At 39.5% G+C, this 129,655-nt stretch overlaps 2 long non-coding RNA genes across 2 annotated transcripts; both read left to right on the top strand.

Annotated features, from left to right (window-relative positions):
• The first annotated feature begins 8,194 nt into the window (after positions 1-8,194).
• LOC117199279 (uncharacterized) lies at positions 8,195-29,155 on the top strand. The gene is made up of 4 exons (XR_004480475.2): positions 8,195-11,255; positions 12,156-12,379; positions 21,864-22,017; positions 25,727-29,155. It is a non-coding gene; the product is annotated as an uncharacterized LOC117199279 (long non-coding RNA).
• Positions 29,156-53,384: 24,229 nt separating this feature from the next.
• LOC117199144 (uncharacterized) lies at positions 53,385-73,091 on the top strand. The gene is made up of 3 exons (XR_004480325.2): positions 53,385-53,604; positions 65,698-65,751; positions 72,933-73,091. It is a non-coding gene; the product is annotated as an uncharacterized LOC117199144 (long non-coding RNA).
• The last annotated feature ends 56,564 nt before the right edge of the window (positions 73,092-129,655 follow it).

Here is a 129,655-nt window from a genome sequence, read left to right as displayed (position 1 = left end):
TTGGACTAAAAGGACCAGGCACTTAAGTTTGAAACCCTCATTAATGCATTCTCCATCATATTTTTTTTGTTTTCTTTGGTTCAAAGAAATGAAGTCCCCTCATTAATATGTTAGTACTTTATCTGGTGATGTACTATATTTCTATTTTTTTATCCTCTGGAGAAAGGACCGTCACAGTTAAGCTATATACTACTACTAATACATTGTAAATCTCTGAAACAGCATTTATGTCTGTAGAGCCAGTACCAAGTATTACTTAAAAATTCAAAGTGTATTAAAGGGAAGCTCCTAAAGAGTTACTTGTCAATAAATCTCTCTTTCTCTCCTTGTTTCCCATGAAAGACAAATGAAGTAGTCACTAGCAAAAATAGCTAGTAGCCTAATGACATCATTTAGTTGTTTGTGTGGCAGTAGGGGAGGGGGATTGGTGTTTCCAATTGGACATTCCTTCTCTCTGCCTCTTCTGCTCATGACATACCAAGATTCCCCACGGATAGAGGGATACGGTCAAAAAGTCTCAGGCTGATTTTCAAGTCTCCACTGGTCTGGACCCCCTTCACCTCTATGACCCATTTTGTATAAATATCACTAACAAAAACTCCTGTTTGAGCCCTTTGGGTCTCCTACCTTCACCCAAAGAGGACACAGGCATTTCTGCTCTGGTATCTGCTCAAGCCCATGTGCATCATCTTTGAGTCCAGAGCCTTCCCAGCACAGGGTGCTGGTGACTCGGCATGTTATCTGATGGGCGATATGAAGCCAAGGGCAGTTTTCAATACGATCTGATGCTTTGCTTTTTTCATCTCTGGGACCAGACATGCTGGTAGGTAAGAGACCTTTCAGGGGTCTGGTGAGTGGGGAGGAAGCAGCAACAGGATGCATTCTAGGGGAGAGGAGTCCAGTTAGACAGATATTTCTTAAACAGCGTCAACGTCAATCAACGGTCCTTGGTTGCCTTTCAGATTTCTCTTTTAGGTGACGGTAGAGATGAGTCTTTTCATGGAAAGTGGGAAAACAGGAAGAGAGACAGTGAGCAAGAAACACAAATATCCAATGCAGTTTGGGGCAAATCAATTCATGGTGTCTGAAATGTCCAGGTGGACTTGGTCAGTTGGAAGCTGAGAATACCACTCTCAAGAGAAGCCGGAGGAAAGGGATATAAAATAACTATAAAAAGCACCACAAATATTTGCATGCTAATTGTGGCTTCTAAAGTCTTTGAGGGGGTTTGAAGACAGTTTGTTTTTCACATAGTTTCAGCATTATTCTTGCCATCTTATTTTTAAAATACTGTTTGCAGTATCTATGATGAAAATGCTTGCTTAGCAGTCTAACTCATATTAATCACAAATTCCAAATTCATGGCATCAGAATTACAAGAAGTTTCATATTATATAATTAGAAGAAGACTCCAGTCTTTGGTTCATTGACTCTGGAGCCATATTACAGTCTTGTTATATTTGATAATGACATAGCAGACATTCTATCAGAACTTGGATGCTGGCAAGAGATTCCAACATGCTTTAATCTTGTCACAAATCAGAAGCAGCTGCTTCTTATAAAAAGGAAAGCTCATGTTTGGATGGTCCACAGAAAAACCAATGTGACTTACAGTCTTAAATAGCAGATTCTGGGGTTTTCAGTTGGCAGGTGTTCTCCATCAAGCAACACCCGCACCCCCGCCATGTTGATTCCTGTTGGTTTTATTTCTTTAAACTTCTCTCAAACTGCAAATTGCATTTGTGAAGTGAACTTTATCATAGGCACTTAGGCATTTTATGGTGAAGGCTAAGCATTATCTTGAGACTTTTACACACCGGAGAAAACAGATAACATGGAAAATGTAATTCGAATACAACTTGCCCCCTCTGAGTGGCAGAAAAACTAAAGAGAAAAAACTAAAGAGAGGAATGTTATTATCGTCAGTCAGTCAAGGGCTGCAAGCTTTGAGCGCTGAGCCTACAAACCTTCCGATGGTTCTATGATGACATGAAACTGCTGTTGTAGAAACTCTAAAACTAACAAGGGTATTAGCTTCATTGATTTTCTGAAAATGGGAAAGAAAAAAAAAAAGCGCTCAGCTAAGTCCAGGAAAGAGATTTAATACAACTGTCTTTTAATAATATTAAGTTTCCTAGAATCAATATTTTCTCCCCCTCGTAATATACGATGGGTTGCTACACACCAGTTGCTATGTAGGAGAATGGGAATCAATAGAAGGCTTACCTTCTTTGGAGACTATTTCAAAGGCCTGCATAATGGAGCATAGATTAGGAAGAATGAAATTGAATTTTAAGTACACTGACATAATGCTGTCATCTTCAACCATGGGAATGAAGATTGTTCTGGGGCCCGTGGGACCCATGAGGCTCAGGGCAAGAGATACCACGTAGAGACTGGCTCAAAAAACTCCAGTGACTGTGGCTTCCTCCAGGACTGCTTAACAAATGCTAAATCCAGGCCTTTGGGGGCACTCCTAAAAAGTATCTTCAAACACCCCAAGGGTTACTTGATGAGTAGTGTTGAAGGAGTGTTCTTCATAATGTTTAGCCTTAGTGGCTTCAAAATTATGCTAGATCCGGTCTGTGTTAACTCAAACTCTGATGTTGAACCCCCTTTCTACTTAGCTTTATTTTGTCTTTATTTCAGAAAGTCAAATGGATGTTGCTTAGCTGATAAAAATAACTCTTGATAGACTCACTGAAAATTATTTACAGTGTGCTAAAATGACATTTTAAATATCTATGGAAAACACTCAAAAATAGCACAAAAATATCAAAACCTCAAATTTTGAGAGAGGGTAGAGTACATGAGTTTTTTAAGTGTTGTTTAATAGTGTTTTTAGTCTCTTATTTTAAGAGATTGACTTGAAAAAAAATCTGGAGATTTAATGTGATGTTGAAATTTACCTGTCACTATAAAAGAACGACTTGGATGACCCAGCAATCCCACTCCTAGGTGTTTACCCTAGAGAGATGAAAACTTAGGCTCACGCAACAACTTACACGTGAATGTTTATGCCGCTCTATTAATAATCGCTAAGATGTGGAAATAAACCAGATGTCCTTTACCAGGTGAATGGTTAAACCAACTGTGGTACATCAGTACCAGGGAATACTATTTAGTAATGAAAAGAAACAGACAATAACTTTGATGATGATTCTCAAAGATGCTATGCTGAGTGGAAAACAGCCAGTTTCAGACAGCTGAATACTGTATGGTTCCATTGAGATGACGTTTTCCAAAAAGGTCAGAATAGACCTGGAGAACAGATCCATGCTTGCAGGTGCTGTGAGGTGGGGAGAGGGAGAAAGAATGTGTCCATTAAGGGAATGTTTTAGGTGATGGAACTGGACAGTATGCTGATTGGGGTGGTGGTTAGGCCAGTCTGTACGTATGAAAATTCGTAGACCTGTACACCAAAGGGGAAAAAGTTGACTTTACCATATAATTTAAAAATGAAAAGATTGCTTATACCTTGACTTATTTTTAGATTTGGAAACAGCTGCACTCAGGTGATCATTCTGTAAAAACAGGTGTTCCATACCGTAGATGGAAAGGTAGCTACTAGCACTCACATGGATGGGTTCTAGAAGAAGCCCTGTAGTTCAGTAGTTTAGTAGGAAGTTACTTGTGTCTTACTCTCCAATGACTTGAGCATAACCTGCAAGTCCCCCAGTAATTATTATGAACAAGTTGGTATTCTCAGTCATAAGACAGCACCTTTGAATGCTTTTTAATTCATAGCATTTTCCCATTTTAGTATTGCCAAGTAGGTAGGGCAGGAATTCTCATCAGAGTTTTGTAGATACGGGAAACTGAGGCATGGGGAAGTTAGGTAACTGGTCTCAAGTCACCAGCTGGTGAGTAGCTGGGACTGATGCCCAGAGAATTTGAATATGGACTGGTCTAACTCTAAGGTTTATTTTTAAAATGCTAATTAAAAATTTAAAAAATTTGCACCAGTCTAGCTCTAGGTGATGTCTTGCAAGCTGGAAATCACTGAGAACAATTAAGACATCTTAATATGTAGTCAAAGAGCCTCGTATCACAACATGCCCCGGAAACAAACAACATACAACCTGGTCACAGGAGAATAGTATAGGGAATTCCAAATCCTTCCTCATCTTTAAATTTGGGGCTTAGCTGGAGACCTTTGCTAAATGTCTTGAATCTACATTGTCTTACTTTGAAAAAGAGAAAGCAATAAATCGAGGATTTAGCTCTCTGTAACAGAAACGTGGGATGCCAGGGAAACAGATGCAGTGCAGGGAGAAAGTGGACCTTACTGACATTTTAAAGGGACAGATGTGGAAAACGAAGGGGTTTCTGCTGGACCATGTGTGCTCACAGCTCATGCAGTGGGCACTCTGGCTTCAGCCCAGAGATGGGCTGCACCAGCCAGGAAACAGCCTGTTGCACTGTGGGTGCAGCAGCTCCCTTTCTCTAGGAGAGAGTCACTGTTTTGAGCACTTAAATTTGAACTGGAGGCCCAGGAGATTGAAAGGTGGACCTTTATTTACATCCTCTTTTCCATCCTTACAATTCCAGAGCTCTGTGCTTCTAATCTCCTACCTGCAATCTGTGTGAGGAAGGTGCTAGAAGTTCTGCAGGAGGCCTGGGAAAAAGCCAGGGTCCTGTTCATGGTGCAGAGGAAGTCTGGTTCCATTCTGAAGAGTGGGTAGCTGACCTGAGAGCCAGTGGAAACAGAGCAAAACAAACAACAAACCAAACCTAATCCCCAAAAAAGGCACTTCCTTTCTTCTTGAGATGGGACACTGTCATCCTCATGGTTCTAAAGTCTAGAAAGGATTGCAGAACTTTTGGCATTCACTAAGTGAGTAGGTGGGAGTGTGACCCTGCACCCTGGTGTCAGGGGAGATAGAGCCTTGACTGGCCTCCTTTTTCTCCAAGCCCTAGGTGTACGGGTCAGCAGCATGGCTGCCCACCGTTCTTTCATGATGACAGAGTGTCCTTTTGTGCAATTCATATTTTGCAGCGGCAGATAAGAAGACTGACTCTCTTCCTATGAGCATGATGCATGTTTTAAGTCATTTTCCATGCCAACTTCTTGTTGTGATGTGTTGGCGTGTTGGTCAACAAGGAAACAAACTTAGCTGGAGCAGATCGGGGGCCACCCGTGGGTGAGACAGGTGTCAGCTGCGAGGTGGACAACCCTCGGGTCTGGGAACAAATAGAAAGCCAGCTGATGTCCCCTGATCCTTTACTTAGATCCTCCCATCTATGTTGGAATCTCCCATTACTCCATCAGGACACCAGGAAATTTGAAAAGAAGTGAGTCTCCTTCTTGGGATCTTTCTTATTTTCATTTCTGTCCCTCCTCATCTCACTCTGTCCCTTTATCTCACCTCCCCCACCCCAGTTGTCCATTTGTTTCTCTTCCTTTGGGTCTTTCTCTGAAAATCTGCTTTTTAAATTTATCTCCTTCTTCCACTGTAGGTGGTGATTTGCATTCTGAACCCATGGTGTGCACTAAGGCTTCTCCGAAAAAGAGTCCTCAAAAAGCTCGTAGCATAAAATGTTTCTATCTGGGAAAGAAATGTCAGAATTGTTGATAAGTTTCATGTTTATCAGCATTTTTTCAGGCTAGCGGTCCTGATGGAACCCTTCCAGCCTTTCTTCCAAGTTTCACCTCACTCCAAGTTGCTGCCACTATAGATGAGATATTTGTAATTGGATTCAGGCAGCCTGATCCGTGGAGTTATTACTGTCTGTTAGTCTACAGATTCCAAAATGATGACCTTATAAACATCGAAGCAAGATTAATTATTACAGCACTACATGAAACTTTAACTCAAAAACTGTATATTTGTTTGCTGACTCAGAGCTGAGCCTGACAGCACGAGCTCAGGCCTTTCTCTTACAGAACTCCTGGGGTAGCCTCAGCTGGGCATTCTGACCGCAGCCCCTTAGCTGTCCTTGCTAACAAAGCTTTCCTCCAAATAAAGGGCTTCCCTAATTCAGCCACTTCCCTCTCAGACTGCAAGTGCCACTCTGCTCGCGGGTTCCAGCAGATGACCAGCTGTAGTGAGGGGAGACTTGTGCCCAATGGTCCACCTTCTACTCAGTTTAACATCTTTTATCTCCTTCTCCAGAAAGCATCCTTCTCTCTCTATCTTCCAAATGGTGAGAGTATCAGCTTTCCCTATTCGTGGGGAAAATATTACACCAAGATTCGAGTTTCTCTATGCATTGACATTTGGGAAAATATGAAAAATGATTACAATACAGTGTTGTTTCACTGTACACAGTTTATTTATAGTTGACATTCAGTGCCCCAGTGGTTCTGGGGTGGGACTTTTGCTGAGATGAATTAGAGTGGGGAATTATGCAAGGACAATCTTGTTATTTTAATAGAGCGCACATGGACAGTCAGATAATCTCAGATAACCTCTCCTATTTCTACACGTTATTGCTGTCTCCTCTGTCTGTTTTAGTCATTCCATCTCTGACCGCTTTTTGGTACACTCTTTTCTATGGTTTTTATTATTTTTATTGCTCTTCAGTTTCTCTATCAGTCATTTTTAACGTCATGCATCCATACTGTACTGTCATCTCACTAGGATCTTAAATTCTGAGTGTTAGGAGAGAGTTAGTTCTCTGCCTTTTTTTTTTTTTTTTAACATCTTTATTGGAATATAATTGCTTTACAATGGTGTGTTAGTTTCTGCTTTATAACAAAGTGAGTCAACTATACGTATACATATATCCCCGTATCTCCTCCCTCTTGTGTCTCCCTCCCACCCTCCCTATCCCACCCCTCCAGGTGGTCACAAAACACCAAGCTGATCTCCCTGTGCTATGCGGCTACTTCCCACTAGGTCCCTGACTTTTAATGTTACTTTTCTGCTAATATATTTGGATGCCACTTTTTTATTGTGTTAAAATACACATAATTTAAAATTTACCATTTTAACCACTGTAAAGTGTACAATTCAGTGGCATTAGGTACATTCATGATGTTTTGCAACCATCATTACTGTCTCGTTCCAGAAGTTTTCATCACCCCGAATGGAAACCTCGAACCCCTTAAGCAGTTACTCCCATTGCCTCTTCTCCAGAACCCCTGGAAAACCCTAATCTGTTCTCTGTCTTTATGGATTTGTCTGTTCTGGACATTTCATATCAATGGACTCATACAATACGGTCTTTTTCTAATTTTTTTTATTGAAGTATAGTTGATTTACAATGTTGTGCTAAATTCTGCCATATAGCAAGGTCACTCAGTTATACACATATATACATTCTTTTTCCCATTCTTTTCCATTACGGTTTATCACAGGATATTGAATATAGTTCCCTGTGCTACACAGTAGAGACTTGTTGTTTATCCATTCTATATATAACACTGATAGTTTGCACCTACCAACCCCAAACTCCCACTGCATCCCTCCCTCCACACCCCTCCCCCTTGGCAACTACAAGTCTGTTCTCTATGTCTGTGAGTCTGTTTCTGTTTCATAGGTAAGTTCATTTGTGTCATATTTTAGATTCCACATATAAATCATGTCATATGCTATTTGTCTTTCTCTTTATGACTTACTTAGTATGATCATCTCTAGTTTACAATATGGCTTTTGCATCTGGTTTCTTTGACTTAGCATAGTGTTTCCAATGTTCATCCACGTTGCATGTTGCAACAGACATTAGTACTTCGTTTTTTTAAAATGATATTCTTTTTATTTTATTTTATTTTATTTTTTTGCGATACACGGGCCTCTCACTGTTGTGGCCTCTCCCGTTGCGGAGCACAGGCTCCGGATGCGCAGGCTCAGCGGCCATGGCTCACGGGCCCAGCCGCTCCGCGGCATGTGGGATCTTCCTGGACCGGGGCACGAACCCGTGTCCCCTGCATCGGCAGGCGGACTCTCAACCACTGAGCCACCAGGGAAGCCCTAAAATGATATTCTTAAATTAACTTTTTTTTCTTTAATGAGTATAATTATGTTGCTTCAGTGTTCAGAGGATGAAAGATTCCTACGTGAGGACATTTTCTCATCATTCACATGACCAAGTACAGCACTGGGCAGTATTTGATTTTACTCGATACTTGAGCTATCATCATCCGTTCGTGCATGGCCCTCTCCCATTTTACTTATTCATTTATTAATGATACGTTACAGGCATCAATCCTCCGCACAGTCCAAGAACTAGAATACTGCCAATAATGTTCATTGACATCCGTCCTCCCCCCTCCTCCTGAGAAGTCAACACTAACTGGCATTGGGATTTTATAATGCTGCTCCTTCCTTGTTTCATTACTACAGTTTCATCACTACGATGTTTGACACGGCCTCCATACCTGTGGGTTCCGCACCTGCAGATTCAACAAACCGCGGATAGAAAATATTCTTCAGTTAACTTTTTAGTTGAAGCACATTCTATTGCTGACTCAGGACTCATGAGCCCTGTGTTCTCTACAAATCTCTATCTTTCTAGTCTATTTCTTTCCAAAGCATAGCTTGGAATTTATCCTTGGGATCTTTCATTTTGTTAACGAGGTGATGGTGATGATAATGATGAGGATGGTGATGATAACACACACCTTCTTTTGAGTATCTACCATGATGATGGTGATGATGATACGCACCTTCTTTTGAGCATCTACCGTGTAACCATAACAGTGCTGGGAACTTTACACACAGTGTCAAACTAATCCACAGAGAAGTCATGTTAATGAGAATTTCATACTCATGTGGCAAAAGGGGAAGCTGAGGTGTGGATGAGTTAAGTCCTCATCTGCAATTGAGAAGCAGAGTTGGATTTGTGCCCAGGACCTTCTGTTTCACAGCCCACCTCCTCCCAGGCTCTTGACTTTTCTTGCTTTTCTCAAGCTGCTCCAGGTCATAGAATAAAATAAGAGGAACCTAGTTTTCCATCTGGTCTGAAGCCCTTGGGAAGTGGGCTGAGTCAGGTTCTCCAGTGGATCACAATGACTTTGGAACTATCAATAACTTTGAAAACTTGATGCTTTACGAGGACACTGTACATAGTCCAGCTATCTGGTTTCTTCCTTGCACTAGATCCTCCCCTGAGCATTCTTGCCTCTACACATTCTGCGCATTCTTTGTCCTCCCCTTACAGTCCAATCTGTCTTCCTTGCAAAGACAAGCTGAATCCAGTTCCCTCTGTAAAGCTGTCTCCTTCTACTTTAACCAATTCTCATCTCCTTTCTCATGACTCTGATAATGTCCTTATCATACACGATCAGATGACTAATATGGTTTTGTGTGCCCATCTTGCCTCCTGAGGAGACGAAATGCTACTTCAGATCTTAGCCTTCACTAACAAGTCTTCAGTAGATCCCTCACTCTCCCCCCGCCAATCCAGCTTTTAGTTCAAGTTTAGACATAGAATTATACTTTGACATACTTATTGGAAATAACTGGTCAAATAGTAGAATTCAAACCCATACTCTCTCCTCTGTACCAAAGTAGACCAAAGACAGGAATTTAAATACACAAAGATACAAAGATAATGTGGGTTTGGAGAGGAGCTATACTAGAGTGAATCTTAGAGAAAGTAGTTTTGGGGACTCAGGAGAAGATAGTTTGATGGTTAGTGTTGAGGATGATCTGTGATGTTTGACATGGCCACTTAGCAGGCAGTTGGGGGCAGATACCTGGGGCAGGTACATGCTATTGTGTCTTTATTGGGAACCTCTGTTTTCTTGCTAAAATAATTGGACATATATATTGTGTTCCTCCAAACACAGTTTGGGGGATGTTGGTTTAAAGTCGCGTAACCCGATTGCTTCTTTTTTTTTATAAAATTTTTTTTTATTGAAGTGCAATTGATTTACAGTTCTGTGCCAATCTCTGTTGTACAACGAAGTAACTCAGTTATACACTCCAACCTGATTGTTTTGAAGCATGAATTTAGTACTGGAGCTATACTCCTCTAAAGTAGAAGCCTTTCCTGTTTTGGTTAATTTGATATTTATGGAGGAAGCTCATTAACTCTTTGAGGACTTAAGGAGATATTCTATTTGGGTTGGGCATGGACAGATGCCACCAAAACCTCAGTGGCTTAACACAGTAAGAGTTTATTATTATTCCACATGGCTTTGTGGAAGGGCAGTGGGGCTCTGCTCCAAACAGGCATTCCACACCCTCAGTAGTGGTCTTAAAAAGTCCCCTCCCCACCGACTCCAGCCATGCACACACGTTCTTTGACACTCCTCTGATGGAGAGATGGTATCTGTGTCTGCTCTCCTTGAACCTGGGCCAGCTTATTGATACTTCAGCTAATAGCACATACCTGATGTAATATGTGTGCCTTCCAAGCTGGCTTCAAAAGACCATGTAGCTTCTCCCTTCTTTGCTGGAGCCCTGGGCCACCATGTATGAAATCTGACTGCCTTGATGTTGCCGTTTGTGAGCAAGTCCACACCACTTAGAGAGTCTACAGTGGGCACTCAAGGTGGCAGTCTTAGCCTTTGAATCATCTTCCCCAGCACCAGATATGTGAATGAACAAGCCTTCGGATGATTCTAGACATTAGCCATTGACTTCCCAGCCTCAGATATAATGGAGCATTGACAAGTCATCCTCTTTTTACCCTGTTCAAATTCTTGACCCACAGCATCCATGAATGTAAGTCAATGCTTTTTTTAAGCTGCTCAGCTCTTCTGCAGCATGGTAACTAGAATACCACCTATGACACCATCACAAGGGGCTCAGGACTTACCTTCATAGTGTAAGAGATGACAGGAGAGCTGAGCAACAGCAGTGACATGTTTTAGCCTGGAAGTGAGATGCCTCATATTTCATTAGCCATGATTAATGACATGGCCAAACTTAATTCCAAGGGTATGGAGAAGTGTAATGAAGACGTCACTAGAAATAGACAAGAACTAGAAATTGGTGAACATCAGTAACATCCACCTCCATAGCTGATAACCTCATGCCTCCTGCTATGGACTGATTGTGTGCCCCCCACATTCATATGTTGAAGCCCTAACCTCCAACGTGATGGTTTTCAGAGGTGGGGCCTTTGGGAGGTCATTAGGTTTAGATGAGGTCATGAGGACGGGGCCTTTATGGTAGGATTAGTGACCTTATTAAAAGAGACTCTAAAGAACTTGCTTTCTCCCTTTCTCCTTCTCTCCCTCTCTCTCTCCCTGCCCTGTGAGGACACAGCAGGAAGGCAGCTGTCTACAATCCAGGAAGAGAGCTCCCACCAGAAACTGACCATGCTGGCTCCTTGATCTTGGACTTCTAGACTCGAGAGCTGTGAGAAAATAAAGTTTTATTGTTCAAGCCACTCACTCTAGGTATTTTGTTATGGCACTGAAGCTGACTAAGACACTCCCACACTGCAGATATATTCAAAGACTTATTTCCTAAGTACCCAAGCTGCACAGTGAGTTTGCTGGAGTTTTACACAGCAAAACAATAGACCTCTATATGGTTTATGCTTCCTACTCGTGACACTATTTTATCTGAGGGATGTGCACTCCATGCCATGGCACGTGTGTTTACAGGTAGGACTCAGATATACACTTCACATTTCTCTGACTTCCTATGTACATTGATGTGCTTGATGAGTTTAGAGAGTCCTAACATTTTGGCAAGTGACATGATTTCAACAGATCGATAAATTATGATTTGTGTGCAGCAACTGTCAGCACACAAGAACACCATGACATTCTTCTGTGAGAAGCAGAGTCATGCTCAGCTCCTTCTGGAGGCAGGAACATCTCTACCTACATTCCATTCCCATCCAGTCTCATCGGTCACATCCCTCTAGGCAAAAGAAAAAAAATGCTTTGTGTGCTCGGATAAACCAGGTGAATTTGGGATGCTCGCAGTAGTCACCATCAGTGCTGATTGGCCTTGTAAGTCATCGTTAACGTATGATATTTCAAAGGGAAAAAAATCACATTAAAAATGACCCAGCAAGTGGTGAATTGTACCAAACTATAATTTCGGGTACTTGTGATTCACCAGTGATTTCCTGTGTTTGGAACAATGTTATAAATTTCTTAGAGGCTAACGGATGATTAGGAAAGGATTTGCTGTGCTTTGTTTTATTGTAGATAACAGGCCACAGAAATATGATTTTAGTGGGTACTAATGGACTGAGTCCCTTCAAAGGATTAATAAGATTGTTGCCTTTTGCATTGTCTTTAGACGACTGAGATGCTGAGTGCCATTTTTAAAGGAGGAACTCTTCGCTTACAACAGCATTTTATTTTGACGACCAGGTGAATCCTGGGGAGGTCTGTCTGGAGCATCACACGGTGCACACAAGCCGACGTTCTCTCCCCGCTCTGCCTACCAGAGCTCTGTTACCAAAATCAACGATTAATGGTTGAAAGAGTCTGAAAAATGGCTATCCCTTTGACCTTTCTAAGGTTTGTCATTTAGTTGACATACCCATTACCTCAAAAATCAAATGTGTTTGTCTAAACATTATTCTGATGTTTACTTTGGGCACTAAAGGGCAGACAGCTGACCACGGACCCGCTGACAGTGATCAATTCAGCCTCGAATCTTGTCACTTTCCCTGTTTATTCTGCTATCAATCTCCCCTTTGCCTGCCACGTGGCCACTTTCTGCTGCTCAGGCGCTTTTAAAACTAACAATAATCCAATTTAGAATTGATCAATGAAAATGTGTAGTCAGTAAGCAAAATGACAAAGTCTGCATGTAACCGCTGGCCACAGTCAGGAGTTTATTTATTTTTTTTATTTTTTATTTTTGCGGTACGTGGGCCTCTCCCGTTGCGGAGCACAGGCTCCGGACGCGCAGGCTCAGCGGCCATGGCTCACGGGCCCAGCCGCTCTGCGGCATGTGGGATCCTCCCGGACCGGGGCAGGAACCCGTGTCCCCTGCATCGGCAGGCGGACTCTCAACCACTGCGCCACCAGGGAAGCCCAGGAGTTTATTTTATATGGATGGGGCTGAAGGCAAATTTTAATTAATTAATTAAATGGTAACAACATTTGAGCTTCTTCCCTGTTTTTTTTTTTTTTCGAGTCAGATCCTCTAAGTTTTACTGTCTTAGAAATGGGGGAAGTGGGCCCGTTGACTCCCTGCTAGAACCAGTATGTTCTGGAACAGTGCTGCCCCGTGGGCCTTTCTGTGATGGTGGGAATGGTCTAGACCTGTGTTGTCCGAGGTGGCAGCCACCAGACACTTCTGGCTGAACTTGAACTATGGCTTGTGCAAAAGAGGAACTGTATTTTAAGTTTAATTTAATTTTAATAAATTTAAAGTTAACTTTAAATGGCTTTATGTGGCTAGTGGCTACAATTCTGGATGGTGCAATTCCAGAATGTTGACATTTTTTATGATGAAATGAGGTCTGCTGATGTGGTTTGGATGTCATACTGTCTAGACACTGTGTATCAGGAGGTCACAGTTTCTGGCCTGATCCAACACGGCTACAAACCAGGCAAGAGAAGTTCAGGGAGATATTCAAGTCTTCCTTGTGTCCTAAAGGCAACGTCATGTTTGACCAGGGCTCCTTGCCTGGTCCATGGGAGCAGGGCTCCCAAGAGGGCCTGGAAGCTGCTCTGCATGGCTGGCTACTCCCCAGCAGAGGGGAGAGCTCCAGCAAGAGAAGGTGCAGGACTGGTGCAGGAAGGCTCCTAAAAGTCCCCCAAGGCAAGCCCCGTTCTCGGCGGCATCCCAGGTCTGGTGTCCAAGACAGAAGGGTGCATTTCGTTCCCAGTGCCAAGTGGCTCCTGGGTTCTGGATGTGACCAGGGAGCCACTGTTTTCTGGCTCCCAGATTGTCTGGGCTCTTGGGCCTGCATCCCTTCTTTCCCTCAACCTCAAACTCCATTTTTGCCAAATCCAACAGTGGGGAGTCATTTGATGAATTTATTAGAGCAATTTGAAAAATCATTTCTTAAAATTATCTGCAAATGTTACGTTCAATGAGCAAACAGTTTAAAAACTAATTGCTAATGAGATTAGAAGAACATATAATATTGGGGGGTCTTTTTAAAAACATGAAATCAACTTAGCTTTTATCTCTAGGCAGATATATATCAAAACCTAAATTAGAATTTTTAAAAAACTGTATCACTTATTTGAATTTCAGAGCTTATGGGAGAAGTTATGAGCAAGTAGAAACACTTTATGAGGGTTATGGGGTGATCAATGGAGATTTAAAATGCTTTACCAGGTCTTCCCTGGTGGCGCAGTGGTTGAGAGTCTGCCTGCCGATGCAGGGGACGCGGGTTCGTGCCCCGGTCCGGGAAGATCCCACATGCCACAAAGCGGCTGGGCCCGTGAGCCATGGCCGCTGAGCCTGCGCGTCCGGAGCCTGCGCGTCCGGAGCCTGCGCGTCCGGAGCCTGTGCTCTGCAACGGGAGAGGCCACAACAGTGAGAGGACCGTGTACCGGTAAAAAAAAAAACACAATAATATAAAATAAAATAAAATGCTGTACCAGATAACTATTGTCTTAGAAGGAAAGTGGTCTGGGTATTCTCTTGAAGGAGATTCTAAATTTGTAATTCTCGTGTTATTTACGTACTGACAACAAAAAAAATTAAAAACAAAAGCCAGTTTTTATTTTAAAAAAATGGAAAAAATTTATTTCCTGAAAATTTTCAGTAGGAAAAAAGTTTAATTGGGGGCATTTAAAAATTAGTTTTTAATGAAGCTTTATGTGACAAACTGTAAGAGTTTGACAATGACAACAAAAGGATATCTTATAATTAAAACAAACAAATATCTATCCATCTGTCTATTATCTATCTATTTCATCCATGGTTTCACTATCCAAAGACAGACACTGTGAATATTTTTTTGTATTTATATCTAATCTTTATTCTATTTGTTTTCATTCTAAACGGAAAGATCATGTATATACTATTTCTATCCTACTCTTTTTTCATTTAACATTGTAATGCTTATATTTTTCATAGATTGCATATTCTTTAAAAATATAATTTTTAAAAGTTACATTATAATTAATGAAGTGAATATACACAATTTATGTAAAAACTGTGTTTGTATCTGGTATTTAGATTACTTCTGATTTTTTTTCTTTTCCTTTTATAAATAGTGCTTCTGAATATTGAGAATTATTTTCTTAGGCTCCATTCTCAAAAGTGGACTTACTGAGTTAGAGTATAAACATTGCAAGGCTCTTTGCCAAATTGCTTTCCAAAAGGATTATACCAAAATATCAGCAATATTCGAGAGTACCTTTTTCACAGTCCCCTTATCAGCAGTGGAAATTATTATTTTTAAAAAAATCTTTGCTAATTTGATAGGGGTCAAAGGTTACTTCATTGTTGTTTTAATGCCCCATTCCTTGATTACTAGTGAAGGAAAACATTTTCCACACATTTGTTGATTAGTTACATTTCCTTTTTGGAAATTGCCTATTCACATCCTCTGTCAGTTTATCCATTGGAGCTTCAGTATTTTAAAATTCAATTTGATTAAGCTTTTTATATATATAATGATATTAATACTTTGTCTAGATAGTATTTCCTGTGACTGTTTTTCCCCAAATATGATGTTTGCCTTTTAATTTTGTTCTATTTATTTATTTTGATTGAAGAGAAGCTTAAAATTTAAACTTAGTAACATATAATAATGTTTTCATCTTACTTTTAGTAAATTGTACCTCCTCCAATGATGGTAAATTAAAAAAGTTTTTTCTTCTTGATTTCTTACATATTGATATTTTATATTTAATTTTAAAGTTCCCTTGGAATTTATATTGTTTGGTGAATGATTTTAGGTGAGAATCTAAATAGATTTTTTTCATCAAATAATCAATTGTTCCAGGGGGATTTATTTATGAAATGACTTACCCTTTTCTCATTTACTTAAAATATTTCTTTTACCATACATGTTAAATATATATGCAATAAGATAGCCAGTTCCTTGACTATTGTGTTCTGTAGATTTCCAGAATTTCAATATTTTATATACTATCGATTTATACCCTTGGTCACAATTGATACCATTGGTATCAATTTATACCATTGGCTGACAGGTCCAGAATACTCCTGGTCATTCTTTTTCAAAAAACTGTTTTGCTTTATTTTACTGTGTGCGTGTATGTATATGTGCACATCACAGGAAGAATGAGTATCGATTATTGACTTTTTTACTGACATATTTTGAGTTTTACTTTTTCCAAAGTCTTCCCATCTCTCAAGACCAGGTCAAATCCTACAGCCCACAGGGCTTTTCCTGACCCTTCTTAGTGGGAAGGACTTATTTCCTCTCTTACTTCTGTATGTCTTCACCTGTCCTTCTCTTACAGCATCTTTATGTGCTGCCTTGTATTATAATTATTTGTGGACAGATCTTACTTTCATCTAGTTATATGTCTGTATGGGCTGAATAATGGCCCCTAAAGATGTACACGTCCTAATCTCCAGAACCTGTGAATGTCGTCCTCCATGGCAAGAAGGACTTTGTAGATGTGATTAAGTTAAGGACCTGGAGATTCAGAGATTATCCTGAATTATCCAGGTGGCCCCAAATGTAAACCTAAGGGGAAGGCAGAAGGGGACTTGACCACCATGGAGGAGGATGTGATGAGACCACAGAGGCAGAGATTGGAGTGATGCTGTCAGGAGCCACCAGCAGCTGGAAGAGACAAGGGACAGCTTATCCCCTGGAGACTCCAGAAGGAACTGGCCCTGCTGACACCTTGATTTTAGTCCCTTAAGACTCATTCTGGATGTCTGACCTCCAGAACTGTTAGAGAATAAATCTGTGGACTGTTTTTGCTATCAGTTTTTGAGCCTCTAAGTTTGTGGTAATTTGTCAAGAACCCAGTTGCAAGTGAATACTGCTATTCCCCACATCCTAAAGGCAATAATAGACTCACCCAGGGCACTGTTCAAGTGGACGAATTGTCCCCTGTGGGGGGATCAGAGCTGGAGGTGTCCAAGCCTTACCTGAGGAACGATGCTTAGAGACTGGATTCTGGTTGTGTTCTGCTTTTTCGAATTTGATCCAGCTCCGGGGCCAGGAGCGGCACTGACTGCACACGTGATCCTTCTTCTTCTGGGGCCATAGCTTCACATGCCAGTCTTGTTTCAAGTGAGATGCTGTTTAGCTCAGCATCTATCAGTCTCTGTGAGCTGAGTTCAAAGTCACTGCGGCCATGAATTCTACTTTAAAGAAGTTATTTCCAGGGTTACTGATGAAAGCCACAAATTAAAAAGAAATGAGTTCAAGAGAGACGTTTGAATGACTAAATTGATATGTTTTCACAAACATTCCTACTTTCAGCTTTCTTATTGTATAAAGTGAATATGAACATATATTATTGGAGTTTGGCAATGGTATTGCTTTATACAGTACATATTTATTTAAACATAGGCTTTTTATTTTTTTATTGGCGTATACTTGCTTTATACTGTTGTGTCAGTTTTTGCTACAGCAAAGTGAATCAGCCACATGTATACATATATCCCCTCTTTTTTGGATTTCCTTCCCATTTGGGTCACCACAGAGCACCGAGTAGAGTTCCCTGTGCTATACAGTAGGTTCTCATTAGTTATCTATTTTATATATAGTAGTGTGTATACATCAATCCCAAGCTCCCAATTCATCCCACCCAAACATATGCTTTTTTAAAAAAACTTGATTTAATTTTTCAGTGTCTTTGTGAGTAGGAGAAATATTATACACATTCTCCAGAAAAGAAAAGAGGACTAGCAAGGTGGGCCATTTAGCCAACATTTTACCCTTTTATTTATTAAGATTTTGAGGGTCTGCAAAATGCTCGACATTGTGTTAAGTTTTTAGTGATTTGAAGTTGAGTGAAACACAGTGCTGACCTTGAAGGGTGTCGCCATCTAGGAAACAAACAATTACAGTACATTTGGAGAGGGACTCCGTTAGCTAGAGGGATCACGGAAGGATGTGTTGGGTTTCAATCCTGGTTGCACATTAGAATAACTCCTAGGAGTATAGAAAATACTCAACTGCAGACCTCACCCCAGATGATGTGAATCACAACCTTTGTGTCAGAAACTGGAATCCGTTGGGGAGACAGATAAGGAGGAGAAAGCTGTAACACAGAGGAAACTTCTTTAAGCTTTAAGGGGTTGGGATTAACGTACGCACACTACTATATATAAAATAGATAATCAACAAGGGCCTACTGTATAGCACAGGGAACTCTACTCAATACTCTGTAATAACATATATGGGAAAAGAAGCTGAAAAATAATAGATATATGTATATATATAACTGAATCACTTTGCTGTACACCTGAAACTAACACAACATTGCAAATGAACTATACTCCAATATAAAATAGAAATTAAAAAAAGAAAATTAATATGCCAGCCCCCCCCCCAAAAAAAAAACAAAACCGAAACAGACTCACAGACATAGAAAACAAACATGTTTACCAAAGGGGAAAGGTTGGGGGGAGTGATAAATTAAGAGCTTGGGATTAGCAGATACACACTACTATATATAAAATAATCAACAAGGACCTACTGTATAGCACAGGGAACTCTACTCAATGTACTTTAATAACCTATATAGGAAAAGAATCTGAAAAAGAATCGATATATATATATGTATAGCTGAATCACTTGGCTGTACACCTGAAACCAGTACAACATTGTAATCAACTATACTCCAATATAAAATAAAAGTTGTTAAAGTTTAAAAAAAATAAAAACTATTCAACTGCAGACCTCACCCCAGATGATGTGAATCACAATCTGTGTTGGAAGCTGGGATCAGCTGGGGAGACAGAGGAGGAGAAGGCTGTAACCCAGAGGAAACTTCATGTATACATAGGGCTTCAGGGGGCAGCAAGCAGGGTGCTGACTTAACATAGGGTGCATCGTCCCCGGGGTCCCCACTCTGGTGGGCTGCAGGGTTATTGGAAGGAACCCTGGAGAAGGGATTTGTGGAAGGGAGATGGGATTTGTGGAAGGTGTACCATTTGCTGAGTGCCCCTGTGTGCCATGCGCTGTGCTGGGCTTTTCACAAATTCTCTTTTAGTTGTTGTAAGACTTTTTAGTTATGTGTCATTATCCCAATTTTACACATAAGGAGTCCAAGGCTTGGGTGATTGGGAAGCTTCCTCAGGATCACAGAGGTGGTAAGTGACAAAACAGGGAGCTGACCCCTGATGCAGTGTTGTTTCCATTTACTGTGCTGCTTTGCATAACTGAGGCATGGCTAGAGGTAAATATGGTAAATAGTGGAAGAAATGCCCAGCTCCAGCTCTGGGGGCTCTACTAGGAACTTTGATCTTCAAGTTGAGTCTGTTTACTCGTCGGGGATGGGAGAGAGGTGGGGAGTGGCATCCAGGAAACAGACAACCAGTGCACAGGCTCAAATGAATGAAGCAGAAACGGCCTTTGTAGAGGTATCCAAACAATCTGTTAAGCCTCAAGCATGGAGTGATGTGAGGTGAAGAGAGGAGAAAAATCTGTTTTGTGAATTATTAATCCATGTGTTAATAACAGTGTGTTAAGACTCTAATTGACCTCACTTCGAAGAAATTCTCTGTATTGGAAACTATTGTATGCTACCACTTGTTGTAACAAAACTTTTGGGTAGAAATACTACATTTTGATATTCTAGCTAGTCAACAGAGTTTTTCCACACGACTTACTATGTAGGTTTTCCCTAGCTCATGTAGACTCGTGACTGGGTGATATCAGAATGAACCCTTCAGCTTAGAGACTTGTTCCTTTTAACTATTTTAGGGTAGATTAGGGGAAACTGCAAATATGATTACCTTGAGGGATGTTCTATTTAATTGCCTTTTTTTTTTTTTTTTTTTTTTTTGCGGTACGCGGGCCTCTCACCGTTGTGGCCTCTCCCGTTGCAGAGCACAGGCTCCGGACACACAGGCTCAGCGGCCATGGCTCACGGGCCCAGCCACTCCGTGGCATGTGGGATCTTCCCGGACCGGGGCATGAACCCGTGTCCCCTGCATCGGCAGGCCGACTCTCAACCACTGCGCCACTAGGGAAGCCCCTAATTGCCATTTTCTTTGCCCAATTTCAATAGTTAGTCTGATGGGATGAAAGTCCTTGCAAAAGGAAAGTTTGTATAAATTAATATAAGGGAATTCTGTATTTATATGAATAAGTATTTTATTTTCTCATAGAAAAATATGAACAAATCTTAAACTCTCTCTGGTTCCAACCAGCTTTACCATTCAGAGACTCTATAGTCATTATTTTTTTACTATAATCCTTTGTTATTTTCAACTGACTTCCCTATATTTTGAACTCTTGAGTCCTTTTCACCCTAAATTGTCAGTCTGGATGATATTTGACTTATGGACTCTGGGTAGTAAGCCAAACCTTAATTAATCTCAATACAATTGCCCTAAACTCCATTTTATTTTTTACTTTCTATTGTTGTTTCAGATAAAATCCTGCTATATTTATTTGATTCTTTTTTTTTAAACTGAAGGAGTTGATTTACAATATTGTGTTAGTTTCAGGTGTACAGTAAAGTGATTCAGTCATACATATAGTTATATTCTTTTTCATATTTTTTTTCATATTTCATATTCTTTTTCATTATAGGTTATTACAAGATGTTCAATATAGTTCTCTGTGCTATACAGTAGGACCTTATATTTAACTATTTTATATATGGTAGTTTGTATCTGCTAATCCCAAATCTACAGTTATTTTAAAATCCACACATATACACAAATCTCTAAGTACACACTTATATCCCACTCAGTGGAGGTCAGATTGTTGTTAGGATAATAACCTCTCATGGGGATACTCTCCCCCATGGCCTGGTCAATACATTTATACAATGTAATTAAACCATATCACTTCCGTGACAGGAAATTGATGACCTTTTAATTATTTCAAGATAACTGAATATGTAATCATTTTCTCCTTTAACTGGGAGAGAAGAGTATATTTTGAATAAATTGAAAGTGGACTACAAATACTTATTTTGTGTGTATGCTGTATGTTTGTGCTCTTTCCACAAGATATCATTTTGGAATGCTTTTCCCAGGATTTAGGAAAACAATTTAGAAAAGCCCATGTTAAAAATAGGAGATACACTACCAAATGTAAAATCGGTAGCTAGTGGGAAGCAGCTGCATAGCACAGGGAGATCAGCTGGTGCTTTGTGACCACCTGGAGGGGTGGGATAGGGAGGGTGGGAGGGAGATGCAAGAGGGAGGAGATATGGGGACATATGTATATGTATAACTGATTCACTTTGTTATAAAGCAGAAACTGACACACCATTGTAAAGCAATTATACTCCAATAAAGATGTTGAAAAAAAATAGGAGATTAATAACTTAGTCAACAGTGTTTAAAAGGTGCTTGATGATTATTGGAATTAAGAAAGATCTACCAATACTACCCTGAATTTTCATGTGGTGTATAAGCTCACAATAAATTTTAAGACTGTCTGGTGGGAAATATACGGCAAATAGCTCTTTAAAAAATTAGACTGAGGCCTGCTCATAACATCAGAGTTGGCTAATTCCCATGGGGAAGATTGAGTTACCACACACTTTTATTGTGGGACATTTTGGGTGACAGAGTGCGATGGACAATTATAGGGTCCGTATTATCCAAATCAAAAGCCAAAGCCCAACCTGTGATAGGTGTGCAGGTTTCTATGGGGATAATGGACCCTAATACTTCAAATCACAATTATTTCACACATCGGGACGACATAGCTTTTACATTTTTAGTATAGCAGATTTTCCCCATTAAAAAATATATTTTATAATTCCCTTGAATAAAAAAAATGCTCAACCTCTACACTATGTGTATAGGTGCCTAAAAAAACCCCAAAAAAACCAACAAAGAAACCCAACCTATCCAAATGGGAGCATTGCCTTTCCAATCCAGTACAATAAAACTTGTCTCTCCTCGTAGGCCAGAAATGTGGAAAACACCTTCTCACCATCTTCCATTAAGAGAAAAGAGAATTTGTGTTACTGCTTGAAAAATCAACTGCTTAATCTTCGAATGAAATGCCAGTCAGTAAAATTAATGGAGAGTGGGACAGTTTCACTAGAAACACCCCACGGTGAGTGCTTTTGATTTATAGTTGGACGCATTAACCGTATAAATTATACCTAGAAGCAGCTCTTTACTAGATATATTTTATAACTAAATTAATATAGTGACTTCCACACGTTACATTTAAAATTTTCCTTTCTTTAAAAACTATGGCAGTCGTGGTCTGAAACATGTCATCAGTCAGGGCTTTTCTTTAATAAACAATTTGGAATCTTATGGATCTTTTTCCTTAATTTTGAAGAGACCATTAAGGATAGTGTTAAGAGGGTGTGACACAACTCCCTGATTTTTTATGATGATGACTATATTTGGAGTATAAATCCTTTGTGAAAAAAAATACAGGCAGGTTGCTATTAAACTCCTCACGAACTGGTTGGGTGAAGACAGAGTGGTAACTAGTAAACAAACCCTCTGCCTCTTTAAATTCCACAATCAGAACATAAGGTTCTTGAGGACAGGGGCAGATCAGGGTTTTTTAAAAAAAATTACTATTAGAGCAACAATGACCAGCACCTAGTACATATATAGGAGGCCCTTGATTAAAATACTCATACTTTGTCAATAAACCTTTCTTGAAAGTATGACACTATGCCAGGGCCTGGGGTTTCAAAATCGACAAAACAAGGACTTCTGTTTTTATGAAGCCAAAAGTTGAGTAGAGGAGATATCTATTATCTAAGGAAATATGCATAAGAATATTTATACACTGGAAAACAGGAGAGGAAAAGGTAAGTAGTCACCTGGAAGTGATATTTGAGTTGGGTCTTGAATATGTGCATAGATATTTATAAACAAACAGCAAAACCGTTGAGGTTTATTCACACTTTTCTGGCTTCCTCCCTTGAACCGGTTTGTTTTATGAACCAAGAAACTTTGATGCTAATGAATTTCTCCATTTTATTCCAGTCACCCACATTTTAATGGCAGACTCCTTTTTTTTTTTTTGTCATGAAAATAGCTGCATTCAGTAGTTTAAACTTTACCGGAATTAAAATGTTAGTGAAATAAGCACAGAGGTCTTCTTTGAACTTTCCATTGTTTGTAGCTTTTAAGTGGTCAATGCAGAGGAGTAATGTTAAGAAACATGAATGAGTCGGAACGCTGGTTAAAATGGATTGAAACATCATTTTATTCTGAGCTGTAAATTTCTTGATGAAAAAAATTATTTTAACTGACCTTATTTCCTATGTATATATATCAAATGACACCTGAATCATGTTAAGGCCTTAACCTTTTCCCATTTCCTGTTGTAAAACTGCCTGAATCTGACATCTTTTTAAGTGGAGTTAAAACTGTTTTCACTTATGATGTCAGAATTCAGATAATGCCCAAATTGATGCTTAGCGATCTGTGTTTTAAACATCTCATTTTCTAAGATGTCTTCTCTTATTTTAAGGAAGAATAGAATTGCATGTTTGGGTCTCTCTAGAATTAAAACTAGTCACTGATTACAATATTCCCTGTCGATTATTTGAAGCCTATAGTCTAGGTGACACAAGAGGCAAATTCATTGTAAGCCTTCAGCCAGATACTGAGTCTCAATTCAAGAGCTGGGACAGTACAGAGGGATACTGAGTATCAAGAGCTGGGGCAGTACAGAGTGTAGATGGTGTTTATGCTCCAACACTGGGTGCTCAGGGCTCCCTACGGACTCGCTTCCCCACCATCCCCTAAATGACCTTGGCTCTAAGGGATAGGGTCTCCTCACTATTTTCCCAAACTATTTTCTCAAATACCTGCCATGGCTTGTGGCATATTCTTGTGTCCATTTATTAATTCTTCATTCAAACAATGATGATGAGCCCCTATTGTGTGTCAAGTACTCTCCTAGGCTAAAGCAGTGAAAATCAGATGGATTTCTGGCTTTCGAGGAAACAGACTTAGGAAAGTAAACCAAGAAGAGACAAAGAAAATTTCAGGTTGCAATAAGGACAATGGAATAACAAGATAAAATAAAATAAAATAAAATAAAATAAAATAAATATAGTAATGTATTGATAATAAAGAAAGGGGGCAGCAGGAGAGGGGTTTACTTTAGACCACATGGCCAGGGAAGGCTTGCCTGAGATGGTGATAAGGGAACCAGCAGGGTTCTGGGGAAGGAGAATTCTGGGTGGGGGGAATCATGGGAGCAAAAACCCTAAGGCTTGTAGAGGAAAAGGAAGAAGTCCAGTGCCACTGAAACCTGAAAAGAGAGGGACCAGTAATGCAAGGGGAGGTGGACGAGGGCCGGTTCTCATGAATAACTCTAATTTTATATATTTTAAAATAAGAGGTTTTATTATTGCTTAGTTCCGGCAAGGTCAACTGATTAGGAGAATATTACCATTGTAAAGACAGGTTGTTATACTCGAGGATGCAAGCAGAAGGAACATGGCCCGACTTCTTTCCACAATGGACAAAAGAATGGGTGAGGCAGGGTAAACAGGTTTAAGATTGATTACTTTGAATAATTTCAGGAGGCTCTGGGGCATAGGAGCTGTCCTTAGGTGTTTGGAATGTGACCCTGGAGCGATTGGGGCAGGTGGATAGTGTCCTGATATGTGAAAGCCTGATAAAGAAGGAGTTAGGTGTGTGGGCTCTGGGTTGGTTTACGTTTGGAAGGCACCCTCAGGGATGAGTTGCTTACTATCTTTGGGAATTAGCTAACCCTGTGGGGTGGGGCAGTCTCTCTAGGAGCAGCAAGACCTCCTAATGTCAAAGCATCAGAAAATAAGAGACACAGCTAATACATACAAAATGTATACCAGAGTATTGAAAAAGTTTATGAAACTAGCATAAGCTTGAGCAAACCTCACAGGAATGAGGATGAAAAATGACAATGCAAATGTACTCATGAACATAGATGCTAAAATCATAATAACATATCATTTGTGAATTATGAAAGTTTTTTTCTTTCATAACAGTCTTTATGCATTTAGCTTATATTTCCTTGTACTTGCTAGAATTTCCACTAAAATTTTGATAGAAATTATAACATGCATTTGATTCTTGTTCCTGACTCCCAAGGAGAGTTTTTAACTTTCATCATAAAGTATATTTGCTATGAAGTTTCTTTACAGGTTATGAAAGTCCCTTTGTATTCCTAGTTTGTTAAAGGTTTGTGGTTTTTTTTCACATAAATGAGCATTGAAATTTATCTAATCATTTTTTCTGCATCTATTGGAAGGACCATATGATGATTTCATGTTTAATCTGTTAATGCAGTTAATTATATGAATTTTCTAATATTAATCCAACTTTGCCTTCCTAGGATAAACCCAAATTTACCATAATGTATTTTCCATTTCTATACATTACTAAATTTAGTTTGCAAATAGTTTGTTCAGGATTTTGTACCTGATAAGTGAATTTGATGTATCATTTCTTTATTTTGTAATGCCCTTGAAGATTTTGATATCATGATTAAGCTGGACTTTTTCTGTTCTCTGAAAGGTTTTGTGTATGATGGATGTCATTTCTTCCTTACATAGTTAAAAGAGATCACAGGTGCAGCCATCTGGACCTAGAATTTTCTTTGTGGAAATATTTTTATTTACAGATTCAATTTCTTAGATAAATATAGAGCTATTCATATTTTCTCTTTCTTTTTGTGTCAGCTTTGGTAAGACATGATTGTCAAGGAATGTGTTCATTTCATATAAATTGTCAAGTTTACTGTCATAAAGTTTCTCATAATATCTTTTAACCATATTTTTAATGTCTATTTCTTGAAGGATGAGATGAATGTTCCAGATAAACCACATGCAAAGTCCTGGTGGTAAAAGAAGTACAGCATTTGGGGAAAGCAAATCTATCATATAAATCTAAACACAGCACCAGAGTGGGTATTTTGAGATATTTTTAATAATTAGGAAAGAATAACGACAAAAATCATGGTCTTTGCCTGAAAAGAATTTGTTGTCAGCTTACATTGAGACATGGCTTATATACATTCGCATTTCAAGAGGGCACATATGAGACTGTATGTATGTATGTCAAGTGCTTTGCAGTGGATTTCAGATTGCGTACAAAAGTGCCAAAGGAAATGCCAAATAAGGGGGAAATGAGTTAATATTTTTAGGTTGTTTAGAATATGATCACCTATGTTTTATGCATGTTTAGGTCAAATATATCCTTTGTAAAATATAAGCAATGTCTGCCTCTCCTAAGAAAATTTGATTTAAACTTGTACCCAGAAGCCTGTATGTGCATGCCACTCCTTGGTGTGTTTTCTTTTGGCCAGTGGGCACCTGGATCTCTTTTTATTTGTTCAAAACATTTTTTCTTCCTCTCTGAAACACTAAGCTAATAGTTTAGTAATGTAATAAAACTCAAAACAATTTTCACCTGCATCTTTGGCATAAATCAATTAAATTAGGCACAAATATTGGTGTTTTAGAGATGAAAAAGAATTACCCAGTAGTGCTGATATGGGGGTACTGGTAATCTAATGAATAACATACATTTCCTTTCAGCTTACTAGCTGAAAGGAAATGATTTATTTTACAGAAATAAGTTAGCCTCAGTGTCCTGAGCATTGAATCTCATGTCTGGATCTTACATCTAGAATTAAAATAGAAAGTTTAACATTTTTTTAACTTATAAATTTCTTTTTTATAATCATAGAAAGCTAAGCATCACAGCCTCTAAAGTATGGAAAGGTGCAAGAGTATTTCTGAACTTTTCTTACCTTACAAAGATCGTCAGGACGGTGTCCCCCTTGCTGTTTTCTTTTTTTGTTTTTTGTTTTTTTGGGTTTTTTTGGGAAGAGCCTTGTGTTGTCAGAGATAAGCAAAGCAAAGTTGTTGATTAGAGTATGGAGAAGTTCTCTTTGGGAAGTACACTCTGTTTTGTAAGTAAGGCTGGTCAGACAGAAATTAGAAGGAAGGCAAGTCATTTCTTCTCTTTTTGACTCTGCATCATTGGTCTGTGTCCTGGGTGCCATCATTAGTGGCCTTCCTTGGCCCTCAAAGTGCTGAGGGATAATAACAATGAACATGGAATAAATAATCATTCAAAGATGAAAGCAAATAAAAACAATTTAATACAAATGCTAGATGAATTTACTGTTCAGAGATCCTCACTAAAATAACTCTTAATGAATGTACTTGGGGAAAAGAAAATTGAACCCAATAGGAAGGTGTGGACTCCTAGAGAGGCCTGTAGATGGGGCTGGAAGAGGTATAGAAAGATCTTTAAGGGACGTCCCATCTGGCATTTCATCTTGATCTTTATAACAATGGCTATTGGGAGCATTTAAGCATGGAGAGACAGCTCCACTACCTGCTGAATAGTGGTTGGAAGACAGCAAGATAGGAAGCAAAAAGATGGGTTAAGAGGGTGTAGAGGATTTTCATACAGGAAGTGATGAGGACATCCACCACGTAGTGGAAATGGGTTTTAGCACTGTGGAAACAGAAAAGAAGGACCTACAAGTATGTCAGGGTGACTGGATATGAGCCATGAAGCTGTGATAGTAGTTAAGGATGACTCAAGTCTTCCCCTTAAGTTGTTGGTGGTGCCATTGGCTGGGGGAAAGAAGGGTTTGTAGGAAGCAGTTTGGGTTTGAATACTGAGAGGCTTACAAGGCATCTAAGTGGAGATGGGCCTCTTCAAACCCCAATATTGTGGTGTTATTACATGTTTTAGAATTTTTTCAATCTGATGGTTTTATGATATTCTGTCTCTCTCTTCCTCCCCCAACCATTAAATTGTATTCCTCTGATTGCTAGTGAAGCCCAGAACTTTTCATTGGTTTATTAATCATTCTGGTTTACTTTTCTGTCAGCTGCCTGTGAGCTGTCTTTAGCAGACGTAATAGTTTGCTTACCCAACCAACATTTCCCTCCTTTCTTTCTTATTAAAAGTGTCCTGATTTGGTTGAGGTGTGAGGTGGCAATGTCCCAAGAAATGACGGCAGGTCTTCCCTAAGCTCCTACAGATAAGCAATGATTGGTCATCTGTCCCATTTCTGGCCAATAGGACCTACAGGAAAATCTCCTTTGCAGGTATTTGTGCTGTCTTTTCCAGTATTTGGCTTATAGATTTCACTCTGTTTATGGTGTCATACAAAGGTTTTTAATTTTAATGTAGCAAAAAATGTATCATTCCTTCTTTCCTTGTCATCTTTTGTCTTGGTTTAGAAGTGATTCTCTATCCTGAGGTTCTAAAACTATTCTCTATTTTTTCTTCCATAAATGTTAAGTTAAAAAAATCTTTAGATTTTAAATACATCTGGAATTTATTTTTGAATCTGGCATGAGGCAAAGATGTTTTTACGAATGTGTAGTCAGTCAGCCCAGAACATTTTTTGAATAGTTCATTCTTTCTTTCTGGTTTATATTAGCACCTCTCTCATATATGAAGTGCACATGGATATGTTGGTCTGTTGTAAATTTCCCTAATCTGTTCATTTGGTCTATTTTTCTACCACTATTTCTTTTCTCTAATAAGTTGTAAGCTCTCTTGAACTTTTTTTTACGTAAATAATTCTTTAGTCTACAAATAATGACAATTTTATTTCTTCATTTCCAATGCTTATATCGATTATTTCTTTTTCGTGCCTTATTGTGCTGGCTAGGATTGCTGGTACAATTTTAAATAAAAGCAGTGAGAGTAGGCATTGTTTCTTGTTCCTGACTTGTTTTGGTTCTTTTAAGGGAATGTTATTAATTCTTCACCATTGTGTATGATTTATGTTGATTCCATTGATCAAGTTAAAGGGGTTCCTTCCATCCTTAACTTGTTTAGGGTATTTGTTTTGTTATCCAGAAAGGTATTGAATTTTACTTTTGTGTTTTTCTGAATATTTTGATAATCATATAGCTTTTCTCCTGTAATATGTTGTGAATTATATTTGTAGATTTTCTAATGTTAATCTAATCTGTAGTCCTGTGATAAGCCATACATGGCCATGATGTAATTATTTAATAGCCTGCTGGATTTAGGTTACCAATGTTTTATTTAGAATTCTTGCATTAATGATCATAAGATGGATTGACCTATAGCACTTTTTTCTTTTAATGTCCTTGTCCAGTTTTGGTGCCTAGGTTATACCAGCCTCATAAATTTAAGTGGGGAGCCCTCCCTGGAATCATTTGTATAAAAGAGGACAGTTTGTGGAATATACCTGCAAAATCATCTAGCTCTTCACAGTCTGTCTTTAGCATTAAGGACCCTCCAGGCAAAGGGACCCACTCTATTGTTAGCTCAGTCTTCTGTCCTCAAGCTCTGGACTGGGCTACATGGAGTCCAACTCCCTCCTTTTACCTCATCTTGAGAGACTCTTGGCTTTGACCTCCATTTTCCTCACACGGGACTAATAAAATAGCAGGAATTTCAAGAAATGAAGCAACTATATTAGGGAGAGACACAAAAAGAAGTGTGTGGAAGTAAGAACTTTTAGTATCTTTTCTCTTCCCATGCTAGTGGGGAAAATGGAGGCTCCTACCATAGTTAAGAATGTGTAGATAACATGCTGGATAAAACCTTGTCTTAATTTCTCCCTAGGTTTCTATTTTTCAGGGAATTTGGATAAATTCCAATTTGCAGGCCCTTTGGAAAAAATCTAAGTCACATGTTTATTTTTTAGCTTAAAAAAATATGTGTCTGATTTTGAGCCCTTCAAGGACATTTTTCTTCTTTGAATCCACCCCTGAGCACAACGCCTGGTGTATCACAGGTGCTCAGTAAGGAACTGTCTGTTTGAAGATGTTTGTTCTTCTACAAATAACTTATAAAATCAGTGTCAAAATCAGGCCAGACAACGACTATTATATCTTCAGGGAAGGAAGCTCATTTTATTTCTGCTTGAAACTAAAAGCCCTCAAACCAATAAAATGATGGAAAATGGAAGTTTTTTAGGACATCATTAATTCCTACTATTTGATCACTTACATGGGTATGTTGATTTCCAATATTAAAATGGTCTTTTAAAAAAATATTTTGCTTGCATTCACTGCCTGCATTTCTTATCTTGGCCTTTTGGTGTCATTCTTAGATTAATCTGAAAAACATATTAAGTAAGGGTGAAATTATTTCCCTAGCTTTGGATCTTTTTGGTCTCTGATTTGAACTGAAGGTTATCATACTTATAGTGCAGTTTACTAATATAACCTTTTCAATGTTATCTTAACGGTATGTTTTATAACTGACACACAACTGTAGAAGTTTAAGTACAATACAGAGAACCAGTAATAGTAAAGTAAGCCTTTATTTTTATGACTAGTCTAGAAAGAGCTTTTTCTGAAATTACTATACTGAAGTTACTAAAGTTAGCTACATATGTTACTAAAATATGTATGCTACATATATAATTCTAACATAATTCTAATGTTTATCATTACATAATAATGTAACAATATGATGTTACATTATAATTTATATATGTAATATACAATATATACATATTTAGTTAAAGCAAACCAGGGTTCTTAAGCTATGACAAGTCCTGATTCATTCTTAGTGATCTGTAAAATAAAGCTTACTATTCTCCATGGAGCTGCAGAGAGCTGATGAACTTGGCAACAGTTCCTCTTTCTCTTCTGTACATGGGGATACTCATACCCTTTTATCCACCTGTGAATGAATATGAAAACCCTTTGGACTTCAAACTTATTGCTAATCCCAGTGTTAGCCACATGCTTTTCCTTCCCTCCCAACCTGCAAATGCCTCAATAACTTTTCTTCTTTTCACCATTAATTGTACTTTTTTTCTCCATTGTCATTTTAATGCATACGCTTAAGGAGATTGACTTTTGTATGGTGTAACAAATAAGTGAACAAACCAACAAAATATATATTGACCCAGAGTTCCACAAGCAAGAAGCAAAAGTGATGAATTCCTTGTGTTTGACTGTTACACTTGGAATTCCCAATATTCTGTCTTTTAAGTCTCAGAGGAAGGAGCTGTACTTGTCTCCTGGATCTTTGAACAACTTCACTATTTGAGAGAATGAGTGTACTAACTCTGTAGCCTCTAGTATATCTGCCAGCAGCTGAGGGCTTTGGGTGGCTCAACCTTCAAGTTTGGTGACCAGAGAAACCCTGGAGATCTATTTCTCAAAATATTCAACTTTCATTAGGATCCTATCTGAACAATATAGCAAAATAAATTTTTTAAAATACATTTTCTCAGAAAATGATTATTCTAATTTAGACCAAATTCAAATTTAGACCAAATTCAAATTCAGTCCTGCAGTTGGTCATGTTCTGTGGTGTGAGATCAATGGGGTCTGAGAGCTCCACCATAGTTTCAAGCTAGCATGTTGGCCTAACACAGTTTCATGAATGCTGGCAGAAGGTATGAGACCCCTATATCAGAGACAAATGACTTCATTACATATGGCGCAGCAAGCAGTGTGAGCATCACTGTGTTGGTTCTCCTTGTCCCCTTATACCATTGGTATAGTGCAGATGGGCCTAGATTTTGTTTATGCAATCAGTGGGTTGAAACCTTGTACTTAAGGAACCCAAATCTTACATAATGAGCAGCAAGCATTCTAACCCTTTGTTCCAGAAGAAGATATTATCTCTATCTTCCAAGGCTGTTTGCTATACAAACATTCATGACAAGGTACTCCAGAACAAAGAGTGGTCAATGCCTTGTTTGCAAGATTTGTCTTTGAGAGACAGAGTAGAGTGTGCTTTCAGAGCTGTCCCACCCTACAGGGGAGACAGTTGACTATTTATCCTCTAATTCCCATTTGTTATGGGCTGAGAGCTGATCCAGGGGCATTAATTCTCTACCACTTCCGGTCTTCCTTACACTGTGAGAGAGAAATCCATGGTGGAGGAGGTGAGTTGCAGGTATGGATCATGGTATGGACAGTGAGTGTCTCAGGACTCTGGTGTGACATTGATAGCCTCTGTCACACTCGCCAGTTTTAGTCCTTCCTCCTCCCAATATTACTCATATATATTATTTTCCCTTTCAATCCATGCCTGATCTGTTAGTTCTGCTAGAAACACTCATAGGCCTTAAGTGGCTGGTGGTGGTATTTTCAGTTAGACTTTTCTCAAGTCATTCCTCTTAACCAGTCTACTACTCAACAGTGTACCTGTTAGAGAGTGGGCTGGGGAAAGGAGCAGAAGCAGAATTCAAAGAGGTCAATTTAGCTACTTATTAAATCTTTGGAAATATGGAGAGGAAAAGGTGGGAGCTAATTGCTCAAATATGTGTTTTAAAATTACTGTGTCTTTTGTTCCTGATCTCTGTGACCCCAGCCTTGGAAAAGCAAGAGTTGGTCCTTAATCAAAGAGTGTGTCAAGGATTATTTTAAGAACAAATTGAGGAAATGTAAGCACAAGTCTTTCATCACCTTTTCACCACGATTAGATTTATTTGTGCTCTGTTGACGGCCCCCTTCTCTTTCAAGCTCTCCAACTGCTTTAGAATCAAGGGTGAAAAATGAAACCTAGTTCCTGCTTTTAAGAAAATGAGAGAACGCACATGCCATATTGACAGGTGCGTTTCCTGGGAGCTTAAAAGTATTGAGGATTTTTAGAAAAGAGCTATATGACCCTGGCCAATGAGAAATCCACTAACTCAGAATCAGGGATAAATTTAAAATGCTGGTGAAATGCATTGATACATTAGGGCTAGAAGTAGAGGAAGGGTTTGCCAAGCAAATTAAAAGTACAAACAGGGGAAATATATAGTTTTTATAAGGCTGAAGGCCAACAAATGTTTCTAAACACTTGTAAACCCTCTTTGAAATTGAACGCTTCTGTGAAACAATGAATGTTCTAATTCCTAATGTTTCTTTAAAAATCTGTTATTAAAAATTCTCGAAGACAGTATGCTCTTTCCTTTCCTTGGGGGCCCTGTCATCCTTGTTGCCATATGAACTTGAAATTAAGCTGAATTTTGTGAAAATGTTTCTCTACTTCAGACTTTTTCAAAACTTTCCACCCAATTAGGGAAAATTAATGAGGTTTACTGTACTTTGTGTTGATATTTAGTCACTGGCAGACAGATGGGACTTTGTTCCTCCCAAGTTAGTGTTTGAAAGCAAGGAGTTGTTTTCTTAACTTTCCCAAAGATTAGGAAAACACTATTCTAGAAAGATTGTTTCTTATTATTCTAAGCATCTACCACTTTCCACCTTTCAGCTTGCTTTCTTCATACTTTCCTGAAGGGTTCCAAGTCTTGCACTCTATCATTTATTCTCTCACAGTATGGGCTTCCTTCCATATCCATGGATCCTGCATCCATGGATTCGACCAACCACAGGTCAAAAATATTACCAAAACATTCCAGAAAGTTCCCCAAAGCAAAACTTGAATTTGCTGTGTGCTGGCAACTATTTACCTACCAATTACACTGTATCTACAAGTATTGATGTAGCATTTACATTGTATTAAGTATTATAAGGAATCTAGAAATGACTTAAAGTGTACAGGAGATGTGCGTAGGTTATACTCAAATACTACACCATTTCCTATGTGAATTTTGGTATTCTTGGGGGTTCTGGAACCCCCATGGATACAGAGGGACAACTGTACTTATACAATCATTACAGATCATAGCAAATGATGATAAATGAAACTTGAGATTTCAGTACAAACTCTTGATCATCAGGATGAAGAAATAGAGATCTGTAGAGGTAAACAGAGTCATCTAAGTTTTGCTGCTTATTTCAGGCAGATCCAGAATAAGAACCCTTGAATCCCTTACCCCTAGTCTGGACCTTTTCCCCAGCATGGTCCACTCCCTGAGAGAAAGAGGAAGGGATGGGAAGACAGAGGGAGAGGGAGAGGATGAGAGAGAGAATGAGGGGCTGGGTAAAGGTTGTATCAGTATTTACTGTACTATTCTTGAAACTTTTCTCTAGGTCTGAAATGTTTTTTCAAAATAAAAATTTTAAAAAATATAAAAGTCTTAGTCATATTTTAAAAGTTTGACATAGTGCAAAGTCCCTGAAGGCATATTTATCAAATAAAGCAGATGTTTACTTTCAATTAAGGTTCAGAGAGGAGAAAGACTTTTCTCCTGTGATATTTTCTCTTTTTAAAAACTATTCTTAAACTCTTTATTTTGAGTCACAGATAATTATTCATGAATATTATGTGTGTGATTCTTTTCCCTTATGAAATTCTGAGCCAGCAAAATCGACATTATGCATTTCATTCTGATGAGATATTAAGAATTTTTAAATGGACTTTTCTTGAAAGATTCATGGCCTAAATGGTGCTAAATAACTAAAAATTCAATACAGTCACTAATAGATATTTTACTTAATGCTATGAAGGCTAGCATACCAAACAATTGTACACGGATTATAATTGCAATATAATCTAATTTCTGTATTCTATGTTTCTTTAAATTTCTATAAATGTTTCTTGATTTTAGAATGTTATGTAACACATTCTCTTAATAGTTGTATCATGATATCTTCCCCTCTCCCCATTAATTTAACTATTAGTACATTCTTTTTTTAAAAAATGTATTTATTTTATTTATTTATTTTTGGCTGCGTTGGGTCTTTTTGGCCACGTGTGGGCTTTCTCTAGTTGCGGTGAGCAGTGGCTACTCTTTGTTGCGGCATGTGGGCTTCTCATTGTAGCTCCTCTTGCTGTGGAGCATGGGCTCTAGAGTGCAGTCTCAGTAGTTGTGGCACAGGGGCTTAGTTGCTCCATGGCATGTGAGATCTTCCCAGACCAGGGCTCGAACCCATGCCCCTGTATTGGCAGGCAGATTCTTAACCACTGCGCCACCAGGGAAGCCCTATTAGTACATTCTTAATAATTATTTTAACATAAAATATGCATTTTTAATGTCATAATTAATCTTTATAGCAGGTGCTCTTGAAAAAATAAATATTCATTTATCCTTAAACTGGCTGATGGAATTTTAACATATAAAGCCTGTAAGGAAATTTTTTCTTCTCCTACCTATATTAAGTAAATTGTCAGATATTGAATCCAAATCCAAACAGCATGGTGTATGAGTCAGGGTTCTTCTGAGAAACAGAACCAATAAGATATATATAGATATATACAAAGACTTTTATTGGGAGAGACTGAGGCTTACAATCATAGAGGGTGGGAAGTCCCACCGTCTGCTGTCTGCAAGCTGGAGGCCCAGAAAGACTAGAGGTATGGTTACAAACCCAACGGCCTGAGAACTAGGGGAACCAATGGTGTAAGTCCCAGAGACTAAAGCCCTGAGAACCAGGAAAAGAGAAGATAAATGTCTCAGCTCAAGCAGAGGGCAAATTCACCCTTCTTCTGCCTTTTGTTCTATTCAAGCCCTCCGTGGATTGTATGATGCCCACTGGAAGAGAGACATAGTGTGCTTTACTTAGGCTACTGATTGAGCTGCTAATGTCTTCTGGAAACACCCTCACAGATGCACCCAGAAATAATGGTTTGCCAGCTATTTGGGCATCCCGTAGCCCAGTCAAGGTGACACGTAAAATTAAGCATCACACATGGCATGTTGATATCATTGATGTTGTAACACTGGTTAGATAGGATGCACATGACTACACTCCCAGGTTTATGGATCATAGACAAGATTAGAGATGCCAGAAATGATACTGCAGTCATACAGCCATTTGGACCTCAAATGGCTGAAAAGATTTTTCTTGAATATCAAGGCCAAAGCCCAACCTTGATGCATTCTTAACAGAGATATGTAACCTTAAATTAAGCTGAGTCACACTGACCTCTTCATGGAAACTATTAGGAACCATACGAGCCATTAGAAAATACAGTGAAAAATATCACACTCGGAATTGCAGCAAAATATAAATTATCTAGGAATAAACTTTTTAAGACCTGTTTAATGCTTATGGGAAAAAAAACCCTAGAAAAGCCTCATTAAGGAACATTAAAAAAATTAAGACTCATGAATAGAGGACACAGCTGGTTAAGGAGACTCAGTATTATTCAGTAGTCTAAAGATGTCAATCCTTTAAAAATTAAATCAAGCTTCTTCCCCCTCCCCCCCTCGCCACCCCGGCCCCAGGAACTTGAATATTAATACTAACGTTCAACTGGAAAAATAAGTATCTAAGAATAGTCCTGAAAATTCTTTAAAAATGGGATTGGGGGAGAGTATTTGGAGGGTAAGACTATCTCCACTAAATATTGAAATTTTTTATAGCATTACCTACAATATCTATATAGTTGGCACTGGAATGAGAACAGACATGTCAATTGAACAGAATATTCCAGAAATAGCTCATAATTTATGGGGAGCACAAATACACAAAACCCTAAGTACATTAAGGCAACGTTTTATCAGCAGAATAAGATAATTCAATAAATTACATTTGCTCAATTTACTACCCATTTGGTTAAAAATATCCCACTCCTAAATATCAAACAAATTTCAGATGAACTAAAGATTTAACCACAAAACCATTTTATTACTAAAGAATTTTAAATCTCTATCCCTATCTATATCCATTCTTAGGAAGGAAGAGGAATTTATAAACATGATACAATAATCAGAGGTAAATAATGGGAAAGACTGATGAATTTACTTAAAAGTTGAAAACTTCTGCATGAAAAACATACTATAGGACAAATGGTGAGCTAGCAAAAGCATTTTCAAATATATAGGACAAAAGGTAAATGTCATTGCTATGTAAAATATTTACAAATCAATTTATAATAAAAGAGCAAGCAATCCACAGAGGAAAAGAAGTGGTAAATGCCTGGTAAACAAAAACTATTCAACATTTCTCAATATTAGGAATCTCAAATTAAAACAAGATGCCAGTTTTTCTCATTTATCAGACAGTCAACAACAAAAGCATATTTGAAATTGCCCCGTGATGATGCTTGTATACACACTGGCTTGATGGGAATACAATGGAGGATCCTCTCTGCCAGGCCACAGTGAACATTCCTTTTGGAATTTAGGAATGTATCCTGCATCCATGTTCTCCTGGGTACATAAAGTGGTGTGTTGAAAGATGTTCATTATAGCATTTTTAATGATAGCAAACAGTTGAAATATCTTAAGTGTCCACAGGTGGTATTTTGTTTAAGTAAATCACGATAAATCCAGACAGTGAGGTAGGCTACAAGTCCTGGTGTTGGAGAGACTGCTCAACTAATGCTGTTAAGTGGAGTCCCATGTAAGACAACATGTACTATATGATCTCATAGATGGAAGGGTCCAAAAACCTATTTTTGGTGATTATTTCTGGGGCCTGGAGTGGGTTGGGAGATCTGGTTTTATTTCTGTATCAGTTGGATTTCAATTGCAGATGACAGGAGTGACTCTAGTTGTGTTAAGCAGAGATTGATTTAGTAGTTATTTCTTAATAAATGCTGGAGAGGGTGTGGAGAAAGGGGAACCCTCTTGCACTGTTGGTGGGAATGTAAGTTGGTGCAGCCGCTGCGGAAAACAGTTGGAGGTTCTTCAAAAAACTAAAAATAGAGTTACCATATAATCCAGCAATCCACTCCTGGACATATATCCAGAGAAAAATCTAATTCGAAAAGATACGTGCACCCCAATGTTCACTGCAGCACTATTTACAATAGCCAGGACATAGAAGCTTCCTAAGTGTCCTTTGACAGATGAATGGATAAAGAAGATGTGGCATATATATATATATATATATATATATATATATATATATATATACACACACATATACACACACACACACACACACAATGGAATATTACTTAGGCATAAAAAGAATGAAATAATGCCATTTGCAGCAACATGGATGGACCTAGAGATTATTATACTAAGTGGAATAAGCCAGAGAAAGACAAATACCATGTGATTTCACTTATATGTGGAATCTAAAATATGATAAAATGAACTTATTTACAGAATAGAAACACACTCACAGACATAGAAAACAAACAAACTTTTGTTTACCAGAAGTGAAAGGTGGGGCAGGGATAAATTAGGAGTTTGGGATGAGCAGTCATACACTACTATATATAAAATAAATAAACAATGAGGTCTTACTGTATAACACAGGGACCTACATTCAATACCCTGAAATAAACCATAATGGAAAAGAATATAAAAAAGAAGAAAAAGTCATATATATAAGACTGAATCTCGGTGCTTTGTGACCACCTAGAGAGGTGGGATAGGGAGGGTGGGAGGGAGATGCAAGAGGGAGGATAGATGGGAATATATGTATATTTATAGCTGATTCACTTTGTTATACAGCAGAAACTAACACAACATTGTAAAGCAATTATACTCCAATAAAGACGTTAAAAAAAAAAGACTGAATCACTTTGTTGTACACCAGAAACTAACAAAACATTGTAAATCAACTATACTTCAATTAAAAAAAAATAAAAAATTTAAAAAATTAGTTATTTCTTCTATAACCCAGTATTTGTGTTCCTTAAAAACTTTGTGTTCTTAAAAAAAAACCCCACAACTTTGTGTTCTTCAAAATTAATAATTACAGAATATATAGGTTCCGTGCAGATCACTCAAAACTTACGTCATTTTGCATCTAGGGCACCAGCAAAAACAATGATTTGAACCTCAGAGGGCACTTGGACAGGTGACTGAACATGGCCGGAGTTAGCCTTGGGATGTTTAAAATGAATAAAGACGAATGAAAATGCTGGCTTTTGGGCTGAGAAAATGCAGATGGAAACTCCAAACCTGGAAGGAAGAGCAACCTATTCTGTGCAAAGCTTTGCAAGGCTGGGGGCATCTCTTCTTGGGGGAGGGAGCCACGCGTGCAGGCAGTCCTCTTTAATTTTCTTAGGGTAGAGTTGAGAAGCATTCTGTTGTGGAGCTGAACGTTCTTCTTTTCCTGTTCCTCTTGCTCAGAAAAAACTGTGTATGAATCAAGACAATTGTCATGTTACTGTCACATCATCCCCTGACTCCCAGTCCTACATGAGCTATTTTGGAGTCTTAGGAAGAGGCCTTGTGGCAGAACAGACTGTACATGGAGTGAGAGGCTTACAGAATTGTCAGAGGGCTGGAGGAGGGCTCTAGGGTGGTCATCTGGAGGACTCCAAGAACAAGTTGGGGCACTGGCCCTCTAGGGGAGCCACTACCTGGTACTGGAGGGGACTAAGAGACCACCAGTGGAACTGCTGAGTTAAAACATGCACTGTCAATGCATCTGAAAAATAAGTTGTGTGTGAATGTGTTGTGGATATGTGATGAAGCAAAATTAACATGTGAACAACGGTAGGATCTAGATGGTGGCTATATGGGTGTTCACTCTACAATACTTTCAACTATTATGTATCCTTGAAAAGGTTCATAATTAACCAAAACAAAACAAACTAACAAAAAAAAAGACATGTTTTTCTCTTTCTGACTTACTCTGTATGACAGACTCTAGGTCCCATCCACATCTCTACAAATGACCCAATTTCATTTCTTTTTATGGCTGAGTAATATTCCATTATATATGTGGAATCTAGAAAACTGGTACAGATGAACCTATCTGCAGGGCAGGAATAGAAATGCAGACATAGAGAATGGACGTGTGGACACAGGGCAGGAAGGAGAGGGTGGGATGAATTGGGAGATTAGGTTTGACATAAATACACTACCATGTATAAAATAGCAGGAACCTACTGTATAGTACAGGGAACTCAGCTCCGTGCTCTGTGATGACCTAGATGGGTGGGATGGGGGAGGGAGGTCCAGAAGGGAGGGGATATATGCATACATATAGCTGATACACTTCACTGTACAGCAGAAACTAACACAACATTGTAAAGCAATTATACTCCAATTAAAAAACAAAAACAGGGCTTCCCTGGTGGTGCAGTGGTTGAGAGTCCACCTGCCGAGGCAGGGGACACGGGTTTGTGCCCTGGTCCATTTGCAGCAACATGGGGAAGCCCGCAAGTGTGCTTTTAATTTGAAGAAGCTTAGTTTGACTCCTTGATTCAAGAAAATCTGAGAATCATGGTTCTTAGCTTCCAGGTGTCTACAGTTTAGGGTTGAACAGAAGAAAATCATACTGAGTGAAGTAGGTCAGACAGAGAAAGACAAATATATGATATCCCTTGTATGTGGAATCTAAAAAAATGGTACAGATGAACCTATTTACAAAACAGAAATAGAGTCACAGATGTAGAAAACAAACTTATGGTTACCAGGGGGAAAGGGAGGGAGGGATAAATTGGGAGATTGGGATTGACATATACACACTACTATGTGTAAAATAGATAACTAGGGCTTCCCTGGTGGTGCAGTGGTTGAGAGTCTGCCTGCTGATGCAGGGGACACGGGTTCGTGCCCCGGTCTGGGAAGATCCTACATGCCGCCGAGCGGCTGGGCCCGCGAGCCATGGCCACTGGGCCTGCGCGTCCGGAGCCTGTGCTCCGCAACGGGAGAGGCCACAACAGTGAGAGGCCCGCATACCGCAAAAAAAAAAAAGTCTAAAATAGATAACTAATAAGGACCTACTGTATAGCACAGGGAACTCTACTCAGTACTCTGTGATGACCTATATGGGAAAAGAATCTAAAAAAGAGTGGATATATGTATACCTGATCCACTTTACTGTACACCTGAAACTAACACAACATTTAAAAAGATAATTTTTATTGGAGTATAGTTGCTTTACAATGTTGTGTTAGTTTCTACTGTACAGCAAAATGAATCAGCTATGCATATACGTATATCCCCTCTTTTTTGGATTCCCTTCCCATTTAGGTCACCACAGTGCGTTAAGTAGAGTTCCTTGTGCTATACAGTATGTTCTCATTAGTTGTCTATAACACAACATTTTAAATCAACTGTACTCCAATAAAAATTTAAAAAAATAAAATAAAGTATATACTTTAGGAGATATGTATCTATATGAATATATTAAGTGCTTGCTAATAAAATAAAGATTTTGCAAAGCATAAGGAAAAAAGAAGGAAAGTGGCTGTAATTGATGCTGATGTAATGGATTCTCTTTATCCACTGCAACGTCATACTGTTTTGTGTTGTTTTCTCTTTTTTCTTTTTCATGAGTTTTATAAATGAAGTATGATTTATGTACATTAAAGTGCACAGTTTGATGAGTTTTGATAAATGTATATAGTTGCATAGTTACCACACCAGTCACAATATAGAACATATCCATGACCTCAGAAAGTTCTTTTGTGCCACCCCTAGGGGCACTGCTCTGATTTCCAACCTGATAACTTAATTTTGCCTGTTCTCTACCCCAGAGAAATGAGGAAAAGAAAAAGTCCCGCTAAAATAATTTGTCCAAGAACAGTGATAAAAACATTATTCATAACAGCCCCAAACTGGAAACATCCTAAATGTCCATCAACAGGAAAATAAACAAACTATGGTATATTTGTGCAATGAAATACCACTCATTAATAAAAACAAATGAATTATTGCATTAATAAAAAGGAATGAACTATTGCTACACACAACATGGATGAAGCTCAAACACAAATTAAGTTTCTAATTATTAAAAGAAGTTTCAGCACATTTTAATTCTGGGACAAGTTTCACTTTTGCTTTATGCATTTCTGTAGTGGTTATTATATTAATTACATATTAATATTAAAAATTTAAAAATAAAATGCAGTAAGTCTTGTGATTAAAGTTAGTAGCTTTTGTTGTAATATTATACAATTAATTTTTTTTTTTAATAATTTTTTTTTTTTTTTTTTTTAGAGTACGCAGGCCTCTCACTGTTGTTGTGGCCTCTCCCGTTGCGGAGCACAGGCTCCGGACGTGCAGGCTCAGCGGCCATGGCCCACGGGCCCAGCCGCTCCGCGGCACGCGGGACCCTCCCGGACCGGGGCACGAACCCGCGTCCCCTGCATCAGCAGGCAGACTCTCAACCACTGCGCCACCAGGGAAGCCCAAAATTAAATATTTTAATTATATTTATAGCTCAAATATAAAATATAAGTTATTTATATTTTAACTATAAAGTAAAATAATGGATATCTGATGTATTTGGAAGTGGAGGGGATCAAAACATGTCACCCCAAAATATGCTGCTTTGGCATATTGATTATTTTGAGCTGCCAGCAACTGAGAAACTGCTCTCTCTCCTCACCCTTTCTGCCTAAAAGCAGGACATAAATTTCCCATGAGAAAGGTGCCCTCCTGGTACCAGGAAGAAGAGAACGTTCTTATCCTGGGGGATAGGAAGTTGACACCAAGATGAGTCAACTCATCATAAGCACAGACCTTACTGAAACAACCCTCATCTTCCATTAATTTCCCTCATGTATTTCCTGGCCACTTTCCCACAATGTTTCATCCCTAGAAGCCCAAATCCCTTTCCTTCGCCTTGCCACTTCTCCACAAATATATCATCTTTTGTTAAGTTGTTTATAAGCTCCTGAGTCTAACAAGTTCTTTGGAGTTAAACAATGTTAACGTCATATAAACTTTGTATGCTTTTCTTTTGTGAATCTGACTGCTGTTAGTTTAATCTGCATGTCCCAGTCAGAAAACATAAGAGGGTAGAGGAAGAGTTTTTCCTCCCCTCCAGAGGCAAAGAACTCCAAGTCACTAACTGCTCTTCTAGGTGACTGATAACTAGAACCATATACAGAATAGGTGACTCATTGACTTCCTGAACACACTCAAATTTCCTTTTCAGAATAAGTCAACATTGCATTTTTTTTTTTCGGTACACGGGCCTCTCACTGCTGTGGCCTCTCCCGTTGCGAAACACAGGCTCCAGACACACAGGTTCAGCAGCCATGGCTCACGGGCCCAGCCGCTCCGCGGCATGTGGGATCTTCCTGGACTGGGGCATGAACCCGTGTCCCCTGCATCGGCAGGCGGACTCTCAACCACTGCGTCACCAGGGAGGCCCAACATTGCATTTTGATTTGACTTCATAACTCTATCGGTTGGGGTGCGTCTGGAGCAATAGGAAACTTACTAACAGAGGTTTCGAGCATAACAACTCGTATTTACGTTACAAAAACTCTGGAAGTAGGTGGTCCCAGGGTAGGTTTGATGGCATAACAATGACTCCAAATCCTGAACTTGTTTTCTTTTTCATTCTGACACCCTTACAGTGAGAGCAATGCCCCTCACCTTCCACTCATGCTCGCAAGACGGCTGCCACTGCTCCAACCACTGGGTCCTCACGCATCTGACAGTGTTGTGGCTGTCAGGTGTTGTGACAGGAGGAGCTGGCGCAAAAGGGCTTTCTCCTCTGCAAGTCTTATTTGTCAGGGAGGAAAGAATCTTTTCTGGAAATCCAGAAGAGATTTCTTACATCTCTTTGGTCGGAACAAGGTCAAGTGGCAACCACCAATCACTGGCTAAATCGATTGGGATTGTCACCATTCAGTTACACCAACTAAATCATCCAGAGTGACACATTGGTGCCCGAACAAAATCAGGGTCTGTAGGCTAGGAAGTGGCTGCCTGGGACATTCCCAATGTCTGCGTAGATCAATAATTATAGGTTATTTCAGTAATGCCCTGCCTCACCAATGCATAGAGTATGGACCTTTTTTTCCTGAGGACATGGTAGAGCAGAGGAAAAGGCAAGTTCTGGTTTAAATCACACAAGCTCTGTGTCTTTGAGCAAGTGACCACTTTCCTGAGAGTCAGTTTTCTTATCTGTAAAGTGGGAATGATAATAATCCTTGACATGTAGGCGTTGGTGAGGAACAACAGAAATAGCACATGGAAAACACTTGGCGTCTAGCACATGATCTGTGCTTAATAAATAGTAGGTATCGTGACTCTCAGAAAGAGGAGCTTGGGCTGAAACCACGGCTTGTATCAACAAGTCAGTTTGTACATTTCTGTAGTCATTCCCTTGAGAGACCTAGAGGATACATATCTGAAGTCCTCATGGGGCTGCTGTGAGGAGTACATGAGGTTCAGGTAAGCCCATAGTTGGTCCTCGATGAGTTCTACTTGGAGTCCAGTTGGGAATCAGGTTCATTTCCTGACAGTTATGTGAACTTGGTCACCTCTATGCTGAGATCCGGCACCCCTCCCCTCCCCTCTCTGATGAACCCGGCATGGGTCCGCCCTTATCTGCCTGTGTGCTGCTCTGTGAGTGTTTGCAGAAAATTGGTGAAGGTCTGGCCTTGCAGGCTGCGATCTGTGAAGGGCAGAGTAAACCAAGGGGATGGCAGGCAAGGGATTAATGCTGGAATCTTCCAAAGCCACAGGATGCTTTCTTCACAAGATTTCGAACCTTAATTCTGGATTTTTGGATTCCTCCCTTTTTTATAACTTGGACTCTGACATCACTAAGCAGGCAGAGCCTTAGGAAACCGTACAAGGACTTGGACGTTTGTGATTTTCTGCTACAGTTTCATCCATCAGGAAAGGAGCTGATGACTGAATATGGTTCTGTGCATTTATCCACTGCTTCTGAGTGTGCACGACGCCTTCACTGATGCTCTCACACTGGAGCCTGTACAAGAGAGATGGGTCTTGTCTCTCCCTTTCTGTAAATGAGCAAAAAGCAGCCTCACAGAGGTTAAACGATTTAGCCAAAGTTATCTATTTAGTACTTCATTAGGAGTTGGGATTTGAAATCTGATCTGAGGGTCCCTGATATCCTCGGGAGACAGTAGTTTGACTATTATGAACAAGGAACATCTTTCACTTTTTTTCTTTTGGGTTTCTGTAAAGTTTTCTCTATTATACAGAACCAAAGAATGAGAACAAACCCCACCCCCCTTACAGCATTATCCAGGCTTCCAATTTATAGGGCAAAAGATTATCCTCAAGTCGTTCCACAGAAAAACCACCATTGGTATGGCATAGAGAACTTCCCGATGTAGGAGACTTCTGAAGCCTGAAAGTTAAAAACCAAAGGTTAATTCACACCACCTCTGTGAATCAGGTGAATATTTATTTTCACGATTAATAAATGGCAGAGGGATTAAAACATGGTTTTTGTTATGTTTTGTTTTTTCTTCATCTAAAATCTTCTAAAGATGATTCTAGGGCAGTCTCTGGGGAACCGAGGAGAACACACACCTCCAGTTTCTCAACAGCTCACTTAGAGGAGGCTTCTGAGATTCAGGTCTAAACACGCTCCGTTCGTCATCCACGGCCGGTGCTCCAGGAATGCAAACATCCTTATTAGGTGGAGTTGGTAGATGGCCTACGATGTCCGCTGCCCTCACAAACGGCTTAGAGGGTCCTACTCAACCAGTGGTGGCCTGCCCAGAGTCATCCCCCATGACAGCCCCCTTCAGTCCCCATCTTGCTCAGACCCTGGGTCCTTACCCAGCACCTCTCATAGCATCTGCCTCTAGCCTCCTGGCCCGGCAACGTCTGGGCTAAAGGCCAACTATGGTCCCCTCTTTGAATGCTGAGGGCACTCTCCCTCTAACCGTTTACTGTGAGTACTTGTGCATCAGTCTGGCACAGCTGAATACGCACCCTGGGGGGCTAGAGGTGTGTTCTGTTCACTGTGGGTCCCCAGCGCCCTGGCCCAGCAGGCTCCCAGCACTCATCGAACAGATGCAGGAACCACTGTGGAGTGAGCTCTGCCTCTCAGTGCACGGCTGATACCTCACTCAACAGGTGCACCCCAGGTGAGTCATTTTGGATCGCCCTCCGCCCCTTCTCTTCCCCAGGCTCTAACAAATGGAACTTGAACCAGATTCAACATGGTAGTAAGAGCTGGATTCCTGTTTTCCCCTCTTTATTGAAGACACCTGGCCAACAGATGGTTCACACCTGGATACCTGGGAACCAGGCAGTTGCAGCCTCCCCACTGGAGGGTCCTGTCCAGGGGGTGCTTTCTAGGCAGAGTCAGGGTTTACTGGAGAGTTGGGTCCTTCTCTTAGTCCACGAGGCAGTCCTGAAAAGGGACAAGAAAATGCCACGGGCCGGGCCCTGGCACAGTACCTACACCCAACAGAGCGCCTGATCCTCCGGGGAAAGCAGAATCAGCCATGCTGAGTGATTGGAAATACAGACCTGATCAGTTCCACCTGTTAAAGACTGAGCAGTTCCTCTCCTGGAGTACACAGCACTTGCCGAGAGAAAGAGGAGATGCCCCTTAATTCTGACACGTACAGTCCCAGGCCAGGACACATGGTGTCTGGAGGAAGCCCAGGCGGGGTTTCTGCCTGCTCCGTGGGGCAGCCCAGCTGCACAGGTGCAGCCCGCTGATACATCGCTGCCTGGACAGGACTCTGGAGCCGCCACCTAATCTCCCCGCCCCTCCTCTGCATCCCAACCCGGCACCCTCCCACAGTCTTCTACTCCCCCCTTACCACGCTGCACGGAACATTTCTGTTTATGTGCCCATTTCCCAAAATATTAGAGCACTTGTGCCATACAGTATGTGCCAGGCATTATTTGAACCTTGTCACATATATTAGCTCATTTAATCTTCACAAGAACCCAGTGAGATCGAGATCCCTGTAGCCCCATTGAATAGTTGGGGGCAAGGGCTCCATGATTCACTCTTTTGTCCCCAGCCCGGGACCAGGTTGCGTAGAGAAGCTCTCGGGACATAGAGTTGAGTGATTGAGCGGATGAAGGAATGAGCTGTGTTTACTGGCCATTTAGAGAAAAGAAATACATCATGTCTACTCAGCACTTTCCTACTTTCCTTCCTTCTTGTCATCACTTCTCTGTCTTATCCTATTATTTTCCCAATCCTCCCTCCACCACCTCAAAGACAAAGATTTAAGCCAACTGAAGTAAAGTATCCATTAAAAACAAAGTCTCTTAATTGGCTAAAGTTACATTTTTCTGTTTGCTCTCTGCGGTTTGTGAAAGAATGAGGTTGGTGTTACGGTCTGTTTGGAAAATGCCCTTTGAGAACAGGGACAGTTAATGACTGTTTCCCACTGAGTCCAACAGACAGTGCCAAGTACCCCGCAGGCACAGAGAAAATATTAATTGATGTTGATTTCCTTACTTATTATTTAAATATGCTGAATGGCCCCTGAGAAGCTTTCAAAAAGTTAACATGTTACCCAAAATACATGACTTATCCAGGGAGTACTTTACTCTTTACTCACTGAGAGTTCAGTATCTCTGTTTTCGAAGCCTATTCATTTTGCAAATTTGATGAATTTGCACAGGAAGAAGTGGAATAATATTTGGTGATAAAATGGTCGGAAATACTCCTGATTCTACTAAAAGTCAACTGAATACTAAGTTGCCTGTGCATGACAAGCACACGTGGATCCCCATGGGTTGGAAAATTTAATTACGTCTTTATACTGATGTTGTGTGTCATAAAAAAAATTGTTAAAAGTTGAAATATGACAAGCTTAATTGTTTTCCCTATTTCCCCACTTATAGAGCACCTCGGCGGCATAAGCCTAAAAAGTTAGGCCGTTTGACATTCTTGGTGCTCAAGTTGTTGGGAAATAATTTTATTTCAAACCCAAATCGCAGACAGCTTTTCATTCTGAAACAGGAAACATTTAAGAGTTATCAGTGTCACGTACTGTTGAGAGATTCCAGAATATATTAGGCAGATGAGTATTTAAAGTGGTATGAATAAGATTTCTCTTGTCATCACTTATGTAGATTAAAGTTTGGAGTTTCTCTGTGGATTTCTGACAAGCCATCAACAACCATGAAGGATGATTTTCCTTCGCTGATTTTACTAATAAGTTGTCAGCTGATTAACACTGAGGGCTGGTCAGATTTGGGCTGTGTGTGGTTTGCGATCATGCAGGACAGGACTGCAAAGGGATTTTGATGCTGTCATTAGCGTATGATTACATTAAACAGTAAAATAAGACAGAATGCAGTTCACTATCCATTTCTTGAACACTTGAGCAGATGTGTCTTGAAACGTGGAAGGTTTCAGATTTTGGACCATACTTTAACAGGCATATCACACATCGTATAAGAGCCCTAGCAAGGTTTGCAGCATCAGTCCATAATCTAAACTGTTAACTATGTCTTTAATCAAATATATTAATATTCTCATCAGTGGGAGAGGGACTATGCATAGCGACCTGTCACTTCAAGGCAGGTTTTGTCCCAAATGAGTTAGCACCAGAATTTCAGTTTCCAGAAATGTTCGGACCTTGAAATTGTCATAAGGGACTGTTGATGAGCATAATTAAGGTCCAAGACGTTCATGCTGCCAAAGGAACATCAAATCCAATAACCACAGCCTCTTAGATAAAATGCCACACAATTCCGTCCTAGGAAGGACTTTGTATTTTTAGATGCCACTTGCTGAAATATCTGGAATCTCTATCCAGAAGAAACAATCAACCTCCACCTGTTGTTTTAGAATGTGTACTTAATGATGTTAAATTTTAATTTTTATTTGAATAAGTAATATACTGGTAGAAACTTTAAAAAATTTATGCTCTAACAGAGCAAATCTTGTCATGTTTTCCTTCAGACCTTACATGTGCATGTAATTTACTCAATGGAGACACTAGTCTTTCGTCTTTTTAAATTTAAAATTATAACATGTGTTTTTCTATGCATTTTACTTTCTTTATAACTGTCATTTTGAAGAATCTTCTTTGAAGTAAAATTGAACACAGTATTCCACTGCTACCTTGGAAGGAGGAAGAAAAAACACGGAGAACACAACAGAAACTATTGGTAGCTATCCTGCTACATGGGTTAAGCACTGCTGTTAATAGTATGCAAAATAATTGTCAAGATCTTAATCAGGTACACTTCTGCCATGGTGAGTACAGTTTTATAAAATAAAATAATTGCATCAAAATGAATACCATTTAGGTTATGCATTTATTTTAGCAAGTGACTCAGACCTAAACCAAGTCACTTAACCTCACAAGAACTTAATTTCCACCTCTGTAAAATCAGAAATTTTATGAAGTTTCTAAGCCACTGATTACTTTTTTTTTTTTAACATCTTTATTGGAGTATAATTGCTTTACAATGGTGTGTCAGTTTCTGCTTTATAACAAAGTGAATCAGTTATACATATACATATGTCTCCAATATCTCTTCCCTCTTGCATCTCCCTCCCACCCTCCCTATTGATTACTTGTTAAGCAATGAAAAAGTTTTGTTATATAGATAGTATTCTGGTGACAATTAACATTGTCAGCTTGAAGAAATATAGTATCCTTAGGATTTTTTGATTATATTATTATTTGTAACTTTTTAAAAATAATAATTTCCGGTGATTGAATTTCTGTTAGAGCTAAGCTGGTAGGTTTGTATTTTGGAGTTTTGAACCCATGTTAATTTGTCCATATACTTTCCGAGTGTTTTTGCTACTGTCAGCTACAGAACTGATAGTGACAGAAGAGATAGAACAAAATGATGGTTGAGAGGAAGTGGAGTGAGCTGAGATTAACTCAGTTCAACAAGAAAGGTAGTGTCATGCTCTCAAAATGTTAAAGTATCTTTCTTTTTTTTTGGTCAACAAATATGACATCTTTGGACTTATGTTGAAATTAAAAAGAAATTCAACCATGGAATCATACAGAGTGACATCTGTAGGGACATATGAATGACATTGTTCATAAAAAGGGAAGGAGAATTTTACAAGCTAGAATTTATGAACTACATTCGTGTGAAATTAATAGAGTGATATACCTGTTAAATGCCTGAATTTCTAACGTAGCTTGGAAAAGTCTTGCCTATTTACATTTTCCCCTTTGATTTTATTTCTTGTTCAGAGCTACGCTTTAACTGTGTTCCACTCATTGTCACTGGAGAAAGACCATTTGATCCATTCTAGAAGGAGCTTTGGTTTTCCTCTAGTGTGAGGTGCTTTGCAACTTAATCCACTTGGACTTAAGAGAAAGGACCACTCTAGAGCATACTGTCACCATTCTTGCCCCCACAGTTTTCCACGTTGATGGTGGCCACCCTCCTAACGATGGAGGCCCTCCACCTTCCTCCTCACATTTTGGCTGCACAGGGAAAATAGAGGAGACTCCAGTGTTGAAATGAAAGAACAGTGTATATAATGCCAAGGACAAGCAGGGAGAGAGCGAGCTGGGAGGATTTTCCGGAAATTTCTGCTCTTATAGGTGTATTTATTTCTCAACAGATATTCATGGAACTTTCATTTTTCTGGTGTAGTGCTGACTCTGGAATTAAAGGAGTAAATAAAATTTTGCCCTCAGGGAGCTTAGAGTCCACTCTAAAAGAGAAAAGCATGAAATAGACAAAATAAACTGATAAATGTGTACATAGAAAAACAAATAAATAAATGGATACAATAGATGATTAGATAAATAGACAAAAAGTAAGTATAATTATGATGTGTGCTATGAAGAAAGTGTGCGGATAGAGAGGGAGGGTCTGCCTGAAGGAGGAACATCAAAGCTGAGATGAGAGCCAAGGTCTGGTTGCTCATGGGCTTCCCAGGGCAGGGGGGTGAGTCCTCCTCCTTTTTGAACTCTGACCCAGGAAGTACTCTGCTTTAGGAATCAGATTAACTTTCTCAGCACTCACCAGGTTCTCTCTGGGAAATTTCCTGAGCAAAACTTATTGAGCACGGTTGCCCAAATATTATTCCTGCCAAAGTCCTTCCTTCATCGCTCTAAGTGCTGACTACAGAGCTATTTGTTCTGGTTTCTGAGGAGTGAAAAGAGTTGCCTAATTTCAGAAGAATAAAATGAGACTGAAACTCTGGGTCCTTGGCTGTATCTTACTCTGCTAATTTTTCTCCATTGGAAGATTCTCTGGCAGAAAGAATTCATTGTCTTAGACAAAGGTTAGTGGGGATTGAGTTGGGAGGGACTCCTAAAGAGGTAGTTATTTGAAGTTTGGTTCTAGTGGTTTGGACATCACTTGTTTCTGTGTACATGTTAATAAAATTTCTTAGAAAAACACTTGAATATCAAAAGATTTGCAAATGAAGATTTGTAAATTAAGACCATTCTGGTTTCTCAGTTACTAATGAAACAAAGGAAAAAGCTTTGGACTGGTTTTGGGGGGAGACCCGAGTTATTGTACCCATTCTGCCCTTGAGTACCCTTGAAATCTTGTATGAATCATGTGCCTGCCTTGGATAAGAGAATTCCAAATTCATATACAAAATGAAGCTGGTAGACCAGATAACTTCCAAGAAATTTTACAACCAGATAACTTCCAAGATGCTTTACAGCTTTCACATTCTAAGATTCTGATGAATGTCTTGAAAAATTGTAAAAGGAACTTAGGATGATTGGAGCTCAAAGTTGTCTACGGGGCTTCCCTGGTGGCGCAGTGGTTGGAAGTCCGCCTGCCGGTGCAGGGGACGCGGGTTCGTGCTCCGATCCGGGAAGATCCCACATGCCGCGGAAGGCTGGGCCCCGTGAGCCGCGCCTGCGCGTCCGGAGCCTGTGCTCCGCAATGGGAGGGGCCGCAACAGTGAGAGGCTCGCGTACTGCAAACAAACAAACAAACAAACAAAAAGTTGTCTACGGAAGCCATTAGAAAGCGCACTATTTCCATTCATAGTTTCATCCTGCGCTTCAGTTTGAAGTGCCCTGCAAGTATTACCTGTCACACACTCACCTTGTTTCACATGTTTCTCTTCACTGCTGCGCTTTGCAATGGCATTAGACCTTTTGTTTTCACATAAGAGGACAGAAATACTTCTAGATTTGAAATTTCAGCTGGAAAGCCCAGAGGATAAGCAATAGAAATTGCTTCAATGCAATAAAAAAGGATTCAAGAAACTACAAAGTTTTCATTTTATAAAGAGCAGCAGACTTTGTAACGTAAAGAATGAAGACTGATAATGGGAACAACCGGGCACATTTTTATGTTACCTGCAAGATCGGGATTTCTTCTGAAAATTCGAGAGCAGAAGCTTCGTCCTTGAAGCTGAGCAATATTCCCCCAAAGCCTTTGTTTGCCCTAATATTCCATAATGTTATGCTTTTACAGTCAGTAAGCCATTAGTAATCAAGGGATGTATAATTTATTAATTACACTCCACATTAATATTTCATCGTTTTGGTTGCTGAGCAGATTTCTAAATCTACTTTTTAATTACATTTTAAAGATATAAATCTTCCAGGCAACCATTAGAAAAGTAATTTTTCTGCGTATTATGATGCCAATTACTTCAAAGCAGCTGGTTGTGAATTCTTGTGATGATAGTTGGTAAAGTGGTGCCTAGGTACTCTTCACTCATTTGAAAGCTAATTGAAGAGTAGTGAGAAGGGAGTGTTATAAAGAATGTACAAAGACACAGAATAGCCAGGGGGGAGAAAAAGAAACAACGTGTATCAGAGAGTCATCCACAGTCACAGCGGCCCTCTTACCTAGGCAACACCAGTCAATGGTGAACATTTCCTGAGTTCTAAGATCTTGGGCTTTGGGTTTGATATTTACAGTTCAATGAAACAAGCAGCGCTTTTCTGTTATGACTCTGGTCCAAATAATGGCATGTTTAAGGCCATAAACAGAACTTCCTTACTTTTTTCTCCCAATAGTCATGTCAGATGCCAGGGATAATGATTTTGTCTTTCTTTTTCCTTGAATTCCTGATGAGCTGCTTTGCTTTGGCTGACATTTGAAAAACTCAGTTCCCCATGTTTTGAAAACTTTAGTGCCAGTTCCCTTAGATTTCTTTTGCCTGTCTGGCATTTTATGTGTTCTTAATTCTATTTTATTACCTCTAATATATAATTAGAGGTAAAAAAATAGAATTATATAATTCTATTTTATAATAGAATTATATAATTCTATTTTATAATAGAATTATAAAATAATTCTATTTTAATTACCTTTATGCTGGGACAATTTTTGAAAATGAGTTCTAAATTTTTTCATATACTCAAGCTTTGGTGGTGACGACAGTGGTTTCGGCAGAAGGTAGATTGAGTCACTGAATTATACTTGGGGAAAATAACTGCTTATTTCTAAAACAACATTATTTCTGAAAACTTTGCCTTTCCATATATTCAAAAATATTTGTTGAATAAACCACTGAATAAATGTGGATGCACTTTTTACTCACAGAATGAGAAGTCTTTGTAAATTTTCTTTCTGCCCCTGCATGGGTTTGCCACTGTTCCTTTACTGGGTCTGAGATTTCCACCATAAAAATTCACTTCTTAGGCTGGACAAAACATGAGAGTTATTGCTTTGAAAAGACTATTGCTAAAATGCTTATGTGTCACCTGGGAGAAGCAGGTATGTACCCGCACTGTTCTCTGAGCTCATTTGCATGCCCTAATTATGTAGTTTAGCTCCTGTAGCCTTCTGAACTTCTGTTCTTATGGCAATTTAAAAAATTCTCTTTATTTATTAGGTGGCTTAATTATTTTCTTCATTTAAAAATAAGAAATACATCACACATACGAGAATGCATGAAACTTAAATATACTGCCAATAATTTTTCAAATGTTCTCCTTCCCTTACTGGTTTGTAAACTTCATGAGATCAAGGACCAACTCATGTTCACTGCTGGATCCCTGGGGTTTGATACAGTGCCTGGTACATAGTAGGACTTCCAAAAATATTTGTTAAATATACCACTGAATAAATGGGGATGTACATTTTACTCACAGAATGAAAAGTCTTTGGAAATTTTCTTCTAAAGGAGAATTTGGAGGGAAGACAGGACCCATTTACCTCTCAAGAAATATATAAAGAAATTTGAAAGTGAGAATGACATTTCTTTATCCTCCTACAAAGTTTAATAACTGATGAGTTTTTGTTTGTTTTTGTTTTAGGTCTTATTTTCTTATCAGAAGAATAGACGGACCTGAGTTATGATGTAAACTTCTATCTTTTTTTTTCTGGCTTCCTATTTAGGTAAGAAAAGTTTTGTTGAAACTGGAAATTGTAACTCCTTTCCAAGTCTGGAATGCATGATATTCCAAGTGCCCCAGAGAGTTTTTCCCTTCTACAAGACAATTTTTGTTTTTATTAACCCAAAAGGGATAGTCTAAAAATACCCTTAATAAGCTGAAGTATATTGTATACATTTGCCAACTTCTGCCTTTTAATGTGCGGGGGGAATTCATGGACAACGTGGTTTATTTAACAGTCTACAGGCCAACTGGTCAACAGTATTAGACCCATACACTGTGAAACATCTCTCAGGGTTTAATATTTGAGATGACACATGAGTGATTGTGTTTAAAAGGATCTTTCCTCCTAACTGGTGTGGTGGACCACACGAAGTAGTCTTTTTGTTTTACATCTTTATTGGAGTATAATTGCTTTATATTGGTGTGTTATTTTCTGCTGTATAACAAAGTGAATCAGCTATACGTATACATATATCCCCATATCCCCTCCTTCTTGCGTCCCCCTCCCACCCTCCCTATCCCACCCCTGTAGGTGGTCACAAAACACCGAGCTGATCTCCCTGTGCTATGCGGCTGCTTCCCACTAGCTGTCTATTTTACATTTGGTAGTGTATATATGTCCATGCCACTCTTTCACTTCATCCCAGCTTACCCATCCCCCTCCCTGTGTCCTCAAGTCCATTCTCTACATCTGGATCCTATGTTCTTCAGAACCATTCATTTCTTTTTTTTAAATTCCATATATATGTGTTAGCATACAGTATTTGTTTTTCTCTTTCTGACTTACCTCACTCTGTATGACAGACTCTAGGTCTATCCACCTCATCACAAATAGCTCAATTTCATTTCTTTTTATGGCTGAGTAATATTCCATTGTATATATGTGCCACATCTTCTTTATCCATTCATCCGATGATGGACACTTAGGTTGTTTCCATCTCCTGGCTATTGTAAATAGAGCTGCAATGAACATTGTGGTACATGACTCTTTTTGAATGATGGTTTTCTCAGGGTATATACCCAGGAGTGGGATTGCTGGGTCGTATGGTAGTTCTATTTGTAGTTTTTTAAGGAACCTCCATACTGTTCTCCATAGTGGCTGAACCAATTCACATTCCCACCAGCAGTGCAAGAGTGTTCCCTTTTCTCCACACCCTCTCCAGCATTTATTGTTTCTAGATTTTTTGATGATGGCCATTCTGACTGGTGTGAGGTGATAACTCATTGTAGTTGTGATTTGCATTTCTCTAATGATTAATGATGTTGAACATTCTTTCATGTGTTTGTTGGCAGTCTGTATATCTTCTTTGGAGAAATGTCTATTTAGGTCTTCTGCCCATTTTTGGATTGGGTTGTTTGTTTTTTTGATATTGAGCTGCATGAGCTTCTTGTAAATTTTGGAGATTAATCCTTTGTCAGTTGCTTCATTTGCAAATATTTTCTCCCATTCTAGGGGTTGCCTTTTTCTCTTGTTTATGGTTTTCTTTGCTGTGTAAAACCTTTTAATTTTCATTAGGTCTCATTTGTTTATTTTTGTTTTTATTTCCATTTCTCTGGGAGGTGGGTCAAAAAGGATATTACTGTGATTTATGTCATGGAGTGTTCTGCCTATGTTTTCCTCTAAGAGTTTGATAGTGTCTGGCCTTACATTTAGGCTTTTAATCCATTTTGAGTTTATTTTTGTGTTTGGGGTTAGGGAGTGTTCTAATTTCATTCTTTTACATGTAGATGTCCAGTTTTCCCAGCACCACTTATTGAAGAGGCTGTCTTTTCTCCATTGTAAATTCTTGCCTCCTTTATCAAAGATAAGGTGACTATATGGGCATGGGCTTATCTCTGGGATTTCTATCCTGTTCCATTGATCTATATTTCTGTTTTTGTGCCAGCACCATACTGTCTTGATTACTGTAGCTTTGTAGTATAGTGTGAAGTCAGGGAGCCTGATTCCTCCAGCTCCCTTTTACTTTCTCAAGATTGCTTTGGCTATTCGGGGTCTTTTGTGTTTCCATACAAATTGTGAAATTTTTTGTTCTAGTTCTGTGAAAAATGCCATTGGTAGTTTGATAGGGATTGTATTGAATCTGTAGATTGCTTTGGGTAGTATAGTCATTTTCACAATGGTGATTCTTCCAATCCAAGAACACGGAATTGCTCTCCATCTGTTTGTATCATCTTTAGTTTCTTTCATCGGTGTCTTATAGTTTTCTGTATACAGGTCTTTTGTCTCCTTAGGTAGGTTTATTCCTAGGTATTTTATTCTTTTTATTGCAATGATAAATGGGAGTGTTTCCTTAATTTCTCTTTCAGATTTTTCATCATTAGCATATAAGAATGCAAGAGATTTCTGTGCATTAATTTTGTATCCTGCTACTTTACCAAATTCATTAATTAGCTCTAGTAGTTTCCTGGTAGCATCTTTAGGATTCTCTATGTATAGTATCACATCATCTGCAAACAGTGACAGTTTTACATCTTCTTTTCTAATTTGGATTCCTTTTATTTCTTTTTCTTCTCTGATTTCTGTGGCTAAAACTTGCAAAACTATGTTGGATAATAGCGGTGAGAATGGGTAACCTTGTCTTATTCCTGATCTTAGTGGAAATGGTTTCAGTTTTTCACTATTGAGACCGATGTTGGCTGTGGGTTTGTTATATATGGCCTTTATTATGTTGAGGTAAGTTCCCTGTATGCCTACTTTCTGGAGGGTTTTTATCATAAGTGGGTGTTGAATTTTGTCAAAAGCTTTTTCTGCATCTATTGAGATTATCACATGGTTTTTATCCTTCAGCTTGTTAATATGGTGTATCACATTGATTGATTTGCATATATTGAAGAATCCTTGCATTCCTGGGATAAACCCCACTTGATCCTGGTGTATGATCCTTTTAATGTGCTGTTGGATTCTGTTTGCTAGTATTTTGTTGAGGATTTTTGCATCTATGTTCAGCAGTGATATTGGCCTGTAGTTTTCTTTTTTTGTGGCATGTTAGTCTGGTTTTGGTATCAGCGTGATGGTGGCCTCGTAGAATGAGTTTGGGAGTGTTCCTCCCTCTGCTATATTTTGGAAGAGTTTGGGAATAGATGTTAGCTCTTCTCTAAGTGTTTGATAGAACTATCCTGTGAAGTCACCTGGTCCTAGGCTTTTGTTTGTTGGAAGATTTTTAATCACAGTTTCAATTTCAGTGCTTGTGATAGTTCTGTTTATATTTTCTATTTCTTCCTGGTTAAGTCTTGGAAGGTTGTGCTTTTCTAAGAATTTGTTCATTTCTTCCATGTTGTCCATTTTATTGGCATAAAGCTGCTTATAGTAATCTCTCATCATCTTTGGATTTCTGCAGTGTCAGTTTTTACTTCTCCTTTTACATTTCAATTCTATTGATTTGAGTCTTCTCTCTTTTCTTCTTGATGGTGTGGCTAATGGTTTATCAATTTTATTTATCTTCTCAAAGAACCAGCTTTTAGCTTTATTGATCTTTGCTATCATTTCCTTCATTTCTTTTTCATTTATTTCTGATCTGATCTTTAGGATTTCTTTCCTTCTGTTAACTTTGGGGTTTTTTTTGTTCTTCTTTCTCTAACTGCTTTAGGTGTAAGGTTAGGTTGTTTATTTGAGATGTTTCTTGTGTCTTGAGGTAGGATGGTATTGCTATAAACTTCCCTCTTAGAACTGCTTTTGCTGCATCCCATAGGTTTTGGGTGGTTGTGTTTTCATTGTCATTTATTTCTAGGTATTTTTTGATTTATTCTTTGATTTCTTCAGTGATCTCTTGGTTATTTAGTAGCGTATTGTTTAGCCACCATGTGTTTGTATTTTTTACAGATATTTTTCCTGTAATTGATATCTAGTCTCACAAGATTGTGGTCGGAAAAGATACTTGATACAATTTCAATTTTTTAAAATTTACCAAGGCTTTATTCGTGTCCCAAGATATGATCTATCCTGGAGAATGTTCCATGAGCACTTGAGAAGAAAGTGTATTCTGTTTTTGGATGGAATGTCCTCTAAATATCAATTAAGTCCATCTTGTTTAATGTATCATTTGAAGCTTATGTTACCTTATTTATTTTCATTTTGTATGATCTTTCCATTGGTGAAAGTGGGGTGTTAAAGTCCCCTAGTATGATTGCGTTACTGTCAATTTCCCCTTTTATGGCTGTTAGCATTTGCCCTATGTATTGAGGTGCTCATATGTTGGGTGCATAAATATTTACAATTATTATATCTTCTTCTTGGATTGATCCCTTGATCATTATGTAGTGTCCTTCTTTGTCTCTTGTAACAGTCTTTATTTTAAAGTCTATTTTGTCTGATGTGAGAATTGCTACTCCAGCTCTCTTTTGATTTCCATTTGCATGGCATATCTTTTTCCATCCCCTCACTTTCAATCTGTATGTGCCCCTAGGTCTGAAGTGAGTCTCTTGTAGACAGCATATATATGGGTATTGTTTTTGTATCCATTCAGCCAGTCTATGTCTTTTGGTTGGAGCATTTAATCCATTTACATTTAAGGTAATTATCAATATGTATGTTCCTATTACCATTTTCTTAATTGTTTTGGGTTGGTTATTGTAGGTCTTTTCTTTCTCTTGTGTTTCCTGCCTAGAGAAGTTCCTTTAGCATTTGTTGTAAAGCTGGTTTGGTGTCTGAATTCTCTTAGCTTTTGTCTGTAAAGGTTTAAATTTCTCCGTCGAATCTGAATGAGATCCTTGCTGGGTAGAGTAATCTTGGTTGTAGGTTTTTCCCTTTCATCACTTTAAATATGTCCTGCTAGACCCTTCTGGATTGCAGAGCTCCTGCTGAGAAATCAGCTGTTAACCTTATGGGGATTCCCTTGTATATTATTTGTTGTTTTTCCCTTGCTGCTTTTAATATTTTTTCTTTGTATTTAATTTTTGATAGCTTGATTAATATATGTTGTGGCATGTTTCTCCTTAGATTTATTCTTTATGGGACTCTCTGCGCTTCCTGGACTTGACTATTTCCTTTTCCATATTATGGAAGTTTTCAACTATAATCTCTTCAAATATTTTCTCAGTTCCTTTCTTTTTCTCTTCTTCTTCTGGGATGCCTATAATTCGAATGTTGGTGCATTTAATGTTTTCCCAGAGGTCTCTGAGACTGTCCTCAACTCTCTTCATTTTTTTTCCTTTATTTTGTTCTGTGGTAGTTATTTCCACTATTTATCTTCCAGGTCACTTTTCCATTCTTCTGCTTCAGTTATTCTGCTATTGATTCCTTCTAGAGAATTTTTAAGTTCATTTATTGTGTTGTTCATCATTGTTTGTTTGCTCTTCAGTTCTTCTAGTTCCTTGTTAAACGTTTCTTGTATTTTCTCCATTCTATTTGCATGATTTTGGATCATCTTTGCTATCATTACTCTGAATTCTTTTTCAGGTAGACTGCCTATTTCCTCTTCATTTGTTAGGTCTGGTGGGTTTTTACCTTGCTCCTTCATCTGCTGTGTGTTTCTCTGTCTTCTCATTTTGCTTATCTTACTGTGTTTGGGGTCTCCTTTTCACAGGCTGCAGGTTCGTAGTTCCCGTTGTTTTTGGTGTCTGCCCTCAGTGGCTAAGGTTGGTTCTGTGGGTTGTGTAGGCTTTCTGGTGGAGGCGACTGGTGCCTGTGTTTTGGTGGATGAGGCTGGTTCTTGTCTTTCTGGTGGGCAGGACTGCATCTGGTCTGTGAACTTATTAGGATTTTAGGCAGCCTCTCTGCTAATGGATGGGGTTGTGTTCCAGCCTTGTTAGTTGTTTGGCATAGGGTGTCCAGCACTGTAGCTTGCTGGTTGTTGAGTGGAGCTGGGTCTTAGTGTTGAGATGGAGATCTCTGGAAGAACTTTTGCCATTTGATATTACATGGGACCAGGAAGTCTCTGTTGGACCAATGTTCTGAACTCAGCTCTCCCACCTACAAGGCTCAGGCCTGACACCCAGCTGGAGCACGAAGACCCTGTCAGCTACATGGCTCAGAAGAAAAGGGTTGAAAAAAAAGCAAGAAAAAAAAAGAATAAAATAATTAAAATAAATAAAATTATTAAAAATAAAAATGTAATAAAAAAAGAAAGAAGAGAGCAACCAAACCAATAAACAAATCCAACAATGGTAACAAGCACTAAAAACTATACTAAAAAAAAAAAAGGACAGACAGAAACATAAGACAAATGGTAAAAACAAAGCTATACAGAGAAAATCACACAAAGAAGCGTACACATACACCCTCACAAAAAGAGAAAAAGGAAAAAAAAATATATATATGAAAAAAGAAGAGCACAACCTAATCAATAAACAAATCTAACAATGGTAATAAGCTCTAAATATTAAACTAAGATAAACATAAAACCAGAAACAAATTAGATGCAGAAAGCAAACCCCAAGTCTACTGGTGCTCCCAAAGTCCACTGCCTCAATTTTGGGATGATTCGTTGTCTATTCAGGTATTCCACAGAGGCAGGGTACATCAAGTTGATTGTGGAGATTTAATCCGCTGCTCCTGAGGCTGCTGGGAGGAATTTCCCTTCCTCTTCTTTGTTCGCACAGCTCCCAGGGTTCAGCTTTGGATTTGGCCCCGCCTCTGCGTGTAGGTCGCCTGAGGGTGTCTGTTCTTCACTCAGACAGGACAGGGTTAAAGTAGCAACTGATTTGGAGGCTCTGGCTGACTCAGGCTGGGGGTTTGGAGGGGTACAGAATGAGGGGCGAGCCTGCAGCGGCAGAGGCCGGGCATGACATTGCACCAGCATGAGGCACACCGTGTGTTCTCCCGGAGAAGTTGTCCCTGGATCACGGGACTCTGGCAGTGGCGGGCTGCACAGGCTCCCCGGAAGGGGGTTGTGGATAGTGACCTGTGCTCGCACACAGGCTTCTTGGTGGCGGCAGCAGCAGCCTTAGCGTCTCATGCCTGTCTCTGGTGTCCGTGCTGATCGCCGCGGCTCACACCCATCTCTGGAGCTCCTTTAAGCGACGCTCTGAATGCCCTCTCCTGCACACCCTGAAACAATGGTCTCTTGCCTCTTAGGTCCAGATTTTTTCTCGGACTCCCTCCAGGCTAGCTGTGGCGCACTAGCCCCCTTCAGGATGTGTTCACACAGCCAGCCACAGTCCTCTCCCTGGGCTCTGACCTCCGAAGCCCAAGCCTCAGCTCTCAGACCCTGCCCGACCCAGCAGGTGAGCAGACAAGCCTCGGGCTGGTGAGTGCTGGTCGGCACCGATCCTCTGTGCGGGAATCTCTCCATTTTGCCCTCTGCATCCCTGTTGCTGTGCTCTCCTCCGTGGCTCCAAAGCTTCCCCCACTCCCACTCCTTGTCTGCACCAGTGTGTGGAAACTTTTCCTCCTTCACAGCTCTCTCTCATAGGGGAAGGTCCTGTCCCTATTCTTTTCTCTCTGTTTTTTCTTTTTTCTTTTGCCTTACCTAGGTACGTGGGGAGTTTCTTGCCTTTTGGGAAGTCTGAGGTCTTCTGCCAGCATTCAGTAGGTGTTCTGTAGGAGTTGTTCTACATGTTGATGTATTTTTGATGTATTTGTGGTGAGGAAGGTGATCTCCATGTCTTACTCCTCCACCATCTTGAAGGTCCCTTCCAAAGTAGTCTTTTTGGCTTTAGAACTTTCCATTATGGAGCATAGGTTAGTAGTTATGTACATAGACCTTTTTTCCGTGACACTTACTCATTCACAATCAGGCAATTGGGTCATTGCAGTGGGGGAGGAGGGGGAGCTATGGGAAGTCTAGACTGAAGTCTGGGGTTCTTATCTGTTCTCAGGGAAGAATTAAAATTGGGAGAGAAAGATGAGATAAAGGAGGTAGCAAAAGTTTAAAAAAAAAAAGTAGTCACGATCCTTATGATACAAAACAGTCAAAAGAAAAAGATGGTAGATATAAAGGAAAAATATTAAGCAGCATTTAAAAAACTGCTCTACGCAGGCCATTTCTCCCCTCATGCATACATCTAAAGAGATGCAGGCAACTTCAAAAATCATTCCTTGGAGCCTCAGGTGGATAAAGGGTTATATTTCCATCCACTTCTGGTTAGGTCGAGGGAGGAGCATTTAGACCTCACACCCTTGTCTTAGGGCAGCTAAGTTACAAAGTTGAACAGCCCTTGGCATGTGATGTGCTTTTTCATAATAATAATAATAATAATAATAATACAATAAGGCTGCAGCAATGCTTCACTTCCGTGGAATTGCCCTTTTTCATTTTTGGGAATTCCATGTTTGTGGCAGAACCCTTTGCTATTCACGCTACTTTCTATAACTGGATGCACAAAACAATAAATGAGCCTGGCTCAGTTTGCATCCTCTTTCTATCACAGTTATTCCATGCGGAAATGTCTACTATTGATTTACTTTCTCTCTGGAAGAAACCTTTTCTCCCTTTCTCTCGTTTCTTCATTTCTTCTCCCTCTTGGTTTCCATCTGTCTTCTTTCCCCAAATCATACAGATTCTTTTCTCTTTGATTTTCTTCTATTTATTCTCTCAAGCTCTTATCTTGCTGGGAAAGGACTAGGAATTCACAGACAAGGAATGTCAGTGGTCACACATTTACCGACCGAACCACAGAGGTAAGAGCAAAGCATCTTCCCTGAAAGGATTTTCCCTGAGTGGAGACATGTTTGTGTAGGACATCACATAGTCCCTCTGCCTTCTCAGTGTCTCTTGTATCATTTTTCCAATGGCTATTGGAAGTTAAGAATGCATGTGAATTTAACTGAGTGAGTTGCAATGTAAGTTTGAATGGCAGGAGCAAGGCGGGAAGGGTAACTAAAGAGCTTAGGGGTTAACATCATAAAAGGGCTGAGTTCCCTGCACTCATGCAGTGACTCGGTCTGAGGGTAGGCTTGCTGAAAGAATAAAATTGATAGAACAAAAACAATGACAACAGATATATATCATAACATACTGTGTACCTATATGCCAGACACTTTATATTAGCTCTTATTGTCACAACTGCTTTACTGGTGGGTGTTATTATCTAGTTTGGAAATGGAAATCTTGTCTCAGAGAAGTTCAGCGATAATCCCAGGATTGCCCAGTATGGTGTGTATTCATAGCCAAGTTCTCTCTGACCTAGTGCTCTTGCTGTACATTTTACTATCCCTGGAGCATGCAGGAGGTAGCCATCTTGCCATTTGGATGACCATGGGTGTTCAAGGACATGTTGAAGAATTTCAAAAGCAAAATCTGTCCTTTTCCCCTTTCACCATTTGAACCTAATTCTTAACATTGGTCCTTCATAAAGTTAGATTTTGTACTCTTAAGGTCCAGATCATTGGATCTTTTCATTTTTCTGTGTTTATACAAAGGGCATTGAAGCTAAATGTTTCTGAGCAAAGGACAATAGGAATAGTGTAGTAGTAAGAGCATAGATTCTGAAATCAAGCCATCTAATTTCTTAAATTGAATTCCGCTACTGGCAGTGTCACTAGAGCACGTTACTTACTGATTCTGTGCCTCAGTTTCCTCTTTTTATATCAGGCCTTACAACAGTACTTATATTACAGGTTATTGAGAGAATAAAGTCAGTTAATACATGTAAAGCTCTTGGACAGTGTATGTCATTTGTATAGAAAGAACAGTGTCAACTATTATTATTTTATGTTTTCTTTATTTACCAATAATTGACATTTAAATATATATGATAAAATCATAGTTGGTGAATTCAATACTATAAAAATCAAACCATGTTAACTTTCATGATGATTCAAAAAGATACTGTTTTTCATGCATTGGATGCAGTTGATCAAATTAAAATGAAATAGGAAACTGTATAAATTAATATACTTGTTCAGTAAAGTTGTTGTGGAATCTGTTACTTAAGTCCCCAAGTTTGAGCTTTGCAAAGTGAGGTTCAGAATGACTTAAAGTGCAGCAAAATGAAAAATTTCAGAAACCATCCACCCCAAAGTTTGGAGAAACCAGATCAAATGTAAATTCCAAGGGAGAGCAATTGTGTTCTATTGTTAACTTCTCTTTAGATTGCTTTGAGCTAATGTTCAGTGTTAATGCCTGGCAAATCCCAAACAGGGAAAAACATAGGTACTTATCTTTCATATTATATATGACTAAAATTAAAGTTGATTTGTCCATTAAGCAGTGCAGTAATAGGTCTTCTGACTTTTCATAAGGCATTAAAGGAGTGATGCATATCAAGAAGACATTCTATTTCTAAAGAACACTAATCAATGCTGAGAACATTTGCTATAAATTATTCACATTTGTTATAAACCACTCCATCCTTTTAAAAATTAACAGTACACAACCTACAATCTAGGAACAAAAGTAGGGCTACCTCACCTTGAAAAGTTTGTATATGAGGGGCTGATTACAATAAGAGAGCAAATAGGATACTAAGACTTGAGTTCAGTGTATTATGAGGAATAAATAACTGAGCAGCCTAACATCTGATAGAACATGATCCCTGCTCCTTCTTGTGTGTTCTTTCACCACACATTAATATTTCATGCAACCATTTCAAAATAAAGTCATAATGTGAGTCATAAATCACAAAACAGTAGTAATAAACCACTTTGGTTTATATTAGCTGTATACGGATGATACTTAAGTATTTCCACCATTAGCCTGGACTATTTGAGCTTTCTCTGGACCACATTTGCTCTATTTCTTCCATTTTAAGTGGTGGGAATATGGGAAACAATGCTAAATTCATTCATTAGTAATAAAACAGTGCTACTTGTTCTCATAATTGATTTCATTTCAACTTGGATCTGTGAAAATGATAGCGCAGTTGAAAGTGATAACATTATTGATCTTATTTTCTCAAAGAGCATACCCTTCCAATGAAACCTACTGAGGGGTCAAGGGGCATCATATAGAAATAAAATATTGAAAGAAAAAGTAGAGCAATGAGTTGAAGATGGGAATGATTGAATGTATAAATAGGGTTTATACTCATTAATAAATGGCTTATTCTTTAGATAAACTTCCCAAATGAGGCTCTCATAATGTTTCATCTTGGTCTTATGGTTGTTATTAATATTGTTTTGGTTTCATTCTAGAGGAATCTGTTCCATCCTATTGCTTGAATATTCTTGAAATTGTTAGTACTAACATCTGAAGAGGCTGGATAAGATTATATCTGGAAATATATATACCTATATTCTAGATGTGAATAAAAAGCTCATGAGTTAAAGCACCTGGAACTCATAAAAATGGAACTCCCACCAATCAGACATATTGACCAAGACATAAAACACATACATATATTACAGCCTTGTAAATATTTGAAGGAGATGCTCTTGGTGGTTTCTTGTGCTTAACCTCACTTTATACTCTTCAGGATGGGGACACTGTTTATGGATCAACAGTTGGGTTGGTCCACGAGCCTATGGCCCGAAACTCATAAAGTGAAAGTGAGGTTAACACTTAATGCCCTTGATGGATGCTCATGGTTTCTCTTAGATGCCAGATATGCAAAGGGACCAACGCTGTTTCATCATCAGAAAAAGTAAACAGGTATAGTCACTGGATTGGGATGTGGTTGCAATGAAGCTATTAAGAGGATTCCCAAAAGCACACTGAGTAAAAATCTATTTATTTCTTATTCATCAAAATTTTCTTGACTTTCAAAAAATTTATCGATCAAGGGTAGACCATTCAAGTCTCCCTGGGGGTCGCACAGGTTATATGTTTGAGAGAAGTGGGCTGGGTTCCTCAAGTCCTGTAAAACATATGTTGTATCTGAAGAGTACAATGTCTGCCCAGTCACTACAGAAAGTATGGGAACATGGTCTCTGTTGTCAGGTCATCAGCTTTTTATGTACTGGATCCAGACCATGTTAAGATACGAATTAGCCTGTGTGGGCTAAAACACACTTTCCAGTCTGATTTGCTCTGCCTGTTACCAGCTTGAGACATCTGTGTCCACATCTAGGCAGGAACTTGAATGTAAACATCCATGTTGTTGTTCATAAAAAGAATGTATACTGTGTCTCAGGTTTTCAAATTAATTGTTTCAAAGTACTCAGATACTTTCCCTCAGCTGTGATCTCCAGAAGGTCCTAAAGTTTTGTTAAACATGTATTTTCTTAAGGGAAAATTAGGTAGCTGGTGATACTGACATTGTTCGCCTGGATTTTCAGAGAATGAGAACATATGAAGTGCATGCATATACCTGGCGTCCCGTGACGGCTAAGGTAAGACCAGAGAGGAGAAGGTAAATCCTCACTGAGCATCTCTTCGGCTTGGGAGCAGCAAAGAGTTAGTATGTTGCGGTACACTTTAGCACATGCGGGATGCTTTTATGGATGGCAGAAGATTGCCAAATAGCAGGTGACTGTGAGCAAGAGGAAATCTGAGCTTTGACCTCAGAAAAGAATTGGGTCTTGATTTCAAGAAGGCATTTAAGACAATAATCCAATCCTTTGGAGTACCTAAATGGATGGTGGAAGCTACAAGAAAACCACAGGTAATGTTAGGTCAAAATCAAAGTGGTGGGAGGTGTGTGGAGGTGAGCAAGCAAGGAGAGGAGTTCTGAAGCTGGCGGAAGGGCACACAAGTGCTCGAGAACTGCAATATTTATAACCATGTGAGACCCGGGAGAGGAGGAGGGTGACAGCAGCAGAAGGTTGTGATGGTGGGAGAGCATGTTGAAAGATGCATGTGGGCAGAGATGTGAGAGGATGCCCATCAACAGCCTTGTCAAGGTAACACCTTCGTTCTTTGGAAGCCAGGTTTCAGAGGCTCAGCTGACTGCAGAAATAGAAATCTCTTTCCCGTATTACCCATTTTCTAACTCCATTTTCTAACTACTTAGTAGCTGCTACCCATTTCCATCACACTCCTGGAGCCCTTTGCTCTGTGAGTTCTGCAGGAGAAACCCAGAAAATACCTAGACAAGTCTGTTGGTTTCCAGGCTGCTGGGATGTAGATGTATTATCGAAGTTTGGGGTGGGTACCCTCTGTACCTTGGGAATGGTTGTCCCTTGCCCATGTTCCCGATACTCCATGGCGGACAAAGGACAGGATGAATCAAGGTAGGCTGTGAGTGTTTACTACCTTAGACTCTTATCATTTATGTCTTCCTGTCACTCCCCAGTCTTGGCCACGCAGGCCATGGCTAATTGCTCATTGGTCCACTGCAGGGGTCCACCCATTTCTGGTCCCACCCTGCCAATCATTTTCTTACTGTTTCCCTCTGAAATAAACTGGATAATTCCATGTAGTAACAGGTACATGGAGGGTTGCTCAATTCTTTTGAAATAGAGCAATAATCACCAATCAATTACTGGCAATTTTTTTTAACTGCAAATTTGAATTATCTTGGTTGCTTCCCATTGGATTTATATTGCTTTAATTTCTAGAAATTGTGTCTCTCTCCATTGTTAGCAATAGAACTAATCTCAGAAATAATGAACACTCTCCAAAGTATTTCCCATAGTCATCTCCTCAGTAAACAATTGCTCTTTTCTTGAATTTAAATACTATGGAACTGGAGTCATCTCCTAGAGAGCACTTCCTTTTTTTGGAAGTCTCCTTTAATGGACAATATGATGCAATCTATTTAGTGTGGGTTTAACTAATGAAGAATTGGGAATGCTGTCGATACATTTTCACCCACTGAAACAAACATGCCATGCCTGTTGTATTTAGCTATGGAAAAGTAATTTTTAAAAAAGTGCATGTAAATACTGTAGATTCTGGAGTCACATAATGCATTTTCTTCCTTATTTTATTATAGCATCTTTATTTTTTTCTTTAGTATGGGTGTGCCCATAATAGTGTTACTGGCATCATTTAATTTAAAACCTGGCTGCAAGTCCTTTCCCCAAATTAATATAAGGAAAGATCAAGGTCAAGGTCAAGCTCAAATGCAGAACATTTGTCTCCATTTCAAGGATAGAAAGACTAAGGTCACTTTTGAATTAATTCATATCTCACAAAATTACAACCTACATTGAAATGATTTATTTATTAGATTAGGCCCTGGAACCATTAACCAAGTTCTTTTAAAATGTAAACAGGTAAGTATTGATTAAATCAGCCACGAGTGCATGTTGACGCCACAAAAAACTCCAAAAGCTTCTCATAACTTGGATCAGCACAGTCCGATTCCTTTTATCCTCACCTCCTTTTAAAATTGTTTAAGCAACGTTACCACTTAATTGCTAACTCATCTGTAGCAGGAAACAATTATTCGGAATAAGCCCATGTACGGCTCTGGTTTTCCAGCAGATTATTTAAAAACAATATTTCCTTAAGATAACAATTTTGATAATGATGCAGGAAGGAAATATATTTGCAATTAAATGAACAGGCTTTAGCACAACAAGCAATAAAAAGCTTAACACTGAGCCTTTGTGAATTAAATGCCGGAACAACATTGGACAAAAGTCATGATTCTGCTGACACATTTATTTCTCAGTAAATGAAGACTGTTTAGGTTTAATGCATTTGTGGTTAGCAATAGTTTAAAAGATCAATGTAAATTCGTTTGGAACTAGTAAATAAGGCTTTAATGAAACTTCTAACAGCGTGCTTTCACACCTTAGATCTCTTTATCATTCTGAGGTGACACAGCAGGATTCTCCTTGAGTTTGATGACATGCACAGAACATTATGAAGTGTTTGACAGATTTTATTTGACATTTATTTGATTTATGGGGTTGATATTGGATTTCAACCTCTCCCTATCTCCCTTTTGTTCAGGCTTAGTGCAGAGTGCTTATGAAGATAGTTTCTTCTAAATGTGTTTATTAATATTATATATATAATATTACATATATGTGCTTATTAATATTATATGTATATACCATTAATGAAATGCAGTTTAAGACTGGGATCATTAAACATTTCCACTCTACTAAATGAGGTAATGTATGAGAAAGCACTTTGCAAACTGTAAAGCCATATACAGATGTTAGTTATCATAATTATTGTTGTTACAGGAAACCAGGGTTTTATATATTATTATTCTGTTTTTCTTTAACACTTAATTCAAAGAGTAAATACAGACAACCAATTTCCTTAAAAACCTGCTGCAGCTTTTTAAACAGTTCTCAGCGTTTCATTAAGGTTTTATTGTAAATCATGCGTGGTGCTATGAATTTAGTTTAGCTTAAAAAAAAAATCTGCTGACATAATAAACATGACTTGTTACATGAAACTTTCCCAACATGAAACTTTATTAAGAAGATGCTAGAGAATTTCCACCTGGGCCTGGGAACTGCTAAATGAAGCACATCACAAAGTTAGTCTGTGGGATGGAAATGTACCTCCTGTTACTTTTCCAGTTGTGTCTGTGATTCTGCCTTTTCTGTCCTTCATAGCTGATGAACTTCATAAGCGATTATTGGTTAGAAGGAGGCAAAGAAAGGGATTTTTATTTTCTCTCTCTGTCTTCCTTTTAGTTTGGTCTTGGAGAGACTTAGGGATTGAAAGACATTCACATGCCTATTAAAAAGAGTCAAGATAAAATTATTGAGGTAAAAACAAATGATTTTGGGGGTTACAATTTGAAACATCCTAATGATGTGAGGAAAGCTTGGCAAATTTTATGAACAGTTAAAGAACTTAACCTTGGAGATAGATGATCAAACTCTCTCTGTGATAAATTTAAAGTCCAGTTTATTCTTTACCATATATACTTCACAATATGATCATACTTATTCTTTCTTTTTGGTTTAAACATAGAATGTGAACTAAAGAAATTACTACTGGTTTATTGGGTATTTAAACAAATGAAGCAAAACTTAAACAAATATTTTAAGTAAACAGAGGAATCCTTACCCAATTCCAGGACTTGGGTTAGCTCAAACGTTCTTGCTTGACGTGTAGTTAAGAAGGAAACATAAATGCTAAAAGGCAAACGAGCAGAAAGTATTCCTTCCCACTGGTAAATGATGCCCTGAAAGTGTTCAACATAGAGGACTTGTTAGGAGATCCTGCAGTTTTGTGTATCCATTGGGGAGAAGTAAAATAAACATAGTTATATATGCTTGAAAAGTAAGAAAGCACAACTAAGTCTGAGAAAAAAAATACTACAGAAAAATAGGGGAGGCCTTAACTAAATGATACAGTTGAGGAACTCCAAGACAAAGTTTATTACAACCAAGGTATCTCCTCCCTGGCTACACATTCCTAGTCCATCCGGAAGTTGCAGGCTGACGATTTCTGGTCACTTGCTTCTTAGTGCACCCCAGGTGCATCCTTATTAGAGGATGGCTGAAAATGATACTCTAGTAGTATCTGAGCCAGCACTTATCTCATTCCAGACATGCTGTTTTTGTTAATCGAAACTTTGGCAATATTTGCTTTATTTGTGGTCATGCCATTTTATAATGCTTCACGTATATTAGGCACTCAGTGAAAGGTTTAGAATGGCCAAATCAATGAATGAAAAGAAATCACACCACTCACTCATTTCTGTGTCCATTTGAAAAAGGTCAAAATGAAAGTTGTAAAGACAAGAAATGAATCAAAATCAAAATCACTCGAGTACAGTTGCTTGACACATTATCACTGTGAATGTTATCTTTTTGAGTAGTAAGGTGGGCCTGGTTTTAGTCCCTTCAGATGGTTGATAACTTAAATGTCAGTGAAATGTGATGTAATATAAAAAAAACAAAACCAAAAACGATGTTAAGAACCCTTGCTTTGGGTATTAGTGAGAACAGATTTGGTATAGTCAGAGCACCTGTATCTTTGAGTAGAATGTAAAATTTAAGGTTTTGTGTTTTTTTTTTGTTTTTTTGTTTTTTTAGTTGTGATTGCTATCCTGGATTTACAAATAACAATATAACAAACATTGAAACTGTTTACAGTCTTGTTGTTATTGTTACTCAAGGAATAGTGTCAGTGAATTAATTCAAGATTGCATTTTGTTTGTTTGCCACATAATAAATTATATATACTGGAGCTCCATTTTCTTGTCCTCAAAATAATGTTTGAGCTAACGTATTCCTCTAGCTTTAAAATGATTTAATTATTAGAAGTATAACCATACAAATGTGATTTTCCTATTAAAATCTTCAGGATATTAAAACTTATTTATACTTGTTTAAAGTTTTTTAAAAGAAAGATGAGAAATTCTAGTTAGGATATGAATGATTCAGCCCCTAAATAGGTGATGATCAATCCTGATACTGTGATACATTGACGTGTACTGAGTTTTCTGAAGGAATGAGGTAAACTTTCAACTTTTAAAATATGTTTCAATTCTCTTCAAGTAAAACATAAATATGTTAACAGTAGGGTATTGAAACTCTAAAAATATTGGGAATACTCGCAGTGCATATAACATAAAATGAAAGACAGAGGGGAAGTAATGCTTAAAAAGAAAAAACAATTTAGTTAAAGCTAATACAAATATTTTATTTTTATTAGACATCAAGGTAATCTTTTAATACTTAAAATATATTGAGAAGTGAATTTACCTAACAACTTAAAGCACTGATTGTATAAAACCAATTAAAGTTAAAGCTAATAAGATTGTCATTTTGATTTTAATGGCCTGTCTAGGGGGGCTTGGGAGTAGCAATCCTATTTTGCAAAACATTTTTATTTCATAAGATAAAGAAAAAGAAAGGTAAGTAAGATGTAGGTTAACACATATTGTGAAATCTTTCTATTTTTGATCAATAGCAAGTATTCCTATACTATACTGGTTTTAAATGTATTCTTAAAGATCCAAGTGAGTAACTGATTTAAAGTATACCAATCATAATACAGATTTATATGTGTTTAAATTTATAATTGAAGATAATTATGACATTTCTTAAAGGGGAATAGATTTTTAGATGTTGGCTTTTGAACTATATGTAATATTACAAAGAATGTCCAAAATAATCATTTTTGTAATTCCAAAATACTGACCTTAAGACATTAAATTTTGCCCTGACCATGTCAGCCAATCCATGAAGGAAACAAGTGATAAACTTTATTGATATGTGTGGAAGTACAGAGTTACTGGTACAAATATCAAGTTAATAAAACCAGGGAAATAATTGGGTTTTCCTTAAGCTGTTTTGCAAATACTGTTTACATTTTCCCAGGGAAGTACAAAGTCTAAATAGGATGAGGAAAGGGAAATAATTATCCAGTTTGATTCTAAGAAGTTTTGGGCAAAGGCAAATAGAATCCATCTCAAATATCAGATTGTGTAGCTGATCGACAAGTGGAAAGGTGCAGGAAAGCAATTGTGTCCGATTTGGGGTTTAGTAAGTCAGCAGATCTTTGAAGAAACTTAATTTGATAACTAAAGTCAATTAATAATGACTTATGGTTTTAAAACTCAGATGGCTTATCTGCCCGCCTCAGAAGTTACATCTGTTTAAAATAAGAACTAAAAACATCTTCCCAAATTGAGAAAAAAAAGTCATTTAGAAAGAAAAAATGAATTAACCTTTGTAGTATATATTCTGATGGTTGTATGATATTTCCCCTTTTGCAGGTAAAGCCTGAATAATTGCTTTGCTCATGTTTCCCCATGTTAGTGGACAGTGGCAGAAAAGAGTAAGCTTGTTAAGGGAAGTTCCTCTTTACTGCCTCGCACACACCCATTTATTCCCCACTGAAATGTGTGCCGAGTACCAGGAAAGCCACAATATCTCTTTAAGTAGGTTCTTAAAGCCTGGGAGCTCTAAGGAGTGTTGAGGGTACCTTATTAACTTGCTGTTGCCTGCTGAGAAAACATTGTTTATATAGAATTGGCTTATTGCTAATGAGAGAACCTATTAAGGCATAACACAGGCAAGGCAAAATATAGACTCTGTTTTTCTAAATATTTTCCTTTAGATCTCTCTCGTTCCACTGATGATATTAAAGGGTCAGACACGTAATCACTCAATATTTTACTTACTGGAAGAGGCAAACAGATTTTATTAAGATTAGAGAATTTTCCCCACCCCATTTGTCTCTTCCCCACCACTGTCTCAGCAATAGCCCTGTCCAACCATGAGATGCTAAATAGTTCCAGTGTTTTCCTCTTCCTGTAATAATCATGCATATGCCCAGCTTGTGTGTTTCCCCTGCCTCATGAACTTGCAGAGTGGCCCCAGCTGGGCTCCCTCTTATCTGGGGTGCAATTGCCAATGGTGATCCAAGGAGAAACAAATCGTGGAAGAAAAGGTTCACTTTATTTAGCAGACCTCTGACCCCTTCAGTGCCTGTATCTTTTGCATACACCCCTCCAACCCGCTCCCTCTCCCTCCCCCAGTTTACACCGAACCCCCCTGTCCATTGGCTGCTGGATATTCTGATGGCAGGACTGAAATAGACTTTGCCCTCCACACAGCTGCAGGGCCCAGTTCTGCCAAAATAGCGGTATATGATAGTGGGTAATAAGGTAAACTGATTTCTGGTCTCCTCCATTTTCTAGGATCCAAATGAATTCTAGTTGGCAAGGAGAGAGGAAAAGAGCTGACACATCACTGTCTTACTGCTGGGAGCAGCAAGTTATGAGCTCCTGCCTATGGTGTGTCACATGGACTGTGAGACCCTGTGACCCTCCCAACTCCTGCCTGCACACCCAGGTGAGTTCTTCGGGATTTCTCTCTGTGGTGGACACTGGCCTAGGGTCATTTCTTCAGGAGGGAGGCTCTCCCTGGAAAAGCTGATCTACATTTCTGCTGGGATCGATGCTGTGGAGACTGCATAAGTCGGTAAATCGTGAAGCAGCTAGTTTTGGCTCAGCTGACAATAGTTATGGATTAGGGTGCCCAGGGCAAGAATGAGCAAATGGTCTGGAGAAAAAATCAGCAGTGAAACTCTACAAATTTTTTTTGGTAACATCGAAATCAGCAAAGAAAAAATGCTATGAAAGAAAGGCTCAGGAGTCTAGGAGAATATGGGGAAGGCTCCAGGCAGTTTAATGTACAGATATTCCCTCTATTTCCTTCATTACATTTCAGAACTTCTTCTAGGAGGCCATGAGGTATATTCTCTGTCCCTCCTTCCCCCTTGCCCTATGCTCGCTGCTTCTTGGTTCTATTGATATTTTCGACCTCATCCCGCTTTTCCCCCTGTTCCTCAATGGCCTCTGCTCTGCATTCCAGAAGAGCCTTGTCATGGCATGTTAAGAATAACCAGAATCTAGTTTTCTTCAGAATGTTAATCACATGTCAACTTTTGTTATCCCTAAAGATCCATGATCAGCCATCATGTATGAATTTTGATTTCTCCCATGGGCTAAGTGAAAATACAAAAATTAAAGGACACTGGGAGTTATGGTAGCTCAAATTTCTTAGATTTCACGGGATTCCCCTCTCTTAAATGGATTACTCTGCCATTCCCTTCTGTAATTCTGTCTCATTACCCTCCCAGATGTTCTTCATGCACTAATCACTATTAAAAATGGAAAAAAAAAATTAAGCAAGAGCACAAAGAAATACTATCTCATGAGCCTTGAGCAATGCCAGACACATAAGCTTTGACTCAATGAATGAGTAATAATTTTTTAATTTCCCACTGCCATAATGTGCTACATCTTGCATTAGCAACTTAACCAACAAAGAACATTTGCTCTATAAGAAAAGAAGTATTTTCGACATCTTTTCTGATGCTGGTAACATTTCACCTCAATATTTTTCTGTTTTGGATTGATTTCAGTAGATTTTTGATAGAACACCGTGAAATCTAAGGGTTTGAATTCAGAATCAGACATGGCTGGGAAAATGATCTCTTTGAAAATCCATGCTTTTTGATTGTTTGGCTTTTTTTTTTTTTTTTTTTTGCCTTATCCAGCCAAACCATTCTCCAGGCTACACTTCTCTTACCCCAGGGTGGTAAGTCTGTTCACACAAAAGCCCTCTGTGACATGGCCCTTTCACTGTTCATCATCTCTACTTTGAACAAGGGGAGTGTTGTTGAGTTTTGCGGCATGAGTTATCTCAGAAGCGGCACCACCCCATTGCCAAATAGCACAATGATGGATCATTTAAGAGTGTTTAGCGTTGGATGAGTTCAGCAATGTTCACCCAGTTGGTGTGAGCACATAGAACAGAAGTCAAAATTGTAGGTTTGATGACTTTTGGGGCCAGCGAGTTCTGTTTTGTTCCACAGAGTTGCCAATTGTGGGCATAAGAGCATCTGATGTGAATATGGTTGAAGTTGAGTCAGCACAAATGAATCATTCTTACTAAGACAAAAAACTAAGACAGAAACTAAGACAAAAAACAAAAAAGTGGGAGTCTTTGATGAACTTGTAGGCAAAATCTCAATCTTTCTGTCTTTGTCCCCCCGCCATATATAATCATTATTTTATGAACTGAATGACAATCAGATATATTCTTTCCATCTTGTAAGGTGACTCTAAGAAGACACTGTTTAGGAAGAACCTACTGTGTGTCATAAAGGAAGTCCAGCATCTCCTCCCTGTGGTCCCTCCTTCTAGGTTGACCCTCTGTAAGTGCCAAGTCTCAAGGACTTGGCACTGCCCCCCATGTTTACCTGGCTGAACTCCATGGTTAACAAGATGCTGTTTTCCATCTAATGAATTTGCCCTGCAGGCACAGGAAAGGGGTTGGTTCCACCATTTTCAGAAGCCAGGCAACCGATAAATTTAATGGGATTTTGTTGACATTAATTGCGTTTGCACTGGTGTGAGGCATTCTCGCTCCTGGCTCATTTGTCGTCTGGATCATTTGAATCACCCAAGTTCTGGGCCAGCTGGTCATTCAACCATGTGATTCCAGGCTTAACAATATCTGCGAGTCACTGGTAACTCAATCACTCTTTAGTTTATTGCTCAGTAAAATAATAATAACAATTTGTTCAGACATTTAACCAGGCTGCATTTCTCCAGGGACAAAATGAAGCTTTCCAAAGAAATAAGTCAAATGCGTTTGGTATCAACCAAAGAATCTTTCCAGAGGTGTAGCTACCAACACCTGGAGCAAATTCTAAGAAATGGTTTTAGAATTGAAGACAAAGTCCAGAAGACATGGGGACAATTACTGTTTCTATGATTGAGACACACATATGAATACAAATTGTTCTATCTTATAAAGTAAATTATTTTGTAATTTTTATACTCATAAAACTATGCTTTGCAAATTTGTCCACTGATAATAATCAATATCAGTTATAACAGTCTTGCTCTGTTGCCAAGTGGCAAGAATATATGATATATGATAAGTTTTTGTTTTGTTTTTACTGTAGGTGCTCACTTCTGTGCCTCTGTCCTTAAGAAGTTTTTATGTTGGCTGTGTGTGAGTTAAGGCATATATGAAGCTGAGGGCTAATGTGCAAATGGGCCTTCGTATCCACAAATTGGTTACTAGACCAATTGCTATCTGTGGTGAAAGGCCATTTTTTTTAAATGTCAAGTCTGTTCAGAACTGGTGCTTTTGTATCAATACTCTACAAGAAAAATTAGTTGTTAGAAAGTGGAACTTGTGTTTGGATCTCACAGCGATGTCATGTTGCTATAAATGTCTCTAAGTACTTGACTCCCAATCTCTGTTCTTAGTACAGATGGATTACAAACAATTCCTGGACCACACTGGTCACAAAACTCACTTTCAGTAGCTCCAACCTGGACAGTTCAGAAAGCTCTACTCAAGGCTTAAAATAAATGAGATACCTTTAAACACACACACACACACACACACACACACACACACACACACACACACACATTGGGATAAATAGCAATCAGTTCTAAATTAATAAGATTATTAAATTATCAACTCAATAAAGGTCTTTTTAAAGGCAGTTCTTTTAATAGCTCATTATTCAGGAATACAGGTAAAGTGCTTTTAAACTGACTTTATTGTTTTTTGCATCCTAATCCAACACCTTTTTAAATCCTGTCCGTGGTCAATGTGCATTATGTGTGGAACAATTGCAGATGGGCTGCTTTCTGTCAACTTGCTTCAAAATTTAATACAAAAACATTATCAAATTCCTTCAACCCCCAGGAAAAAAACCATATGTTCCATAGCAAACTATTTCATTGCTGAATGATATTTTTAGGATACATATAATCATATATTGATTTTTATGACCAAGGTGTATCTTTGTGCAGAGGCTGTCAGAGCTCAAGGGAGACAGTAGCCTGTCTCCACATGGAGGGAAAGGAGGTAAATTTCTGACTCTGTTTTTACTAAGGGACCAAACCAATAAGAATTTCAAGGTGTGTTACCCAAATATTTAGACATAGAGTCAGTTGGACTTTGATGTATTTTTTCCAAGTTATTATTATTATTTGTTTATTGAAGTATAGTTGATTTATAATGTGTTAGTTTCAGATGTACAGCAAAGTGATTCAGTTATACATATATATATATATACACACATATATATCTATTCTTTTTCAGATTCTTGTCTATTATAGGTTATTACAAGATATTGAATATAGTTCCCTGTGCTATACAGTAGGACCTTATTGTGACTTTGATGTATTTTTTTTAAACCAACTCCTTTTATAATAGCATAAAAACATAAAACACTTTTAAATTTAACAAAATACTTGCAAAATCTCTACATTGAAAACTGCAGAACACTGCTGAGAGGATTTTTAATACTTGTTTATATACTCAGACATCCATATGTATAGAGATGTTCCAACTAGCAATCTGGCCTTGAGTCCATATATTGATAAAGTATAGGTTTGCCATTGTGACCAATGTCTCCTGAACCAGATAGAAGTGTAGAAGTTCAAGCTGGTGAGGCAATTTGCTCAGTGAAGTCAATGGAGCCCAGACTTCCTCTGCCTTGTTTCTCTATCCTCCTAACACACTGGTTATGTCTATGTGGTCCCAGGTAGTTCACGGGCCAGCTGCATTTTAGCCAATAAGAAGGGGACCATGGAGGAGCAAGGGAGACCACACCCCTTCCCTTTCAAAGCATGACCTGCATGTCGTCTACATACCTTCCTCTCACATCCTATTGGACAGTCTGCGCTGAGATAAGCACAGAAATTGAGAGTCAAGTACTTGGAAAGTTTTAACAGCAATGTGACATTGCCAGGAGATCCAGATGCCTGGCTCATTTTATAGTTAATTTGTATTGTATTTTACAAAAGCATCAGTTCTCAACAGATTCAATTAAAAAAGAAAAAAAGCCTCTTTGCCCCAGGTAGCAACAGCTCAGTAACAAATTTGCATATCTAAAGGCTTATTTGTGAATAGCCCCCCTAGCTGCATAGAAGGAAATATAGTCTAGAGATGATCTATAGCTTCTGGACCAGCACCTGCCCATCTAAATATGGTATTACTGTGGGGAGAGCAGATGGAGATTGGGGACCACTAGACACAGACACCTTTCCAAGTTCCCTGTCTTGGTTGGCTTTGGTTCCCAAATAAAGTTGTAATTATTCACCTGATCATCACTTGCTGAGATGTGAGGCAGTGATGTACCAGATGGACTGACCAGGAAGTCCCTCACACCATCCTTTGCATCCTCTTAATGTCAGTTGGCTGCATGTGCATAGCATTGAGCTCTTTGATCTAAGTGTTGAAGAAAGATTTATTTAAGATATGAAGTATAAGGAATTATGATGAAACACAACAGAAAGTTGAAATTCCTTAAACCAAATGCTTCAAGGTAGAGTGAAGAAGACGTGTCTTCGTATAGCCTGGACAGAACACACAGGGAATGAACGAATACAGGGAACACATGGGTCAAGTGCAAATGTGTAGAGCTTTTATTGCAATAATTACCCAATGGTTAAAAAAATTGGTAGAGCCTCCCTTTCTGGAAAGAAAATTCTAGGTGTGCCCTGCACAACAAACTCATAATCCGGCAACTAAGCTGTTTACCCTTCACCAGTGTGGAAATACCCTAAGGACGGGGTGGGGCATGGTCTTCCTGTGCTTTCTGCAGCCCCCATTGCTTTTTATGGAGTTTGAGATCTCTCATCCCCAGCCCACATCTGACATGGCCGGTCAGAAACCTATGGTGCAGCGCTCTTAAACCCATTACCCTTTCTCCTCCATTTACTTTCCCTCCCTCTCTTCTTTGCTTAAGAAAGTCTGGGCCATTTTTGTTAGAGGCTAGGCCTTCAGCCAGAAACACTGTACTCACTTGCTCTATTGAATTGTTTGCCTGTGACTGAATAATAGCATTTTCTCGGCTTGTTCGGGTAGAGGCGATGGTGATGTCACGAGGGAGTCTGAACTCAGCTCTCTGTGTAGGTTTTACTGCAAGTTTATCTGAGGGACATAACTAGGTGAAGGAGATGGATTGAGGGAAGTGAGAAACAGCTATAACTGTTTTCATGTAGGATGATACTATATTAAAGGAAGAGCCACAGCTTTTCCAGAAGCAATCCGATAGAATTCATCATGAGGCTTCTGTAGGGGAGATGAAAATTGGCCTCGTGCAATAAAGTCTTTATTTATTTATTTCAAGATTTTAAATTCTGACAGCTGACACTCAGGAAGAGATCCATCTTTTTAAAAAAATATTGTAATTGAAGTATAGTTGATTTACAATGTTGTGCTAGTTTTGGGTGTACAGCTAAGTGATTCAGTTTTATATATTTATAAATATATATATGTATACATATATGTATATATATGTATTCTCCTTCAGATTCTTTTCCATTATAAGTTATTACAAGACATTGAGTATAGTTACCTGTGCTGTACAGTAGGTTCTTGTTATCTATTTTATATATAGTAGTGTGTATCTGTTAATCTCAAACTCCTAATTTATCCCTCTCCCAACCCCCCTTTCCCCTTTGGTAACCACAAGTTTGTTTTCTATATCTGTGAGTCTGTTTCTGTTTTGTAAATATTAATAAGTTCATTTGTATCATTTTTTTAGATTCCACAAATAAGTGAAATCATATGATATTTGTCTTTCTGACTTACTTCACTTAATATGATAATCTCCAGGTCTATCCACGTTGCTGCAAATGGCACTATGTCATTTTTTTTTTATGGCTGAGTCATATATATATACATACATACATACATATCACATCTTTATCCATTCCTCAATGTCGATGTACACTTGGATTGATTCCATGTCTTGGCTATTGTAACTAGTGCTGCTGTATCTTTATTTAGAAAGTTACCCTACTGTGCTATCTGGAGTTGAGGGATGGGATTAAAAGGGATTGGCTGCAGGCAAGAACACCAAAGAATTGCAAAAGAAAGAAATTGAATTTGAGGGTTGGAGAGAAAAAGAGAAGGTAGAGGAGTGGGAGGACCACCACCTTGGTGAACTAATTGCGGAAGTTAAGCGGAGGTGTGTCTCAACATTGTAAATCTATTAAAAACCATTCAGTCATACTTCAAACAGGTGAATTATATGGTATGTGAATTACATCTCAATAAAGCTTTTAAAAAAGAAAGCAAAGGTGTGTCTACTACTCAATTTTGAGTCGTTTGCAACTACATTGCTGCAGTATAAGTTCCAAATGCCTCCCCAGGATTTAGCAAAGCCTACAAAAAATAAAAAACAGACCTTGTGAGAGGGTTTTTTTTGTTTGGTTTTGGTGGAAATCTAGGAAAGGATTGGCGTTCCTTATTTGGGTTAATGTGGGCTGGAAGGAGACACTGTGCACTGGAGCAGAGATGATCCATAGATTCCTAGTTCCGTAGAACCTGGGGCTCAGGGACAGAGTATCCAGGAGAATAATTTGCAGAGATCTTGGCAATGATATTAGATTCTGCTCACAATGTAGACTAGAGGTTTATATGGAAATTATGGAGCCTCTAATGACAATGGATTTCTCTTAAATACAACAGAAGTTTTTATTATATGCGTTGGTATTAACTTTTATGAAATGCTCACTATTCTGGTTAAAGTTATATTCTGCTAATTCAGCTTTTTCAAAAATGTGTTCCTGGGATTAATAATTCTAGGAGATAGGCAGTGAGAAGAAAGATTAGATGGTCAAGTAAATTTTAGGAAACTCTACCAATTCTATCCTCCTCTCATAAGGTCACAAATAGCAATAACATGTTAAAAGTTCTGAGAAGGTCTGCAGTAGGATCCATGTTTCTTTTTAGATCAGTGTTTCCTGCGCTTAGTTGACCACTGACTTTTTTTTCAGTAGCACAGATCATCAGAGAAAGCCCTGAGAATGTCACTCCACTTGAAGGAATTTGAATTTGAGCAAAAACCTTCCACCTGGAGTCAAGGTAGAACTTTGTAACCGTCTGTGCTTGGTGTTTTCTCATCCATTCCTTCATTTTTTCATGCAGCATCTTCTCTTTTTAAAGTGTTTGAAGGCATTTTTAGCTTAGTTTAAATGATGTCTGTGCAATTGGCCCTGTCAAGGCTGGGGAGCCTGTGTTGCTTTGTATTTGTCAAAGCAGCGAACTGTTGAATGATAATCGTTCAACGACCACAAAATGCATCTGGGGAATTGGTGCTGTCAGATTTGGATATTAGTCTTTGGTGGCCTAACTGTAGTAATTAATACATAATGATAATGCAAATGCTAATGAAATTAGCAGTGCAATTGCTATTAATATGGTTTAGGCATATCATTACTGGCTTACTGCCCTCAGTAAAAATGTCTTCCCTGAAGTCAGGCTCTCTTCATGATACTAGCTAACACAATGAGTTAACTTTTCTAGTTGGATTCCCTGCCTTGCATTTAGTAATCTCTAATCACATGTAACAGCTACATGCTGCTATATAATCCCGTTTTATAACTTCTGAATAATTATCGCAAACATAGCAAATGTTCCCAATAGACTAGATGCACGCCAAATATTGGACAGGAGAAAATAAAAATAGTGGTTTAGAACTCACATATAGCAAATACCGTGGGGTAGGAGCAAGTGGAAATCCATGCAATGTTAATATGCGAGTCATAATAATAGACAATTCACTGATAAGCCTCCACAGTAAAGAAGTGCAGGTCTTCCTAACGGTGTTCTCATAAACGTCTTTTCGTTTATTTAATTTCTACCTTTAACTAGGACCCAGTAGAATTTTCACAACATATTAGGAGGATATTGCCTTACACTGTGAATTTTTCTGATTCAAAAGTGGGGTAGAGGGCTGATTTGTACTGCCCATGGTGGCTACACAGTGCACCTTGTAACGACTGGTGACATATTGGGGAATTCTTCAGGCTCTTCCCATCATTTTCCCACTTGTCACCTATTTTTTTTGCATTCCTCGATTTCTCCTTTGCAATGTCGTCTCTTTACCTCCTGCTTTTCAGTCCTCTCCACTTTTTCCTTGTCCTGTGACCCAGTCTAGGTACTTCTGTAAGTGGGGTACACATGATTTGGGTAGAGTTTTAGTTGTCTATCTCTTCTATTCAGGTGTTAGTAAAAATCACTTGTCAAATAAGGGTTTCTGTGACAATCTTAGATAACATGACAAATTCAGTATTTAAGTATGTTGATCTAATTGTGAAAGGAAAGAGAAATAGCAGAGTGAGCTCATTAGGTTATTAACAGAAAGCAGCTATCACATAATGGGAATGTAATGGAACCATTTAATAAAAATAGGTACAAAATACTAGTGTAATTAGATGAAAAGGTCATAGATATCATCAATTTAGATGGAGGTGATATGAGAAATAGGACTTAAAACTTCCAGGAAACTATCTCCTGGAGATTATTTGAACCACAAAAAGGTGGTTTGCATTTCCAGCTTAATAGCCAGAAGCACAGTATGCCATCTGCGGCATGGTGGAGAGAGCTCTGCAGGGCATCCCTAACTGCAAGGGCTGAGGAATAGGTCTCATGCATTACCTGATGCTAGAAAGCTGCCTGAACTCTCACTCTGTGAAAGGGACTAACCTGCTCCTTGACTAGTATCCATGAGTTTCTTTACAGGATAATTACGGTCAATTTTTCCAAAGGAAAAATGACCAACTTTTCTATTACTTAAGAAAAAAATAGTAACTTTACATTAGGATTTATCAAATTTTACCTCTAAGACATATGAGTTTTGCCTCATGACACTCTTTCCTAGTATGTCTTCACATGGGACATTCAACCTCCTTTGTTTGCTTCTCTCTTTGTCTGTTAAACCAATCTGCATGTAAGGTGACTTAAAGGCTGCTTCTTTGTGAAATTACTCCTGACCTTCACAGGCAAGATCTTTGGTTCATGCTCTTGCTATTAAGGATGTGCCTTGTTTCTCCTGATAGTCTGTAGGCAACAGAGTGTGAGGTTCCTCTCTTACTCATTTTTGTAGTCTTTTCTTCCTCACCTCTCTTGTGCCTGGATGTGTGCTTGGCTCCTGGCGTGCACGCAATAGATATTTATGAATGAAATAATAAAAGAAAGAAGAATGGAGTTGTCTCACAGAGAGCTGGCAAGAAGTGTGTGCATAACAATTGTTCCCTGTGGTGGCAGAAAGAGACCCTGCCTTAAAGACCGGATCAGCACCTCTGTCTTGAGCACCTCTGTCTTTAAGGATGAACAAGTTCATTAATTTATTCATTCTCCCGGGGTGTCTCCAAAGCTGTGTTCATCTCCAACATAAGGTTAACATAAATTACAGTGTATTGCAGACATATTTATACTAAAAAATATTTGTTGCTTACCTGAAATTCAAATTTAACTGGGTGCCCTATATATTTGTTGTTTGTTTTTTTTTTTTGCGGTACACAGGCCTCTCACTGTTGTGGCCTCTCCCGTTGCAGAGCACAGGCTCCGGACGCGCAGGCTCAGCGGCCATGGCTCACAGGACCAGCTGCTCCGCAGCATGTGGGATCCTCCCCGACTGGGGCACGAACCCGTGTCCCCTGCATTGGCAGGCGGACTCTCAACCACTGCACCACCAGGGAAGCCCGGGTGCCCTATATTTTTATTTGCCAATAATAAACCCACACTCCTTCATGGCATTTGGACTCAGTTACCACACAAGGAGATGAGAGGTGGAGAAGTGTTTCCCCGGGACCTGAAGAGTGTTAGTCACTACAGTAGATGTTCTAATGTCACAAGATGTCCTTGCCAATGCTTTTGTTTTCTTTTGATAAATACCCAGGAGAGGTATTGCTGGATCACATGGTACTTTTTTATTTTTCGAGGAATCTCCATACTGTTTTCCTTAGTGGCTGCACCAATTTATTATACATTCCCACCAACAATGTACAGGTCTTCCCTTCTCTCCACATCTTTGACAACACTTGTTATTTGTTGTCTTTTTGATGATGGCCATTCTGACAGGTGTGAGGTGTTATCTCATTGTGGTTTTGACTTGCATTTCCCTGATGATTAGTGATGTTGAGCATCTTTTCATGTGCCTGTTGGCCATCTGTTTGTCTTCTTTGGAAAAGTGTCTATTTAGATCCTCTGCCCATTTTTTAATCTGTTGTTTGGCTTTTATGATGTTGATTTATATGAGTTCTTTGTATATTTTGGTTATTAACAACTTATTGGATATATCACTTACAAATATCTTCTCCCATTCAGTAAGTGGCCTTTCTTTTTTGTGATAGCTTCCTTCACTGTGCAAAGCTTTTTAGTTTCATGTAGTCCCATGTGTTTGTTTTTGCTTTTGCTTCCCTTGCTTAAAGAGACAGATCCAAAAACTTTTTTACAAAGACCAAGGTCAAAGAGCATATAGCCTGTGTTTTCTTATAGAAGTTTTATGGTTTCAGATCTTACAGTTAAGTCTTTAATTCATTTTGAGTTTATTTTTGTATATGGTGTGAGAGAGTAGTCCTGTTTGATTCTTTTGCATGTAGCTGTCCAGTTTTTTCAACACCATTTGTTGAAGAGGCTATCTTTTCCCCATTGTATATTCTTGTCTCCTTTGTCATAGATTAATTTCCCATATAAGTGTGGGCTCCTTTCTGGGATCTCTATTCTGTTCCATCGATCTATGTGTCTGTTTTTGTGCCAGAACCTTATTGTTTTGATGACTGAAGGTTTGTAGTAAAGCTTGAAATCAGGGCGTGTGATACCTCCAGGTTTGTTCTTCCTTCTCAAGATTGTTTTGGCTACTCAGGGTCTTCTGTGTGAATTATTTGTTTAGTTCTGTAGAAAATATCACTGGTATTTTGATAGGAATTGCCTTGAATGTGTAGGTTGCCTTGGGTAGCGTGGTCATTTTCACAACATTAATTCTTCCAATCCACGAGCATAGTATCTTCCCATCTGTTTATGTCATCTTCAATTTCTTTTATCAGTGTCTTATAGTTTTCCAAGTACAGGTCTTTTACCTCCTTAGATTTATTCTCAGGTATTTTATTCTTTTTTTATGTGATGGTAAATAGTATTGTTTTCTTAATTTCTCTTTCTGATAGTTCACTATAAATGTGTAAAAATGAAACAAATTTATGAATATTAATTTTGTATCCTGCAACTTTGCTGAATTCATTGATGAGCTCTAGTTTTTTGGTGGTGTCTTTAGGATTTTCTATTTATAGTATCATGTCATCTGCAAACAGTGATAATTTTACTTCTCTCTGTCCAATTTAGATTCCTTTTATTTCTTTTTCTTGTCTGTTTGCTGTGGCTAGGACTTCCAATACTATGTTGAATACACATACAAAAAAGAGAAATGAATCTAAATATAACACTAAAGACAGTCATCAAATAACAAAGGAAGAGAACAAAAGAAGAAAGGAAGTAAAAAGAACTACAAAACAACCACAAAACAATAAACAAAATGGCAATAAGTACATACCTATCAATAATTACTTTAAATATAAATGGACTAAGTGCTCCAATCAAAAGGTATATAGAATAGATAACTAGTGGGAAGCAGCCGCATAACACAGGGAGATCAGCTCAGTGGTTTGTAACCACCTAGAGGGGTGGGATAGGGAGTGTGGGAGGGAGGGAGACGCAAGAGGGAAGAGATATGGGAACATATGTATATGTATAACTGATTCACTTTGTTGTAAAGCAGAAACTAACACACCATTGTAAAGTAATTATACTCCAATAAAAAAGATGTTAAAAAAAAACAAACAAAAAAACAAATTTCTAAAAACTGTGGCTAAAAATGCAAATTAAATAAGCAGAAGTGCAAAAATAATGTTATCATACGTAATTGTTAGTTCATTTTGTATAATAATGTTCTGCTCACTTAAATATGAATATTCCCTAGAAAAATAAAAGTAAAATTCTTATCAGCTATTAAAAAAGATAAAAATATATAGAGAGTAGCTAAATGGATAAAAAAAAAGATTCAGATATATGCTGCCTACAAGAGATTCACTCAGATCTAAAGACACACTCAGACTGAAAGTGAGGGGATGGAAAAAAATATTCCATGCAAATGGAAATCAAAAGTAAGTTATGGTAACAATACTTATATCACACAAAATAGACTTTAAAACTAAGACTGTAATAAGACAAAGATGGACATTACATAATGATGAAGGGATCAATCCAAGAAGAGGATATAAGAATAGCATACACACACACACACACACACACACACACACACACACACACACACACACACATATATATATATGAACCCACATAGGAGCACCTAAATACATAAAGCAAATATTAACAGACATAAAGGTAGAAATTGAGAGTAGCATAATAATAGTAGGGGACTTTAACACCCCATTTACATCAATGGACAGATCATCCAGACAGAAAATCGGTAGGGAAACCCTAGCCTTAAACGGCACATCATACCAAGTGGACTTAATAAATATATATAGAACATTCCATCCAGAAGCAGCAGAATACACATATTTTTCAAGTACACATTAATAATTCTCCAGAACAGATCCCATGCTAGGCCACAAAACAAGACTTAGTAAATTTAAGAAATTTGAAATTTCACATTAAGAAAATTTGAAATGAGATGAAGCATCTTTTCTGACCACAATGCTATTAGACTAGAAATTAACAAGGAAAAAAAAAACTGCAAAAATACCCAAAACACATGGAGGCTAAACAATATGGTACTAAACAACCAATGGGTCACTGACGAAATAAAAGAAATCAAAAATACCTGAAGACAAATGAAAACACAAGGAACTGAAATCTATAGGATGCAGGAAAAGCAGTTTTAAGGGGGAAGTTTATAGTGACACACACCTACCTTAGAAACATGAAAATTCTCTAGTAAACAACTTAACTTTACAGCTAAAGAAACTAGAAAAAAAGGACAAACAAAGCCCAAAGTTAGTATAAGGAAAGAAATTATAAAGATCAGAACAGAAATAAGTGAAATAGAGACTAAAAAAACAGTAGAAAAGATCAATGAAACTAAGAGCTGGTTCTTTGAAAAGATAAACAAAATTGTAAAACTTTAGCCAGACTCATCAAGAAAAAAGAGAAAGGGCCCAAATCAATAAAATCAGAAACAAAAAAGAAGTTACAACAAACACCACAGAAATACAAAGGATCATAAAATATTATTATGAACAATTATATGCCAATCAAATGGACAACCTATAAGAAACGGACAAATTCCTAGAAATATACAATTTTCCAAGACTGAATCAGAAAGAAATAGAAAGTATGAACAGACCAGTTACCAGTAATGAAATTGAATCAGTAATACAAAAACTTCCAACAAACAAAAGCTCAGAAACAGATGGCTTCATGGGTGATTTCTACCAAATATTTAGAGAAGAGTTAATACCTGTCCTTCTCAAACTAGTCCAAAAATTGCAAAGGAAGGAATGCTTCTGAACTCATTTTACAAGACCAGCATTTCCCTTATACCCAAACCAGGCAAATATCACAAAAAAAGAAAATTATAGGCCAATATCACTGAATAACATAGATTCAAATATCCTCAACAAAATATTAGCAAACCAAATTCAACAATACATTAACAGGTTCATACACCATGATCAAGTGAGATTTATCCCAGGGATTTAAGGATGTTTCAATATCTTCAAAGCAATCAATGTAATACACCATATTAGCAAATTGAAGAATAAAAATCATACGATCGTCTTCATAGATGCAGGGAAAGTTTTTAACAAAATTCAACATCCAATTATGATAAAAATCCCAGAAAATGGGTATGGAGGGAACTTACCTCAACACACTAAAAGCCTTGTATGGTAAGCCCACAGCTAACATCATAATCAATGGTGAAAAGCTGATAGCATTTCCTACAAGATTAGGATCAAGACAAGGATGCCCACTCTCAGCACTTTCATTCTTTGAAACTAAAATTATTAAAAAACGATATTGACTCAGTTGGCTTATAGTCAACACAATGCAAATTATGTGACAATTTTGATTACAGAGACATTTGAAAGGAAAGTAAAAACGGATTAAATTTTATGGAATAAATATATAATATTTAATTAATTATGTACATTTAAATTTTATTACTCTGGTAAGAATGCTGACACACAAGCAGAACACTAATAATATTAATTGTTGCCTAGTAATATTAATTATTATATCCTGATGACAGTCATATAAAAATCATTTATTTTGATATTATAAAGGTATAAGGATAACATTTTATTTAACAGTTTGTTAATTTGATTTATAAGATGTAGATATTTAGATGTAAGCAAGGGAGCTCTCCAATCTTGCCCTGGGCCCCACAAATTTGTGGGAACCAACCTGCATGGAGAGGTTATCAGGAAGGTGAGGAAGGCATCTGACAAATGCTGAATTGACTCAGCAGCAGCCCCTGGAAATAAGTAGTCCTTATTTTCCCATCACTTTCCCTGAGTAAGGTATGATGACACCTATGTTAGTTTCCTGGGCTGCCATAACAAAACACCACATACAGCATTGCTTAAACCACAGAAATTGATTGTCTCAGTTATGGTGACCAGAAGTTTGAACTCAAGGTGGCCTCAGGTTTTTTCCTTCTGAGGCTGTGAGGGAGAATCTGCCCTGTGCCTCTCTCCCAGCTTCTAGTTGTTTGATGGCAATCTTTGGCTTGTAGAAGCATCACCTAGATCTTTGCCTTCATTTTTTTTTTTTGGTGGTACGCGGGCCTCTCACTGTTGTGGCCTCTCCTGCTGCGGAGCACAGGCTCCGGACGCGCAGGCTCAGCAGCCATGGCTCACGGGCCCAGGCACTCCATGGCATGTGGGATCTTCCTGGACTGGGGCATGAACCCATGTCCCCTGCATCGGCAGGTGGACTCTCAACCACTGTGCCACTAGGGAAGCCCCTCTGCCTTCATTTTTTAAAAAAAATTTATTGGAGTATAGTTGATTTACAATGTCGTGTTAGTTTCAGGTGTACAGCAAAGTGAGTCAGTTATACATACACAAATATCCCCTTTTTTTATGATTCTATTCCCATATAGGTCATTATAGAGTATTGAATAGAGTTCCCTGCGCTATTCAGTAGGTTTGTGTTAATTATCTATTCTATATATAGTAGTGTGTATATGTCAACCTCAATCTCCCAATTTATCTGTCCCCCACTTCCCCCCTGGTAACCACAAGTTTGTTTTCTACATCTGTGACTCAACTTCTGTTTTGTAAATAGGCTCATTTGTACCATTCCACATATAAGTGATATCATGTGATATTTGTCTTTCTCTGTCTGAATTACTTCACTCAGAATGACAATCACTAGATCCATCCATGTTTCTGCAAATGGCATTATTTTGTTCTTTTTTATGGCCGAGTAATATTCCATTGTATATATGTACAGCATCTTCTTTATCCATTCCTCCACTGATGGACATTTAGGTTGATTCCATGTCCTGGCTATTGTAAATAGTACTGCAATGAACATTGGGGTGCATGTATCCTTTCAAATTGTGGTTTTCTCCAGATATATGCCCAGGAGTGGGATTGCTGGGTCGTATGGTAGTTCTATTTTTAGTTTTTTAAGGAAACTCCATACTGTTCTCCATAGTGGCTGTATCAATTTACATTCCCACCAACAGTGCAAGAGGGTTCCCTTTTCTCCACATCCTCTCCAGCATTTATTGTTTATATAGATTTCATCCTTATGTGTGTCTGTCCCCAAATTTTCCCAGTTTTTAAAGACACCAGTCTTATTGGATTGAGGACCACCCTAACGACCCTATCTTAACTAATTACCTCTGCAATAATCTTATTTTCAAATAAGGTAACACTCTGAGGTACTGGGGGTTAGGACTTCAACATGTGAATTTTGGGTGGGGGGATACAATTCAACCCATAGCAAAGCCCTGTCTTGTCCACTGGTTGAAGCAGAACTTGAAATTTTGTTCTTGGACTTGGGGTGGGTGTTGATCATGGGATTGAGGTTAGGATGAAGGTCAGGTATGGGAGGAAGCACTTCAATTTATATACATGGCAATTGAAAAAAATGTTTTTATTTTATTTTAATTGTTTGGTGGAAAGGAGTCATGGGATTGGTGATCTGTCAGTATGTCCCTGCATCCGAATATCCCTGGTATCCAAATGGCAGTTCTGCCTTACAATGTAGAAAGCTGGGCACACACTTTACTTGCCATCCTTGGGCAGAATCATAATTTTCTTTTAAGAGGAAGAGTTAGAGGAGAGGGAGACTTAAGTGATTGCTAGGTTAGTCTAATTTAATGGCACTGAGTTTAAGTTAGGCTAGGTTAGTCTAATTTAATTGCGCTGAGTTTAACATGAAACAAAAATAGTACATTCATTAAACAAGCCATTGTTACCCAGATTAGATGGATGAGAAAAAATTTAGAGATTTAGGAAGGTATCAGAATCAATGCTGTTAATTATTCTATTAAATATTAAAAACATGCAAAGGGTTTAAAAACAGAAACCCAAAGTTAAAACATTTAGTTACTTGGCTTTTTGAAGATCTGACAGTGAATGGAAAATGCCTAAGATACAAGGGCAGGCAATATCAACTTGGCCTTTGGTGAACCGTAAATAAATATTTCTGGAATGGAGATACACAAGCTAAGCATCATAATTGCCTATGTTTGCAATCTGCAAATTTCATGGTATTTTTTTAACCTGTCAGGTAAGTATCATAGTTATGTTCTGGTCATCTTGCTTCTCTGACTAGACTGAGCCTTCATGGAGGAAAACAATTGCCTGTGACATTTGGATCATTAAGTCCATTTGAAAGTTGTTTCATGACTTCCATCATTATCTGTAGATGGGCATAACACCTGAACACCTAGCAAGGGCCTTCTTGAGATATTTTTTTAGTAGGTGGTACTGGGGACGTGAGTGATAAATATTACACTGTCTTTGGCAAAACTACCCGTGTAGCTGCAAAATGTACACCTTTTGGACAGCAGATTGGCTCCTCCCACAAGAAGATGGGCAAGCTCCTTAAGGATGAATTTCTTTCTTTTCATGGCAGTCACTTACTGCCAGCACTTAGAACCGTGTCCAGCAAGAGGTAAGAACTCAAAAGATTGATAGTTAATCTATCCACTTGCCAAATTGTCATGACAGGGTGGATTATCTTAACAGAAAGCAGCGTAATTATTCATGTGTGAAAGCAGCATCTTCCAGAATGTCCTGGGGCACCGGTGGGTGGTGGAAGGGAGGATGTCTTAATATCTTCCCCCCTCAACATCATGACTGGCTTCCAGCTCTCTGGGATCCCAACTTGGATTTCTGCTTGCTGCCAACTCTCAGTCATATGCCATGAATGAGATTTTCTTTTTCTACCTCTGGTGCCTCTCGACACCAGTGTGGTGTAATCAGAAGGACACAGCAAAGGCATCAGATCTGAATCCCATTTCTTTTGTCACCTTTTAGTTTTGTGTTGGTGAGCTGGAAGTTGAGGCACACATCTGTTTCTTAATCTGCAGGATGGGAAGGGTGATGCCAACTGGAAGTGGCTATGATGATCAATGAGATCATGCATTTAGGACAATTCCTGGCTGGTCTTAAGTGCCCTTGGGGATAGTATTCCCCACAGGTGTCTGCTTCTGCGTGTCTTATGAGAAGAATACTAACTGTCCATTTCTTATGGACTATCTTTTTGAAGATATTTGTATAGCTCCCATCCTTGGATGGTAGAGATAGTGTCTCCCAATGGAGCAAAGGGTTGGGCAGGTTTGCTTTGCAGGCCCTCTATAAAGGTCTGGGTTACCTAACCTTGAGATTCCTCAGCTGTGACACAAACTCACTCTGTTTGCAGCATCCACCTGGATCCCTCCTCCTCACCTCCGTGGGGTTTGAGGGACAAAGAGAGCTGAAGTGAATGTGACACTCATGCTGCTTGCTGTGCTGTGAGTCCTTTGTCTCTGACGCAGGAGTCTCGTGTCTTCTGCCAGCATCCATGAAATGTAGCAGACTCACTTGTTAGCTTCCAAGCAGGATCAAATCTCAGACCCTTCACGGTTCTTGACAACACTCAATATATACTCAAAGCATTTGTTCTGTTTTGCTTCTCTCACTAGAGGACAGGTGTTTGGAAGGAAGGGACCATGTTGTTTATTTTAGTCTCCAATCCTAGTACAGAAGAGACACACAGTACATTCTTGATTTACCTGAACTGAACTGACCTGGCTGGTCATTAGCACAGTTTTTGCTTCCTCAGTTAACTCAAACTCAGCAACACCTGAGGGTCAGCCAGTAGAAAGGGAGGATATAGGAAGTAGGCTGATGGAGAAGAAAAGAAAAAATCCAAACACCTTAATTCTTTTGCCATGTTTCACCTATATATCCCTCTATACATGAAAAAAATCCCTAAGTAATGTCCTCTTCAGAAACACATGGAAAAATGACCAGTGATCACTATACATGATAGTCATTGTATTCCAGTGTGTGTGGGAATAGGACATATCCAGCAAAAAGGTCCCAGTAAAGGTCTAAAGGGGTCCTCCCTGTGCACGGCAGGGAGAATTCCATCCTTCCTCCCATGAACAGGGGAAGTGAGGGATGATGGAGACAGAATGCAAGAGAGATTCTCCAGTGGAAGAGAGTTGGTCAAAGAGCTGCCTGGTGGCAGACCTCTTAATCCTGGGAAAGGGAATTTATGACACTCTGGATGCCGCTCCAGGATCTGAAGCAACTGTCCAAAGCAGTCAGGGGATTGAGGACAGCTGGGCATCACTAGGCAGGACCACAGGCTGTGTAGACCAAAGAGTGGCTGTGGTCATTCTCCCTGCCACTGTGCTAGCTCTGCATGGCTTTGATGCTGTCATCTTAGCTACCAGCCTCACAGCTCCAGAAGTACCTCTCCCACCTTACCCCTGGAACAAACTCCTATGCACCCCTCAGAGCCCAAGGCCCTTTGCAACAACTTGGTTGAGTCTGTGGAGCTGTGTCCCTTGGCAGGAGGCAGAGTGTGCTGTGTTTTCTTGGTTAATGTGCCTGTCATTTACCAAATATTGCTTGAGTGTGCTGGGCGTTTGCATTTACTATGTTTTCTTATTTTCTGTTTTTTTTTTTTTTTTTTTTTTGCGGTACGCGGGCCTCTCACTGTTGTGGCCTCTCCCATTACAGAGCACAGGCTCCGAATGCACAGACTCAGCGGCCATGGCTTACGGGCCCAGCCGCTCCACGGCATGTGGGATCTTCCTGGACCGGGGCACGAACCCATGTCCCCTGCACCGGCAGGCGGACTCTCAACCACTGCGCCACCAGGGAAGCCCTTATTTTCTGTATTCTTGATGCGTTGGCATCTGGGGTCTCACTGGCTGGAGTGGGACTGCTCCTTTCCAGCACTAGCTAATTCCTAGAGATGGCAATCAACTTGCCTGGGAGTGAAACTTTCATTTGCAAACCAACTGATCCAAAGCCCATACCTCCCACCCGCCTCCATTTTTGAGCTCTGGGGCTTTTATACTGTGGCCCAATATTACCCTTCCCTAATCACTCCAGGTCCAAGTACCAGACAACTTGAGACAGTGCCTATAACCCAGATCCCACTGAAATTATTCAAACTAGCTAATGCTAAACCTGCTTAGCTTGCTTACACTATCTTGCCCATTCCTTCCCAGGAAAACCACAATAAAGGCTCTTTGCTCAAGTTTTCCCCTTACACTTCTTTCTCCAGACTAACCCTGGTGCTTCCCTGCATGGCATGGCATGCCCTCTCCTCTTGGGAACTATGAGTAACAAACTATCTTTTCCCTACAGTCATTTCCTGATTTGTTCCCTTACGGTACCTGAATAATAACAAAACCTACACTTTGAAACAGCATTACCTTGTGCACTGAATAGAAGATAAGCTTGTGCTGGGGCTCAAGGGAGAACTTTTCTTTGTTAAAATATATTTAGGACTTGGGTAAGCATTCTTTGTTTGGCTTTCCAGTGGAAACATATATTAAAAAATACAGGACAGAGTTTCATGAAGTTTTGCCCCTTCAGAGGGGAATGGTTGAAAGAATGATGACCCTTCCGTACCCTGGAATACTACACACTGTTGGAGACTGAATCAGAGCTATTGACTATTGACTTGGAGGGATTTCCCAGATTTCTTATTGAGAGAAAAGCAAAATGCAGAAAAGTGTTTACAATAGAATCTTCTTTTTGTAGACATCAAACAGTGACAGAAATGACCTATCTATATGCATATATGTCTGTGTGTTTGTGTACAATTATATAAGCATAAGGAGGAACATGGAAAGATGCAAGATATGTTGTTAATATAAATTAATCTGGGAAGTTGGGGTGATATATTGGGAGTAGGGAGAACGGGGAGAGGAGAGAAGCCAAGGACAAAATTGGGGTGGGGGAAATGATTGCACTTAAAATCCCATGTCTACATAATTTTGCTTAAACATTTATGTCAAGTTATACGTGTATGTTTATGTATAAATATTGGGGTGCCCAAAAGGTTATTTCAGGTTTTTCCATAACACCTTACATTTCTTAAAGTTCTATAATCTTGTGACTCAGCTTTTTAGCAGAATTATATTCTACGACTCAAGACATTTTAATATCATTTTTCTGTGATTTAAGTTTAGATGGGGGAGAAGAGACATTTGCCTGCCATCCACCCGCTGAGCTCAGGTGAGCAGAATTGCTGGGTGGTGATGTCCCACTGGCAGGTAGATGTGCATAAACTTGAATCGCCACCTCCCTATTCACATCTCTGATTTGTGGGACAAGCAGGATGGGATGAAGCAGCTGCCTGTGCGGAAGGAAGCCTGTCTCTCCAGATAGAAAGAAATGATTCTGTGCCTCTGGTTACAGCCCACCACAGACTCACTAGCTCACTGCCCTGTGGTCACTTGGGCCAGACAAAAGCAAGTTCTTTTCTCACAGTGCAGGGCCTCCTGCCCTGCAAACTTAGCCCCTTTGGCTGGGTGTTACTAAGCCAGGAGTCTAAATATGGCACATGGCAGTTTGATGGAAATCATTTCCAGTAAAAGAGGATGTTTCCTCAGCAGTTTTCAAGCTGGCGCTGACTCAAGCATCCTCGAGGGAGCCCATTTAACTGGTCATTAGGGAGACAGCAAAAAGGCATTGAGGAATTCTGTAACAAGATACGTATCCTGTGTGGAAGGCCTCCTGGGTCTCTCTGACCATTGGCTCCCTGTGCATACTGCCGAGATTTTATTGATGATGCTGAAAAGTCTTTTGCTGCTGCTAATCTGTTATTTGTGCACAGTTTTAAAGACACTGGTTCCAGCTTTGTGAGGAACAAGTCCAAAGGTGAAACATGGCATTCGAACAGTAATTCAATGTCTAGAGCTGATTAACAACCCCACCACTACATCCTCAGAGGCACAGAAGTGAATTGGAGCCTCAAAAAGATGGATGAATGTTTATGCTGAGTTTTGCAGGCAAAATATTTACACTATTCTAAGGGCAACAAATACACTTAATTACAAATCTACATTTGAGAAAATCAGAATATAAACAAACTGAATTTCTGCACATGGGCTGTATAGTGCAAAAAAGTAGTTTAGTTGAGAGGTATTTGGGTTTGTCTGCTATGGAAACAAGTGATACTTAGAAGGGTAAGTAAAAGTGTCACAAATAATCAAGGATAATATTGTAGACTTACAGATGCAGCTGCTGAGGATGATAAAAAGACCAATTACCTGAATTCTAATACAGACTTTGGGATCTGGGATTATTCAACACCTATCCATGCTCTACTGGCAGATCTGGGGTTAAATTTTTTAAATGAAACATAGATTCATAGAATATTTAGAGCCGGAAGTCTATTCCATTGTTTGTTCCTGTTCCCAAGCATTCATTTCTTTCAACACTATTGATATAGATCTTTAGGGAAGCATTTCAAATGATTTGAATGGCAAGAATGAGAAAACATATTTAAAAAAATGGAAGATATGCTAAAAATGTATTTTTTTTAAAGGATCAGAACAAAACCATAGTTACCTAACCAAGGAACCATATGACTAACCACAGCTGCATGGTTAGCAAATTTGTGAATGTGTGGAGTCAAGGAATTTGTCTTGGGCATAAACTAAGGGGTCAGAATGTTTTACTTATTTAATTTTTAAGTGTAGAAATTTCTTCCTAGGAGATAGGAATGTGTAAAATTTGGTAACGCGGGCTTATTCTTTTTTGAAAGAGTCATTTGAAACAGTTCTCCTTAAAAACAGAACTATTTTTAGATGCAACCAATTGCTGTTGGCAATGAAAGTGTTGATGTGCTCATCTTTGGACCCGTTGTTCTTTTCACACTTTAGTCTTTGGACTCAGTTGCTGTCTTAAAGGGATGGATCTTTATCCTTAGGCGAACCCTTGATGCCTCTCCCATAGGAGGTCAAGGTCAGGCCTCCTTGTAATTAGTACTTGCTGTGAATGGTCATGTAGCCCCTAGAGACGTGGGTCCTATGAGAAGATTGCATGGTCCAGGAAGGAAAGGTTGGTGAATCCACCTTATTCAAAGGAAGTTCAGCTCTAGAGACCAAGCTGGGAGGACCTCTTTGAAATTCCCGTGAATCCACTCTCCATGGCCTCGGTAGGGCCACTTGCTGGGCCTGGGTTGTGGGAATTGGCTGCTTCTTTTGGCAGTGATGGTCCTGGGTGTAGCATTCTGTGGAGCAATATAAAGTGATTCCTATGGACAAGTGGTGAGGCTGGCAGGAAACAGATACAACAAAAAGAGACCAGACTGATTCCATTGGTTAGAGTAAGCAGTAAAGTAGGGGAGAGCAGGATTCTGCTCTTTTATGCCAGTAAAAGGCTTGCCTTGGTGATTGGCACATCTATTACAAATGTGGTAAGTTTATTCTGTTGTCTGACTTTTGAACTCTTGACTCAGATATCCTCTCTGGGTTGTGTTGTGAGCCTTTCCATTTCTGTCTTGAGCTTAGAGATATCTGATCCTAGCACCTGACAAGAAAAAATACAAAGCAATCGTTTGCTAGAATGAATACTAATATATAAGATATGATAGAATACGGATACACTCTTTTAGTTTTTATTTTTTTAACATCTTTATTGGAGTATAATTGCTTTACAATGGTGTGTTAGTTTCTGCTATAAAACAAACTGAATCAGCTATACATATACATATATCCACATATCTCCTCCCTCTTGTCTCCCTCCCACCCTCCCTATCCCACCCCTCTAGGTGGTCACAAAGCACCGAGCTGATCTCCCTGTGCTATGCGGCTGCTTCCCACTAGCTATCTATTTTACATTTGCCACTCTCTCACTTCGTCCCAGCTTACCCTTCCCCCTCCCTGTGTCCTCAAGTCCATTCTCTGTGTGTGCATCTTTACTCCTGTCCTGCTCCTAGGTTCTTCAGAAACTTTTTATTTTTTTAAGATTCCATATATATGTGTTAGCATACAGTATTTGTTTTTCTCTTTCTGACTTACTTCACTCTGTATGACAGTCTCTAGGTCCATCCACCTCACTACAAAAAATTCAGTTTCATTTCTTTTTATGGCTGAGTAATATTCCATTGTATATATATGTGCCACATCTTCTTTATCTACTTATCTGTCGATGGACACTTAGGTTGCTTCTATGTCCTGGCTATTGTATATAGAGCTGCAATGAACATTGTGGTACGTGACTCTTTATTTCTTTTTTTTTTTTTTTTTTGCGGTACGTGGACCCCCCCCCACTACTGTGGCCTCTCCCGTTGCGGAGCACAGGCTCCGGACACGCATGCTCAGTGGCCAAGGCTCACGGGCCCAGCCGCTCCGCGGCATGTGGGATCCTCCTGGAACAGGGCACGAACCTGCGTCCCCTGCATCGGCAGGCAGACTCTCAACCACTGTGCCACCAGGGAAGCCCACATGACTCTTTTTGAATTATGGTTTTATCAGGGTATATGCCCAGTAGTGGGATTGCTGGGTTGTATGGTAGTTCTATTTTTAGTTTTTTGAGGAACCTCCATACTGTTCTCCATAGTGGCTGTATCAATTTACATTCCCACCAACAGTGCAAGAGGGTTCCCTTTTATCCACACCCTCTCCAGCATTTATTGTTGGTAGATTTTTTGATGATGGTCATTCTGACCAGTGTGAGGTGATACCTCATTGTAGTTTTGATTTGCATTTCTCTAATGATTAGTGATGTTGAGCATTCTTTCATGTGTTTGTTGGCGATCTGTATATCTTCTTTGGAGAAATGTCTATTTAGGTCTTCTGCCCATTTTTTATTGGGTTATTATTATTTTTTTTTTCATATTGAGCTGCATGAGCTGCTTATATATTTTGGAGATTAATCCTTTGTCAGTTGCTTCGTTTGCAATTTTTTTCGCCCATTCTGAGGGTTGTTTTTTCGTTTTGTTTATGGTTTCCTTTGCTGTGCAAAAGCTTTTAAGTTTCATTAGGTTGCATTTGTTTATTTTTGCTTTTATTTCCATTTCTCTAGGAGATGCATCAAAAAGGATCTTGCTGTGATTTATATCATGGAGTGTTCTGCCTATGTTTTCTTCTAAGAGTTTTATAGTGTCTGGCCTTACATTTAGGTCTTTAATCCATTTTGAGTTTATTTTTGTGTATGGTGTTAGGGAGTGTTCTACTTTCATTCTTTTACATGTAGCTGTTCAGTTTTCCCAGCACCACTTATTGAAGTGGCTGTCTTTTCTCCATTGTAGTCTTGCCTCCTTTATCAAAGGATATACTCATTTTTAAACTATTGCTAACAGCACATCTTATAAACCAGCAACCCTTATATAAGTCAGAATGCACTAGAGTCTTTAGTGGGTTTTGAGTAAAATGCTCAAAAATCTAAGATCTTCTTATTTTTCTATTAACAGCACTCCCTCTTTGTTGATAACAGTGCTCCGTGTTAGCAGCAGGAGATATTGAAGAAGAGTGTGCACAGTCATTTAGAGGAAGCAATGGAATCACCTGAAAGAGGAGGAGGAATTCTCAGTCCTATAAAAGCCAGCTCCTAGGAGAGGTGTTGGCAGGAGCTTCACAGAAAGGGCAGGATTTGGAACCATCTAGGCTTCCTGAAGAAGGTCTTCAAGTCATTTCATTCTCCCTGCCTCAGTGACCAGCCTTGCAGGGCTGTTAATAAGATTAGCAGTACCATATAGAAAGCTACCTGCACTCAGCACTCACAGGAAGCTACAGAATGTTTTAGTTGGGGCGGGAGACAGGTGTGATCAGGAAATGTTTTTAGTACATTCACTTTGGTGTCTCATCAGAAAGGCCCCAAATCTCCAATCTCTAATAATTTGTTATGATTTTTCTTCCTATCATACCCCATTTTGTATTTACAATTTGGTATTATTATTTTTTTAAAGAGAGTCCCCCAAATTGTATAAGCTTCAGGCCACACAAAGCCTGGATTCACCCTACCCTCCTCCACCACATTCTGGCTGTCGAAACTTTGGTAAATTAAGCTCTCCAGCCTAAAGTTTCCTCATCAGCGCAATGAGGCTAACATCAGTACCTACTTGTTAGGTCTTTAGGGGATCTGATTAAATGAATTAATAGGTATAAAACCATTTACAGAAGTGCCAGGTATATGGTAATGCTAAGTTAAGAGCTTGTTAAATAAAAATAAACAAAAGATACATGATAGTTTTAGGTAGTTTAGGTTTTATGATAGTCCAGACTAGGATTCTAGCTGTGACCCCTATGCTTTGAGTCTCAGTTTTCTCATCGAGAAAGTGGGGATGTTGTGATTTTCAAGCTCTTAAAATTCCATGCACCTGGTAAATAATATTGTTTGACTCACTCTCAGGCTACTTCTTGTAGCTTCCAAGTTAGCTGCTGTCTGTCTAGAGTGGAAAATTTTAGCACAAATAAATATGGTACAAAATCATCACATTCTGCATTTCAAAGCAAAATCTGAATTTGATAAAAAGTATCCATATTTGTGTCTTAACATTTTTAACACGAATCACAGAGGATTGGCTATATTTTGTTCTTCTTTCTTACTGACCATTAACTTGGTTTGGAGTTAATTTTTTAATATTTGGCTTAATTGTTAATGGAATGTTTATGTATGTCTATATGTGGATCTATACAATGTACAAACATACAACTATTTCATTTATAATCAAGCTTAATATATGCACATGTAATCTCATTCTCTCTCTGGCACACAAATGTGTGTATTTTATGGACTTCTGACTAATTTGGACATCTCAAAGTGCTGGGACTGGCTTGGATGTCATATTTGTTTTCTGTGAAAATGGCATCCATTTTAAAAAAAATTTCCAAAGTTGAAAGAGAATTCTTCTAATGATCACTTGTTTAAGGTTATGCTTCCAAGTTCCAACGCTATCGTTGGAGCATGGAAGCACTATTTCCTGAGACTATCCCCCTGTGCCTAGGGTGCCCACATGGACGTAAGTGATTTCAGGAGAAGGAATTGACAGGCAGCGGTGAGAGCTGCTCGAATGTCAAATACATCCCACGTGTCATGCTTTAGCACCACCTACATTTCTGCCCCTCAAACCACTAATGGTTCTTTAATATATCAGGTAAGGATGCCAATAAATAGGCTTGATGGTTGTTTAAATTGTATTTTAAAAGCAAAGAGCATGAAAGATTCGACAGCCAAGTTTTCAGTTTCATGATTGATGATAAATTTGTGTAGTTACAAAGTCTAGAATCTCTTTATAGAACAAAAACCAATAACACTATTCAACAGCAACAGCATGTTCCCTGTAGAGAATATACAGAGATAGAATAGCAAAATTCTTAACTGAAATTTATAAGTGCAGAGTGTAAAACGATAGGATATTAGTCTACGAATCAGCACGCATGACTTTGATTAACGTGCATTTATGTAGGTCTTGGTACTCTGATCTGAAAAATCGCCTTCTTCAATGGTATTGTGGTATCTAACGTGCATTTATGTAGGTCTTGGTACTCTGATCTGAAAAATCGCCTTCTTCAATGGTATTGTGGTATCGATGATGATTTTTTACAGTTTGCACCAGTCAGAGGAGGGTTACAGGTGAAAGGCAGGAATAGTCATGGTGTTGAAGATGGAGAAATTGAGAATTTCTGGGAATGATTTAAGTCCACTTCTTACAAACTAAGCAAAGACGACCCCAATAAAGCCCGTGTGTAGGGCTTTATAGAGTCAGCCACCTTTCCACCCTATCTGATTCATGAACAATAGCACTGGGAGAGTCTTTACTCTCCTTCTTCTAGGTCACACATCTGAGGTTCTGAAAAATACCAGTGTCGGAGCTAAAACCCACATCTAAGTCTTTCGACTCCAAATCTGGTGATCTTTGCTCTAAGCTGCTGCAGATGTCATGGGATGCCCAAGAAGTGATTTCAACCTCTGCCATGTAGTTGATATCTTTCATCATCTGTCACTGGAGAATCATAGACATTTGCCGTCTTTCAATGCTTTGCAAATCTGAATATCTTATGCAGGGCAATTGCCAAGTGATGAATATCTTCCTTACCTACAGTACATTATATTACAGTCTTGATGTAATGAAAAGCTCGTGGACTGTATCCTATATGTCTAGTAGAGAACGCATGACGGTTATAAGCAATTATCCACTTGGACTTGTACCAGGAGCTCCCAAGTGGTGTGCTTATGGTGATGTTCTGATCGAGTGAAATTCCCCCGCGTTCCCCGGAACTTTGCCAGCCAGGGTCCAAGTAGCCTGTGGAGTCAACTAGAGGGACTCATGGAGAGAGGGGCATGGTGAGACTCCCAAATGGTGCCTAGGGGGAAAGGGAGATTGAAGAACACAGCATTCTAAGAGATTGAAAAACCGAGGACATTTTACAACGCATTAGGGTGTGAGGCATCTGACTGTGTGCATAAGTTATTTTATTCCGCTTGCATTTGTGTATATTAATGTTAATTATTAAACATGAGTTGAGGGCTTCCTTGGTGGCACAGTGGTTAAGAATCTGCCTGCCAATGCAGGGGACTCGGGTTCAAGCCCTGGGCCGGGAAGATCCCACATGCTGTGGAGCAACTAAGCCCATGAGCCACAACTACTGAGCCCACATGCCACAACTATTGAAGCCCGTGTGCCTAGAGCCTGTGCTCTGCAACAAGAGAAGCCACTGCAATGAGAAGCCTGTGCATCGCAACAAAGAGTAGCCCCTGCTCACCACAACTAGAGAAAGCCCATGTGCAACAACGAAGACCCAATGCAGCCAAAAATAAATAAATTTATTTAAAAAAATAATAATGTATAAAAAAAAAACCCAAAAAACAAAAAAAACATGAATTGAGATCTGTAAATAAGAACTGGAAAATCCAGTCTTGTTTACACATCTGCTATTACATAACCTTGCTAACATATACACGTAAATGCAGGGGGGAAGCTAACATTTATTGAGCACTTACTATACAACGGGTACTTTGTATACATTATCTCATTTAATCCCCATGACAATTCAATGAAATAGGTATTTTTATGGCATCTCACAGTGAGGAAGCTGAGTTCAAAGAGGTTAAGGAGTATGCCAGGTAGATCATGGCAAAGCTGTCTTAAAAGAAAATTATCAGTTATTGCATGTCCCCTGCCCCATGGTGGATTGAGAGGGAGGTTGCATTTCCTGACAGGGGCTCATCCTTAATCAACGGTTTTAGAGAAATGGCAATTCAGGGAAAGGTATAAGTTTGCGTATAGATTAAGCCACAAGCATATCTTAAAATAAAATTGTTGAATTTCTAAAGCTGTGATTTATATGGATATCAGTTCAAGTTGTTTTTTTAGACAGGGGTTTCATATCCCTCAATAGTTCCACAAATTCCACCCCCCCCCATATAAAATAAGAAGTGACTTCTTTTACCTCGGAGTAAATTGTTTTTCACTCATTCTTATTTTTAAAAATATCATCTTATGAGAAACTACACTGTTATTTAGTATAAAATATTAAAATCAGTTCATTTTGCCTTGGGTGGCATTTTAGAGTTTTCTGATAAAGAATCAATGATTTTCCCAGTAGGATTCCCATTTGAAGTAGTCATCATCAATTTTTCTTACTTTCAAAGTTTATTAATGCAAAGTGTTGATCAGTTGTAGAAGGTTGAAAAGATATCGGGAGAGAAGAGGGAGTTGTGGGCAGGTAAAGTGGGTGTATATTATTGATTTTTTTTCACTCTGAGAAAATTCTTGGCAAAAAAAAAAAATGTCCTGGTTGATAAGTGCATCTTTTTTTTTTTTTTTTTTTTACACTTTGTTTGGATTATAAAAAAGGAGGTCAGGAAATAAGACCTTTGTAGAGGTGTATGTAGAGTACATAGCCCACACACTAGGGTTTGCACCTCTAATGTTCTAAAACATTTTCTTACAACTCTTCCCCCAAACTACTGAAGTAGAAGAGTCTTTCCAACTTAAGATGTCATAACTATAAAATAAAATCATAATTAGTTATTCTAACTATACCTAATATTAAGACTAAATTACTCATTAAAAAAAAATTAGCAACTAGTGATTCTTTTGCAATAGCTTTGGTTCAGTGAAATTAGGATTTGAAAAGTAGCCAAACATCTGTAACTTGCATGTGAGAAATGTCTTAGTTTCTTTCAATGAATAAAAGTGGTGAAATTCTACCTTCTACAAATTCATAGTTACAGTCACAGGGAACTTCAGCATCCCTTAACCCATTCTGGAAATGATGTTGATTGAATAGCTCAAAGGTTCTCAAGATTTCTGTTCTTACTTCATTCGGGTTCATCTTTTATCAAACCCTCATTGTTCGTATTAAACCAGGTTAAAAATCATTGGTGCTATATAGCCTTTTACTTACCACATCAAGATCTTCAATGGGAAAGTGTATGTCCATAGAGGGTCACTCGCTTGTTCTACATGTATTGTTACTTCATTTACTTGAAGCAGTGAGTAAAAAAAGACTTAGTGGTATAATTCCAACTATATGACATTCTGGGAAAAGCAAAACTGTGGAGACAATAAAAATATAAGTGGGTGCAACGGGTGTGGAGGGAGGAGACTTGAATAGGCAGAGCACAGAGGATTTTTAGGGCAGTGACATTACTCTGTATGATATTATAATGACGGATATAGGTTAGATAGCATTTGTCCAAACCTATAGAATGTACAATACTGAGAGTGAACCCTAAGGCAAACTATGGACTTTGGATGATTATGATGTGTCCGTGTAGGTTCATCTGTGGTAACAAATGTGCCATTTTGGTGATGATGTTGAGAAAGGGTGGGGGAAGAGGTATATGGGAAATCTCTGTACCTTCGAACTCTCAATTTTGTTGTAAAACTAAAACAGCTCTACCTTAAAAGAGAGTTAGTGAAATAGATGTTTATCATGTGCTTTACCCAAACCGAGGGCTACCGCATAAAAATGAACTATTTCTCCCTGGCTGTCATCGTGGTCATCGTAGTGCTTTTCAGAGCTATATTGACTCCTTTCGGTGTTTGAGGGCATCTGCCACATACACTGGGGAAGTGCTGATCACTATTTTCAAAGACATACACTAAATCACCACTTCGCCTGCAAGGAAACGGACATTTCTTTAACAGTTTTAAAAATATGAATATCCATTAGCCAATAGGAAAGTTATCGCCCTTGAATTAGAAAATCAGGTCAGTGTGTTTGGTCCCAGGTTATTTGCACAAAGCAGGGAAAAGGCAACGATGTACAGCATATTTTCCGATCAGCTCTTCTGTGTTTGCTGGCAGAAACAAAGCATCCCTCACATATGTAGGCAGAGGTCCTTGCAGCAGGGAAGAGTTCACTCTTCCCACACAAGGTTATCACATGCTTTATTATTCAACAGGCACTGTCCTAGGCTTTGCAGATAGAGTGGTAAACCAGACGGATGAGGCTCCTGACTCTCTGAGGGACGTTTTTCATAGCAGGACACAGATGAGGTCAAGTAGACAAGTGAAGAACAAAGAAATTGTTAGATGAGGACTGTGCAGAGATTTGTGGGGATGGGGCAATGGCTGGGGGTCTCTTAAGTCTGTGTGTTTAGAAAGGGCCTCTGAGGAGAGAATGTTTAAGCTGAATGCTGAGTAGAATTGCCAGGTATAGCAAATATAGATGCACGACTCCTGATTAAATTCGAATTTCAGATAAACAATAATATTTTAGTATAGGTATGTTTCATGCAATGTCTTATTCCACATTATATTGGCAACATTAACCATGAAGGCACCCAGAAGAGTCACTCCTTGAAAGTCAAGAGGAACAACGTTTATGCTGCAAGAAGAGGGGAGAAGCTGGTGCAAAGCCCCACAGGGCAAGGGGAGGGGAGGAACTTATTTTGTGAAGAAGCAGAGTGGCCAGTGGTCAGGAGCCGGGACACTGGAGACGTTGCCTAGTCCTAAATTCTGTCTCCACTGCTTACTTGCCACGTGACCCCTGGGTCACATCATAAAACTTCTTTGTCCCAGTTTACGCATTTGATAAATAGGAATAATACTACTAGTACTTAACTCATAGGGTCAGTAGGAGGATTAACATAGTTCATACACGTAAAAAGCATGTACCGTCTAAGTATTTGCTATTATTATAGACAACTCACCATGAAATGTTCCCCTTGTACATCAGGGGTACATTTAGTATAAACTGATCTACACATATCAAGAATCCTCTTGGCTTCCAGAAGAAGTCTCTGACAATATAAAACCCATCCACTCTTTTCACAGAACAAAACGTGTACCCCAAAAACACCAGGAACTGCCAATGTGAGGTCTGTTTTAACACGGCTATCTGAAGTCTTTCTCAACCCACGGCCAGAGCTCCTGCCTTACCTTAGAAGTTCCAGGATGGATCATGTCACTTAACAGGAGAACCAGCTACAACTTCTTTCTCTGTAAACAGTCCTAATAATTTTTAACCATTTCCAATGCAGAGGTTTCACAGATTTTTTTTAACTCCTATATGAAGCAATTCTTTCATGATACACAAGTAGAAATGTTACATGACATGCTACTTATAACAAGGACTTTTCAAATGATGTCGACCCACGTGACCTGGAATCTCTCTTGTAGTATAACTCAGTGTTCCCTTCTGAACTTGAACGTGCCAAGGCCAGGCCCCATTCACTGCTATGGCATGATCGCCGTGCTCAGACACCTGCAAAGATGGGAAATGGATGTTGAGATCCCACGTTCTACAGAAGTCATGGTGGGCGTTTGCTTCCACTCACCTGCATCAAGCAAACCAACTTGCAGTGATGAGAGCATCAAGGTGCAGGAGGGCAGCGTGATGGAGAGCACGGGCTCTGCTTTCTCACTAGCTGCATGGAAGTATCCATCTTAGCCCATCCCTCTGTATTCCAGTTCCCTTAACGGCAGCATGGGGATAACTTTCTCACTGAGTTCTTGTGAAGATCACATGAGTTCATACATGTAAAATAGCTCTTAGGACTGTGCCAGAGGTAGTCAATCCTGCATAAGTGTATTTTATATATTTATAACATATGAACATACATATAATATCACTCAATATAAAATACAATCATTTATTATTTCACTGGTTTTACGTTGACCTTGCACCCCAGTTCCCCAAATGCTGCTCAGAGATAATGGGGAATCTTGTTATGGGAATACACTGTTATAGCATACTTACAGCCAGTGACTAGGTGAATTTTAAGAATTCATATAAGTACTAACTATATTATTATTATTATTATTATTTTACACAGAAGAGCTAATGACCCAGGCTAATTTTTAAAAAATTTAATTTCTTGAAGTATAGTTGATTTACAACCTTGTGTTAATTTCTACTGTACAGCAAAGTGATTCCATTCTACATATATATTTATACATTCTTTATCATATTCTTTTCCATTGTGGTTTATTACAGGATATTGAATATATCAAGAGTTCCCTGTGCTAGACAGTAAGACTTTGTTGTTTATCCATTCTCTATAGAATATTTTGCAACTGCTAATCCCAACCTCCCAGTCCATCCCTCCTCACACCCCACCACCCCTTGGCAACCGCCAGTCTGTTCTCTATGGCTGTGAGTCTGTTTCTGTTTTGTAGATAAGTTCATTTGTGTCATATTTTAGATTCCACATATAAATGATATCATGTGGTATTTGTCTTTCTCTTTCTGACTTTACTTAGTATGGTAATCTCTAGGTCCATCCCTGTTGCTGCAAATGGCATTATTTCATTGTTTTAAATGGCTGGGTAATATTCCATTGTGTATATACATAGCACATCTTCTTTAGCCATTCATCTGTCTATGGCCGTTTAGTTTGCTTCCATGTCTTGGCTATTGTAGATAGTGCTGCAATGAATATTGGGGTGCATGTATCTTTTTGAATTATATTTTTCTCCAGATCTATGCCCTGGAGTGTGATTGCTGGCTCATATGGCAGCTCTATTTTTAGTGTTCTAAGGAACCTCCATACTGTTTTCCATAGTGGCTGCACCAATTTACATTCTCACCAACAGTGTAGGAGCGTTCCCTTTTCTCCACACCCTCTCTAGCATTTGTTATTTGTAGACTTTTTAATGATGGCCATTCTGATTGGTGTGAAGTGATACCTCACTGTAGTTTTGATTTGCATTTCTCTAATAATTAACAGTGTTGAGCATCTTTTCATGTAACTGACGAATCTGACTTTAGTTTTTAAATCATTATAGGACCCTTCAGGACAGCTACCACTGCTCCACACAGCTTTGAAATCTGTTTACTTGCCTGTAAACTCACAGACCCATCTCTCGAATTCATGGATTTTTGATGCCAAGACTGATGGATGAGTTGAATGAACCAATACTGCATTGTTTTCCTACGTCAAAACAAAGGATTAACTTTAAAATAGTAGAATTGACTTTAGAATACATTACAAAGTTGTCTCTAAAGCAACTTTAAAAGAGAAATTTTAAAAACTATTTTAAGCAGTGGCTACAATTTTGGAATACATATTTCCAAAACCACTTTGAAGGGGGAACAATTATTATCATCCTTGAGTTCTGTGTTTCATCTTTTTTACAGTCTTGCTACTCAAAGGCTGTCCCAATGGACCTTCTATATCCTTACGCATCTGCATACCCTGGTAGCTTGTTAGAAATGCAGAATCTGAGGTGCAGCTCCAGACCTGCTGCATTAGAATTTGCATTTTAACAAGATCCCTGGCTGATTTGCACACATATTAAGGTTTGAAAGGCACTCTTGTACAGTCTGTCTACATGAGTGTCAGGACACATTAAGCCCCTATTCTTACCTGTAAAGGGTTTTTTTACAATTAATTAATTAATTTTATCTTTGGCTGCATTGGGTCTGCGTTGCTGTGAGCAGTGTTTCTCTAGCTGAGGCGAGCGGGGGCTACTCTTTGTTGTGGGGCATGGGCTTCTCATTGCAGTGGCTTCTTTTGTTGCGGAGCACAGGCTCTAGGTGCACGGGCTTCAGTAGTTGTGGCTTGTGGGCTCTAGAGTGCAGGCTCAGTAGTTGTGGCGCATGGGCTTAGGTGCTCCGTGGCATGTGGGATCTTCCTGGACCAGGGCTCGAACCCATGTCTCCTGCATCGGCAGGCAGATTCTTAACCACTGTGCCACCAGGGAAGCCCCACCTGTAAAGGTTTGAAGTCATTACTCTCATGATAACGTGATCTGATTCTTACCTGTACTTACTAACAACAAATGAGATTCTTTGGCACATTTGCCATCAACCCAGGTATTAACCAGCTCCTCTGGTATTTATCTTGTATGACTTATAACACCAAATAGAGCTGACCACAGGGGCTACCACTTTACCACTATGAGGAACCACTATCAGAATATCCTAATTAAGGCAAATAGTTGGCACTGATAATGGCCTTTGGGATCTGGTGAGGGCTGCTTGAGGCCATAAACGTCCTGCTGGCTTGTGCCAAACCTCCGATGAGAACATACTGCTCAGTAATACCAAGTCTGTGGATCCTTTCTAGTTTAACCTCTCATACGCAACAATTCTACCATAAAAGGTCTCATCTCATCGACCTAAAAATCATTTCAGTGCAAGTGTTTCTGCATGGAAGGAGGGTGAGAGTGTGTCATTGTTGGTCTTAACCAATCAAGGCGCAAACCATTCTTTGCTCAGTGGCACTGCCACAGAGTATTTGGAGGTCTGCCCCTGCCCACAAACTACTTAATGGGGAAAAAAAGTCATTCGCTGCCAACCCGCTGTCTGATTCTGAGTTTTTATGGTTGCACTTCTCTGCCTGGTAATCTGGGTCTAAATGTGGACTCCATTGCCGTTTCCCTCCTCTGCTTTTTTGCTTCTCTCAACCAAAGCACACATGAGCTTAGACCTCCAAACTCTGGAAAGCAGTGTGTCCCTTTTGACTGAATAACCTACATCAGTCCCGCTGCCCTCTGTGGATGTTCCTGTTCATTCTTAGAAGATGTCTGAGCCCGGTCTCTGAGAACTGGAATGGCTCTTTGCCACCCTGGGAGTGAATTTTTGCCTTTCTTGCTGACATTTTAAGTAGACCACTGGGTGTGGGCTGGTATTTCATTTCCCAACATGCTTGGTGCAATTACACTAAAATATTACAAAGCCTGTTTGTGGAAAGGGTGAGGGTTTTGGCTCCAGAGCCTAAACCTCTCGAGAGGACAGCGTGAGACAGTGGTGAACAAAAGCCCTGGCCTGGTGGAGGGATCTGGGGGAGGTCCTTGGAGATCAGCTCAGCCTGGTCAATTCCTGTCAGTGCCTGGACAGCTCCACAGGGTTTCCAGGACTCGGTCCTCCTCCCGAGGAGATCCATGCCATGTAGACAGAGCTTCCCAGAAAGAGATGGCAGGAGAAATCGGGAGAGATTGACTTTTATTTCACAGTGATGCTTTGGTAGATCCTCGTTCACAATGACTCTCGTTCTGATACCATGACCTGAGTTGCAGTGAACTTTTCCATGGCTTATTTCTATCTTTTATTTTTCCCTCCAAATCTGAGTCTATGGATGAAAGAAGAATGTAGCTAGGAGATGTCCTTGCAAGCAGAGCTAACATCGATGATAAGCCTGGCTTTTATCCTTCAGAGCTTACCAACCTAGGGCCTAGACCTAGGTATTGGGATTGTTGAATACGATAATCTGTTCTATTTTAACAACTTGTTTCCGTAACAGCTGAGTCCATTATAATGGCATCTTCTGAGAAAGGGAGGGAGAATTAAAGATACAGTGTGAAAGCGATGACATGTATTAAGTACTGAAAAATATGTTTCTGGAGACTTTCAAAGAGCTGTATCTGTTGCCTTTTAAATTACTTCCATCCCAGGATATTGTCACTACAGTATAACTATTTTTTTTTTAACAATTTTCCTTTTCATACATCTTTTTTGCTTTTTATACAATTTTAAAGGTTACTTTCCATTTACAGTTTTACAAATTATTGGCTATGTTCCCCACGTTGTATAATACATCCTTGAGCCTATCTTACACCCAATAGTCTGTACCTCTCACTTCCCTACCCTTATATTGCCCCTCCCCCCATCCCCACTGGTAACCATTCGTTTGTTCTCTATACAGGAAAACTGGTTTTGAGGCGGGCTTGGTTCTATCGTGGAAGGGAGAGATATCTTTTTTTTTTTTTTTTTTTTTTTGCGGTACGCAGGCCTCTCACTGTTGTGGCCTCTCCCGCTGCGGAGCATAGGCTCCGGACGCGCAGGCTCAACGGCCATGGCTCACAGGCCCAGCCGCTCTGCGGTATGTGGGATCTTCCCGGACTGGGGCACGAACCCGTGTCCCCTGCATCGGCAGGCGGACTCTCAACCACTGCGCCACTAGGGAAGTCCAGGGAGAGATATCTTGAACTGCATGGTGAAATTTCACCCAGGGTGCAGCCCTGACAGAGGGAGTGGAGGGTTCTGGAGGAGGACTGAAGTTACTACCATCAAAGGGCGATTGGGGCTAACAGGTAATGAGAAATAATCTGCGTGCTGTGGATGGAGAGATCAAGGGAAGACAATGATTTGCTTGCAAATTAAAAGGGTAACCGTCTGAAGTGCAAATTCGAACTACACTGAGATACCATTTCTCAACTATGAGATTAGTAAACATCGAAAAGTATGACAACATACTCTGAGGGTGAGGCCACGGGAGCAAGTGCCTCTTCGCAGCCCATTGGGTGGGAACATGACACAACACTGAAAGAGGGAACTTTGGCAATAGCTAGAGAAAGGGCTTGTGGATTCACCCTTGGAGGCAGCAGTACCATATCAGGAAGACAACCCCAAAGACACTGGCATCATCTAAAATGATATTTGCACTAGATTTTTTTATTGAAGCATGGTTGATAATTGCAAAAGCCTGGAAACAACCCAGATGTCCACCAGTGAGTTGATTGAACAAACTGTAATACTGTGTATCTATAAATGAAGCAGCTGTAAAAAGAAAAGAGAAAGACATACTGCTTCTTTTAGAGTGTTAGGTTGGAGAATGCAGTTAGTATTTTGTGTAAGAAAGGAAGAGAAGTACCAAGAGAGGTTCACATGTGCTTATATTTTTTTATAGGAGCAAATAGAATGATATGGGGAAATAAGGTAGGGACGAAGATGGAAACTAGACCTTTCTGAACAGGCCTTGATATATAGATTTGACTTTGGAACCAGGTGAATGTTCTATGTTATCAAACATTACAGAGTAAAAATAAAATAAAATTTAAAAAAATTAGAGACACAGATGATCCTAATTCTGTGTCAGGTGGTTGAAAATAAATCACATAGAAAAAAATTATTTTATATGATAGCATAGATACTTACCTGTACGCACATTACACATGTGTAATGAGCATTAAAAATTTTTAACTACATTCTACAGTTTTATTTTTGATAATAATACCGGTATTGTAATGTCAAAACAATTATGTCGATATACAGGTAGACACATTTTAGGGTAAGGAAATAATGTTGGTAATGACATTAGGAGACCAGATTTTTCAGGACAGAGATACAAAATAAAATCAGGTAAAAATCCTGCACTTCGTCATTTAAAATATCATATGATCTCATGCTCTATTTTTCTCTTTTTAGAAAATACATATTTCCTAGTCCCTTCAAACTGGAAGCATCCCAATGTCTATCAACAGGTGAATAGATAAACAATCCGTACATTGAAATGCTTTTCTGTAACAAAAGGATTAAACTGTCAGGGTACATAGTCACATAGATGCATCTCAAAAAACATGCTGAATAAAGAAAGCCAGGTACAAAAGTTTGCATTCTGTGTGACTTCACTCAGATGATGTTCTAGAAGGGACAAAACTCTGATAGAAGGTGGATGAGTGGTTGCCTGGGGTGGGGGACGGGAAGGATCGAGTGCAGAGAAAACTTTCCGGGACTGTGAAACTGTTCTATATTTTAATTAAGGTATGGATTTTGTGAGGCTCTGCATTAGTCCAAACTCATCAGACTTTACATTTAAAATGTGTGTAATGGTATGTAAACCGAACCTCAATACATTTGACTTAAACGCGGAGAAGACAGGAAAACCTGAGGGGATGGGGATAGGGCCAGGAGTTGTGTATGCCAATCCTGCACTTTTGCTACACATCCAAGAAGGGAATTTGTCCAGGACACAAGCGGGCAAGTGAGCAGGAAATGAGGCCAAAAGTAACACGCACACCCTGTCTGCCATCAAAGGTCAGGTCTGGAGACTTCTATTGCTTAAGGGTGAGCCATTAGGAAAAAAGCCACACGGAGCAACAGAAGCCCCATTAAAAATATGCATAAATAAGGGAAGCGGAACGTCATGTTACAAATATGTCTGGAAAAAGTTTCCTACTGGAATTAAAAGAAGATGCGAGGAAAGCATCTGCTTATTGCACAGGTGATGTGGAGTCAGGCCTCCCTAAACAGGAGCAGGGCGCCGCCGTGGGGAGAGTGAGCTGCCCGGCCCCTGGCGGGATGAGACACGCATCAGAGCTTGTCTGGGTAGGATTGCCAAGAGCTTTGGTGACAATTTAAGTAGTGTGGAGTTTTTCTTGTAGGCACTGGATTGATTGATTGATTGAGTTTAGCTCAAGAGAGTAATGTGATCAGGCTGTTTTAGCTTAGTTTGTTTTTAACTGAGGAAGATTATGGAGGCAGTAGTGGGGAGGATGCTTTTGTTAAGGGAAAGACAGAGGCAAGCAGGGCCGTTGGGAGCTGTCTGGCTGAAAGATAGTTTTGTGCGAAACGGAGATGGTGGTGGGAATGGAAAAGATGGGATGCACTTGAAGGAAATTTCTGAAGTGGTATTGAGAGCAACTGTGCACACAAGTTTGTGTGCCCGACTCCCAGTGAGGCCAAACAAACTGAAAAGTCAGTTTGGAGCGGAGAAAGATTTATTGCAGGGACACGCCAGGAGATGGGTGGCTCATGCCCTAAAAGCCTCGAACTCCTCCAAGGGTTTCGGCAAAGCATTTTCAAAAGCCAGGTGAGGGAGGGGTGTCACAGGGTATGTGATCAGCACGTGCACAGCTCTCTGATTGGCTGATGGTGAGGTAACAGGGTGGTGTCACAGGGGTTAACATTATCAGTCCTTAGGCTCCAGGAGGCCTGGGCCCATGTGCTCATGGTCATCAAGTAGTTAACATCTTCCATTTGGTGGGGGGTTTTCCCATCTGTAAAACAACTCAGGAAATGTGCATCAAATACTGTTATCTAGGTACTTCAGAGAGGAGCTAAAGCAGAGGATATGGGGGAAGGCCTGTCCTGGGAAGACCCCATAGGGTCCTGCTCGGTCACACAACTTTTGGCCAATGCGTCCACGTGTGGGAAGAGATGGAGAGGGAGATGAGGGGAGTTGGGAGGAACCAGGAAAGTGGTAGGTGAAAAAATGATAGGAATTAAGGTTTCTGGCATTGGAACTCTGGGTAAATGGTGATTCAATCAACAGAGGCTGGAAATAAAGAGTAGACACAGGATTGAAAGGAAAAATAAAGTGACCTGGTATAGAGACTTGAGTTTGATTTGCCTGTGGGATACCCAGGAGTTTTAAGCTAGTTGTATTATATTAGGCTTTTCCTAGTAGTTCTGTTTAGGGAGATATTACTAGACTCGTGTAAATCCAAGGCTGTGTTATAATAAGCTGTTTCATAACAGACTTCTGTAGGTTTGCCAGAAAGTTCCTTTTACTTTTTGGCATTGCAAGGATCACCCTGGTGTAAAGCCACTCTAGAAAGGGACTTAGCTTTTACGTTTCTTAAATCTTCAGGTTTAGAATCTCAAGTTCAACTTCATAATTTGATCACTCCTATAAAGTATTGGGTGCTTCCTCTATGCAAGATACCATGCTAATGCAGAGAAGTATAAGAACTGTGCCTATGTGTAGAAATTAGTAATAGGCGCCCAAGGAACTCCCAGCTTGGAGAAAACAATACAGGATATTTGTCGAGGGTTAAGACTGACAGGAAATCTAGGGGCTGAGTTTAGACTTTGTACTGATTCAGAAAGTGGCATATGAAGATGCCTCAGGATTAAGTGTTACCTGTGTATGGGAGAAGATTCTGTAAAGCGGATTTAGAACAAAGAGAACAACCCTGTGAGCTCAGGTTGTTTGTTGAAGAGCTTGTTACCCAGACCCATCACTGTGAATTCCCTGCACCCCACCCCCAGGCCCTCTGCCTGTCTGCTGGATTCATTCCATTGCTTTGCAAGCTATTGGTGCTCAGGCTGGTGGAAGCTTCGCGGATATGGTAATTAAGTGACTACTGAGGGACTATCCTTTACACTTTAAGATCTAGGACTCCTTTCTTAATTGGGAGGTGCTTATGCGGGAAATCCACTCCTTCAGGATGTGATCAGAGAACTGAGTTAGCCCTAATGATATTTAATGGCAGTGCCAGGAATTTAATGGGGATGATAATTTCATATAATTGGGGGGCCTTCAGACGAGTTAAATGCTCCTGAGTGGCACTGCATTTGGGCCTGTGTCTGAGTCAAATGTGTGCTTCCTGTGTGCATTTCCCCTTCTGCAGCTCTGATGAAGATGAGAGATTCTGCAGAGCTTGTGGAGTTTTGGCTGCTCTGTTCAACATCCATGTGTAGCCCTCCCTTTTAGAGGGTGTCCACAAAAAATTAATCAGTCGATTTAAGAAAGAATAGGAAAATTTTATTCAAGCCAAATTTGAGAATTTGGCTCGAAGAGCATGCCCAGGAAAAGCATCTCAGAAAGCTCTGAGAACTGTTCCACCAGTTAGAAATCAAGGCACAGTCATATAAGTTTTTTGAGGCAGAGAGCTGGACATCAAATGACGTATTATTGACAGTTTACACGATCCAGATCTAAGCCTCATCATGGTGGGTCATGTGACCTCTTACGAGATCTAGAAGGAATGCTATATTTTAAGGAGTTGTCTTGTTGGTGCTGGGAGAAGGTTGCTCTTTATGGTTGAGCAGGTATTCCTGCCAATACGGGAGGTTTGGTCTGATCTCTAGTGTCCTTGGCCTGCAGTGGCTGGAAGCAGGATTTGGGTTCCTGGCCAGAGATTGAAGTCAGGCCGAGGCAGTGAGAGCACTGAATCCTAGCCATTAGACCAGTAGCCAGTGACAAGGTCTTGGCCCTTTGGATTTGCAGAAATGAATTCCCACAAAGATGGAAAGTAGTGAAACAAGTGAAGTGTTTATTAGGAGGAAAAAGAGTATGTGTGGATAGACACAAGAGGAGACTCAGAGAGAGAGAGTTGTGCCCTTGTGGTAGTTTGAATCACTTATATGGGGCATTTCTTCTGGGTTTCCTTTGGCCGACCATCTTGCTTTGCCTGGTTCTGAGTCCGTATTTGGTATATCTCAGGATCCTCCCATGTGTGCGTGAGCACCTCTTAGCCAAGATGGATTCCAGCAAAGAGGTCTATGAGTAGGTTGACATCGCTCCCCTTTTGACCTCTGAGGAGCTTTTCTGTGCATGTATAGTTGGGAAGTTCTCCTTGACCTGAAGAATGAGAAATATGTGGTCTCTATCTTTTATCTGGGCAGAGCTCAACCTCTCCTATTATCCTCCTGTTATCTTCATGTTGGAGTATCTGTCCATAGGGGACAAACTTCAGCAGTTCAGCCTGGGCCCTATCTGTCTCCTGCCTCAGGTCGATGCATAATGCAGATACACAGTGCACAGTGGGGGAAAGTGGGGAGGCCAAAGTGCAGAGAAGAATTTTTATGTTTAAATTCTTCTTGTCTTGCCATAAAATATGAATTTTATTTCACAAGGGTATCACAGTGCAAGTGCTGTTTCTTAGAGGAAGCACCAGCCTGATTTAATCTCAGGCAAAGTTTTAGTCTAAAGTTCTCTTTTCTTTTACAATTAAAAATCATAAGCTAATTTAAGTGAGGAATTCTTTAAACGGGCCTGTCATAGAGCTTGGCACATAATAAGTGGGAGTGAACCAATTTTAACTGCAGCTGAAACTGACCAGGACCCTGCAGGACGCTCCTGGGTATAAAAGCTCTTCCTGAGTTCCAAAGGGCAGATTCAAACAGGACTCATCAGGAAAGTGAGGAAATGAAGAAACAAAGGAGGAGCAGTCAAGGAACAATAGTGCAGCTATAATGCAGAGTCCTAGTTCCTTCCCAATGAATACACGTAACAATCAGCTACAAATTTTTGAGTTCTTCTATGGGAGCTAAGGGCCCCACCCAGGTGGAGGATGGCAACTTCAGCCTGAGCACAAAATTCCCTAAACATCACCCTGTTACCACACCACTTTCAGAGCAAAGTCATGCATCCTGCAGCCCTTCCCCCCAAATTTGCCTTTAAAAACTCTTCCCTGAAAACTATGGGGGAGTTTGGGGTCTTTTGAGCATGAGCTGCTGGTACTCCTTGCTTGGCCCTTGCAATAAACTCCAACATTTTGCTTTGTTTGACCTCACAGTGCATCAGGCACATGAACTTGGGTTTGACAACAGAGCTGCCACCTCCAGGTAAGAATGTTGTTGGTCCATGGTGCTGCCTTTGTAAATATCATGATGATATAACATGATGTAAAAAATCAAAGAAGCATACAACTAATTATACATACATGTGAATATTTGCTTTGGGCAATGCCATCACATACGTGGATAGAGGAGGAAGAGAAGTGATGCTAACATCAGACATTCATCAGGCTCTGACTTTGTACCACTTGCTATACTAAGTGCTTGGCATGTGTTATTGTCTAATTTGCTGGGCAAGATGGGCCTCAGGTAGAGTTTGGTGAACTCTCTGGAATAACGTTTTTGTTTAATGAGTTGCTTATGCTTTTTGCTCTGTGAAAAATTATAAAAAACTTAGTTTAAAAAATGGAGCCACCACAGTGTAGAGGTCTCTGAATTAGACCTCAGGTGATGCAGACTTCCCTCCCTACCTTCAATCACGATGCTATGTGTGGAATCAGCTCCTTCTGGGGACTTATACACAGCCAAACTATCATTTTAGAATTCAATGGGAGCATCTAACTGACCTTCTGAGTCAAGTAAGGTCAGTAATCATGCCTGTCGAGAGGTCAATATTTTACACGGTTGAAACATCCACAGCCCGGCCACTAAAGCTACTGTACACAAGACTGCAGATGGCAGATGGCAGATGGCTGGTGTTAATGCACTTTCACATGTTAAAGACCTGGATGGAAGGCTGACCAAGTTAATGTCACTACAAGTAAGGCCCGGAATTGCTACTTGTCATCATGTGGTTTTGGAGCTTCCTACTTCATGGTGTCACAAAACCAGAGATGAGCAAGACTGACTTGACAATCTAGTCTTTTCTAAGGCTTAGTGGAGGCCAGAGTACTTTCTTCTGTGATTCACAAAGAAAACATACTGTGTTTCAGAGTGTTATGCAAGCTTTCCATGGGAATCATCTAGTTTTTGAAAAGTGTGGGTACCTTTTATCGCTAAATGCCGTAGACTGGATGTTTGTGTGTCCCCCAAATTCATATATGGAAACCTAATCCCCGATGTGATGGTATTTGGAAATGGAGCATTTGGGGAGGCAATTAGGTTATGAGGGTGAGGGCTTCATGAATGGTGTTAGTGCCCTTATATAGGAGACTTCAGAGAGCCCCGTCACCCCTTCCACTCTCTGAGGACACAGTAAGAAGACCGCTGTCTGTGAACCAGGAAGAGGACCATCGCTAGATATGGAATCTGCCAGTATCTTGATCTTGCAGTAGCCAGCTCTCAGAAATGTGAGAAATAAATGTTTATTGGGTAAGTCACCCAGTCTACAGTATATTTTGTAGCTGTTGGAACAGATTGAAACACTTCAGTTGATGATGATGATGGTGGTGGTGGTTATTTATCGCATCATCTGTAAGGAGGTAACAACATTTGGTTTAACCACTATATCTGCCCTTAAACTTAAGATCACTTCAAGGAGGCAAAGAAACACACCAATGTTGTCATAGAAACTGGTGACTTACAGGTGGAGGACTTTTACCTACAAAGAGGCGTGTGTGACCTGTGAGGAGCTGGAAAGTGTCTCCCTTTGTCCCACATCTCCCTCCCCATGTAGTTCACATGGCTCAGTTGTAGGTGTAGTAGGGATCCTAACATGAAACTAATCTGGTACCTGTCAGTGCTTTGGGTCAAAATGTTCTCTTCATATTAACAAGATAACTATACTATCGGTTCCTCAAGAATGGATCACAGGCAGGCATATTTTAACGGTAAGGCAAGGTTCAGGACAAAGTTTTATAGTAGGGTCAGTATAAATGGATGGTGTGTATGAGAATTTTCTGGAGCCTGAGAATAGGAGAAAGTGAAAAAAAAATAGCACGCATGCAGAATGTAAGCTGTGGATGATAGCTACCAGTGCCTCAGTGGTTTCTGCTTACTGGGAGCTGCACTGAGCACTTCACATGGATTTTGCTTTATTGTTCTCACCACAGTCTCATGGGGTAAGTACTATTCTTAACCCCATTTTACAGATGAAGAAACTGAGGCACAGAGAGGCTAAGTAATTTACTCAAGGTCATGCTGCTCTTCAGTGCTAGAATCAGGGCTGGTATCTACAACCACTGCACTACCCTGACCTTCCAATGTTAAAATGGGGAATATTAGAGAGACAGGAACTCAAGAGGAGAAGTGAAAGACACAAGAGGGTGGACATGGGAAAAGGTGACCTTTATTGAGATGAAGGATAGAATTAAATCAAGAAGAGAATTAGGGAAATGTCAGTTAAAGAGAAGATGTAGGACTGGAAACATCACATAGTAAGAATGAGATCCACAGAGCAAGTGATGGGGATCAAGCTTGAACATACCTGAGGGAAGAAGGGATGGGGATGATGAAAGACACAGATGGGTGTGTGCAACATGGATGGAAAGAAGTGGACAGGAAAGCTTGAATTCAGATGGACTGAAAGAGTCATGATTATATCCAAAATTGAGAGAAGAGAGGGTACAAATGCCCCTCAGGAAGGGATTGGGCCTGAGGACACTTGCTGTACATGAAGCTCTGGGCCTGAGGAACAACTCTGAGATTCACCTTGACCCCTGTGTGACCTCACAAGTCATCTCACCTCTGATGCTCATCTGTACAGGTGAAGATGGAACCACCTGACTCTGAGACCCCTTCTTGTTGTAACTTGCTTTTCCTGCTTTAAAATTTGATTACATTTACACTTTTTATGTCACTTGTATTTTGTAGTTTCCTTCTAAATCCTGTTGACCTCATGAAAACAGAATTCAGTCCAATGTTATGATAAAATCTTTGTAGAGTTTTTAAGTTTCTAACATTTCAAAATTTAACACTTAATACATTAGATTTTAAGCATTTAAAAACATGATATTAAGTAACACTGAAAGGAAAATAGTACTTTCTCTCCATGGACATCCACATAGCTTAGTACTGTCCACCAAGTTGGCTAGTTATTGAGTTTCCAGTGGGGCTGGTGTAAACTGGAACCCTGAAGTCTTAAGTTATCTTATTCTTTGGTCTATCACTATTGCATTGAATTTGTGCTCCTTCATCTCTTGTGTCCAGAATGGGAAAGCAGTGCATTTGACCTAGTTAAGAGAGCTGTGTGTGCATTATTTAATTTCTAAGCATCTAAGACTGAGCTACTTCTGCATGAATTAATGCCTGGTTGGAAATATGGTGATGGCTTGTAGAACAGCTGAGGACCATACATTCCCCATTGTCCACTAACCTACTGGAAGAGCAAAAGTCTTTGCTATTATAAACAGCAAACAAATGTGTGGCAATGTGCAGGAAGGAGGGTACAATTTGGGATCTATATAATATTTTTAATAAGGTATAAAAGTGAGGATTTTTTTAACCTCTTTTAGCATTGTATTCAGTGTAATTCCCTGAAGAGGAAGGTATTTTGATAAAATTTCTGTAACAGCAGCAATAAGCCTGGCAGATACAGTCATTCCACAGCTGTCTGGACTGTGCATCACTGAGGAGTCCTGTGCCCCACGGCACCAGCATTTCTGGCCTCTGCTTCCAGGTGGCCACTGGGATGGCAGGTTGGTGGTGAATTCTGTACTAGTTTCTCTTGGAAAGTGTCCCAGTGTGGATACTTATTCATGGGCTGGCTGGGAATTAGGACTGTCTTTGGGGAGCTCCAGAGGTTTCCAGGCTGATCTCAAGCCTATCAACCCTCATCAAAGGGATCAGAAATGATCTGAACTTTCAGGATAAACCAAGAATGGTTTGGGTCTTTAGAAGGTTATTAAACCAGAAGCAATCCCCCAATGTTAGAACTCCTGTGACTGCCTCAAACTGAAACCATCTCCTTGTTTATCCCAGGTAGCGGGCAAAGGGAAGAATACCCTTCAGATGATGCTCACTCCTTCCTAATAGTGACTAGATATTACAGCATCAAACTTAGACAACACAAACCTAAACATGGTGACATCAGCAGTAGTGAAAGTAAATCTCTCTTCAACACATCTGCAGATACTCCTGCCCTTTGAAAACTCTGCATGTTGGTCATTGACTGTAACAAGGAGATGTAGAAGGTACTTTGAAAGATGCAAAGACAAATAGGTAATCCAGCAATTCAGCAATGCCTGTGATGAGCCACATAATTAGTCACCTCAAGTCATAGAACACCGAGGCCTTTCCTAAAAGGAAATAGCAAACCCTTACATGTCTACCTGTGCTCATTGCAATCCTACTAATAGTAAGATACAATTGGACATGATGAAAATATTGAGCCAGAAGAAAATGGGGGATGGTCAGGAGACTCCCTCCTTGAAATGGGAATGAATGGATTGAGGAGGGGCTCACTCACAAGCTGTACCTGCTGGCTTGTACAATCTATGTCCTAAATTGCTATCTGCTGTTTATGGGACTATTGAGGTGTTTCTAAAAGTTCTGAACAGTCTTAGTCAAACATGGAACAATCATATAATTATAACCAAGTATAATATGTTTAGTAAGGTGGGGTTGAGGTTCGTGCAAAGCAAACATAAAGGAGGATGGGGAGACTTGGGGAAGGTTGGACAAAAATCAACTGAACAAAAAAAGAAATTTAAAAAGTGAAGGGTCGGGGGGTTTATAAATTGTCTAATGTGATACTGAGAGCTGGTTCCTCATGTTTGGTATCAGAAATTATAGGAGAGGAGGTACAAATCCCTCATGCTAGGCCAAATGGGAGGAGACTCCTGGGTCAAGGTCCTAGTGGAGGCCTGACCCTGCTCTGCTGGGTCCTCTGGGGTCTGGTGATGGTAAGCAGTCAGAGACTGTCTAAGAAGGGCTCACCCTTTTACACCTGTTGCTTGTTTACCTTCTTAAAGGATCTACAAACACTTGTATTTGAGAATTATGCTGTCTTTAGAGTCCTTCTGTGCTGCTCTTTGAGTTTGCTTGACCCCAGGTAGATCAGAAGGAAACTAGGACTTATTCCTTGGCCAGATGGAGAGTTCTTATGCATGGATTATAATGACGTGTTATGACATGAAAATGCTTATAAGATTAAGATAAATAAACAACTTAGAATATAAGAGTGCCAATAAGGGATTAATATCCAACATATATAAACGGCTTGTACAACTCAACATCAAAATAACAAACAACCCGAGTAAAAAATAGGCAGAAGAACTGAATAGACATTTTTCCAAAGAGGAAATGCAGATGGCCAACAGGCACATGAAAAGATGCTCAACATTGTTAACCATCATGGAAATACAAATCAAAACCGTAATGAGATATCACCTCACACCAATCAGAATGGCGAGCATCAAAAAGAACACAAATAACAAATGTTGGCAAGGATGTGGAGAAAAGGAAACCCTTGTACGCTATTGGTGGGAATGTAATTGGTGCAGGCACTGTGGAAAACAGTATGGAGGATTCTCAAAAAACTAAAAACAGAACTACCATATAACCCAGCAATTCCACTCCCGGGTATATATCCAAAAAAACCCCCACCAAAACACTAATTCGAAAAAATCCATGCACCCCAATGTTCATAGCAGCACTGTTTGCAGTTGCCAAGTTATGGAAGCCACCTAAGTGTCCATCAACAGATGACTGGATAAAGAAGTTGTGGTACCTATATACAATGGAATATTACTCAGCCATAAAAAGAATGCAATTCTGCCATTTGCAGTAACGTAGATGGACTTGAAGGGCATTGTGCTAAGTGAAATAAGTCAGACAGAGAAAGACAAGTGCTGTGTGACGTCACTTATGTGTGGGACCTAAAAACGCAACAAAGGAGGGAGTACAACAAAAAAGAAGCAGACTCACAGATATAGAGAACAAACTGGTGGTTACCAGTGGGGAGAAGAGGGACGGACAGTATATGGGTGGGGAGTGGGAGGTAGAAACTACTGAGTGTAAGATAGGCTACAATAGGATGTATTGTACAACATGGGAAATAGAGCCAGTGTTTTGTAATAACAGAGCAAATGTGAATGGAGTGTAACCTTTAAAAATTGTATTAAAAAATAAATGGAAAAAAATGCATGTGGATCGTGTGTTCGGTGAGCATAACTATGTAAAATTGTGCACAAATTACTGGAGGTAGAAAGCAAGTCTAGAGTGGTAGGTTGAGGAGTGACCTCTTTCTTTGCTTTTCAAAATTTTATTTAATGAAATTGTATCATTTTCCTAAAATATGAAAGAGAAGGCAGGAGAAGGCAAGCTTCCCTTCCTCAACCAGCTTTTAGTCCAGGCCAGTGTTTCACAATTTTTAAAGTTATTATTATTGTCCCTCTAAGGAAACTTTTTAGACATTTTTATTAAACTAATCTCACTCTTTGTTTTAGACCATTCAGCTGGTATAACAAAATGCCCCAGACGTGGTGGCTTATAGACAGCAGACATTAATTGTTCACAGTCTGGGGGCTGGAAGTCCCAGATCTGGGTGCCAGCATAGGGGTGGTGAGGGGCCACTCACCTGGCTCATAAATGCTGTCTTCTTGTAGTGTTCTCATAAGGCGGAAAGGACAAGGGAGCTCTCTGAGGTCTCTTTTATAGGGGCCCTAATCCCATTCATGTGGGCTCCACCCTCCTGACCTATTCATCTCCCAAAGTCCCCATCTTCTAATACCATCACTTTTGGGGATTAGGATTTCCACATATGAATTTGGGGTGGATACAAACACTCGGCCCAAACATAGCACCCCTCCGTGAAATTTTAATACCACAGATGTACTGTATATGAGTTTATGTACTGTATGTATATCTGTGCTTTAGACATAAAAAACAGGAATATGTCTTTGATTCCTCTCCCCATGAACTGTTTTTCACCCTCTTGAGAGTCTAGAAAGCAGGATCCAGATGGGCATCTGAGACAGAGGCACACCTGACAGAGGTTAGGTGATGCACAGTGGTGCACATCACAGGAGTGGAGAAACAGGACCACAGGAAATCCATGGAGAAGGGAAAGGGGCAAAGTTACTGGGTCAAGTTTGAACTTTCAGAATTCAGTTCAGGGCTTCCCTGGTGGCGCAGTGGTTGAGAGTCCGCCTGCTGATGCAGGGGACACGGGTTCGTGCCCCGGTCCGGGAAGATCCCACATGCCGCGGAGCAGCTGGGCCCGTGAGCCATGGCCCCTGAGTCTGCGCGTCCGGAGCCTGTGCTCCGCAACAGGAGAGACCACGACAGTGAGAGGCCCGCATACCGCAAAAAAAAAAAAAAAAGAATTCAGTTCAAAGTTCAGATCTAGAACTCACTGAGAAATATCAATGGCCCCAGTACACATCTTGCATCAGAAGAAATCCCTTTACTAACAACAAAGAGAAGTCCATTTTCAATGAAACGTTAAAGTACCCCGGCAGACGACAACTGGTCAAGGTGCTTATGCATCCTCTTTGCTACACCCTGTGCCTCTCCGTGCTATGATGTACACTGGGCCATGGACGTGGCCTTCATGCTTCAGTATCTAACAAGGGACACTCCACCCAACCATAATTATTGACCTTCAATGTCTCGCTGCTGTATATCCAGACTAATTATCCTGCACATTTCTGGACTCTTTCATCCTTTCATTTTTAGCCAGTTTGAAAATGAAGCCCCAAGGGTGTGAGCAGATCCACAAAAGAGGAGAAAATGTTAATCTTTCTGACTCTTCAAACCTTTACTTCTTTTTCTTATGAGGAGGATTTTTGGCTCTGCATTTTCGTTGGTGTTCTCTCTTCTGCTTGAGGACCTACGGGGTGTGATGGGAGCATGGAGCAAAAGTTTGCAAGTCTTGTTGTGTAAGTGAGGGCAGAATTTAGTGAATTTATTAGATGGAACCAACTCCTGTCAGGAAGAAAACCTAATTGGATGGCACTGGAATAGAATAGACACAATTCTGAATAATGAATGCATTGTGTGTGTGTGTGTGTGTGTGTGTGTATATATATATATATATATATATATATATATATATAAAGCAATAAGAACTCCAAGATATTTCTGCCACATGGTTTTTGGTTTGGTTTTCCTCACCCTTTCTACTGTTTCCAGATATTTTGAAGAGGCTATCTTCTTCTCCTAAAATATTGGCCAAACATAATTTCCTTTTTACTAATCTAATGACCCCAAATCGAATCGCCTCAGCTTTACCTGGGGAGAACATATATTGAAAATTAGAACATAATTTTTAACGTTTTAAATAAACTGATCACAGAAATTGCTGTTCTGGTTCTATTTCTAATATCAATGTTTTTCAAGGTTGGGTTTGTCTATTTTATCCAAACTGTGGGATACAGAGGCAAGGATATTAGCCATGTCCAAGACAATGAGGAGTATCTAAAACAGGGAAAGAACAGCGTGAACAAAACTTTCTCTCCATAGAGCCTGGTCAGGATTAAATATGCAAGTCCCTCTATAAAATAGACTTGGTCTTTTTGGGGGGCCGGGGGAAATGGGGTGCCCAAACTTAAGCTATAACAACCTTCATGACATAATTAATAGCACAGCTTCGAAAACTCCTGTCCATTCCAGTCAAGTGGAGATGATATTAATTAAATCCATGCATAGAACAAAAGTGGCATTTCAGGCAGGCATTATATTACTGCTTATATGAAAGATTAAGTGTTCATAAAATCTTTTAAACATTGTCTTCTTTGTTTTGTATTTTCATCAGTCAAGATGGCAATTCAGGGCACTAAATGATGGCTTGGAGGTCTATGGACTAGGGTCTGTATAGATGGGTGGCTGGCATCAATTTTGGAGAAGGCCACCAGGAGATGACTAGATGGCATCTTGGTGACTGTTAGGTGCGAGGACTAGCCCGGTTAGGGTAGGTGAAGACCCCTGAGACGTCTAGGGGTGGTTGTGGAGATACGTGTGCTCAGAAGGGGGTTTGATAGTGTTTTAAATGCATGCATATGGCACAATTCTTGGTGAAGTCATAATATACTGAGAAAAATGCCCAGACCATCTTCTGGGGAGATAAAATGTTTCACCAAATCATATTTAGAAGTTCCTGTAAAACTCATAGCAATTTAAAAAGTCTTTTGTTCAACAGCAAGAACCAGGCTACATTCATCATTTGTTGTTTTAAGTCTGGTAGCTCCACAGTGATCAGGTCTTATACTGGGGAAAGGGTACGGATGTGGACACTATAATTTCACACCGGATGTGAGCATATGGTAAGGTCACACCCACATTTTATATTTCCACTGGCTCTTTAATTCAGGGACCATGCTTATGCAGCTTCAGACTTCAGAATTGGACAAGCTGTCGTGTCCAGTGTACACTGTGGAGTTGACTGTTTGGTTTCCAGTAAAAGACCTTACATTTATATATTTGTCATTGTGAACTTTTGCAATCTTGACTTTTCTACCCTGTTGCCCTCCCAACTATTTTTATCTGAGAATGTAATTAACGTGTCCTCTGTATTTTCATCTGAGTTGATTATAGTCAATATCTAAATAAATATTGAGTGTTACATATTTATAAAATTTCAATAAATGCAACAGGCTTGTCCTTGATAGGCTATAAAATGCAAATAATGAAACAGAAATTACCAGAAAGCAACCATTCACATATTTGTTCACCTAACAGATATTTATTGAGGACTTAACATATGCCGGTACTGTGAACATAAACAGGTGTGACCCACACTTCATGGAATCTGGAGACAAGTCTGAATCAAAGGACAGACCCCACAAGTAAATGTAGAGTCAGAACAGTGATGGGTGCTGCCAGTGGGTGGGGCCTGGTATAGCAGGGGACGTGGACAGGAGCTCAGGGAAGACCTCCCAAGGAAGTGATAATTAAACTGATTCTAAGGGGAGGGAAGCCTTCATAAGGGGGGTTTGCTGGAGTCATAGTTGAAGGCAGAATGGCACTTGATCATGCAAGAGAGAGGATGAAGAGCTGAGGTGGGTCCAGGCTCTCCAGGCCCTTTCGGGGCACCAGGAGGATTTGGGTCTTTATCCTAAGGATAATGAGAAACCAGTGTTTCGAAAAGGGTTGTTATGAAGAGATCAGATTTGCAGAAACAAAGGTTATGCTGTCTACCTGGAGAACTGATTGGAAGGAGGTCAAAGTGGATGCTGAGTGACATCAAGAAGCTTAGCCAGGAGTCAGGCAGGAGGTGGTGGCATCTTGGGCTGGGGCAGAGGCAAGCTGACCCATGTGAGAGGTATTTATGAATTCTTTATTGAGACAGAATTCAGATCATTAAAATGGGTTCTCCTCATTCACATTTGACTTAGGTTGACACATTCTGGAATTTACAGTTTAAGGTCTAAACATGTGGAGAGTGCAACGTTGTAGAAGAAGTTGACCAGGAGTTACCAAGGTTCCACGGTTCCTGTTGAGCTGCCTTTTAACTGCTTGGCCTTGGGCAAGTTCTTCTTTCTCTGGGCTTCAGTTTCCTTATCCAGTAAGAGGAGGATGTTTCCTTTCCAGGGTCCCTTTCAAACATAAGATCCTCAAATGGATTGTGTGGTCTCTTTTCACACCTTCACCCATCACTCAGTCTTTCTGATTTCCTTCCAGATACTCTTTATCCCGTGCCAGGGGCTGAGTGTTGGGGCACTTTTTCAACTTCTAAACTTTTAAGCTTTTAAAATGTAACAACTTGGCCTGTAGGAAGATTAAAAAACAAACAAACAAAAAAACAGGGCATGAGTGGCAATTTGGGTGTTATCCAAATTGAACGTCATCTTCACTAGACATAGGACAGAGTTTCCTTTGACAGAAATTGGATACAAAGACCCTTTTTAAGTGTCAAAAACTAGATCAATAGTGAAATGTATAAATCAACTGTGGCATATCCATATAAGGGAATACTATACAAAAAGGAAACTGAATGAATTACTGTTACAAGCAACCTCATTGATGAAGGTCACAAATAATGTTGAGCAAAAGAAGCCCACACCACAGGGTGCATTCTGCATGATTCCATTTGTATGAAGTTCAAAGACAGGGAGAGCTCATCGGTGGTGACCAGTCAGGATGGTAGTTACATCCAGGGGAGAGCAGTAGGGCCTTGGGGGGTGGCTCAAGGGGTGCTCCTGGGGTGTGGGGAAGTACAATCTCCAGATCCAGGTGAGGGTTACATGAGTACGTTCACTCTGAGAAAGTTCATGAAGCTCTAAGCTGTGATTCTTGCACTCTTCTGTGCATTTACTTCAATAAAAACATTTTCTTTAAAAACTGGAAGTTGAAGATTCAGTTCTCACAAATGACTAGTAAAAAGGGAGTCCTCTCAACCAGGAATAGACTCACCACTGCAGCATACAGTTAAAAATAGACTGGAGAGGGGTGACAAACATTTCATTAATAAAATATCGTGTCATTAATTTGCATTTCGTGCAATTTCCAGCAGTTGTCAGCTTTTCTACATTCCTAATATATAGGGATGTCTTCACTCACTTCAAATAAATATTCAGTTTCGTACCAAAACCACCTTTCATAAAAGGAAAAATACAAAATGTATTTAGAATATAGATATGGAAATAACAAATGGTGAGGGTGTGGAGAAAAGGGAACCCTCATACACGGTCAGCGGGATTGTAAATTGGTTTAGTCACTGTGGAAAACAGTATGGAGGTTTTTCAAAAAACTGAAAATAGAGCTACCATATGACCCAGTAATTCCACTCCTGGGTATTTATCTGAAAAAAACAAAAAACACTAATTAGAAAAGATGCATGCACCCCAAGATTCATAGCAGCATTATTTACAGTTGCCAAGATACGGAAGAAACCTGTGTCCATCAACCCAAGTGTCCATTATATATATATAAAAAATATATATATATAATATATATATAATATATATGTATACATAATGGAATATTTCTTAGCCATAAAAATGATGAAATTTTGCCATTTGCAGCAACATGGATGGACCTGGAGGGCAATATGCTTAGTGAACATAAGTCAGACAAAGAAAGACAAATACTGTGTGATGTCACTTATGTGTGGAACCTAAAAAATGCAACAAAGGAGTGAATACAACAAAAAAGAAGCAGATTCACGGATATAAAGAACAAACTAGTGGTTACCAGTGGAGAGACGAAAGGGGGAGAGGCAATATAGGGGTAGGGGATTAAAAGGTACAAACTCTTAGGTATAAAATAAGCCTCAAGGATATACTGTACAACATGGGGAACATAGTCAATATTTGATAATAACTATAAATGGGGTATAACCTTTAAAAATTGTGCATCACCATAATACTGTAACATATAATATTGTACAGCAGCTACATTTCAATAAAAAATAAAGTCTTTCACATAAAAAGAAATACAGATATAGAGAAGGCGACAAGGTAAAAGAAGCAAAGTGCCTTACTCAACGGTGCAGACCGACCAGCTGCAGAACCACAGGCCTGTTTACCTAAATCACTGGCACCTACAGGGAGCCTTGCATTGCGGTCAAGGCAAATGGCTGAGATGATGCTGCAAGACCTGCAGCCCACCTCTCAGCTAGGTTATGTTTGATCTCTTTGGAGGGAGGCTGCAGAGAACTTTCTGTACGTTGAGGTTCTCACTGTGTCTCCCCTGGGTTCTCATTTCATTTCCCAAGGTTGTGCAACCATGGAAAGGTACAAGCAGACACTCAAGAACTGCTGTCTCCCTGCTCATGGTTTTGCAGTTTCCAAACTGTGATTCTGACAGGCTTTAATGAAGAAATGTTCGATGTCTCAAGAGTGTTTGCGGGAACTCTGCAAGAGGGAGCACCGTGCAAGCTCTGTGCAGCCCGGTCGGTCTCCACCAAGACTGCCGGCTGGAATCGCCTCTGGGTCCCACCCCCAGAGAATCCAACCTCATTGTTTCAGGGTGTGACCCGGGCATCAGGAATCTTAAAAACTCCCAGGTGATGCTCCTACACAGCGAGGACTGAGACCCATGGCTCTAGCCAGTGCTCTTCCTTTTCTGCCAGTGCTGTGCTGGAGCCCACCCCGTCGTCCAGCTGACCCCGCACTGGACAACGTTGTGGCACGTCTCTTCCCAGCTTGGTTCAGCGAGATTAGGTTGGCAGCCTGAGATCGGCCACGGTGGGAAGGTTTACACTGTGGAAATCTGCAAACTCTACACATTAAGGCCCCCACCCCCACCCCCCTGCCCACACACACACCTTCCCTGTGCTGTCCCCACCCTAGAACTTACTGTTAGACATTTACAAGCACTCCGCTGACTGCTCCCTGGTTTGGGGTGTATTAAGGGAGGAACAAAGAAATTCATTTGGTAAAGGTCAGGGTATCTACGTGAAGATGC

The sequence above is a fragment of the Orcinus orca genome, chromosome 5, assembly GCF_937001465.1.
Source record: "Orcinus orca chromosome 5, mOrcOrc1.1, whole genome shotgun sequence".
NCBI lineage: Eukaryota > Metazoa > Chordata > Mammalia > Artiodactyla > Delphinidae > Orcinus > Orcinus orca.
Note: the sequence above shows the minus strand (reverse complement) of the source record. Positions and strands in the feature narration are given on the sequence as shown.